General features: G+C 43.2%; 8 protein-coding genes across 21 annotated transcripts; 2 read left to right on the top strand and 6 right to left on the bottom strand.

Moving 5' to 3' along the window:
* Positions 1-292: 292 nt before the first annotated feature.
* Positions 293-17,825, bottom strand: LOC123726203 (zinc finger BED domain-containing protein RICESLEEPER 3). 2 transcript variants are annotated; one of them, XM_045693082.1, is made up of 9 exons: positions 17,583-17,825; positions 11,488-11,593; positions 11,209-11,280; positions 10,980-11,072; positions 10,690-10,889; positions 5,149-5,350; positions 4,961-5,014; positions 577-2,684; positions 293-507 (listed from the first exon to the last, which is right to left on the bottom strand). In XM_045693082.1, the coding sequence occupies exons 1-8, from the start codon at positions 17,600-17,602 to the stop codon at positions 708-710; spliced, it is 2,724 nt and encodes a 907-aa protein (XP_045549038.1). In that variant the 5' UTR covers positions 17,603-17,825; the 3' UTR covers positions 293-507; positions 577-707. The 2 variants fall into 2 exon arrangements, with proteins under 2 accessions (XP_045549038.1, XP_045549039.1); XM_045693083.1 differs by having other exon boundaries at positions 5,230-5,350.
* A 5,318-nt stretch (positions 17,826-23,143) lies between these two features.
* On the top strand, positions 23,144-45,926 carry LOC106566688 (cation channel sperm-associated protein subunit delta). Of its 6 annotated transcripts, none has more exons than XM_014134970.2 (22): positions 23,144-23,339; positions 23,559-23,620; positions 23,718-23,794; positions 23,903-23,972; positions 24,257-24,371; positions 24,522-24,589; positions 24,715-24,834; positions 25,006-25,080; positions 25,164-25,320; positions 25,458-25,544; positions 25,718-25,800; positions 31,771-31,947; positions 33,514-33,627; positions 42,454-42,543; positions 42,821-42,879; positions 43,014-43,098; positions 43,265-43,317; positions 43,437-43,511; positions 44,078-44,212; positions 44,491-44,680; positions 45,018-45,172; positions 45,419-45,926. In XM_014134970.2, the coding sequence occupies exons 1-22, from the start codon at positions 23,327-23,329 to the stop codon at positions 45,573-45,575; spliced, it is 2,217 nt and encodes a 738-aa protein (XP_013990445.1). In that variant the 5' UTR covers positions 23,144-23,326; the 3' UTR covers positions 45,576-45,926. The 6 variants fall into 6 exon arrangements, with proteins under 6 accessions (XP_013990445.1, XP_013990444.1, XP_013990447.1 ...); XM_014134969.2 differs by having other exon boundaries at positions 23,554-23,620; XM_014134972.2 differs by having other exon boundaries at positions 23,554-23,794.
* Positions 45,927-46,102: 176 nt separating this feature from the next.
* On the bottom strand, positions 46,103-56,791 carry sgk2 (serum/glucocorticoid regulated kinase 2). The gene is given in 13 exon segments (NM_001139943.1): positions 46,103-47,278; positions 47,451-47,540; positions 48,296-48,451; positions 48,639-48,734; positions 52,401-52,487; positions 52,655-52,691; positions 52,794-52,906; positions 53,311-53,442; positions 54,205-54,288; positions 54,660-54,717; positions 55,510-55,568; positions 55,714-55,784; positions 56,663-56,791. Coding segments are annotated over 12 exon segments (1,086 nt in total). The 5' UTR covers positions 55,732-55,784; positions 56,663-56,791; the 3' UTR covers positions 46,103-47,122.
* A 1,978-nt stretch (positions 56,792-58,769) lies between these two features.
* On the bottom strand, positions 58,770-75,198 carry LOC106566690 (lethal(3)malignant brain tumor-like protein 1). Of its 2 annotated transcripts, none has more exons than XM_045693080.1 (22): positions 75,089-75,198; positions 74,019-74,181; positions 73,644-73,825; positions 72,644-72,767; positions 69,093-69,258; positions 68,701-68,836; positions 68,461-68,497; positions 68,262-68,353; positions 68,012-68,116; positions 67,640-67,775; positions 67,337-67,428; positions 67,077-67,228; positions 66,877-66,953; positions 66,674-66,759; positions 66,363-66,473; positions 61,401-61,542; positions 61,192-61,291; positions 60,860-61,060; positions 60,697-60,746; positions 60,335-60,492; positions 59,813-59,875; positions 58,770-59,650 (listed from the first exon to the last, which is right to left on the bottom strand). In XM_045693080.1, exons 2-22 carry the CDS (start codon positions 74,158-74,160, stop codon positions 59,516-59,518), a joined length of 2,487 nt encoding a protein of 828 aa, XP_045549036.1. In that variant the 5' UTR covers positions 74,161-74,181; positions 75,089-75,198; the 3' UTR covers positions 58,770-59,515. The 2 variants fall into 2 exon arrangements, with proteins under 2 accessions (XP_045549036.1, XP_013990451.1); XM_014134976.2 differs by having other exon boundaries at positions 74,983-75,107.
* A 163-nt stretch (positions 75,199-75,361) lies between these two features.
* Positions 75,362-81,545, bottom strand: sfrs6 (Splicing factor, arginine/serine-rich 6). Of its 2 annotated transcripts, XM_014134945.2 has the most exons (6): positions 81,240-81,545; positions 78,603-78,760; positions 77,208-77,332; positions 76,574-76,776; positions 76,388-76,465; positions 75,362-76,295 (listed from the first exon to the last, which is right to left on the bottom strand). In XM_014134945.2, the coding sequence occupies exons 1-6, from the start codon at positions 81,344-81,346 to the stop codon at positions 75,962-75,964; spliced, it is 1,005 nt and encodes a 334-aa protein (XP_013990420.1). In that variant the 5' UTR covers positions 81,347-81,545; the 3' UTR covers positions 75,362-75,961. The 2 variants fall into 2 exon arrangements, with proteins under 2 accessions (XP_013990420.1, NP_001133737.1); NM_001140265.1 differs by having other exon boundaries at positions 77,208-78,760; positions 81,240-81,369.
* A 936-nt stretch (positions 81,546-82,481) lies between these two features.
* On the bottom strand, positions 82,482-87,394 carry rae1 (ribonucleic acid export 1). Of its 5 annotated transcripts, none has more exons than XM_014134950.2 (13): positions 87,285-87,394; positions 86,839-86,957; positions 86,604-86,708; positions 86,386-86,478; positions 86,214-86,300; positions 85,978-86,064; positions 85,511-85,582; positions 83,985-84,113; positions 83,655-83,761; positions 83,476-83,551; positions 83,162-83,356; positions 82,954-83,039; positions 82,482-82,773 (listed from the first exon to the last, which is right to left on the bottom strand). In XM_014134950.2, coding segments are annotated over exons 2-13 (1,119 nt in total). In that variant the 5' UTR covers positions 86,920-86,957; positions 87,285-87,394; the 3' UTR covers positions 82,482-82,772. The 5 variants fall into 5 exon arrangements, with proteins under 5 accessions (XP_013990425.1, XP_013990427.1, XP_045548150.1 ...); XM_014134952.2 differs by having other exon boundaries at positions 84,006-84,113; XM_045692194.1 differs by having other exon boundaries at positions 86,839-86,960; positions 87,287-87,333.
* Positions 87,395-106,959: 19,565 nt separating this feature from the next.
* On the bottom strand, positions 106,960-110,140 carry LOC106566692 (charged multivesicular body protein 4b). The gene is made up of 5 exons (XM_014134980.2): positions 109,833-110,140; positions 108,709-108,886; positions 108,493-108,607; positions 108,249-108,375; positions 106,960-108,055 (listed from the first exon to the last, which is right to left on the bottom strand). Exons 1-5 carry the CDS (start codon positions 110,014-110,016, stop codon positions 107,988-107,990), a joined length of 672 nt encoding a protein of 223 aa, XP_013990455.1. The 5' UTR covers positions 110,017-110,140; the 3' UTR covers positions 106,960-107,987.
* Positions 110,141-116,081: 5,941 nt separating this feature from the next.
* Positions 116,082-121,624, top strand: LOC106566691 (vesicle-associated membrane protein-associated protein B). Of its 2 annotated transcripts, none has more exons than XM_014134979.2 (6): positions 116,082-116,387; positions 119,420-119,572; positions 119,709-119,812; positions 120,113-120,193; positions 120,511-120,642; positions 120,912-121,624. In XM_014134979.2, exons 1-6 carry the CDS (start codon positions 116,330-116,332, stop codon positions 121,074-121,076), a joined length of 693 nt encoding a protein of 230 aa, XP_013990454.1. In that variant the 5' UTR covers positions 116,082-116,329; the 3' UTR covers positions 121,077-121,624. The 2 variants fall into 2 exon arrangements, with proteins under 2 accessions (XP_013990454.1, XP_013990452.1); XM_014134977.2 differs by having other exon boundaries at positions 120,466-120,642.
* The last annotated feature ends 272 nt before the right edge of the window (positions 121,625-121,896 follow it).

Below are 121,896 nucleotides of genomic sequence, written 5' to 3'. Positions count from 1 at the left end.
TATATATTTTGTCAACGTTTATGATGAGTATTTTTGTAAATTGATGTCCACAATCACCAGACGTTTTGGTGGGAATACATTTTCTGAACATCAGGCGCCAATGTAAAATGCTGTTTTTGGATATAAATATGAACTTTACCGAACAAAACATACATGTATTGTGCAACAATGTCCTAGGAGTGTCATCTGATGAAAATCGTCAAAGGTTAGTGCTTCATTTAGCTGTGTTTTGGGTTTTATTGACACATGTCCTTGCTTGGAAAATGGCTGTGTGATTATTTTTGTCTATGTACTCTCCTAACATAATCTAATGTTTTGCTTTCGCTGTAAAGCCTTTTTGAAATCGGACAATGTGGTTACGTCAAGGAGAAGTGCATCTTTAAAATGGTGTAAAATAGTTGTATGTTTGAGAAAGTTGAATTATGACATTTTGAATTTGCCGCCCTGATATTTCACTGGCTGTGTGCCGCAGGTGGCCACGTAGCACATAGAAGTTAACTGACTTGCCTAGTTAAAGATTAAAAAAACAAGTAGGCCATGTTTGTAAAATAAATGTAAAAAATGTAACTGACTTGCCTAGTTAAGTAAAGGTTAAATATAAAAAAACATTACGGTAAGAGATCCTGCACAAACAGGACTGATAATGAGATGTAGAAGGCACTGTTTACCTACCGATTGTTCACCAAATACATTTTTTGCACTATTGGTTAGAGCCTGTAAGTAAGCATTTCAGTGTAAGGTCTACACCTGTTGTATTCAGCACACGTGACAAATAAACTTTGATTTGATTTGTTCAGCATGTCTATAACTGTTAAGTGAAGCCATTGGAATTGGATGTCTTCCCCCTTCAGTGACTCCCTGTAGAGCAGCAGCCTCTCGGTGGTGTGAGGGGGCAGCCGGCTCCTCTTGGCCCTGACGATGCAGGACGCCATGGGGAAAAGCCGGTCAAAGCCCCCTGATGTGGCTGGCACAGCCAGCAGCCTCCTGGCTGTCCTCTGGAGCTGGGGAAACCGTGAGGCATCTCTCCAAAAGACCTGGGTAGAGCAGTCCCCATGCAGCACAGGCTCTGATAAGTACTGGTCCAGTTCAGACAGCTTTATGGTCTTGGCCGCAGGCTGGAGGAAACTGAAGATGGACTTGCGCTTGAGGTTGACGCTGCAACTGTTAGAGCTGGAGGCCTCAGAGTCCTCCTGGCTGTCTTCACCCTCTTTCTGCTTCACAAATGGGTTCCAGGAATCCATGTCGGTGACCGACGCCTCAACCAGCGTTCGGACCTGAAACTTGGAGGGGGCGGCCAGTGTGGAGGTGTCCCCCTCCTGCTTGGCGTTGTCGAAGGGCTGGAGCTTAATGCGGGGGTCCAGCACCGTGACAAGGATCAGGTCCCTCTGCAGGATGAGGGGCTGGAAGTGTGTGTGCAGGCCAGATCGGAGCCCCTTGGAGAAGTGGCTGTAGTTGGTGGGGCGGGTCTCCAAGGTCCTGTCCAGGCCGATCAGAGAGGGGATGATGAGGGAGAAGGTGACAGCGTCGCTCTGCAGCACCTGGATGGCCTCCTCGAAGGGCTCCAGCAGGCCGATGATGTCCACCACCTGCTCTCGCTTGGCCCTCACCATTGGCGGGGAGCTGGACAAGTCCTTGGCTTCAATGCAGGCCTGAGAAAGCAGGGTCATGACCGAGCCCCACACCACCTCCAGCACCATCCGCCGCATCGACACAAAGGTGGAATTCCAGTGACCACTGTCGGGTGAGGGGGTCAATGACATGCCACACTCCTTCAGCAACACCTCGTTCCAGTAGGCGCTGCGGTGGAAGAAGGCCACCACGTTGTGCACCTGTGACAGCAGGTTCTCCACAACACGAGACTTTTTCAGAGCCTCCTTGATCACCAGCTGCAGCATGTTGGCAATGCAGCCCACACGGGTGCCAAACTGGATCTCTGAGAAGTCCTCTGTGGGCATCTGGTCGCCCAGGAAGGCCAGCATCTCCTCCTCGTTTGGGTCGCCTCGCTGAGACGAGCACATGATCCTATAGTCGCAGAAGAGGTCATAGGCAGCAATGGTGTGCTTGGCCTCGTTGGTGATGATGTAACCCAGGTTGTTGGGAAACAGGCCGTAACTCAGCAGAACAGCCTCCAGCTCCCGAGCCACGGCCACGTTCAAGTTCTTGTGGCCGATGTGGCGGAAGGCCACGGTGGGCCGGTGGATGTGCCAGTCGTCAGCCAAGAAGTGCAGCTGCACGGCGACAATGGGGTCGGCATAGGGGCTGGCCCAAAGGTCCAGGGTGGCGTGGATCACAGAATTTCCTGCGCTGGCCGCCAGGCAGGTCTTCAGGTTGCGGATCAGATGGGGCTTGATGGCCTTCTCCACATCATCGTACAGCCGGAGGCCCACGGCACGCTGGGACAGCCTCTGATACTGGGGGCCGATCACAGACATGAACCTCCTGAAGCCTGATCCCTCGACGAAGCTGAGGGGAAGCATGTCCTCTGATATCATTCGCAGTACGGCTTCTGTGATGCTCTTCTGACGCGACTGGTGGGTTGTGGGGACACCGCTAGAGCAGGGGCTGTTGGAGTCCCTCTTGGCTGAGACAGGTGGAGACACCACCATCTTTGGCCTGGCTAGGTGAGAGTCCTTTTTTGGCCTAATTTTTTGAGTGAGGGCCATAGCCTCTCTATATTGCCTCATCTACAGAGAACAAAGAGAATGGGTGAAACGGTTTGAATGTTTCAAGATTATACTGTGAAGAAATTCTCAAGTGTCTCCACTTGGTTATAATAATACAGTGCATTTGAAAAGTATTCAGACCCACTGACTTTTAACATTTCTTTACATAAGTCTTATTCTGAAATGGATTAAATAGTTGTTTTCCTCATCTACACACAATACCCCATAATGACAAAGCAAAAACAGGGTTTTAGAAATATGTAAAAAAAAAGAATAATATATGAAATATCATATTTATATAAGGATTCAGACCCTTTAATCAGTACTTTATTGAAGCACCTTTGGCAGCAATTACAGCCTCTGAAGTCTTCTTGGGTATGAATCTACAAGCTCGGCACACCTGTATTTGGGGAGTTTCTCCCGTTCTTCTCTGCAGATCTTCTCAAGCGCTGTCAGGTTGGATGGAGAGCGTTGCTGCACAGCAATTTTCAGGTCTCTCCAGAGATGTTTGATCGGGTTCAAGTCCGGGCTTTCGCTGGGCCACACAAGGACATCAAGAGACTTGTCCCGAAGCCACTCCTGCGTTGTCTTGGCTGTGTGCTTAGGGTGGTTGTCCTGTTGGAAGGAGAATCTTTTCCCCAGTCTGAAATCCTGAGCTCTCTGGAGCAGGTTGTCATCAAGGATCTCTGTACTTTGCTCCGTTCATCTTTCCCTCGATCCTGACTAGTCTCCCAGTCCCTGCCGCTGAAAAACATCCCCACAGCATGATGCTGCCACCACCATGCTTCACCGTAGGGATGGGGCCAGGTTTCTTCCAGACGTAACGCTTGGCATTCAGGTCAAAGAGTTCAATCTTGGTTTCACCAGACCAGAGAATCTCATTTCTCCTGGTCAGAGTCCTTTAGGTGCCTTTTGGCAAACTCCATACGGGCTGTCATGTGTATTTTACTGAGTAGCGGCTTCCGTCTGGCCACTCTACTATAAAAAGGTCTAATTGGCGGAGTGCTGTAGAGATGGTTGTCCTTCTGGAAGGTTCTCCCATCTCCACAGAAGAACTCTGGAGCTCTGTCAGAGTGACCATCGGGTTCTTGGTCACCTCCCTGACCAAGGCCGTTCTTTCTCGATTGCTCAGTTTGGCCGGGCGGCCAGCTCTAAGAAGAGTCTTGGTGATTCTAAACTTCTTCCATTTAAGAATGATGCAGGACACTGTGTTCTTGGGGACCTTCAATGCTGCAGACATTTTTTTGTACACTTCCCCAGATCTGTGCCTTGACACAATCCTGTCTCATAGCGCTACGGACAATTCCTTTGACCTCATGGCTTGGTTTTTGCTCTGACATGCACTGCCAACTGTGGGACCTTATTTAGACAGGTGTGCATCTTTCTAAATCATTTCCAATCAATTGAATTTACCACAGGTGGACTCCAATCAAGTCATAGAAACATCAAGGATGATTAATGGAAACAGGAAGCACCTGAGCTTAATTTCAAGTCTCATAGCAAAGGGTCTGAATACTTATGTAAATGAGGTATGTTTTTATTTTTTTAATACATTTGCCAAAATTTCTAGCAACCTGTTTTTGCTTTGTCATTAAGGGGTATTGTGTGTAGATTGATGAGGGGGAAAAAAATAATTGAATCAATTTTAGAATAAGGCTGTAACGGAACAAAATGTGGAAAAAGGGAAAGGGTCTGAATACTTTCCGAATGCACTGTAATTATACCTGATAGGAGGATAACAGAACACGGGACATATCACTTCTGTTTGTCTCCCACAGACATACACTGAGTGTACAAAACATTAAGGACACCTGCTCTTCCCATGACAGACTGATGTGAAAGCTGTGATCCCATACTGATGTCAATAGTTAAATCCACTTCAAAATCAGTGTAGATGGAGGGGAAAGACAGGCTAAAGAAAGTTTTTTTAAGCCTTGAGACAATTGAGACACGGATTGTGTAGGTGTGCCATTCAGAGGGTGAATGGGCAAGATTTTTTTTTTTAAGTGCCTTTGAACCAGGTATGGCAATAGGCGCACTGGTTTGTTTCAAGAACCGCAACGCTGCTGGGTTTCCCCATATGCATCTACAAATGGTCCACCAACCAAACGACATCCAGCCAACTTAACAACTGTGGGAAGCATTGGAGTCAACATGGGCCAGTAACCCTGTGGAACGCTTTCGACATCTTGTAGAGTCCATGCACTGATGAATTGAGGCGGTTCGGGGGGGGGCAAATGGGGGGTGTTGGTGAGGTTGTGCAAATAGAGTAACAGTCAAGGACATCGCATTCTTACCACCTCTGGAGGTTCAGGCTCCGAGTCTAAAACAACATCAAAACGGAAATCCACCTGCAAGCAAAGATAACCTAGGTTAATCAAACATCCACTATATTCAAAACGCAACACTTTACCTTGTGTACACTAAAAGCATATACAGGCACCTGTTTTTTTTGGTTTAAATGTGAGAAACACAAATGGCTAACCTCTCCCTGTTCCAAAGTAATGGGTGATGGGTTAGTTGAACCATGGTGCTTGTTAGTATGTGAAGAATTCACAGGGCTGACCTCGCCCTGCTCCAGAGTAGTGGGTAGTAGTGGGCTCCCGTCATTGTCCATAACATATGCTCCCATCTCTACTTTACGTTTGATGGTTGAGTTCCAGTGGTTTTTCACGGCATTGTCAGTCCTGTCAGAGGTAGAAATGTACAAATTCTGCTAGGTCAACATAGGATCTGAATGTGACCCATTTCATTGCATGTGGCAGGGTTTGATATTATGATGATTAACCATGACCCACGTGCCAGTAAAAACATCTGGCCCAGTTGATCACCACATCCACTGGCTCCATCAACATGTTCAGCGCATTTTGGCTGTTCAGTCAGATTTCTGTGCACTGCTGCGATCTTCCATTGGAAACTACTGGGGCAGCATCGGATTCAGCACCACATTGTCGAAAGCACATGCATAAAAGTCTGTCTATTTGAGCAATATGATAGGCTGTTCATTCAAGCACCACCAAGAGTCACAACTTCTTCTTGAAAATCAGAGCACAGCATAACTAGTCAAATATTAGACTTAGCTAAAATTATTAACTGTTATTAATTTATATTACGCAGCTTTTAATACATACCATATTTTTTTATTTATTTTTATTTCACCTTTATTTAACCAGGTAGGCAAGTTGAGAACAAGTTCTCATTTACAATTGCGACCTGGCCAAGATAAAGCAAAGCAGTTCGACAACATACAAAAACACAGAGTTACACATGGAGTAAAACAACATACAATCAATGATGCAGTAGAAGAAAAAAATAAATAAGACTATATACAATGTGAGCAAATGATGTGAGATAAGGGAGGTAAAGGCAAAAAAATGCCATGGTGGCAAAGTAAATAAAGTATAGCAAGAAAAACACTGGAATGGTAGATTTGTAGTTTGAAGAAAGTTCAAAGATAAAATATAAATAATATGGTGAAAAGGAGCAAAATAAATAAAATAAATAAATACAGTAGGGGAAGAGGTAGTAGTTTGGGCTAAATTATAGATGGGCTATGTACAGGTGCAGTGATCTGTGAGCTGCTCTGACAGCTGGTGCTTAAAGCTAGTGAGGGAGATAAGTGTTTCCAGTTTCAGAGATTTTTGTAGTTCGTTCCAGTCATTGGCAGCAGAGAACTGGAAGGAGAGACGACCAAAGGAGGAGTTGGCTTTAGGGGTGACCAGAGAGATATACCTGCTGGAGCGCGTGCTACAGGTGGGTGCTGCTATGGTGACCAGTGAGCGGAGATAAGGGGGGACTTTACCTAGCAGAGTCTTGTAGATGACCTGGAGCCAATGTGTTTGGCGACGATTATGAAGCGAAGGCCAGCCAACGAGAGCGTACAGGTCGCAGTGGTGGGTAGTATATGGGGCTTTGGTGACAAAACGGATGGCACTGTGATAGACTGCATCCAGCTTGTTGAGTAGGGTATTGGAAGCTATTTTGTAAATGACATCGCCGAAGTCGAGGATTGGTAGGATGGTCAGTTTTACGAGGGTATGTTTGGCAGCATGAGTGAAGGATGCTTTGTTGCGAAATAGGAAGCCAATTCGAGATTTCACTTTGGATTGGAGATGATTGATGTGAGTCTGGAAGGAGAGTTTACAGTCTAACCAGACACCTAGGTATTTGTAGTTGTCCACAAATTCTAAGTTAGAACCGTCCAGAGAAGTGATGCTGGACAGGCGGGCAGGTGCAGGCAGCGATCGGTTGAAGAGCATGCATTTAGTTTTACTTGTGTTTAGGAGCAGTTGGAGACCACGGAAGGAGAGTTGAATGGCATTGAAGCTCGTCTGGAGGGTTGTTAACACAGTGTCCAAAGAAGGGCCAGAAGTGTACAGAATGGTGTCGTCTGCGTAGAGGTGGATCAGAGATTCACCAGCAGCAAGAGCGACATGATTTATGTATACAGAGAAAAGAGTTGGCCCAAGAATTGAACCCTGTGGTACCCCCATAGAGACTGCCAGAGGTCCAGACAGTAGGCCCTCTGATTTGACACACTGAACTCTGTCAGAGAAGTAGTTGGTGAACCAGGCGACGCAATCGTTTGAGAAACCAAGGCTACTGAGTCTGCCGATGAGGATGTGGTGATTAACAGAGTCAAAAGCTTTGGCCAGGTCAATGAATACGGCAGCACAGTATTGTTTCTTATCGATGGCGGTTACGATGTCGTTTAGGACCTTGAGCGTGGCTGAGGTGCACCCATGACCAGCTCTGAAACCAGATTGCATAGCGGAGAGGGTGCGGTGGGATTCGAAATGGTCGGTAATCTGTTTGTTGACTTGGCTTTCGAAGACCTTAGAAAGGCAGGGTAGGATGGATATAGGTCTGTAGCAATTAGGGTCAAGAGTGTCACCTCCTTTGAAGAGGGGGATGACAGCAGCTGCTTTCCAATCTATGGGAATCTCAGACGACACGAAAGAGAGGTTGAACAGGCTAGTAATAGGGGTTGCAATAATTTCGGCAGATAATTTTAGAAAGAAAGGGTCCAGATTGTCAAGCCCAGCTGATTTGTAGGGGTCCAGATTTTGCAGCTCTTTCAGAACATCAGTTGAATGGATTTGGGAGAAGGAGAAATGGGGGAGGCTTGGGCGAGTAGCTGTGGGGGGTGCAGTGCTGTTGAATGCAGTAGGGGTAGTTAGGTGGAAAGCATGGCCAGCCGTAGAAAAATGCTTATTGAAATTCTCAATTATAGTGGGCTTATCGGTGGTGACAGAGTTTCCTATCCTCAGTGCAGTGGGCAGTTGGGAGGAGGTGTTCTTATTCTCCATGGACTTTACAATGTCCCAGAACTTTTTAGAGTTGGAGTTGCACGAAGCGAATTTCTGTTTGAAAAAGCTAGCCTTGGCGTTTCTAACTGCCTGTGTGTATTGGTTTCTAACTTCCCTAAAAAGTTGCATATCGCGGGGGCAGTTCGATGCTAATGCAGAACGCCACAGGATATTTTTGTGTTGGTTAAGGGCAGTCAGGTCTGGGGAGAACCAAGGGCTATATCTGTTCCTGGTTCTAAATTTCTTGAAAGGGGCATGCTTATTTAAGATGGAGAGGAAGGCATTTTAAAAAAATAACCAGGCATCCTCTACTGACGGGATGAGGTCAATATCCTTCCAGGATACCAGGGCCAGGTCGATTAGAAAGGCTTGCTCGTTGAAATGTTTCAGGGGAGCGTTTGACAGTGATGAGTGGAGGTCGTTTGACCGCTGACCCATTACGGGTGCAGGCAATGAGGCAGTGATCGCTGAGATCTTGGTTGAAAACAGCAGAGGTGTATTTAGAGGGCACGTTGGTTAGGATGATATCTATGAGGGTGCCAGTGTTTGCGGCTTTGGGGTTGTACCTGGTGGGTTCATTAATAATTTGTGTGAGATTGAGGGCATCAAGCTTGGATTGTAGGATGGCTGGGGTGTTAAGCATGTCCCAGTTTAGGTCACCTAGTAGCACGAGCTCTGAAGATAGATGGGGGGCAATCAGTTCACATATGGTGTCCGGAGCACAACTAGGGGCCGAGGGGGTCTATAGCAGGCGGCAACGGTGAGAGACTTGTTTTTGGAGAGGTGGATTTTTAAAAGTAGAAGTTCAAATTGTTTGGGTACAGACCTGGATAGCAGGACAGAACTCTGCAGGCTCTCTCTGCAGTAGATTGCAACACCGCCCCCTTTGGTCGTTCTATCTTGTCTGAAAACGTTGTAGTTAGGGATGAAGATTTCAGAGTTTTTGGTGGACTTCCTAAGCCAAGATTCAGACACAGCTAGGACATCCGGGTTGGCGGAGTGTGCTAAAGCAGTGAATAAAACAAACTTAGGGAGGAGGCTTCTAATGTTAACATGCATGAAACCAAGGTTATTACGGTTACAGAAGTCATCAAAAGAGAGCGCCTGGGGAGTAGGAGTGGAGCCAGGCACTGCAGGGCCTGGATTCACCTCTACATCCCCAGAGGAGCAGAGAAGAATAAGTATGAGGGTACGGCTAAAAGCTATAAGAATTGGTCGTCTGTGACGTCCAGAATAGAGAGAAAAAGGAGCAGGTTTCTGGGGGCGATAAAATAGCTTCAAGGTATAATGTACAGACAAAGGTATGGTGGGATGTGAGTACAGAGGAGGTAAACCTAGGCATTTAGTGATAGTGAGAGAGATATTGTCTCTAGAAACATAATTGAAACCAGAAGATGTCATAGCATGTGTGGGTGGAGGAACTGAGAGGTTGGATATGGTATAATGAGCAGGGCTAGAGGCTCTACAGTGAAATAAGCCAATAAACACTAACCAGAACAGCAATGGAGAAGGCATATTGACATTAAGGAGAGGCATGCTTAGCTGAGTGATCAAAGGGTCCAGTGAGATTCAGACAGCTAGCCGGGCCATAGGTAGCAAGCTGGTGGAAGATGGGAGGGAGGTCTGTTTTTAGCCAGCTCGTGCGTTTTCGTCTGTGGGTTAGTGGGGTTCCGTGTGGAAGGGGGGACCTGTCCAAGTTGGCAAAATAGTTAGTTATAGTGGCCCTAGAAAAGTGTCCGATAGACCTATTCAGATCGCAGCCGAAAAGACAGCTAACGATTAGCGGGCCGCAGATGGGCGATCAGGTTACGTCGCGACGGAGGGGCCAGTTGGATAACTCCCTCGGGCAGATAACGTCGGTGGTCCAGTCGTGAAGACCCGATGGGGCTCCGGATCGGCAGTAAAACGGGTCAGGATAGGTGAGTTGTAGCCCAGGAGACACTTCAGCTGGCTAGCTCAGGAATAGCCCAGGAGTGGCTGACGGAACTCTTCAGCTGGCTAGCTGGCTAGCTCCGTAATAATGTGTGTTAATTCCGTGACCGACGTTGCCAATAGTCACTCAGGTAGCAGCTAGTTAGCTGCAAGATCCAGGTGTAAATGTCCAGAGCCTGCGGTAGAAATCGGGGAAAGGAGAGAGAATAGGTCCGGTATGCTCTGGTCTGAGTCGCGCTGTACAAAAACTGGCGATAGCTTTTCGAGCTAATGGATAGCTGAGGACAGCTAACCGTGGCTAGCTGAACTTCAACGTTAGCCAGTGAAAATGGCTAACCTCTTGCTAGCTTCTGTTGTGGAATTCAGATGAGGTAAATAATACTTTCTTTTTTAAATTGGTGAGGCGGGTTGCAGGAGAGTGCTTTGAGGTTGAGTTTTTAGAATTAAAAAAGAATATATATATATAAAAAGATAAGTGAAGAAAAAAAAATATGTAAATATATATATACACGGGACACGACAAGAGGAGGGTAGAGAACGTCTGAACTGCTACGCCATCTAGATTATCTAGATATTAAAAATGTTGCCTATTCGCAGTTTAATAATAGACACGCTAACCTATGGGCCCTGCATGACCCAAATGCAATTTAAACTACCCCAGGTCCAGGACAGTAGAAATATAGTTTGGGACAGTAGATTTTGGGTCAACTGACGTGACCCGGTCAACTATCCTGACGGGCCAGTGAGAAAAAAAGTTAATGCTGGACCCTGCTGTGGCAAATTACCTTCCAGGTAGCAGTTTGACAATCTCAGCCCAGCGGTTCCCCAGGACGCAGTGGGCTTTGTAGATGATCAGGTCCTCCTCTGGGGTCCATGAGGACTTCTTCACGTCTGGATTGAGGTGGTTGTGCCAGCGCTCCCTGCACTGCTTCCCCAGGCGGCCCTTCAGGTGCTTGGTCCCATATTTACTCACCAGCTCAATGACCTACAGAGATACAATGATGTAAGAAGGGGAAGGATAAATAATGGGCTGTGGAAATCATCTGTATAATGACATTGGCTTGTTGATGCTCACCTTGTCATCCTCCTCCTTGGTACAAGTACCCTTGATTATATCTGGATCCAGAGCCTTCATATAGCGGTGCATACATTGGTACTCTGTACGTCCCTAGAGGAAAGCAACTTTTGTAAGGTTTTACACAGATATGCTCTTATTCATAGTATCAATCCTAACAGGAAGAAAATAGAGGACTAAAATTATATTCTACAATTAAGCCTGTGCTATATCTGTCCCAAATACTCACTGGTAGGAAGCTGACGATAGTTTTCCAGTCACTTTTTCCAAAGTTGTGCACCAGGATCTTTAGATTATCATCCTACAAGTACAAGAGAAAGAACATACTACTGCACCTGCTAACTACAGAGCAGCTGCTACTATTCTCCTCATTCTTTATAACACTTTTACGTTAGTCAGGGCTGAGAGCCTCCGGTTAGTGTTTAGGTTACAGAGGACTATATACAGAAGTATAGGAAGCCATTTTAGAGTTATGGGACAAGGCCTCAAGTCTAGATCAATCGCTCACCTCCTCATGAGTCCACTTCACTTTAACTTTACAACTCTCCCGCTGTTCCGCCACATCAGAGTCTGTGTCAACACACAGCATCCCGTCTCCATCGTCACTCTGCATGCTGCAAATAAACAAGAAGAAAAAGATGAGACCAGAGGAAGGCATAAAACTCTAGCACACCTGGATTCAATCTATTTTGATGTTTAAGTGAGACATGGGCTGCATTCCAAACACTTAAAAGACACACACACCCTATCCCCTCAGCCCTCAAATTAAGTGGACACTTTTGATGACGTCTGACGAGTATACACTTCCAGGGCAAGGGAGGAAGGAATCATTTTTAAATGGACCGCCCTTGCCTGGAAATTCATCACTCGTTCATCCCGCGATGACTGTTTTCAGCCACCGGTTGCTTTTGGGAGTTTTATATGTGCTACAGTCAATTATGATTGCATGTCTACTTATATTAACTATATAATTATTAATATACACCTACTGTATGATAGCTAGCAAATGAAGGAAAATGTTTCACTTTTACAATTTCCAAAAGCTAACCAAACAAAATCATCACTTTTACGAGATATGTTTGTGCCGTCATGTGCATTAGTAGCACAATTTCTAACCTTTGACAATAGTTTTTACTTACACTTGTATGTCGACTTATCCATATTGACGTTTTAAGTTTTGGCTGACTTATCTTAGTGGATGAACAATCATCGCGAATTTAATTATGATGCGTTTCACGCCCCGAAGTGAACAGAATTGTACACTCGCAAAACGAGGGCTGAGGGGCTTACGTTGCAAACTTCCCTTGCTTGGCTAATCATTTTGACCAATGACAAATATGGCTGCGGGGACTCCAAGGGCAAGTGGACGAGGGTGTGTATTTTATGAGTTTGAAACACAGCCATGGATGAGCCCCTCAATTACAAAGTTCCTTCACAGCTACTATCACCTACCAGTCATACCTGCTGCTTTATTGAGCTGAACCCATTTCATGTGAGCTGCCTTGTTCACACTGCAGGCCTTAATGCTCAAATCAGTTTTGCTTTTTAAATCTGTTTTGGGATACTGACTGACGAACAGCAAGTTACAAGTGACCAAATTGGACTTGTGTGTGTTCAGAGTGCAGTCGTTTGCTGACATGGCAAAGGTATTTGTCATTTAACAACGGTGATTGTGCAGAGTGTAGGCTGATTGGTGGTGGTGTTCCCGCTTCCTATCACTGAGAACTTAAGGTGACAATTCCTGCCACGGACGTTGCTTTAAATGTTCAAAATCATAGTGTAAGAACACTTTCAAAAGCCTCAAAAGATAAGAACTTTCAAAACTAGTCCATTTTGGCTAACCACAGCAGCCAACTAGCTAGCTGTTTAGATTTCTAGCACATTCACTAATTTGGTCATAAATTAACAACCTAGTTAGCTACCACTTCATGGTATTGTCAAAACTGTCAAAGTAGCTAGAAAGCAACAATATATGCCAAATAAGTTTAAAAACCATTAGAGGGCAAATCAATTAAATCAAAATGGATTTGAGTCACTTCAAACTGCCAATGTGAACAAGGCTTTATTAAGAGACGTCTTGACTTAAAATGGCAGTATATCCTCTCTACCACAAGGTCGGTACGCCCGTTTGGACATGTAGAACGCATGGTAATTTATAACGCTAGGCCTATTACCCATCCCTCACAGATGGTATGATGTCCCCAATGACGGTCGGTACTGTACAGCGCCGACATTCAGCCTGGGCCAGTCCACGACAAAGCGATAACTACACATGGTTGTTATAACGCGCCCCCCCAATAAAGTTTGGGAGGCTGATTCTGACAAAGTTGTCCCACTTCTGACAAAGTTCCAGGTCCATCAGCCAAAATTTAAAAGTAACCATCGCCTTAAAAAGCGCACCCTTTAACAATAGAATGGCTAGGCATGTTTACCTTTTAAAATGCTATTTGGACTAAATAAAAATAAAATACTGCAGCTGCCCTAACTCGTGCATCTAGCTTTGTATTGTAATTTTGTAACATACATGTCCTTCAAACTGTGTAACAAGTTTCCTTAGAGTTCACAGACAATATCCATTTCTTGAAATGCATTGTTGGTTAAGGGCTTGTAAGTAAGCATTTAACTTGTTATGGATAGGGGGCAGTATTTTCACGGCCGGAAAAAAAACGTACCCGATTTAATCTGGTTATTACTCCTGCCCAGAAACTAGAATATGCATATAATTAGTAGCTTTGGATAGAAAACACTCCAAAGTTTCTAAAACTGTTTGAATGGTGTCTGTGAGTATAACAGAACTCAAATGGCAGGCCAAAACCTGAGAAGATTCTGTACAGGAAGTACCCTGTCTGACCATTTATTGGCCTTCTTTGCCATCTCTATCCAAAACAGGGGATCTCTGCTGTAACGTGACACTTTCTAATGCTCCCAAAGGCTCTCAGAAGGCGGCAGAACGTTGAATGATGACTCTGCTGTCTCTGGCTGAAAAACAGTAGCGCATTTGGTAAGTGGTCGATCTGAGAACAATGAGACTGGCGCGCGCGTGCACGAGACGACTCCATGTTTACATTTTCAGTCTTTGAACGAAAACAACGACTCCCAGTCGGAATATTATCGCTTTTTTACGAGAAAAATCGCATAAAAATTGATTTTAAACAGCGTTTGACATGCTTCGAAGTACGGTAATGGAATATTTTGATTTTTTTTGTCACGATACGCGCCGGGCGCGTCACCCTTCTTTACCCTTCGGATAGTGTCTTGAACGCACGAACAAAACGCCGCTATTTGGATATAACTATGGATTATTTGGAACCAAACCAACATTTGTTGTTGAAGTAGAAGTCCTGGGAGTGCATTCTCACGAAGAACAGCAAAGGTAATCCAATTTTTCTTATAGTAAATCTGAGTTTGGTGAGTACCAAACTTGGTGGGTGTCAAAATAGCTAGCCTGTGATGGCCGGGCTATCTACTCAGAATATTGCAAAATGTGCTTTCACCGAAAAGCTATTTTAAAATCGGACACCACGATTGCATAAAGGAGTTCTGTATCTATAATTCTTTAAATAATTGTTATGTTTTTGTGAACGTTTATCGTGAGTAATTTAGTAAATTCACCGGAAGTGTTTGGTGGGAATGCTAGTTCTGAACGTCACATGCTAATGTAAAAAGCTGGTTTTTGATATAAATATGAACTTGATTGAACAAAACATGCATGTATTGTATAACATAATGTCCTAGGAGTGTCATCTGATGAAGATCAAAGGTTAGTGCTGCATTTAGCTGTGGTTTTGGTTTTTGTGACATTATATGCTAGCTTGAAAAATGGGTGTCTGATTATTTCTGGCTGGGTACTCTCCTGACATAATCTAATGTTTTGCTTTCGTTGTAAAGCCTTTTTGAAATCGGACAGTGTGGTTAGATAAAGGAGAGTCTTGTCTTTAAAATGGTGTACAATAGTCATACGTTTGAAAAATTGAAGTTTTCGGATTTTCGAGGAGTTTGTATTTCGCGCCACGCCCTATCATTGGATATTGGAGCGGTGTTCCGCTAGCGGAACGTCTAGATGTAAGAGGTTAACCTCTCTAGGGAAGGTGGGACGAAATCGTCCCCGAAATCGTCCCTACGTAACAGCCAGTGGAATCCTGTGGCGCGTTATTCAAATACCTTAGAAATGCTATTACTTCAATTTCTCAACTCCTCTATGCACTCGCTATGTCCGATTTTAAAATAGCTTTTCGGTGAAAGCACATTTTGCAATATTCTAAGTAGATAGCCCGGCATCACAGGGCTAGCTATTTAGACACCCAGCAAGTTTAGCCCTCACCAAAGTCTGATTTACTATAAGAAAAATGTTATTACCTTTGCTGTTCTTTGTCAGAATGCACTCCCAGGACTTCTACTTCAATAACAAATGTTGGTTTGGTTCAAAATAATCCATAGTTATATCCAAATAGCGGCGTTTTGTTCGTGCGTTCAAGACACTATCCGAAAGGGTAAAGAAGGGTGACGTGCCCGACGCGTTTCGTGACAAAAAAATTCTAAATATTCCATTACCGTACTTCGAAGCATGTCAACCGCCGTTTAAAATCCATTTTTATGCCATTTTTCTCGTAAAAAAGCGATAATATTCCGACCGGGAATCTGTGTTTTAGCTCAAAGAGAGAGAAAATAAAAACATGGTGTCGCCCGTGCACGCGCCTCAGTCTGATGGTCCTCTGATAGACCACTTACCAAAGGCGCTAATGTTTTTCAGCCAGGGGCTGGAATTACATCATTCAGTTTTTTCCCGGTTTCTGAGAGCCTATGGGAGCCGTAGGAAGTGTCACGTTACAGCAAAGATCCTAAGTTTTCAATAAACAGAGCCAAGAAGCCCAAGGAATGGTCAGAGAGGGCGCTTCCTGTACAGAATCTTCACAGGTTTTTGCCTGCCATATGAGTTCTGTTATACTCACAGACACCATTCAAACAGTTTTAGAAACTTTAGGGTGTTTTCTATCCAAAGCCAATAATTATATGCATATTCTAGTTTCTGGGCAGTAGTAATAACCAGATTAAATCGGGTACGTTTTTTATCCGGCCGTGTAAATACTGCCCCCTAGCCCTAACAGGTTAACAGTAAGGTCTACTGCACCTGTTGTATTCGGCGCATGTGACTAAATCAAATTTGCTTTGATTTGAAGCCCACCTACTGTATCAGTCTTGTAAACAATGTAGTTAACGTTACACGGAACCCAACCCAAACAGGCTGCGCATGTGCGCCATCGTGCATAAATGTATTTTGTCCCCCTACACCAAACGCGATCACCACATGCAGATTAAAATATCAAAACAAACTCTGAACCAATGACATTAATTTGGGGACAGGTCAAAAAGCATTAAACATGTATGGCAATTTAGCTAGTTAGCTTGCACTTGCTAGCTAATTTGTCCTATTTAGCTAGCTTGCTGTTGCTAGCTAATTTGTACCGCCAATTAATCCACACATAAAACGGCCAACCGGGTAGTTTCTCGTCATCTCTCCTCCTTCCAGGCTTTTTCATCTTTGAATTTATATGGTGATTGGCATCTAAACATTACCACGACTATCGCAAAACAGTTCAGTTCGTCTTTCAATCACCCTAGTGGGTATAACCAATGAGGAGATGGCACGTGGGTACCTGCTTCTATAAACCAATGAGGAGATGGGAGAGGCAGGACTTTCAGGCGATCTGCATCAGAAATAGAAAGGAGTTCTATTTTAGCCCTAGGCAACCAGACGCACCCGAGGAGTGTGGGTGCAATAATTGAATAACATGGATTTCTAAATTTATTTTGCGACGCTCGCGCACGCGACGTGTCCGTTCTGGTCAGCATGTTAGCTCGCTGGCTAATCAAAAAACTACTGCCACTAGCGATAAAGCCAATCTTCAATTTATAGATACACCAATCAATGACATATGCACAATGCTAACTAAGTGGAATTGTGATTAGTAAATTGTTGCATACATGACAGAAAAACGTCCAATTGACTGCAACTGGTGGTGAAGAAGCCGGTAATGTTAGCTGATTTGGCCAGCTAACGTTAGCAAACAACTACCTGGCGGCTGCCACTCTACTCTTTATTTTACTCTTATTATTCTTATCTAGCAATGCGGACGCCTAGTCACTTTACCCTACCTTCATGTACATATCTACCTCAAGTACCGCTGCACATTGAGCTGGTACTCCCTGTAAATAGTATAGCTCCATTATTTTGTATTTTATTGCTCGTGTTAGTTATTATTTAGTTTAACTCTACGTCGTTGGAAAAGGTTCGTAAGCAAGCATTTCATTGTAAAGTCTATACCAGTTGTATTCTGTGCATGTGATAAATACAATTTGATTTGCTGGCAACAATAACAACGGCTTCTAAACGAGCAATTCACTGTTACTGAACAGTTAGCTGGCTAACGTTACCGAGCAAGCTCCCAGCTCACAACCAAAATGCACACGAAGTCCCCTGAAAATAAAACGACAGAGTACAAAAGCCGTAATCTTTTCTGGAATGCAGTGCCAGGTTCCTTGAATAAACTGAAGTGCGTGGCTCCTTTTCACAACTGTATGCAAAAATATGGCCGATTGGCTTACCCGCACGACCACCAGGACATTTCCCCTCGCTTCTCCAGCAATCCTCCAAAACCCAACTGTTGCGGCCTTGCCTCACATAACAGTCCTGTCTGTTCAATCGACACTGAACTCTAACCGCAACAAACGACTTTAAGTTACAAGAATGTGCAAGTAAAGTAGCTAGACTATAGAAAACGACTCCACAACTCATGCGCTTCAATATCTGTCTCGAGCCCTGCGCATCTTCTTGTGCAGATTTTCCCGGGCAAGGGGGGTATGCAGAAGGGTACGTTCAAGACCATCAACGCTGCGCATTCTTCTTCTGTGATATCATGGCGGTCCGCAAACAAACGTTTAAAGTGCATGCGGCCACCTACGTTTATTTTATTTTATTTCAACTTTATCTAACCGGGTAGGCCAATTGATAAGTTCTCATTTACAACTGCGACCTGGCCAAGATAAAACAAAGCAGTGTGACAAAAACAACAACACAGAGTTACACATGGGATAGACAAACATACAGTCAATAACACAATAGAAAGATCTATATACAGTGTGTGCAAATGTAGTAAGATTAGGGAGGTAAGGCAATAAATAGGCCATAGTGGCGAAATAATTCCTATTTAGCATTAACACTGGAGTGATAAATGTGCAGATGATGATGTGCAAGTAGAGATACTGGGGTGCAAAAGAGCAAAAAGTAAATAAAAACAATATGGGGATGAGGTAGATGGGTGGGCTATTTACAGATGGGCTGTGTACAGGTGCAGCGATCGGTAAGCTGCTCAGACAGCTGATGCTTATAGTTAGTGAAGGAGATATAAGTCTCCAGCTTCAGTGACTTTTGCAATTCGTTCCAGTCATTGGCAGCAGAGAACTGGAAGGAAAGGCGGCCAAATGGGGTGTTGGCTTTGGGGATGACCAGTGAAATATACCTGCTGGAGCGCGTGCTACGGGTGGGTGTTGCTATGGTGACAAGTGAGCTGAGATAAGGCGGGGCTTTACCTAGCAAAGACTTATAGATGACCTGGAGCCAGTGGGTTTGACGACGAATATTTAGTGAGGGCCAGCCAAAGAGAGCGTTCAGGTCGCAGTGGTGGGTAGTATACGGGGCTTTAGTGACAAATCGGATGGCACTGTGATAGACTACATCCAATTTGCTGAGTAGAGTGTTGGAGGCTATTTTGTAAATGACAATGCCGAAGTCAAGGATCGGTAGGATAGTCAGCTTTATGAGGGTATGTTTGGCAGCATGAGTGAAGGAGGCTTTGTTGCGAATAGGCCGATTCTAGATTTAATTTTGGATTGGAGATGCTTAATGTGAGTCTGGAAGGAGAGTTTGCAGTCTAACCAGACACCTAGGTATTTGTAGTTGTCCACATATTCTAAATCAGAACTGTCCAGAGTAGTGATGCTAGTCGGGTGGGCGGGTGCGAGCAGCGATCGGTTGAAGAGCATGCATTTAATAGCAGATGGAGGCCACGGAAGGAGTGTTGTATGGCATTGAAGCTCGTTTGGAGTTTTTAACACAGTGTCCAAAGAAGGGACAGATGTATACAGAATGGTGTCGTCTGCGTAGAGGTGGATCAGAGAATCAACCGCAGCAAGAGCGACATCGTTGATATATACAGAGAAAAGAGTCAGGCCCGAGAATTGAACCCTGTGGCACCACCATAGAGACTGCCAGAAGTCCGGACACAGGCCCTCCGATTTGACACACTGAACTCTGTCTGAGAAGTAGTTGGTGAAGAAGGCGAGGCAGTCATTTGAGAAAGGCAGGCTACTGAGTCTGCCGATAAGAATGCGGTGATTGACAAAGTCGAAAGCCTTGGCCAGGTCGATGAAGACGGCTGCACAGTACTGTCTTTTATCGATGGTGGTTATGATATTGTTTAGTACCTTGAGCGTGGCTGAGGTGCACCCGTGACCAGCTCGGAAACCAGATTGCATAGCGGAGAAGTTACGGTGGGATTCGAAATGTTCGGTGATCTGTTTGTTAACTTGGCTTTCAAAGACTTTAGAAAGGCAGGGCAGGATGGATATAGGTCTGTAACAGTTTGGGTCTAGAGGGTCTCCCCCTTGAAGACGGGGATGACCACGGCAGCTTTCCAATCTTTAGGGATCTCAGACGATACGAAAGAGAGGTTGAACAGGCTAGTAATAGGGGTTGCAACAATTGCGGCAGATAATTTCAGAAAGAGAGGGTCCAGATTGTCTAGCCCGGCTGATTTTGTAGGGGACCAGATTTTGCAGCTCTTTCAGAACATCAGCTATCTGGATTTGGGTGACGGAGAAGGGGGGGGGGCTTGGGCAGGTTGCTGCTGGCCGGAGTAGGGGTAGCCAGGTGGAAAGCATGGCCAGCTATAATAACATAATAAGACACAATTCCCAGAAAATAGCCTTTATAAATTACGTCGAGATTCCATTTTAATTCGCTCTAACTTTAGGGAAAAAGGATTATTCAATAAATCCAGCAACTCCTCTCATACTGGGAAGAAAAAAAATAAAACACATTTCCAGGCCTTAAGGGAAGTGTTATTTCAAATGTATTAGTACCCAGACGGAGAAAATCCAATACGCGTTATATAGTTACATCGTTAGGGTAAGTTAACCAAAAGCGGACACACTCCAATCGGTTTCTAAGACAATTCCCCAGACATTGTAGACAGTTTAATAATGCTTAAACCTCATCTTTATCAAATTATCCATTAAAGACACCAACTCAAAACCTACGTACATCTACGTATGGGTAGTTTAAATTGTATCTAATTATATTCCCAGTATTACTTCATCAAATCTCTAGTAATCGATTATACACACATACAATTTATCATATTTTCATATATTCACAGAATCCATATAAAACGTAAGAAATTCTTAGGTACTCACGAGAACCATTCAATTTCCCTCTTCAAGGACTAGTCCATAGCTACGAAGCAGCTCTCCAAACATACTCTCAGCAGAACAAAAAAAATAAACTTTTGTTTCCCGGACAATGACCATGGGATCCTCAACGGTTCTCTAACCTCCCAGAAACCACGGCAAAACCAAGCCTCTCAGGAACTATAGACCTTCCGCTGCTTTCTAAAATATCATCCCGCTCTCAATACCACTCCGTGATATTCTATGATGGGCAGTGAAGGAACGGAACCCCGAGATAACGTTATATCAAAGCTTATTATCCAAACTTCAATCATCTGATTAAGCATATTTCTATATGTTACTATTCAAACATCAGATTAAGACTCATTTCCATATTCACACAGCTCTCATATCACAGTCACACAATGCTATATTCTCAAACATACCTAATCAATTAGTTGTTTTTCAACAATATTTTAACCTGCAGGAATATTTTCTCATTTCTATCTCATGGTTAGTTCTTAGGAAAATGCAAGTCATACATTTGCATCTTTCAATACTTCTAAAATGGGGTACGGGTTTAAAATAATTACAGGTTTAAAACAAGTACAGGTGCACCTTACTATCTTATCCTATATCATAAATGGTCTTAACTAGTTCACACAGATTCCGGATGTTTTAACATTAAATGGCCAAAACCAGTTCACACAGATGCTAGATATTTAACGCTAAATTACCAAACCCAGGGCATACCTGGCTAGCACATTTAAAATAATTGGAATTCACCACTTCTGAGGATCACTTAGACGGTCTCACAGACACTTTTCAGAATGAGGTCCTTCTTCCAATAGGGTTTCACCAGGTACCGTTCTTCACATAGAACCCACAGTCACCGTGGCCCCACAGCCCTACAGACCGCACCAATCCCTACTGTGATCAATTCAGTGTCAGGACGGCTGTAGGTCGCCCGCAACCGACCAATGATAGGTTTCTTTGAGTCGACTAACTCTCAGATCATCCTCCACTGACTCGGCCCTGTTTACGCCTTCACACACAGGAATACACACTCAGAGCCTAAAAACTCAACTTCGCGTGTTTCGCTCACCTCTTTATAGACCCATGGGGCGGTGCACAATTGGCCCAGCGTCGTCCGAGTTAGGGGGGTTTGGCCAGCCGGGATGTCCTTGTTCCATCGTGCTCTAGCGACTCCTGTGGCAGGCCAGGCGCATGCACGCTGACACGGTAGCCAGGTGTACGGTGTTTCCTCCGACACATTGGTGCGGCTGGCTTCCGGGTTAAGCGAGCATTGTGTCAAGAAGCAGTGCGGCTTGGCGGGATCGTGTTTCGTGTTTCGGAGGACGTGTGGCTCTCGACCTTCGCCTCTCCCGATTCCGTATGGAAGTTGCAGCGATTAGTAACTACCAATTGGATATCACGAAATTGGGGAGAAAAAGGGGTAAAAAAAACACAAAAATAAATAAATAATTTTTTTTTTATAATTTTGCTACATAAGATCGATATGATCCAGTCGGTCACAATGTTCAGTTTTGTCACACAACACAATGCCACAGATGTCTCACGTGTCTCACGTTTCAATCAGTGACGTCACTCGCTCTGAGACTTGAAGTAGGCTTTCCCCTTGCATTGCAAGGGCCGTGGCTTTTGTGGCGCGATGGGTAACGATGCTTTGTGGGGTGTCAGTTGTTGATGTGTGCAAGGGTCCCTGGTTCGAGCCCAGGTTGGGGCGAAGAGAGGGACGGAACCTACACTGTTACACATACAGTTGGCATGCTGACTGTAGGAGCTGTTGCCAGATAATGTAATGTGATGTTAATTTCTCTACCATAAGCCGCCTCCAACATCGTTTTAGAGAATTTGGCAGTACGTCCAACCGGTCTCACAACCGCAGACCACGTGTAACCACGCCAGCCCAGGACCTCCACATCCGCCTTCTTCACCTGCGCGATTGTCTGAGACCAGCCACCCGGACAGCTGAGGAGTATTTCTGTCTGTAATAAAGCCCTTTTGTGAGGATTTTTTAAAATTCTGATTGGCAGGGCCTGGCTCTACACTGGACTGGCCCTGGCTACCAAGTGGATGGGCGTATGCCCTCCCAGGCCCACCCATGGCTGCGCCCCTGCCTAGTCATGTGAAATCCATAGATTAGGGCCTAATGAATTTATTTAAATTGACTGGGGGCCAGCACATGAACAAAAAATTTATGAAATGAAATGTATGCATTCACTACTGTAAGTCGCTCTGGATAAGAGCGTCTGCTAAATGACTAAAAATGTTTTGTAAAAAATGACTGATTTCCTTATATGAACATGAAATTGTTTCATGTTGCGTTTATATTTTTGTTAAGTATACTTTACAACTACTTAGCATGTAAGTTAACCCTTCCCCTAACCATAACACTTTAACCTAACTCCTAACCTTAACCCCTAGCCTATTAGCTAACGTTAGCTGCTTAGCCAACATTAGCTGCTTAGCCAGACGTTAGCTGCTTAGCTAACATTAGCTACAACAAATAGAAATTTGTAACAAAATACGTTAGGCAAATTTATAAAATATTGTATGAATGCCATTTGTAACATATTGTACTAATTGCAATTCGGAACATGTCATTCTAATTTTTATTCGGAACATGTACAGAATGGTGACTTGGATTTACGTACATAATAATACGAAATGCTCTGAGACCAGGTTGCAGCATCGTCTCTACCTCTCCCGCTCGGCAGTTAACGATTGATCGTTACCCGCGCAGTCTAGGACATTCTCAGTGACTCAAAACAGCAATACTTGGCAACATAATATACGTAAAAACAAGTATTTAACAATGTGGCGGACGCATGCCCAAACCATTTTTATAATAATAATGTCCTTTTTGCCATTTTGTACCAATGAAGAAGCCAGGTAACTTTAACCACCTAACGGTTAGCTAGCTAGCCAGCCAAGTTCAACCCTCATATAGTCGCTAGGCTAGGCTAATGTTTCTTTGTAAATGTATTTTAATAAGCAAAATATGACCTGTCTTTATTATTGATAGCCAAAATGTTTATTATTGATAGCCTCTCTCGTTTTGCACTACATAGGCTCTTGTTGTACCTTATCATTTTGTAATTCAAAGTCTAGGTTTTCTATGGTCTTCCACACCCAAACAAGATGTCGAAAGGCAGGATCAAGCGCCATCTGGGGTGAATTTTGATGTTTCTATGCACACGGAATGTCTTCCATTGTTTAACCTCTAGCTAGTTACCTAACAAAGTTAACCACCTCAATGTTTCTCATCAGACATTCTTATATTCTGCGAACAAACGACCAGCTCTGGTTCGAAGTCACTGCGACAATCGCCTGGCCTTGTACATGGGGTGAAACATTTTGCTATTCCTAGGCTAGCTATTAACTTTTTCCAACCTTGTTTAGCATGATGGTTTTCTTGAAAATGTTCCCGCCTCATTTATAATTTCTAATAACAGGAAGTGGATCCTCATTACCAGGGCATTATTTGTGGAATCAGCCACTCCACTCGAATATAAAGGGGCTGGTGTGAGTCTCTGTACAAATCCCTCTCAACCCACCGTAACTTATCTCTCTATAATTTGTTATAGTCATGAATATATAACAAGATTGTACTCCCACTTTTTGATACACTATCTTTAGCTACATCCAACAAATGAAATGTAAGATACCATATGATTGAATAATTTGAAGAATAACTGCAAGTGGGATTGATATGACATAGATAACTTGTATATTTTCTCCAGATGCCTATTACTGATGTCATGTCTTATTAATGTTTATTGAAATTCATAACCATTTCATATTTGTAGAAGCTTCAGGGGTCGGTGAGTTCTGCAGCTTTTGTGTTGGACAACCTTGCAATTGTTATCGACGGAAAGTTGTACTTATACTCTCTAACTGAAGGGACATGGACTCCTGCTCAAGGTTTGGAGCATATAACCATGTCCAATCACCTCAAATATCAAGTTTTAGTTGAAAATAATGTGCAATGGTTTCTTAATGTCATCCTATCATTTACTTTGTGCTCATTAAAACCATTGTCCTGCAGTGATCATCACAGATCTCTTGTTTCAGGAGTGAAATCCATGGTGTCTACTGTATCTGCACTACAGTGCTGCTTCAGCAAAGACAAGGCCTGCATGGTAAACTCCACAGCTAAATATTTACTCTCATCAAACATGTGTGTCACTGTAGTATGTTCAACAGTTGTTTTAGACTGCTGTGAATGGCTGTGTGATGTATTGTGTCTTGTTTTATTTGTCAACAGGATGTGAGCTCTTGTGTTCTGCTGTACAATCTGGGGAGTGCTCTTGAGGACCAACAGGTCTACATGTCCTCGAATGGAGGCAATTCCTTTTTTAACCTCCCTATGGCCCCCAAGGCAACGGTGAGCTTGGATACTCTGTCAGTCAGTGTCATCTCAAAGTTATTTTACATGTATTTGAAGTTAACCGTAGAAATCAAACTTATGCAAAATCATTGAGGTTCATAGTCCTCAGGTCTAAGCATAAAAAGTCAGCAGCACCCCAAAAGCCAACTCTCATCACTCATTTCACAGGAATTTATCATAGGGTTATTCAACATGCCCACTGTGTCAAGCATCGTGGCTATGTTAGCAGACAACCAAAGAAAGGTGAGAGATTGACCACAGCCCTTTCTGAAGTCACCAAATAATCACAGACATGATCAGTGTACCAGCTGTAAAATGTGTGGTAGTTTTCTTTCCGGCACATTTCCGAAAATCGTTCGGTACAGACAGACAATCACCCCATGCGAGACCCGCTGTCCAGCATCCATGTGATCCAGCCAGCAGGCATGAGAGGCCACCTCATCATCTGGTCTCCACACATGCTTCTCTACTCACCCAACCATGGTACTACAAAATCACCATTGCATGATGCTGGATTCTTCTTGTGATATTAGTCCATTTAAAGAATACCAGTGGGTGACCAAAGAATATTCTTTTGTCTTACTATTCTGACATGTCTTAATGCCTATTTTGGTTTTCAGGCGTTGTGATTGTGCCGGTGTACATTATGGGAGAAGAGAATGCCACCCTCCCGCCTCCTAAAGTCACCATTTTACAGGTGGCAACAGGTAATATCTACTTGACATCTATGTGTGTGAGTGAGTGTGTGTGTGCTTACTTCTTTATGTGTCATAAATTAGACTAAAACAATGTCACGACTAAATCACTCAGATGTGTGTGTGTTGTAAATTATACTAAACCAATATGGTACCACTGAATCCTCCCTCTTGTGTATGGTTAGACGACAACGGTGCGATGGCTGTTCTCACCAGCGACGGGGTACTGTATTATGGCAGGGCTGGACTGGAGGCAACTACAGTAAGGGTAAGTATTCAGGATGTATTTACTTATCGTACATACAGTATGTGATTAACATGTACTGTTCATATTAAAGGTGCTACAAATAGAATGCCTCACCCTAGTGGAAGCTAGATGAATTGCAACAACTAGACTGCATTCCAAACAACTCCCCCTTCCCTTGCAATCCCATTTCCCTGTAACATGGCTATTTTACTTTCATTTTCATCCACATTGAAAATATATTTCACAGCGATTTTGATGGCACAATGTTTCCTTACCCTATTTGGTTGTCAAATAGAAAGTCTGCATTTTAGAATGCGATTTTGTATTGGCCCCAAATAATTTTATTACTGCAGATATGTTATGGACTCCTCCCGAGTGGCGCAGTGGTCTAAGGCACTGTATCGCAGTGCTAGCTGTGCCACTAGAGATTCTGGGTTCAAGTCCAGGCTCTGTTGCAGCCGGCCGCGACCGGGAGACCCATGTGTTAAGTTCATGTTTTAAGTATCCCTATATTTCTGTTATTACGGGGCTATCACTCAGTCAAGAGTGCGCCTGCGCATGAAGTCTGTTCGTTGATGGACCTAGCCTAGAGTGCAATGGCTACCTTGTAGTGTGTTCATACGGTATAGTAAACTTTGTTAAACTGGAACCTTGTCGTTGTGTCATTTCGAGTTAACATTGCTAGCAGAGGACGGTTAATAAATACAATGTGCCACCTCGCTTCGACGAGAAGAGGTCGTACGAAAGTTGGGAAAATGAACTTGGAATCTGGACGCGAAAAAGCAAGCACTTGCGGTGGTATTATCGCTCGAGTGAAGAGCGAGAGATACAGCACTGGAAATATCCGTTGAGGATTTGAACAATGATGATGGTATGGGAACTTTGATCAGAGCACTGGATTCTGTATTTCTTAAAGAAGAGAAAGACCGTGCCTACTAGGCATATTCAAACTTTGACAGTGTTACGAGAGATATTTCGGTTGCAATGACGGACTACATCATTGATTTCGAACAGAGGTACAAATAGGATGCGCAAGTACGACATGGTTCTCCCGGATGCAGTGTTAGCTTTCAAGTTGCTAGATACTGCCAGTCTAGATGGTAGGGAGAAACAGTTGGCTTTGACTGCTTGTACTGTACTGACTTTTGCATCAATGAAGTCGGCACTAAAAATAATTTTTGGTGAAAAGACGTCTGTCGCGTCGTTAACAGATGGAATGCAAGTGAGTGACGGAGCATATTACACTGAGCAGCAGAGAAAAGGCGCCAAAAAGGCACGTTCTCAAGACAACCAGGAGAGGGCGCCATTTCCCAGCACAAATCCACTGGAAAAATATGGAAGGAGATCAAAATGTGCTATTTATCAAAGCACTTACCATTGGGTTAAAGACTGTCCTCATAAAAATGAACAAGTTAAACTAACAGAGGAAAATGTAAACACAGAGATAGAGCAGTGTAACATTACACTGTTTTCAAATGAATCTGCTTCTGATACTGAGATTTTTATAGTTGAATCCTTAGGATCTGCTGTGATTGATACTGCATGTACACGGACAGTGTGTGGCGCAAAATGGCTTGATAGCTATGTCAGTGAACTAAATATGAAAGAAGTACAAAATATGATTGACACACCAAGCAACAGAGCTTTCAAATTTGGAGATGGGAGAATTGTCCATTCTTCCAAGCGAGTTAAGATACCAGCAAAAATTGGTCAGACTAAGTGTCACATTGAAACAGAGGTGGTCCTTACAGATATCCCCTTTCTATTAAGCAAAGCTTCCCTCAAGAAGGCAGGGCCTGTACTAGACATAAAAAATGACAAGGCAGTGATGTTTAAACAACCAGTGACTCTTGAACTTACTACCTCAGGCCACTATTGTGTAAACATTTTAGACAAAGACATCACACAGAGTCCATGCAAAAATGAGATTCTGACAGACAGAGCACATGGAGATTCTGACAGTCACTGAGAACATGAACACAAAAGAAAAACACAAAGTATTGTTAAAGCTTCACAAACAGTTTGGACATGCTACAGTTGACAGACTTCAGAAGTTACTTAGCAGTTCAGGGAATAATGATGATGAGAGTATTTCCATTCTACAGCAGATAGTTAACAGTTGTGAGACATGTAAAAAATACAGTGAACCTAAGCCCAAACCAGCTGTTGGTTTGCCACTAGCTTCCAAATACAATGAAACAGTGGCTGTAGATCTACATGAGTTAGCACCAAGTGTGTGGTATCTTCACATAATCGACCACTTCACACGCTTTAGTGCTGGAAGCATTGTGAATACAAAGAAACCCAGTGACATCATCAAGCACTTCATTCATTCCTGGATATGCGTGCATGGCCCGCCCCAGAAATTGTACAGTGACAATGGAGGAGAATTCAATAATAATGAAATAAGAGAAATGGCAGAGAACTTCAACATGGAAGTAAAGACAACTGCTGCATACAGTCCATGGAGCAATGGACTTCTGGAGAGACACAATCAAACACTCACAGAGATCATGCTGAAAGTGAAGCAAGACAATGGATGTGACTGGAACACAGCCCTAGATTGGGCTTTGATGGCAAAAAAGTCAATGCACAATGTTCATGGTTACAGCCCATACCAACTAGTGTTCGGGCAGAACCCTAATCTTCCCTCTGTTCTGGTTGACAAGCCACCAGCACTAGAAGGGGTCAGTGTGAGTGCATGGGTGGGACAGCACCTTTCAGCACTACATGCAGCGAGAAAAGCGTTCACTGAAGCAGAGTGCTCAGAAAGAATTCGCAGTATACTACAAACGAGTTGACTGTCAAGAGTGGAAAGGACATTAGTAGTCATTGGCCAAGATGGTGTGGTGATATTTGTGAGGCACAGAAGCATGATTGTCAGGGTGCATCACTCAAGATTGCGGAAAGTAAATGATCAACAAGATTGAGGGGCTGTTGCTGAGAATCATCCTAATGAAAGAAGACAGTAACAGACACAAACCTACCAGATGTCACATCCAATGATATGGACACTGACACTGAAACTGACACAGGAAATGAAGCAGAGACCTTCAAACATGCCACAGATAATACTGTTGATCGTTCAAATGAGGAAAACATTCAACAACAGCCACGTGTTAAGAGAACATGGTTGTTCCAATCTGAAAACTGGACAAACTGTTAAATACATGGACAGAGAAAGTGGTATTCCACATACAGCAACCGTCATTGGACGAGCAGGAAAAGCCAAAGGAAAACATCAGAACTGGTACAACTTGCAGTACTCTGAACCAGTTACACTTTCTGGTACAACAGGGTCAGCTGACCTGTCACTTGTAGATAATCTCAGAATTGAACCAATGGAAAATCAAGAAAAACAGAATGACATTCAAAATGATGATGTACTTGAAACAAAGGACGTGACATTTGACTCAGCTAAGCTAGATGAGCTCAGTAATTGGAGGAAAAATTGAGTGTTTGAGGACGTCAAAGACATTGGCCAAAAATGTGTCTCAACAAGGTGGGTGTGTACCCTTAAAGAATCCTTAACTGGAATAGTGCCTAAAGCACGTCTAGTGGCTAGAGGTTTTGAGGAGCTGGCTGCTAAAGAACTCCCAAAAGACTCACTGACATGCGCCTCAGAGTCACTCAGATTGCTGATGTAAGTGATCTGCCATAAAAAATAGAAACTTAATTCGACATCAAATTTGCATTTTTGCAGGGAACAGAGCTGTCAAGGGACATTCACATCCGACATTCACATCCGATCATACTGATGCAACAGGAGGTCGACCTCAAAGGTCTGTGGTCGACCACAAAGGAACAGCTTGCTGACTGTCTGACTAAAAAAGGAGCATCCGGTCTTGTGCTCCTACAGGCTCTCCTCCTACAGGCTCTCCTCCTACAGGCTCTCAGTAATGGAAAGTGGCAGCTTGAGTAATACAAATAAAACTGTCACACAACCCATTTGTAATGGGGAACTTGAATAATACTTGGACATTTAATTATGTTGTTGATGTTTAATTTGTCTTTAAAGAAAAGGGGGAGATTGTTAAGTTCATGTTTTAAGTATCACTATATTATCACTCAGTCAAGAGTGCGCCTGCGCAGGAAGTCTGTTCGTTGATGGACCTAGCCTAGAGTCCAATGGCTACCTTGTAGTGTGTTCATACGGTATAGTAAACTTTGTTAAACTGGAAGCTTGTCATTGTGTCATTTCGAGTTAACACCATGGGGCGGTGCACAATTGGCCCAGCGTCGTCCGGGTTAGGGGAGGGTTTGGCCAACAGGGATGTCCTTGTCCCATTGTGCACTAGCGACTCCTGTGGTGGGCCGGGCACAGTGCACGCTGACACGGTTGCCAGGTGCACGGTGTTTCCTCCGACACATTGGTGGGGCTGGTTTCCGGGTTAAGTGGGCATTGTGTCAAGAAGCAGTGCAGCATGGTTGGGTTGTGATTTGGAGGACGCACGGCTCTCGACCTTCGCCTCTCCCGAGTCTGTACGGGAGTTGCAGTGATGAGACAAGACTGTAACTACAAATTGGATACCACGAAATTCGGGAGAAAACGGGGTAAAACATTTATATTACAATTCTAAAATTCTACATGTAGTGTAGCTTTTTTACGATTAATAGAGAATGGAAATGTGTCTTTATGCTCACTACCCAACCCCCCAAGACACAATGGGTCAGCCGCAGTGCAGCCCCCCTGGAGCAATTATAGCAGGTTAAGTGCCTTGCTCAAGGGCACAACAGCAGCCGATGGTATCTAGGTGATCCCAGCAACCCTCCGGTTGCTTGCTCACTCCGCACCAGATTTTACAGAGCTGGGATTCAAACTGGCATTTCTCCGGTTGCTGGGCCGCTTGGCTACCTACCACCCCCACAGGCTACCTGCCACCCTCACAATGTTGTGCAACTGCTTTCATTTAGTGCAACTCAATTGCAACTGCTTCAACTTCAAGTTCTGAAATCCCTTTAGTGGTAGTGAGATCTTCTGAGTCCTGACTAGTGTTGTCATACATACTGTATACACTGTAGCCCTGTATATTACACATGTATTATAGAGTGTCCAATCCAAAACGTATCTTTTGATCAATGGGTAAAATAATGCCAAATATGCTAATTGTGTAGCTATTCCTCTAAGAAAACCAATGCTCCAAACCTTATGTCTCTATCATAATAAGTTCAAAAGTTATTGGAGTTTTTAGCCTTGTAGGATGGCCAGAAGTATAGTGATTAAATCAATGGAGGCCAGAGAAAAAAAGTGGCAAAAAATCAGGGAAATACCATTGTGTCAGCTAGACTGGATGCTGTGCTAGAATTACAGCTAACTGACAGGCTCACAGTTGAACTCGTCATCTTTCTTCTCTAATCCGGAGGACATAAAACAATATAGGGGTAAGATAGATATAGATTTTGAGACGTGTAGTATTGTCATATTTTAATACACGCTTTTCATATTAATGCGAAATGTCTGTTATTTTTTAAAATAAATCTCTAAAAAACAAGTGTATCTTTGTGAAATGTCAACGGAGCACTGAGTGTACCGCAAGATTTTTATTTTCAAAGCCTTTTACATTTAATTCAGCTTGTGTTATGCTAATTTTGCTTTTTGCGACCCACAGAAACAACTTTGCAGAGGTACACCAAATCCTCAAAAGTTCCTGTGAGAAGCGCTCAGTGATTATTATCGCATGTATTAGGTTACGAAATCTGACTTTTTGGATATAATGTTAATGATATGTTAGAGAAAGACCCCGCTTAACGAGTCAGAACATGAAGAATTATATTTGTCTTAGTAAAATGTATTTTATAACATAAGGAAGTGACATTTCATGACTAAAGCGTGTTTTCACCCACACTGGGCAGAGTAGGTGAACTCCTTATGTATTATTGTACAAAATGATATCTATGGTCCTGACAGGATAGATAAGTCCACTGTCAGTAACAGAGAGCTGTCCTATATTACAATGATTGTACTATCCTGTGTCTTCCTGCCTGTTTCAGTTTGCGTCTGTCATTGACCTGTCCAAGGACAACCTGATGCTGTTCAGTGACTATGGGGACCTGATGATGATCCAAGCCCGGGAGGACCTGCTGCTCAGAGGGGTGGACTTTGACCATAAGGTTATCATTGTCCAGCAGGAGCTAACACGTACCACACCACCCGTTCAGTCCTGCCCAGTGAGTGAAGATAAACTACATGACAAATGACGCATTACATCCTATTCCCCATCATACAGTACCAGAGATCTTTCTGCCATAGAAACCCCTGGGCGGGCTGCCTAAGCCTTTTTTCAGGAGTCCTAAGTCCAAACTGTAAAAAAAGAAAAATATGAATTGAAATACATTTTGGGATGGAAAAACGCCTTCAGTGTAAACTTAAACTACTAAAACCAAATATAAAGTATGTAGAAAAGATAATGGACCTATATATTTTTAAATAATATGATCTTTGAGAACTAATAATTACCAAGATAAAAGCTAAACAGTCAAGGGAATTGAGAATTCCAAAACAATTCATTTAACAGTATAGATTTTGTTATTATGTTTGAGCAACAGAACACAGCATTAGCCATGTCAAAATGCATAGAATCCCTGGAAATTAGCTTTAAAACTGCAAAATGTTGTCTTGGCTCCGTGGCAAAATGTGTACAATTGCAGGAAATTAACTTTGAAACAGATTTTTTTATATCTCAGATCCATGGAGAAAAGCTAAAATTGTTACATAAAAAAACCCCACTAAAATGGGGATCTCAAAAATGTTATCCGAAATTCGGCAGCACCTACCGCACCCATTGCCAGACCTTCTGCCACCTCTCCGATCCAGAAAAAACCCTGGTTACGTTACCAGCAAACTATTTTAATCAGATTAAAGATACTTTAGAAAAACTAGATTACTTCTTAGATTACTTTTCAATTAAGAAAGGATGTTTGAGATAAAAAATGTATAAATTATGACACAGCCATAGCCATATCAAAGTGCATAGAATTACAGGAAATTAGGTTAAAAATATATATATATCGCTCAGCTCCATGGCTTAGTATGTAGCATCATAGGAAATTAGTTTTAAAACTGCAAGGTGTCACTATAGATCCGGGTTTGATCCCGGGCTGTGTCGTAGCCAGACATGACCGGGAGACCCATGAGGCGGCACACAATTGGCCCAGCGTCATTTGGCTGGCTGGGATGACCTTGTCCCATTGTGCTCTAGCGACTCGTTGTGGTGGCCTGGTGCATGCACGCTGACTTCGGGCAGCTATACAGTGTTTCCTCTGACACATTGGTGAGGCTGGTTTCCGGGTTAAGCGAGCAGTGTGTCAGGAAGCAGTGAATATTAAGTCTATATGCACTACATGTTACACACATAGGGTCATGTTTCGGAGAACGCATGGCTCTCGATCTTTGCCTCTCCCGAGTCCGTACGGGAGTTGCAGCAATGGGACAAGACTGTAACTACCAATTGGATATCACGAAAAAAGGGGTAAAAAAAAAAAATTCAACATTTCCTCCCAGCTCCATGGCAAAATGTGTATAAATGCAGAAAATGTGCTTTAAAACTGAAACAATTTCTCAGCTCCATGGATAAACGTGTAGAATTGCAGGAAATTGACAGCCCGACCGCACCCATAGCCATGCCCCCTGCCACGCCCACTACCTAAACCCCTTTTTAATCCAGAAAAAAAACATGAGTATATAGAGAATAATGTGTCATCTGAGACGTAGGCATGATTCTCTTCTCACTCCAGGTTGAGCAGTTCCACAGCACATTTGCAGGGGAGCTCTTCTACATCGACATGGGCAGCACCGTCCACCTGTCTGCTGTCTACATCCCCTCACCTCTTTGCAAATTCTTCCCCCTGGTAAGAGGTTCATAAACTTCCGAGCCAGCATCATAACACCAAGGCTGTACTAAATACTACAGGGACTTCAGGTTACGAAAAAAAGAAAGTATGGGAACTTTAAAAATATCTGAACATTATGAAGTGGATATGAACACACACGTACTCAATTACATGCTCTCTTACACATACGACTTATACATACACACGACACCTGATCTCGCTCTCTTCTCGCACTCTTTCTCTATTTTCTCTTCTCTCTATTGTCGAGAACTGTTTTATAATTTAATTTGTTTATTATTTGTCTATCTTTTTTATGTATTTGTCTACAAGTTTATATATGTTTACAACAAGCAAGGGGAGATATCAGAATAGGGGCATTGGGGAATAACATATTGTACGGAATATATTTGTACTGTAGTGAAGCTGTCTCTAGAGTAATGCAAGGTCTCTTTCATGATCATGTGAAACGTCAATTGCTATGGAAATGCTGGGATGTGTTTTTCAATGATGTTAAAGGTAATTATGACGCAACTATGACAGTGATACGATATGGATTACAATTATCATCATGAATATTAAGGCTATACCGCACTACATGTTACACAGATCGACACTCAACCATGCAAATTGGCGGAGTTATTATTTATTTGGACATCACACATTATAGTCTTACTCTTATACAGACATCGTACACACTCTCACTAAATCACATCCAATATCATACACATCAACCTACTCAGATTTACTACACACATAATATCTTGTCTCAATTTTCTAACATCTGGGGCATTGGCTCACAGGCAAACAGGCAAGGGAATAAAACAAATATTGCTAGAACCTATTTCTTGAATTCTAAATATCAGACATTTGAAAGCTCTAGTTTTTACCGTCATAATGCCTCTTATGGCAGTAACTTTACGAGCACTAATTATCGTCAATTTAGCCTGAGAATAGTATCTAGTTATGGTAAGGGGTGAAATAAGTATAGCCAGTTACAATTGTAACAGTTTAGCAGATTATAAAAAAGGAAGATCAGTCTTTACGTGGCTAAAAGAAAAGGAATACAACATATACTGTTTACAGGAAACTCACTCTACATCCTTAGATGAAGTTGTGTGGAAAAAGGAATGGGGTGGTGAAATAATTTTCTGTCATGGACAAAGGGACTCAAAAGGTGTGATGATATTAATTAACAAAAATGTTGATCTGAATGTGCAAATAGTCGGGAATGATGCGCAATGAAGGTGGATCCTTTTGAATATGAAAGTGGACGAAAAGAGATTTGGCTCATTAATCTATATGGTCCAAATCAGGATGATCCATACTTCTTCGAAAACATTTATACCAATTTATTGAACTTACAGGCAACAAATGATCAAATAATTATGGTAGGAGACTATTACATTTTTACATTTTAGTCATTTAGCAGACGCTCTTATCCAGAGCGACTTACAAATTGGTGCATTCACCTATAATATCCAGTGGAACAACCACTTTACAATAGTGCATCTAAATCTTTTAAGGTGGGGGTTAGAAGGATTACTTTATCCTATCCCAGGTATTCCTTGAAGAGGTGGGGTTTCAGGTGTCTCCGGAAGGTGGTGATTGACTCCGCTGTCCTGGCGTCGTGAGGGAGCTTGTTCCACCATTGGGGTGCCAGAGCAGCGAACAGTTTTGACTGGGCTGAGCGGGAACTGTGCTTCCTCAGAGGTAGGGAGGCGAGCAGGCCAGAGGTGGATGAACGGAGTGCCCTTGTTTGGGTGTAGGGCCTGATCAGAGCCTGAAGGTACGGAGGTGCCGTTCCCCTCACAGCTCCGTAGGCAAGCACCATGGTCTTGTAGCGGATGCGAGCTTCGACTGGAAGCCAGTGGAGAGAGCGGAGGAGCGGGGTGATGTGAGAGAACTTGGGAAGGTTGAACACCAGACGGGCTGCGGCGTTCTGGATGAGTTGTAGGGGTTTAATGGCACAGGCAGGGAGCCCAGCCAACAGCGAGTTGCAATAATCCAGACGGGAGATGACAAGTGCCTGGATTAGGACCTGCGCCGCTTCCTGTGTGAGGCAGGGTCGTACTCTGCGAATGTTGTAGAGCATGAACCTACAGGATCGGGTCACCGCCTTGATGTTGGTGGAGAACGACAGGGTGTTGTCCAGGGTCACGCCAAGGCTCTTAGCACTCTGGGAGGAGGACACAAGGGAGTTGTCAACCGTGATGGCGAGATCATGGAACGGGCAGTCCTTCCCCGGGAGGAAGAGCAGCTCCGTCTTGCCGAGGTTCAGCTTGAGGTGGTGATCCGTCATCCACACTGATATGTCTGCCAGACATGCAGAGATGCGATTCGCCACCTGGTTGTCAGAAGGGGGAAAGGAGAAGATTAATTGTGTGTCATCTGCATAGCAATGATATGAGAGACCATGTGAGGATATGACAGAGCTATTGTTAAGTACCTGTCACGTCCTGACCATAGTAAGATGTTATTTTCTATGGTAGAGTAGGTCAGGGCATGACAAGGGGTGTTTTGTGTTTTTCTATGTTTTGTAGTTCTATGTTTAGGTTCTAGTTTTGTAGTTCTATGTTTTTTTGGGGGGGATGATCTCCAATTAGAGGCAGCTGGTCCTCGTTGTCTCTAATTGGAGATAATACTTAAGTAGGGTTTTTTTCCACCTGTGTTTGTGGGTAGTTGTCTTCTGTTTAGTTTTCTGTACGTGACAGAACTGTGCGCTTTCGTTTTCTCTTTGTTATTTTTCTTCAGTGTTCTGAGTTAAAATAAATATTCATCATGAGCAATCAACACGCTGCGCTTTGGTCCCCTCTCTACGACAGCCGTTACAGAACTACCCACCACAACTGGATCAAGCAGCGTGCCCGGGAGGAGATGGATTCCTGGTCTCTGGAGGAGTGGCGAGAGAGGATAGACTGGACTTGGGGGCAAGTATTGGAAAGATACAGAAGCCTGCCGGGGAAGCACGAGAGGCAGCCCCCCCCAAAAAAAAAATTGAGGGGTCACACGGGTAGATTGGCGGAGTCAGGGTTGAGACCTGAGCCAACTCCCCGTGCTTATCGTGGTGAGCATGTGCCTGCTCCTACCCGGTCTCCAGTGCGTCTCCCCAGTCCGGTGAGGCCTGTTCCAGCTCCACGAAGGAAGCCTCCAGTGATGATCTATGGTCCAAAGCCTCCAGTGATGATCCATGGCACGAAGCCTCCAGTGATGATCCATGGCACGAAGCCTCCAGTGATGATCCATGGCCCGGAGCCTGTAGGGATGATCCATGGCACGAAGCCTGAAGAGGTAATCCATGGCCTGGAGCCTGTTGGGATAATCCATGGCAAGAAGCCTGTAGGGATGATCCATGGTCCGGAGCCTGTAGAGATGATCCATGGCACGAAGCCTCCAGTGATAATCCATGGCCCGGAGCCTCCAGTGATGATCCATGGTACAAAGCCTCCAGTGATGATCCATGGCGCGGAACCTGTAGTGATGATCCATGGCACGGAGCCTGTAGCGACGCTCCCCTGTCCGGAGCCTGCATCGACGCTCCCCAGTCCGGAGCCTGCAGCGAAGCTCCCCAGTCCGGAGCCTCCAGCGAAGCTCCCCAGTCCGGAGCCTCCAGCGACGCTCCCCAGTCCGGAGCCTCCAGCGACGCTCCCCAGTCCGGAGCCTGCAGCGACGCGGCCTGCAGCCCGGAACCTCCTGAGGCGGCCTGGAACCTCCGACGACGATCCACGGTCCGGTGGTACTGAAGCAGAGGGATCAGTGGGTGGATCGGGGGTTACGCCCCAAACCGGAGCCGCCTCCTCTGCTGGAGGATCCGCTGGAGGATAAGGTTATGTGGACTGCAGTAGAGCCACCATAGACAGGAGTTACCCACCCTACCCTCGCTTTTGTTGTTTTTTTTGGGGGGGGGTGATCTCCAATTAGAGGCAGCTGGTCCTCGTTGTCTCTAATTGGAGATCATACTTAAGTAGGGTTTCTTTCCACCAGTGTTTGTGGGTAGTTGTCTTCTGTTTAGTTTTCTGTACCTGACAGAACTGTGCGCTTTCGTTTTCTCTTTGTTATTTTTCTTTAGTGTTCTGAGTTAAAATAAATATTCATCATGAGCAATCAACACGCTGCGCTTTGGTCCCCTCTCTACGACAGCCGTCACAGTACCTCAATGGACTGTAAAGGTAATCACTCTACAAACTATCATCACCGTGCCCTTAAGGAAATCACGAATATTATGGACACATTAGAAATAGTGGATATTTGGAGACTAAAAAACCCTTACCTAGTGAGATATACATGGAGGAGACTTAATCAAGCTAGTCATCTTGACTACTTTTTTGTGTCTTTCTCTCTTGCATCAAAGGTTAAAAAAGTTTTAATAGGAGACAGAATGCGATCGGATCATCATCTAATTGGCATTCACATAATGATCTTCCATGGGGATATTGGAAATTTAATCAAAGTTTACTGGAGGACAACTTATTTTTCACTAAGACAAAATCATTTATAACTGAATTTTTCCAGTATAATATAGGTTCAGCAAATCCCCTTATTGTTTGGGATACCTTTAAATGTACCTTCAGAGGTCATTCAATTCAATATTCATCGATAATAAAAAAGCAGTTTCTGGCTAAAGAGACCAGACTAACAAGGGAAATCCATGAACTTATAGTACAGGTAGATAGCAATAAAAACGATACTACAGAGATACAAAATAAGTTAGAGGAAAAATAAAAAGAACTTGAGGAACTTATTCAAGAACAATCTAATGTGATCTATTACAAAAATAAAGCAAACTGGATGGAATATGGAGAAAACTGCACTAAATTTTCCTGAATCTCCAGTACAGGAACACTAACAAAAATAATTTGCAGAAACTCGTTACTGAAGATGAAGCCATCTATGATTCTCCGAATTATATTTTAAAAGAGGAAGCTAATTATTTTAGGCAGATGTTCTCTTTTCCGTCTCATCCTCTCCCACTGAATGAAGATGACAATAAGGAATTCTTTCCAAATAATATAAAAAATTGAAAATTAACAAATGTACAGAAAGATCAGTGCAAAGGCCAAATTTAATAGGAAAAACTTTTTGAGGCTGTTAAATCCTTTCAGTCTGGAAAAACCCCAGGGCTTGATGGCATACCGGTAGAGGTATATCAAGCCTTTTTTAATATACCATTGTTAGACGGTTTTAACTACTCCTATAGAAATGGTAGTCTGTCAAGTACTCAGCAGGAAGGTCTGATTTTTCTATTATTAAAACAAGACCCAGATGGTAAATATAAAAGTCTATCTAAAAAACTGGAGGCCCCTTACACGTCAATGTTGTGATGCAAAAATACTAGTGAAATGCATAGCAGTCAGAATTAAAAGGGTTTTACCAGGTATTGTTCATCCTGATCAGACAGGTTTACATGGACCATACATTGGAGATAATATACGACAACTACTAGAAATAATTGAACATCATGAAACATCTAAGAAGCCAGGCCTGGTATTTATAGCAGATTTTGAAAAGGTCTTTGATAAAGTAAGACTAGATTTTATTTATAAATGCCTGGATTTTTTTCAATTTCGGTAATTCTCTCATAAAATGGGTAAAAATGATGTATAGCAACAACAGGTGTAAAATAGTAAATAACGGCTACTTCTCAGAGTTTTGAATTGTCAAGAGGCGTTAAACAAGGGTGTCCGCTGTCACCATATCTATTCGTTATGGCCATCGAAATGCTAGCTACAGTGGGGGGGAAAAGTATTTGATCCCCTGCTGATTTTGTACGTTTGCCCACTTACAAAGAAATGATCAGTCTATAATTTTAATAGTAGGTTTATTTGAACAGTGAGAGACAGAATAACAACAAAAAAATCCAGAAAAACGCATGTCAAAAATGTTATAAAATGATTTGCATTTTAATGAGGGAAATAAGTATTTGACCCCTCTGCAAAACATGACTTAGTACTCGGTGGCAAAACCCTTGTTGGCAATCACAGAGGTCAGACGTTTCTTGTAGTTGGCCACCAGGTTTGCACACATCTCAGGAGGGATTTTGTACCACTCCTCTTTGCAGATCTTCTCCAAGTCATTAAGGTTTCGAGGCTGACGTTTGGCAACTCAAACCTTCAGCTCCCTCCACAGATTTTCTATGGGATTAAGGTCTAGAGACTGGCTAGGCCACTCCAGGACCTTAATGTGCTTCTTCTTGAGCCACTCCTTTGTTGCCTTGGCCGTGTGTTTTGGATCATTGTCATGCTGGAATACTCATCCACGACCCATTTTCAATGCCCTGGCTCAGGGAAGGAGGTTCTCACCCAAGATTTGACGGTACATGGCCCCGTCCATCGTCCCTTTGATGCGGTGAAGTTGTCCTGTCCCCTTAGCAGAAAAACACCCCAAAAGCATAATGTTTCCACCTCCATGTTTGACGGTGGAGTTGGTGTTCTTGGGGTCATAGGCAGCATTCCTCCTCCTCCAAACACGGCGAGTTGAGTTGATGTCAAAGAGCTCCATTTTGGTCTCATCTGACCACAACACTTTCACCAGTTGTCCTCTGAGTCATTCAGATGTTCATTGGCAAACATCAGACGGGCATGTATATGTATTCTTGAGCAGGGGGACCTTGCGGGCTCTGCAGGATTTCAGTCCTTCACGGCGTAGTGTTACCAATTGTTTTCTTGGTGACTATGGTCCCAGCTGCCTTGAGATCATTCACAAGATCCTCCCGTGTAGTTCTGGGCTGATTTCTCACCGTTCTCATGATCATTGCAACTCCACGAGGTGAGATCTTGCATGGAGCCCCAGGCCAAGGGAGATTGACAGTTATTTTGTGTTTCTTCCATTTGCGAATAATCGCACCAAATGTGTCACCTTCTCACCAAGCTGCTTGGCGATGGTCTTGTAGCCCATTCCAGCCTTGTGTAGGTCTACAATCTTGTCCCTGACATTCTTGGAGAGCTCTTTGGTCTTGGCCATGGTGGAGAGTTTGGAATCTAATTGATTGATTGCTTCTGTGGACAGGTGTCTTTTTTACAGGTAACAAGCTGCGATTAGGAGCACTCCCTTTAAGTTCTGTAATGCTTAAATCAGATCCAATAACAACATTAGAGGATTAGAAATCCAAGGCTTAAAAACAAAGGTGTCCATGTATGCCGATGACAAGTTTTATATTAAGTCCGCAAGCTAGATCCCTGCAATGTCTCATTGACGATCTAGATAACTTTTCTGTACTCTCTGGACTAAAACCGAATAATGAATTAAGTGTACAATATTACATATTGGATCTTTAAAAAAATACAACTTTTACATTACCCTGCAGTTTACCTATAAAATGGGCTGATGGGGAAGTAGACATACTTGGTATTCATATCACAAAATATATAAATAAGCTCTCCACTGTGAATTTCAATAGAAAACTTGTAACATTGACAAGATCCTGTAACCATAGAGGTAAATACCTGTCTATTTATGGAAAAATTGCCCTGATTAACTCCTTAGTCATATCTCACATATTTATGGTGCTACCTACTCCTGATGATTCGTTTTTTCAAATCATATGAGCAAAAAATATTTCACTTTAACTGGGAAGCTAAATCAGACAAAATAAAACGTGCCTATCTATATAATGAATATGAGTTGGGTGGGTTGAGATTATTAAATATAAAAGCACTAAACCTCTCTAAAAGCTTCACTTATTCAAAAGTTTTACTTGAACGCTAAATGGTTCTCAGGTAGATTACTTTGAAAAGTTCATCCATTGTTTAAAAATTGCCTTTTTGTGTTTGTTCAGATTGCCATGTCTCATGTTCGATTAATTGAAAATGATACTTTTTTTCAAAGTATCTCTCTTTTTCAAACAAGCATTACAGAACTGGCTACAATTCAATTTCATCTCCCTGAAAAGATAGAACAAATATTATGGCTGAACTCAAATGTGCTAGTTGATAATATACCTGTATTTATGAGAAAGATGTTTGAAAAGGGTATTTTGTTCTTATTAAATGATATTGTAAATTGGAATGGTAGAGTTATGTCCTTCATGGAGTTATCAGAATTGTACAGGAAGGTCTGCTCAATCCCCGAGTACAACCAATTGATTACAGCATTACCCCAAAATGAAGGAGGCAGGTGGCAGCGGGAGGAGGTACGGAACTGGTCTGTCTGCCCAATGTAAAGGATCAAAACTGGCAGAGAAATAAAAATGGCATAAATAGGAAAGTATACCAGTTTCATTTGAGGACCAGGATGTTGACAACTGTGCCATACAGATTGCAAAATAGTTGGGAAGAGATTTTTGATGTACCGATTCCATGGTACAGAGTGTATGAGTTGATATATAAAACAACGCAAGATTCAAGACTTCGTGCTTTTAGCTAAAATTATTATATAGAATTCTTGCCACCAACAAAATGTTGAATAGTTGGGGCATAAAATCATCGAAGCTCTGCAGATTTTGTTGTGAGGATACAGCATCAATAGACCATTTATTTTGGCTGTGGGAGGGGTCTTGAATGGTTGAGGGACAGCTATTGGGGAACTGTGGGGGGATCTTGGAGGGTTCGGGTTCACGTTTTTTGGCCTGGTGGGAGATCTGTCAAGGTGCCCTTGAGCAGGGCATTGACCCTGGATGCTTCTATGTGTCGCTCTGAATGGGAGTCTGTTGGATGACTGGTATGATGTAGTTGTTGAGCGGCTTCACTGCAAGTATATTGTATGTTTTGGATATTCAATAAAAAATGTAAATAAACAAAACTTCACCGTGGCCTTCCCAGTAGCCTGGTCTCAGATCTGTGCTACTGTTGTCATGCAAATACAATGAATGAATCTGAACTGTGTCCTTTTTCTCCTCTTGTGTGTGACCAGGTGACAGTTACAGAGTCTAAGCTTCTGTCCTTAGATGAGAAGTGTGTAGAGGACGGCATTACTACAGAGGGCACCAAGAAATACCGCCTGGTACAACTGAATCACTAGACCAGGGGTGTCACACTCATTTTGCCCTGGGGGCCACATTCTGTCTTCAAAGAGGTCTGGAGGGCCGCACTGTTATATTTCCTCGCTATCAAAATTTGCAAAAAAATAGTCCTCTATCCATCATTTTTGGAATTTGTTATGCTTCCTGACTGTCTAGCTTTCATTTCGGTGCTGGACACAGTCAGTTAAAGTATAAAATGTGGCAGGGGCGGTGGGGGGGAGTGTTTCGGTTTCTAACATACTGTATTTTGAATGGCAGGACATTGAACTGAAGCAGTTGTTTTTTATGGAGGCAGCAGACGGAACCCTCAAGCCGAGGTAAGAATGCATTCTCGAATGTTCAGTAGATGGCAAATTGGCGATAGGAGTTTTAGCTGGTGAGGACAGTGGTCTCTCCAGCAGAGGGTGCTGTTTCTTCCTGTTGCTGATGTGTAGTGTTTTCTCTGGGTCAGTTCCAGTCTACGTAAAGGCAGCCTCTCCACAGTAGCAGTAGACCTGATGGGAAGAAACGTGTCCTGCAAAGACTTCAACCCCCTGGTCAGAAACACAGCCCTCTAACAGTCACAACAATGTGTATGAGTTCACATCAAAGGGACATGTTAGTTTGTCCTCACAGTGTACAGAAAAGGCTATGGCCCTCCAGTGTGGTATTACGTACATACTATTATATTAACATTGTTTGTTGTTCTTTTTCCCGTTTTAGAAAGCTCACATTCTCATTGGATGCCCTCCTGGAAAGCATACCCGAGTTCTTAAGTGAGGGATAAATCCTCATGCCGTATTCCCTATTTTCAAAACATTTCTGAACTAGTCAACTGTAAGATCTGAGTGTCCAAACTCATTGGTTCTTTCTGTCATTATTGTTTTTGCCACAGGGACATAACCACTTGCACTAAAGGCACGTTCACTCAAGAGCAGCTTCAGGACAACTTCTCTTACGTCATCCCCAAGTAGGTTCTGCGGACGGGGCTGTGACACACAGAGCACTGATGGATCTAGATTCTAGACTATCATGATTCATAGAAATGTTTAATCAACATATGATCTGTTCTATATAAAAAGATGCTTGTAATGCAAAGTAGAGTATTGTACTTGATCATTTGTGGAACATAAAAGGTAGATTCAGCTAAATAACGTTGCCACAAGCAGCAGCGCAGATATTGCGATGAGCAAGATGCAAGACTTTGCTCCCACATGGTCACACACAGTATCTGCGCATGTGCATGCGTTCGCGTCACGCTGTTAGAGCGTTGGATGTATGGGACCAAAACAGTGGGGGAGTTTAGCATTGCGCTTCAACGCTCTTAGTTGTTGCGGAAATTGACCCCCTATGCTGTTTACTTAGTGCACCTACGTCATATCTCTGAGTCTCCCTTTAAGCCTTGCTCAAAGTAAGGTATCACAAGAGTTGTAAGAAGGGTATTATTATTTATTATATATATTTGTTTCATGTCAGTTAAAACAACTAGTATTCCTCTCATTATCCTCTTCCTCCTTCATCTCCTCCTTCTCTTAGAGCTGTGTATGACCCTCAGCACCTGTTCCGGCCTGGCTCTGCCTCCAGTGACCTGCACATCTCCTACAGCATCACAGACTACTTCTGCCCCTTACTGGTCTATCACGACACCCCCTGGATACCCTCCCTGGAGCTGTGAGTGACCCACAAAACCCCAAAAATATACACACGGGCAACCCCTTAACAGCTGTTACTGTAGAACGTTCAGTGTAAGAAACCTGTCGTCTCTGTGAAGTGGAGTTCAGACAGACCTTTGATATAACTACATGACACACACACAAAGACCATAGAACATCATGGCACTCCACAGAGCAACAATGCCAGTGCCAACCCACCACACAGCCTTTTCTAGAGCAGGTGAACATGGCATGCATAACTACCAGTACCTCCAAACCCGCCCTGACCCTTTGCAGCTGGAACGGTAATGAGTTTGTGGAGCAGGTGAGCGCTGACTTTGTGATGTTCGAAGTGAACGGCATGTATAACTACCAGTACCTCCAGTCGGTCGAGGATGCCAAGTGCGTCTCCCAGCCCCAGAACTGGACCTCTCTGCTGAGCCAGCAGCAATATGAACCTAACCCCAACACCGCCTGGACCAGGAATGTATGTACACATTCTATAACAATTCGATTGAATTCATACTTTATCACCAGTCAATAATGGTTGATAGGAATTTGTTCACACAGCACTGTAGACTAGAGGCTCCTTGCACTGTAACCATAGTCATATAGCCTGTATCCTGCGGGAGGAGCTTATCTAGCTCTATTTACCACAATGTAATTGAATATTCATCCAACATATTCATCAACTTATCAAATGTCGATACATTATCCTTCTCCTCTCATTAAGATTGCATACATTCATCCCTCTGCTTGCTTTGTACCTGGCTACCGAGCATAATTTCTCAGTGGGGTTTATCTTTCTCCTCTTCCTGGTTAAGAATTATAAGAGCTGCAAGGATTCTGATGGTCCGCCCCTCACTGACCCAGAAGCCCAGTATCAGGTCCTCAACATGGGCACAAGAAACAGAGTCTTGTTTCCCAACTACAACGGGATGTACGTGTTCAGAGTCATAGTGGTGGATCCTAGCTACAGGTCAGTGTGGACTAGGAGGATAAACAACCTCTTTCAGGAGGGCATTTAGTTACCAGGCTGTATAGCACATCAACTGAAGGTTGAACACAGTAGTTGAATACTTTCATATAATTTTGGAAAATACCTATAATACAAAGCCAGTATACTATTTGTATGCCATACATATTCTATAGTACACATTAAAACTGGATTGTCATTGATCTTATAATATTTCTGATGATAATGACTGTCTCTGTGTTTCTGCAGCTACTGCATGCTGACCACTACGTTCAGTGTGTATGTGTATGGGGCGTTCCCTCCTCACCCTCTGCCCTCTTGTGTGGCACTGGGCATCTTCCTGGCCATCTTTGTGGTCCTGCTGCTCATTGGCTTTTTCTTTAGCAAGCGGAATTACAAAAAATAGGATGGACACACTACACACAAACATATATACACACACACACACATATACACACACACACACACACACACACATACACACACACACACCCAAAACAGGAAATGCATGGGTTGACAGCGCGATCCTGGTTCTATGAAATCACAAGGTTGAACACCTGTCTCTGTTTAGTTGTTTGTTGTCAGGCATCAGGGTCCCACTCAAAAGTCTTGTTGTCATTGTTCATGGATGAACACCTCTGTGTGTTGACACTTAGGGAAAACACACGCATGTCCTCTGTGCAGCGTGAAATTAATGTGATGAGCTGTTCAGGATGTTCTCTGCCAGTCACTGATCCCTGTCTTGCCTTTTGTCATGTTTTTGAGAGATTTATTTTTTTAAATGTATTTCTTGTTTTGTTTGACGAAAATAAAATGAAACGTTTTGAGAAATAAAGAAAAATGTTTGTAGTAATTATTTCATCATAGAGTTGGTTTTAATTTCGAAGTTTAATCGATAGAAAATCTGTCAACGCAAGACACGGTAAACATATGGATAGGGAAGTGATTTATTGTGAAGTTATGTACACATACTTGTAACTGTGCCTCATTGAATGTCAGTCATCTTTAAGATGGTGTTGGCATGTCAACAGTCTTTAATGTCACCCATTGTGCTGACACAGTCACATGTTTTGTTTAACAAGGTTAATAGCACCATGGCACGCACCTTTACAGCTGTGAGAATAATCTGGCATAGGTTTATGTTGCTGTTAAGCATCCCTGGACGCAACATTTCAGTCAAGCCTTTATGTACTCTAATCTACTAAAAGTCAGTGATAATAGAAACAGCATATTCTCAAATCAATGCAAAAATTTATATTTTCAACAAACGAGTTAAGAAATGTTTGGAAAGTCCACAGTGTTTGTATTAAAAGCAGCACTTAAAGAGCAGAGGAATGGGTTCGACTAGAGTTTCACACACATTTGTGTCTTCCTGTTCTAGTGATAATCAGACCATCTTAATCCATACACCACAACTTTCCATAGAACCTGATGCTTTACCTTCTACACATAGCATCTAGGAGCGTGTACTGTATTTACATGTCCTTTATGTAGTCACACTGTTGACTTTACATTGTAGTGAAAGGAGAAGTAAATCAACATCTGCTAGCAAATAAAAAGTCCAGCACGATTGGATGTGCAAAAAGACTTTGTCCTGAAATGAGAAATCAAGCAGAGTCAAGGGCATATAAATAGAATTCATAGGGCAGTCACCTACAGCAAAAGCAACAGTTGGGTGGTGCATTTAAATGTTTTCTTACATCTCTTTCTTGCTTCACCTACATAAAAATGCATGATATTCAATGTGCTCCATTTCTATGACCGTGGCCAATGAAGTTGATAGAGGTTGCCACTAACTGTTGAATCCAGGGTAAAATATATGTTTTATCCTCCTGACTTAAAGGTTAAGGTTAGGATTTACGGTTAAGGAATCGAATTGTAGATATGTGGTTACGGGTAACTTCTACCTCGGCCTCGGCAGTGGTGGTGCTGTGAGGAACCTTCCTCCCTGTCTCAAAGGAAGCTGTCTTCACCAGAAACGTAGGAGAAGCCATTGAATGCGTTAGAGCTGCTGGTGCCGGCGTTGAGCTCAGGGGTGCGGCCCACTGAGTTAGGCACCATCTCTCTGGTGAACTCTGGGTCTATGTGCTGTGTGTCCGCTGGCCCTTTCTAAAGGAGAAGAGAGAGGGGACTTGTTAGGAAATAGAGGGGAGTCCTAGAGAAAAGAGGTAAGAGTGAAAGTTACAAAGATGAGGTAGTGAAAGAAAGTTTTAGAAAAAAAGCTGTGAAGTTTGAAGTTATAGAAGATGGTAAGAAACAGCTGGCAGCACAAACAACTCACCACATTGGGGTTGTATGGAGGAGTGATTCTCTTGTGGTACAGGTCATCCCAGTTAATCGGGGAGAAGAACACATGGTTCTTTATTTGTAGCTGTAAAAAAATGGATGATATAAGATATGGCCAGTGTATAACTCACTCAAAATGTGTGAAACACTGTAAACGGCAGTGGCATAGTGTGCTTCAGAAATGTGGTGGAGAAAGTACCCAATTGTCATACTTGAGTAAAAGTAAAGATAACTTAATAAAATGACAAGTAAAAGTGAAAGTCACCCTGTAAAATACTACTTGAGTAAAAGTCTATAAGTATTTGGTTTTACATATACTGAAGTATCAATATCAAAAGTATAAATCATTTCACATTCGTTATATTAAGTAAACCAGATGACACCGTTTTCTTATATTTAAAATATACGGCTAGCCAGGAGAACACACCAACACTAAAACATTTACAAATGACGCATGTGTGTTTAGTGAGTCCGCCAGATCAGCGGCAGTAAGGATGACCAGGGATGATCTCTTGATAAGTGCGTGAATTGGACCGTTTCCCTGTCCTGCTAAGCATTCAAAATGTAACAAGTATTTTTGGGGTGTCAGCGAAAATGTATGGAGTAAAAAGTACATTTTGGGGGGGAATGTAGTGAAGTGAAAGTAAAAGTTGTCAGAAATATAAATAGTTAAGTACAGATATCCCAAAAAACTACTTATGTAGTGCCTTAAAGTAGTTTTTCTTAAGTACTTTACACCACTGCAGAAATAGCGTGTAGTGGACTATTTGATCAGAGCCAGTGGGCTAGAAAGGGAATAAGGTGCCATGGTCCATGGACACGGTCCAGTCAGTGACTCACAAAGTCAGCGATGGCTCCCAACCTGCGGTGCTGGTCTTTCTGCAGGAGGCCCTGGAGCAGACTACAGACAGCGCCTGACTTCCCTGGGGGCAGCGGCAGAGGCTTGTGTAGGATGCCATCGTACATTTCAGACACGTCCCGGCTGTAGAATGGGGGCTAGAAAACCAGAAACGGGTGAGTAGAGCAGAGAACAGACACAGTACTGTGGCAGCCAGCTACTCCAGAAGCATTTCCTGAAGTTGGTAACATAATTGTCTTGGACATTTTCTGCACGTGTAAACAATATTTGGGTTGGCCTTAGATTGCGCTAATTACAGTGGCTATATAAGATTGAAAAACTTACAAGACTATAGATCATCTCATAGAGCACAGCTCCCAGACACCACCAGTCCACTGTGCGGTCATAGGGCTCCTTACGCAGAACCTCAGGGGCCAAATACTACAGAGACAGAGAGAGTTAAATAAACATATATACTGTGCCTTCAGAAAGTATTCAGACCACTTGACTTTTTCCACATGTTGTTGTGTTACAGCCTGAATATAAAATTGATTAAATGTAGATTTTGTTTTATTGATCTACACACAATACTCCATAATGTCAAAGTGGAATTATGTTTTTAGAAATGTTTAGAAATGAATTAAAAATGACAAGCTGAAACGTCTTCAGTCAATAAGTATTCAACCCTTTTGTTATGGCAAGCCAAAATAACTTCAGCAGTAAAAATGTGCTTAACAAGTCACATAATACATTTACATTTTAGTCATTTAGCAGACGCTCTTATCCAGAGCGACTTACAAATTGGTGCATTCACCTATAATATCCAGTGGAACAACCACTTTACAATAGTGCATCTAAATCTTTTAGGGGGGGTTAGAAGGATTACTTTATCCTATCCCAGGTATTCCTTAAAGAGGTGGGGTTTCAGGTGTCTCCGGAAGGTGGTGATTGACTCCGCTGTCCTGGCGTCGTGAGGGAGCTTGTTCCACCATTGGGGTGCCAGAGCAGCGAACAGTTTTGACTGGGCTGAGCGGGAACTGTGCTTCCTCAGAGGTAGGGAGGCGAGCAGGCCAGAGGTGGATGAACGGAGTGCCCTTGTTTGGGTGTAGGGCCTGATCAGAGCCTGAAGGTACGGAGGTGCCGTTCCCCTCACAGCTCCGTAGGCAAGCACCATGGTCTTGTAGCGGATGCGAGCTTCGACTGGAAGCCAGTGGAGAGAGCGGAGGAGCGGGGTGACGTGAGAGAACTTGGGAAGGTTGAAAATAATAAGTTGCATGGACTCACTCTGAGTGCAATAATAGTGTTAACATGATTTTTGAATGACTACTTCATCTCTGTACATAATAAGTTGCATGGACTCACTCTGAGTGCAATAATAGTGTTAACATGATTTTTGAATGACTACTTCATCTCTGTACCCCACACATACAATGATCTGTAAGGTCCCTCAGTCGAGCAATGAATTTCAAGAACAGATTCAACCACAAAGACCAGGGAGGTTTTCCAATGATTCGCAAAGAAGGGCACCTATTGGTAGATGGGTAAAAAAATATAAATATACATTGAATATCCCTTCGAGCATGGTGCAGTTATTAATTACACTTTGAATGGTGTATCAACACTCCCAGTCACTGCAAAGATACAAGCGCCCTTCCTTTCTCAGTTGCCGGAGAGAAAGGAAACCGTTCAGGGATTTCACAGTGAGGCCAAAGGTGATTTTAAAACAGTTAAAACAGAGTTTAATGGCTGTGATAGGAGGTAACTGAGGATGGATCAACAACATTGTAGTTACTCTACAATACTAACATAAATAACAGAGTGAAAATAAGGAAGCCTGTACAGAATAAAAATATTCCCAATAAGTCTCTAAAGTAATACTGACAAAAATGTGGCAAAGAAATTTACTTTCTGTCCTGAATTGAAAGTGTTATGTTTGGTACAAATCCAACACAACATATCACAACATACCACTCTTCATATTTTAGCATGGTGGTGGCTGCATCATGTTATTGGTATGCTTGCTATAGGCAAGGACTAGGGAGTTTTTTTAGGATAAAAATAAATGGAATAGATCTAAGCACAGGGAAATCCTAGAGGTAAACTTGGTTCAGTCTCCTTTCCAACAGTCACTGGAATACAAATGCACCTTTCAGCAGAACATCTACCTAAAACACAAGGCCAAATATACACTGGAGTTGCTTACCAAGACAAATGTTTGTGAGTGGCCTAGTTACAGCTTTGACAAATTGGCTTGAAAATCTATGGCAAGACTTGAAAATGTCTGTCTAGCAATGATCAATAACAAACTTGACAGAGCTTGAATTTCTTTTTACAGAATAATATGCAAATATTGTACAATCCAGGCTCTTAGAGACTTAGCCAGAAAGACTCACAGCTGTAATCGCTGCCAAAGGTGATTCTAACATGTATTGACTCAGGGGTTGAATTTATTTTCCAGGAATTGAAAACAAATGTTAGAATTTTTCTTTCACTTTGACATTACAGAGTATTTTTTCTAGATCGTAGATGAAAAAAATTTAATAATTTTTTTTTTATCTCACTTTGTAACACAACAAAATGTGGAAAAAGTCAAGCGGTGTGAATACTTTCTTAAGGCACTGTATACAGTTGAAGTCGGAAGTTTACATACACCTTAGCCAAATACATTTAAACTCAGTTTTTCACAATTCCTGACATTTAATCCTAGTAAAAATTCCCTGTCTTAGGTCAGTTAGGATCACCACTTTATGTTAAGAATGTGAAATGTCAGAATAAGAGTAGAGAGAATGATTTATTTCAGCTTTAATTTCTTTCATCACATTCCCAGTGGGTCAGAAGTTTGGCTTTGTGATGGCCACTCCAATACCTTGACTTTGTTGTCCTTAAGCCATTTTGCCACAACTTTGGAATTATGCTTGGGGTCATTGTCCATTTGGAAGACCCATTTGCGACCAAGCTTTAACTAACTGACTGATGTCTTGAGATGTTGCTTCAATATATCCACATAGTTTTCCTGCCTCATGATGCCATCTATTTTGTGAAGTGCGCCAGTCCCTCCTGCAGCAAAGCACCCCCACAACATGATGCTACCACCCCCATGCTTCACGGTTAGGATGGTGTTCTTCGGCTTGCAAGCCTCCCCATTTTTCCTCCAAACATAACAATGGTCATTATGGCCAAACAGTTAAATTTTTGTTTCATCAGACCAGAGGACATTTTTCCAAAAAGTGTGATCTTTGTCCCCATGTGCAGTTGCAAGCTGTAGTCTGGATTTTTTATGACGGTTTTGGAGCAATGGCATCTTCCTTGCTCAGTGGCCTTTCAGGTTATGTCGATATAGGACTCGTTTTACTGTGGATATAGACACTTTTGTACCTGTTTTCTCCAGCATCTTCACAAGATCCTTTGCTTTTGTTCTGGGATTGATTTGCACTTTTTTCGCACCAAAGTACGTTCATCTCTAGGAGACAAACGCATCTCCTTCCTGAGTGGTATGACGGCTGCATGGTCCCGTCATGTTTATACTTGCGTACTATTGTTTGTACAGATAAACGTGGTACCTTCAGGCATTTGGAAATTGCTCCTAAGGATGAATCAGACTTGTGGAGGTCTACAATTTCTATTCTGATGTCTTGGATGATTTCTTTTGATTTTCCCATGATGTCAAGCAAAGAGGCACTGAGTTTGAAGGTAGGCCTTGAAATACATCCACAGGTACACCTCTAATTGACTCAAATTATGTCAATTAGCCTATCAGAAGCTTCTAAAGCCATGACATCATTTTCTGGAATTTTCCAAGCTGTTTATAGGCACAGTCAACTTAGTGTATGTAAACTTCTGACCCACTGGAATTGTGATGCAGTGAATTATAAGTGAAATAATCTGTCTGTAAACAATGTTGGAAAAATTACTTGTGTCGTGCACAAAGTAGATGTCCTAACCTTAACAAGAAATTTGTGGAGTGGTTGAAAAACGAGTTTTCATGACTCCAACCTAAGTGTATGTAAACTTCCAACTTCAACTGTATAGAACTACATGTGACTATTAGACATGCGTTATCTTTAACATATAATTGAGCACAGACACAATCTCAGGGCTATCCCTCACCTCAGGGGTTCCACAGAAAGTGGACGTGGTGGTCTCCGGCTCAACTCCCTCTTTACACAGCCCAAAGTCTGTAAGTACCACATGGCCCTGGAACACACGTTTTAAGCACCATCCCAATATTACAGGAACTTACAGACTGCATATGATCCTGTATTGTGAACTCTTGAACCATCTTCTCTAAGATGAGAAGGAAGTGAGTAGAGATATTGAAAACAATCGAAGAACATTACATCCACTTATGAGTCAACACTTACCTGAGAGTCTAAGAGAATATTCTCTGGCTTTAGATCTCTAAATAAGAACAAAAAAATATATTTGGTTCACTAAACCCCAATACTGTACATAATAATCTGTTGTTTCTACCTGAATATGTCCTTGTAAACTGTGTCTGACCTGTAAACGATGTTGAGGGAGTGAAGGTAGCCGATGGCACTGGCTACCTCAGCAGCATAGAACCGAGCCCTCGGCTCCAAGAAGCACCGCTCCCTCTGCAGGTGGAAGAAGAGCTATGAGAGAGAGAAAGAAATGTTAGAGATAGAGGGAGAAAGGAGAGAGAAAACAGTTATGACATTTTGTTTTAACTGTCACTACGCTTGACTCTGACGATGCATGTAATATTACTCCTGTTACATTATTAACTCATAATAACGCCGTGATACAGAGACTTTGGACTGAGCCAATGATTAAAGGGGAGTAATGTGTTTGTTGTCACTACACTGATTGAGCCAAGGGCTTGAGGCTATGCCACACTGCATTGCTGCTTCTGTGCTGTCAATAGCTTGGCAGCTTTAATATAAATAAAGGATCACTTATTGGGAACATTGCTACAGTCCACTCCTTTTATCATTTGCCATATCCAAACAGCCATATGAAACCTGAAAAACAAGACCCAGGGCCATTAGCTAGCTACCTCTCCCCCGTTGACATAGTCGAGGACAAAGTAGAGCTTCTCTGGGGTCTGGAAGGAGTAGTGGAGGCCCACCAGGAAAGGATGCTTCAGGCTCTTCAGCAGCACGTTCCTCTCTGCCATGATGTTCTTTTGCTAGAGGACACAAAGCAGCATTGAACCAGCGGACATGAGGCAGAAGGCAGGACACAGCAGAATACAGGCCTCTGTCACCACCACTGCTTCGGCCCCAAGCACAAGACAAGAGACGATATACAGAGAGAGAGAGAGGGGCATAGAACACCTCTTTCCTACAAGGTCGTCAATGTTATTTATGCTGCTGAAAGTCCAGCCACCTACACACTTCTGACTAGTGTTCTCCACTTTAGCTATGGCCCTGTGTTCCAAGGCAGGCAACAGGCTCTCAGTATATAAAGTAAGTTGGCTTCATTGAGGTAAAACTTCACTTGAGGAGGGAGTCATTCTTTTTACAGGACTGAGTAGTCTGTCAGACAGCTGTAACGTGTGTCTGTAAATAGCTCAGAAAGTCCAAGATTAATTTGATGATTGTTATAACTATCAAGTGATACAAAACCCAGGGAATATAACAGTACTGATTATGGTAATGTACAGCATGTATGAAACACAAAACAGAGACTGGGGGCTGTAAAATCTGTCTGTTGGAGTACAAAGGACAGAACACACTTCAGATTAGATTAGATGTTATCTTAGAAACACAATACAGATTTAGGCTAAACCAGTTCTGCTACACAATGAAAATCATACACAAATTGAATATATACTGACATGAAGGGTTTTGCTAGTGTAATTGAGTTGACCTTTAAAACAGAAACCAAATAAACTATCTGCGAGTTTGTTGTGATAATGAATAACAAAATTAAAAGTTTATAGACCAACCTCCTTTTTCTTCAGGATTACTTTCTTCTGTAGAACTTTCACAGCATAGAATTTATTGTCAGCTTTGAGCTTGGCGAGCAGGACCTGGATGTAAGGTGGTTGTCAGTACATTTCTGATTGTTTCCTCAAAACGTCAACTCCGAATATGACACTCTCTTATCATAACCCTGTCTTAAAAATAGAAGGGCAATGAGTACACACATAATATATTTTATTATCTGTCACACAAAATATAGAAAAAAAGTAATTGACACAATGAAAAAGAACTGTGACTGGACTGGAAGAATTAAAAATGGCTGCTCATCCTAAGTACAATTTGTAAAAAACTATCCTCATTCATTGATTCATTGTTTGGTTTTGGCCTTTTCATCAAGGTAACCTTAACAGTCATGCATAGACTAAGTTAATCATTGATGAAGGCATGCAGCCTTTTATCAGGCAAACAGCAGTCTTACCTTCCCAAAGGTCCCTTTTCCAATAACAGCCAAAAAGTCAAAGTCAGTGGGCTTGGCACTGAAACAAGACAGGAATGATGATACAGATATTTGTGTCATATGGATGGACATAACACCTATCGTAACAGGTTATGGCAGAGACAACCGTCTCGCAACATGACTGGTATGATCCATGAAATAACATTTTTAATCAAGCCTCAAAAACACATGTACAGCAATGTACACTGAGTGTACAAAACATTAAGAACACTTTCCTAATATTTAGCACCTCCCTCTCTACAAGGTGTTGAAAACATTCCACAGGGATGCTGGCCCAAGTTCACTCCAATGCTTCCCACAGTTGTCAAGTTGGCTGGATGTCCTTTGGGTAGTGGACCATTCTTGATCTATACGGGAAACTGTTGAGCGTGAAAAACCCAGCAGCGTTGCAGTTCTTCACACAAACCTGGTGCGCCTGTCACCTACTACCATACCCGGTTCAAAGGCATTTAAATATTTTGTCTTGCCCATTCACCCTTTGAATGGCACACATACACAATCCATGTCGCAACTATCTCAAGGCTTAAAAATCTTTCTTTATCCTGTCTCTTCCCCTTCATCTACACTGATTGAAGTGGATTTAACAAGTGACATCAATATGGGATCATAGCTTTCACCTGGATTCACCTGGTCAGTCTATATCATGGAAAGAGAAGGTGTTTTTAATGTTTTTTACACTCAGTGTATGTTGTGGTTGCAATGAATGAATATGACATCAGGACCACAATTCCATTGGTAAAGGGTTGCCAGATGTCAGTTCTACATGGCATTGTGGATCATTGAAACCCATGACTTTTAATACTGTACATACTGTGGGTTTGCTGAAGGTCCCAGGTTGACCTCACTGAGGGTGGAGGATGGTGATCTAAGCTAGATGACACAGAAAAAAAATGAATGATGGAGCAAAGCGGTGTAAACAACCAGTAACCAAAACTAAAATTAAATCCTTAATTGACTGCATTTGCACAACGGCCTGGTTGTCCGTGGTTGGACACCACACCACAGAAACACTCACTGGATTAGAATTTGCCATGGTCTTGGTCCATTCCGTGCTCACCGGGGTGCCTACATCAGTGTTTCATAGACCTGTCATTGAAAAAAGGACACAATAGGAAAATCATGACATGATAGCACCCCCATCTGTGTGACGCTACTGCTGGTCCCCCTATGCCAGTCTGACCCTGAAAAACTGGTCGTTCTGGTTTGAAACCCAACACAGGCACAACGAAGGACATTTGGTGTTTTGAAGAGTTCATATCAGTGGACACGTTTACATGGTAAATATTATTTTGCCATTCCCACGTCCACAAATGTGCAGAGGATGGCTTAGGTCATGATTCAAACCAATTCAAACCTCCCCCACACAGTCACTTGCCAAGAATGGATGAATGTTTTGAAATGTTCCTTCCTTGATCTTGGGAAATGTTTAACCTTTAGGTCTACTGAATAAATACAGTAACCTCTACTTTAACTAAATACAATCTTGTGGATCAGTCATATGTCATCAAGAGTAGATTGTATTTTGCTACAGTAGAGGTGTGAAAAGTTAGAAACTCATTTGAAGGTTGATAACTATTTACAGTCAAGTGCATTACCCATCTAATCAGAGGTATGGAATTATTATAGGCATTATATTCTCAAATTACACCATAGTTGTGAAATACATCCAAATGGGGTGCAAACAAACTATTCAAAATTCAGCAGACCTTTTATGACAGCATAAAACATGCATACATATATCAAAGAGGGTATAATAAAGACTACTAGCCTATTAATGTTTACCGTTGTATTCCTCGAGTGTTTACAAAGGCTATTTTGAGTATTTCAAAAGGCTTCGAGGACATTTTCCAGTGTTATAGAACATAAAACTGTTTTTCAAACAATTCACCATAAATGTAAAGACATAAAAGGATCTATAGGCTACAGTAACATTATATAGTGCATTCTGTACATTCTCAACCTACCTTTTGTGAAGGTTAAAACGAAGCTTAGGCCACCTGTCGCAGGTGCGTGCAGCCGGAGCGATGTCTTGTCGACTGACTGAAGCCCCGCAGATCGAGTCAAGTGTCCCAGCTCAGGGCACAGCACTGTTGTCCTGCATTAGGCTACAGAGAGCAGTGACTGGTTGGGATCACGTCATGAATGGGTGGTTCCACTGTGCCAGTGAATCATTAAAGAAATTTAGGGGCAGGGAACACTTCTGTCTGTCTGTCTGTCTGTCTGTCTGTCTGTCTGTCTCTGTGTGTGTGTGCGCTTTGGCAATGTAAACATATGTTTGCCATGCCAATAAAGCCCTTTGAATTGAATTGAATTGAATTGAGAGAAAGAGAGAGAGGCATAACATTGTCACTAATGTCATTAGTAGATACAGTGCCTTCAGAAAGTACTCAAACCCCTTTCATCTTTTCACATTTTGTTGTGTTACAGCATTCATTTAATTTTTGGGGGGGTCACTGGCCTACGCACAATAGGCCTACCCCATAATGTAAAAGTGGAATTGTGTTTTTCATCATTTTTACAAATGAATTACTAATAAAAAGCTGAAATGTCTTGAGTCAATAAGTAACCCCTTTGTTATGGCAAGTTCAGGAATAAAAATGTGCTTAGCAAGTCACATAATAAGTTGCAGAGACTCACTCCGTGTGCAATAATAGTGCTTAAAATAATTTTTGAATGACTACCCCATCTCTGTACCTCACACATACAATTATCTGCAAGGTCCCTCAGTTGAGCAGTGAATTTCAAACACAGATTCAACTACAAAGACCAGGGGGGTTTTCCAATGCCTCGGGAAGAGGGGCACCTATTGGTAAAAACAAAACAAAAAAAGAAGACATTGAATGTCCCCTTGAGCATGGTTACACTTTGAGAATTAATCCCTTTGAGCATTAATTACACTTTGGATGGTGTATCAATATACCGAGTCACTACAAAGACATCAGACTACAGGCATCCTTAGACTACAGGCATCCTTACTAACTCAGTTGCCGGAGAGGAAGGAAACCGCGCAGGGATTTCACCATGAGGCCAATGGTGACTTTAATGGCTGTGATAGGAGAAAACTGAGGATGGATCAACAACATTGTGGTTACTCCACAATACTAACCTAATTGACAGACTGAAAAGAAGGAAGCCTGTACAGAATAAATAATATTCCCAAACATGCCTCCTGTTTGCGACAAGGCACTAAAGTCATACTGCAAAAAATGTGACAAAGCAATACAAATTTTGTCCTGAGTACAAAGTGTTGTGTTTGGGGCAAATCCAACACAACACATTACTGAATATCACTCTCCATATTTTCAAGCATGGCGGTGGCTGCATCATGTTATGGGTATGCTTGTAATCGTTAAGGACTTGGGAATTTTTCAGGAAAAAAAACCCGGAATGAAGCTAAGCACAGGCAAAATCCTAGAGGAAAACCTTGTTCAGTCTGTTTTCCACCAGACACTGGGAGATGAAGTCACTTTTCAGCAGGACAATAAACACAAGGCTAAATATACACTGGAGTTGCTTACCAAGAAAGCAGTGAATATTCCTGAGTGGCCGATTTACAGTTTTGTCTTAAATCTGCTTGAAAATCGATGGCAAGACTTAAAATGGTTGTTTAGCAATGATCAAGAACCAATTTGACAGAGCTTGAAACATTTTGAAAAGAATAATGGGTAAATATTGTACAATCCAAAAGCTCACAGCTGTAATCACTGCCAAAAGTGATGTATTGACTCAGGGGTGTGAATACTTATGTAAATAACATATTTCTGTATTTCATGTTTAATACACAAAAATCTATTTAATCCATTTTGAATTCAGTCTGTAATACAACAAAATGTAGAATAAGTCAAGGGGTATGAATACTTTCTGAAGGCACTGTACGTACATATAACTAGGAATAATATGACTATGAAACAGGATTGATAAACAGTAGCAGCAGCTTATGTGATGAGTCAAAAAAGTAGCGCTTGCCGTATGCACTACCCGCTGCGCAGACATACACAATTTAATAAAGATCAAGTATTTTGAATTGAACTTACTTCATCATCACCAATCAACTGAAGTCAAGACAAGTAAGAGATTGAATTGGACATTTATTTGTACATATGGAATGAACGATTTTGATCGAAGAATATCGTGACACAGTTTGCCCACCAGAGAGAAATATAGCTATAGGAATCCTGGAGCCCTTGTAAGATTATATTTAAAAACAGTGCATAAACCTACATAAAATATAAAAATGATTCAAAACAATAAATCCCAAGGATATCTTGATATTTCTGACTGAAAATGTAAACCTTTCAAATGTTCCAAACAAAGTTCCTATTTTTAAACATGATTTTGAATTTATCTCATGTAAGATCAATACTTGAGAAACTTTAAACCTTTTCTGGTCCATATGCTGTATCTAGTGACCAAGTATAGGAACAGCAGCATAAAATCCCCCTGGATTTCAAATCTGTGACAAGAAATTGCAGTAAAACATCATCCCACATAAATAATTCCATATATTTTGCATAAATGACAAAAGTTTATCTTTCGACGCTCCTTACACTTTCAGGTAAGATTTTACCAATTTTATTGCACGAGCAGTGAAGCAACCTTATAAAAACATTTGCTTACACTTTTTCCCAGTTTTTTTCTTTATTTTTCTCAGTTCTGTCCCCATCTCTTTTCCACTCTCACCCGACTTTCATCTCTCAGCCCCCTCCTGTTCTCTCTCTGATGGGTACTGAACACCAAACACATAACAGGGGTAGGGTTCTGGATGATTTTGGCACATGATGATTAGTCGCGGAGTCTCTGGCCGAGTGGGGACAGGATCACTTGAGGCCTTCGTCAATACTCTTGAACATTAAAATGGCGTTGGAGATCTTGAGGGCGGGACCAAGTTTGATGTTCATGATTTTGACGATGTCAGTTTGTGTCAGTAATAGGAAGGCCTCCCCGTCAATCATCTGAGGAGAAATATACAAGAAACTCAATCACAGGAATATAAAAAACAAAACAACAATAGAGGACAACAGAATGCAACTTAAATGACTTAACTTAGCTGTTCTAAATGGTCTCTTGTTGGTTTCATTACTTCATACTTAATTATCAATTAACATTGTACTCACTTCCTCTTTGAAGACACAGGCTTGTTCTTCACAACCAGTCAGTTTCTGGACAAATCCAAAGACCTGTTACACAGAACACAAAGAGTTATCAATGTACTCTGATTCACCCGTTTGTTGAAGCCAAAAGATAAATAGGGGTAAGTGCAGGGGTTAAAGCAAGTCGATATCAGCTTGAGGGCCGCATCAGGATTTCAAAATTCCACGGAGGGCCGCACAGATTTTTTACGACCGATGTGTTTGTCAAAATCCATTTATGGGCCAGAAAAGGGGCAGTTATTAACATTTTAGTCATTTAGCAGACGCTGTTATGCAGAGCGATTTACAGTAAGTAGTGAGTGCATCCATTTTATTTGAAAAGGTTCATTATAGGTTCATTATCCTGCCTACATACGTTTTGTCTAGTTTTAGATGTTCAGAGTGTTTTTATGTATTCTTAACCCAAAATCATAATCCCCCCTCAAACTGGGAATCCGTTGCAGTGATGGAGAACTTTAACCTCTGGGTGAGTTTTACAGCTCTCACCTCCTCCACGGTCCATGCTGCCACCTGTGTAGCATGGATGCCCTGGACGCCCGGCAGCAGTTTGCAGTGTTGCTCCCAGCACAGAGACAGGGTTCGGTCCGGGTGGGCCGACAGGGCAGACATGAACAGAGACGGGCACATACCCTCTGTGGCTATCGCTGCAACACAGGAAAACACATACATATACGTCAGCACACACAAAATCACACATATTAACGCATGTAACACATACACACAGAATACTGTATATAGGATGCAGTAAACTCATACTGAGGCTATATATAATCAGAGTGTGGCCATAGACATAAATGGATACAGTTTGTATGTGTACTGTGTGCAGAGCATAAAACTGTGATACTCACTCTGGTAACCTCTATGCTGGCTTTTTCTATACTTTGGGGGACGACCAATCCTGATAATAGAGAAAGAGAGAAACTGGTGAGAAGGGGGGCTACAGTAGCATAGGTTACAGCAATATACCACTACGACTATAACAGCCTTAGCCACTGTTAACATGAGGCTTACCTGCCATGGTACCGGGACTTTTTGGTCCTTTGGCCAAAGATTAAGATGTTCCGCTTGGCTCCGCTCCCCTCTGTATCTGATAGGTCGGTTTTGAGTCTGCCCTGGTTTCGCTCAGCCAATGGGCAGCCTGACAGACAGTGATGCGCTGTGAACCGCCCAGTCACATGACCCGAGCCATCACATCCAGGCGTCGGACACTTCCTGTTTCAAAAAGTAGGTTTGACTTCATTATAACATCATGATAGCATATTCATAAGGTTGGTATGGAACACATCTACTCACATTTACTGCTTCATAGGCATTTCAGAGACCTGTTTCTAGTGCCTACTGACCTGTGATGGAAGCTGTACTTGGTGGATCTGGAGTGGCTGATTACTTTGCAAGGCATGGAGGAGAAACTGGACTGGCCTGTGGTTGCAGGTTCCCTGGGGTCTTATTAAAACACACACACAAACAAACACAGAGCTCAACGTCATCAAACCGAACATGTAAGCACTCATATCAAGGTGAAGTAGAGTCAGAGAAATATGGTATCTGTTACCAAGGTGTTGGGTTTTGTTGGACTCAGGGGGTGGGATTTTTAGCGGGTGACCCGTACTCTCACACCAGCCGACCGGGTGGGTGTCAGGGTGGTCCGAGTCCATCCACTCATCATACATATGACTCCAGCCATCAAAATGGATCTGTGGGAGTATGACCTAGTTACGGGAGTGTAGTAGTGGCACTGGCACATACAACCGCAAGACACACGCACGCACAGCAGGGATGCGCAGATTGACTCATAACCTGTAGTCCCCACGTTATATCCACAGGCGGGCGGGTTTAGGGTCATGAAATATTGTGTGGAAGAAGGGCTGGTAACAAAAAAAGACACTGTATAAAATAAAAACATATTTGTATCATTCATATCTATAGGCTACTTTGAGGTTTTTCTTTCGTTCTTTTTTATCTGGCACAAGTGCATAAGTCTAAGCTTTAGGGACTAACGAGCGCCAAATACACGGCAATCCCCAAATGCTTTTGGGAACTTGGCCATAAAAACCATGCGCAAGGCGACAATTTAGGAAATTGTTTGACATTTTTTGTTTAAGAAAAACATTAGGATACTGTTCAATAGACCTAAATATTCAATAAATAAATTAAGAAATGTTGAAGAAAAACGTCATTGTTCAAGAGAAAAAAAGGGAACTGTACAGCGCATTTTCTATATACAGTTGAAGTCGGAAGTTTACATACACCTTAGCCAAATACATTTGAACTCCGTTTTTCACAATTTCTGACATTTAAACCTAGTACAAATTCCCTGTCTTAGGTCAGTTAGGATCACCACTTTATTTGAAGAATGTGAAATGTCAGAATAATAGTAAAGAGAATGATTTATTTCAGCTTTTATTTCTTTCATCACATTCCCAGTGGGTCAGAAGTTTACATACACTCAATTAGTATTTGGTAGCATTGCCTTTAAATTGTTTAACTTGGGTCAAACGTTTCAGGTAGCCTTCCACAAGCTTCCCACAATAAGTTGGGGGAATTTTGGCCCATTCCTCCTGACAGAGCTGGTGTAACTGAGTCAGGTTTGTAGGCCTCCTTGCTCGCACACACATTTTCAGTTCTGCCCACAAATTTTCTATAAGATTGAGGTCAGGTCTTTGTGATGGATGGCCACTCCAATACCTTGACGTTGTTGTCCTTAAGCCATTTTGCCACAACTCTGGAAGTATGCTTGGGGTCATTGTCCATTTGGAAGACCCATTTGCGACCAAGCTTTAACTTCCTGACTGATGTCGAGATGTTGCTTCAATATATCCATATAATGTCCTCCCTCATGATGACATCTATTTTGAGAAGTGCACCAGTCCCTCCTGCAGCAAAGCACCCCCACAACATGATGCTGCCACCCCCGTTCTTCACGGTTGGGATGGTGTTCTTAGGCTTGCAAGCCTCCCCCCTTTTCCTCCAAACATAACGATGATCATTATGGCCAAACAGTTCTATTTTTGTTTCATCAGACCAGAGGACATTTCTCCAAAAAGTACGATCTTTGTCTGCGTGTGCAGTTGCAAACCATAGTCTGGCTTTTTTAATCCCGGTTTTGGAGCAGTGGCTTCTTCCTTGCTCAGCGGCCTTTCAGGTCATGTCGAGATAGGACTCGTTTTACTGTGGATATAGATACTTTTGTTGCTGTTTCCTCCAGCATCTTCACAAGGTCCTTTGCTGTTGTTCTGGGATTGATTTGCACTTTTCGCACCAAAGCACGTTCATCTCTAGGAGACAGAATGCATCTCCTTCCTGAGTGGTATGACGGCTGCTTGTGTTTATACTTGTGTACTATTGTTTGTACAGATGAACGTGGTACCTTCAGGCATTTGGAAATTGCTCCCAAGGATGAACCAGACTTGTGGAGGTCTACAATTTTTTTTCTGAGGTCTTGGATGATTTCTTTTGATTTTCCCATGATGTCAAGCAAAGAGGCACTGAGTTTGAAGGTAGGCCTTGAAATACATCCACAGGTACACCTCCAATTGACTCAAATTATGTCAATTAGCCTATCAGAAGCTTCTAAAGCCATGACATCATATTCTGGAATGTTCCAAGCTGTTTAAAGGCACAGACAACTTAGTGTATGTAAACTTCTGACCCACTGGAATGGTGATACAGTGAATTATAAGTGAAATAATCTGTCTGTAAACGATTGTTGGAAAAATTACTTGTGTCATGCACAAAGTAGATGTCCTAACCGACTTGCCAAAACTATAGTTTGTTAACAAGAAATGTGTGGAGTGGTTGAAAAAGTGTATGTAAACTTCCGACTTCAACTGTATGTGGGTTAGGGTCGAGTGCGGGCCTCAGATTTTCACTTTATCACATACACTGAGTATACCAAAAATGAGGAACACCTTCCTAATATTGAGTTCCTCCCCTCAGAACTGCCTCAATTCGTCGGTGCATGGACTCAACAAGGTGCCGAAAGCTTTCCACAGGGATGCTGGCCCATGTTGACTCCAATGCTTCACACAGTTCTGTCAAATTGGCTGGATGTCCTTTGGGTGGTAGAGCATTCTTGATACACACGGGAAACTGTTGAGCGTGAAAAACCCAGCAGCGTTGCAGTTCTTCACACAAACCGGTGCACCAGGGACCTACTACCATACACCATTCAAAGGCACTTATATAGTTTTGTCTTGCCCATTCACCCTCTGAATGGCACATATACACAATCCATGTCTCAATTGTCTCAAGGCTTAAAAATCCTTCTTTAACCGGTCTCCTCCCCTTCATCTACACTGATTGAAGTGGATTTAACAAGTGACATCAATATGGGATCATACAGTGCATTCGGAAAGTATTCAGACCTCTTGACTTTTTCCAGATTCTGATAGGTTACAGCCTTATTCTAAAATGTATTTAATTCAAAAGTGTCCTCAATCTGCACAAAATACCCCATTATGACAAAACTAAAACAGGTTTTTAGAAAGTTTTGCAAATGTATATATATATAAAAAAAAAAAAATGAATTACAAAAATATATATATTTTACCTTTATTTAACTAGGCAAGTCAGTTAACAACAAATTCTTATTTTCAATGACGGCCTAGGAACAGTGGGTTAACTGCCTTGTTCAGGGGCAGAACGACAGATTTTTACCTTGTCAGCTCGGGGATTTAATCTTGCAACCTTTCGTTTACTAGTCCAACACTCTAACCACTACGCTACCTGCCACCCGGCACAGCCAGAAGAGGACTGTCCACCCCTCAGAGCCTGCTTCCTCTCTAGGTGTCTTCCTAGGTTCCAGCCTTTCTAGGGAGTTTTTCCTAGCCACCGTGCTTCTACATCTGCATTGCTTGCTGTTTGGGGTTTTAGGATAGGTTTCTGTACAGCACTTTGTGACATCAGCTGATATAAAAAGGGCTTTATAAATACATTTGATGGAATTGAATTAATTATTTACATAAGTATTCAGACCCTTTGCTATGAGCCTCGAAATTGAGCTCAGGTACATCCTGCTTCAATTGATCATCCTTGAGGTGTTTCTACAACTTGATTGGAGTCCACCTGTGGTAAATTCAATTGATTTGACTTGATATGGAAAGGCACACACCTGTCTATATAAGGTCCCACGGTTTACAGTGCATGTCAGAGCAAAAACCAAGCCAAGGAATTGTCGGTAGAACTCAGAGACAGGATTGTGTCAAGGCACATAGCTGGGTAAGGGTGCCAAAATATGTCTGCAGCATTGAAGGTCCTCAAGACCACAGTGCCGCCATTATTCTTGAATGGAAGAAGTTTGGAACCACCAAGTCACTTCCTAGAGCTGGCCACCCGGCCAAACTGAGCAATCGGGGTAGAAGGGCCTTGGTCAGGGATGTGACCAAGAACCCGATGGTCGCCTTGACAGAGCTACAGAGTTCCTCTGTGGAGATGGGAGAAACTTCCAGAAGGACAACCATCTCTGGAGCACTTCACCAATCAGGCCTTTATGGTAGAGTGGCCAGACGGAAGCCACTCCTCAGTAAAAGGCACATGACAGCCCACTTGGAGTTTGCCAAAAGGCACCTAAAGGACTCTGACCATGAGAAACAAGATTCTCTGGTCTGATGAAACCAAGATTGAACTCTTTGGCCTGAATGCCAAGTGTCATGTCTGGAGGAAACCTGGCACCATCCCTACGGTGAAGTATGGTGGTGGCAGCATCATGCTGTGGGGATTTCGTTCGGAGCTAGGGACTGGGAGACTAGTCAGGATCGAGGGAAAGATGAACGAAGCAAAGTACAGAGAGATCCTTGATGAAAACCTGCTCCAGAGCGCTCAGGACCTCAGACTGGGGCTAAGGTTCACCTTCCAACAGGACAACGACCCTAAGCACACAGCCAAGACAACGCAGGAGTGGCTTCGGGACAATTCTCAATGTCCTTGAGTTGCCCAGTCAGAGTCCGGACTTGAATCCGATCAAACATCTCTGGAGAGACCTGAAAATAGCTGTGCAGTGACACTCTCCATCCAACCTGACAGAATCTACAGAGAAGAATGGGATAAACTCCCCAAATACAGGTGTGCCAAGCTTCTAGCGTCATAACTAAGAAGACTTGAGGCTGTAATCGCTGCCAAAGGTGCTTCAACAAAGTACTGAATAAAGGGTGTGAATACTTATGTAAATGTGATATTTCTGGGGGGTTTTTATAAACACATTTGCAAAAAAGTTTTTGCATTGTCATTATGGGGTATTGCGTGTAGATCGATGAGGGAAAAAAAATGTTTTTAATGAAATTGTATCAGGCTGTAACGTAACAAAGTGTGTAAAAAGTCAAGGGGTCTGAATACTTTCCGAATGCACTGTATCCTTCACCTGGATTCACCTGGTCAGTTTATGTCATGGCAATAGCAGCTTAATGTTTTGTACACTCAGTGTATAGTCGGACAGTTGCGGAAGGGTCATTTGCAATTGCAGGTGGGTGATCAAACAGCTGACCCGTGCATCCCTAACACACACACACTACTGGTTGACCTTAATGCGGTGGGTGTCGACCTCCTCCACTGTGGCCACCCGGATCAGGCCGGGGCTCCTTTTGTCCACCACCTCCAGCTTCATCTCAGCCTGGAAGCAATGGGCAGGACGCTGCAGAGGGGAGGTTCACATCATCATCACACAGCGCCACTTAACCTCAAATCAGTCCCTATAGTTAATCTAATTTCAACTCATTACCTCATAACAGTAATTATGTTCACAACTACACTTTACCCCACCAAAAAGGATTCAAGTCAAATAAAATGTATTCACCCATGTTCATGACATTGCAACAAGTCTTTAGTACTCACCACTTTAAAGGCCTCAGCAGACACGGCGGTAGAGCCAGTCTCGTCGAGGTACCTTGGCCAGGAGAACCTGCCTGGGTCTGGGTAATCTGACAGGACAGACGGGGCACATGGGATCTAGCTCATAGGTGTGTGTGAAATTCCACTGCATTCCTTATAGTTCACTTATTAGACCTATAGTCATATCTTAGAACTTTGTCAGTCACCTTGAGGCGGCGTGAGGGGGAGGCTCCTCTCTTGGCACCAGCCAATAGGATGGATGTATGGACTGCTGGCATCACACCTGGATGGGGTAATGCAACATCAACCAATCAGATTAGAATTTAAATCATGGCATCATGGCTAGTAAAACAACACTGTTCATAATTTAGAGAAGCCATGAAAATGACATGAAAAATGGCCTCACCAGTAGTCGTACGTGTCGTCCCAGTTATCAAAGTGAACCAGGAAGCGGTCGTCCACCACGTCAGTCACGGTCGCCACGCAAATGAGAGAGGGGTTCATGCGGTCGACTGCCTCCAGCTTCATGCCCACCTCAAAACCACACTCCGTATCCGTCTGACCAGGGGGCCACCAACACAAACACACCACATTAGCCGCTTACAGTTACTTACTTCAGGCAGATGCATACCACTGATTGAGGATAAGAGTCGTGCTTAGACTTACTCTTCCAGGGCTGGCAAACACCTCTTTAGGGGCAACTTGTGCTTTACTCATTTTCAGGTAGCTGGCCCAGGAGAACTCCTCCTCTTTGCAGCCTGTGGCACAAACAGACACAAACATATGATGTGGACATTTTCCTGGACCACTACTCCAATAAGGACATTCTCATGAGTTACTTTATGAATTACATACTTTAGATGCTTGGGCGAATGATCTGCGCCACATTCAAAATGTGAACATAAAACTAATCAGTGTCCAAAGTGCAGCCCAACCCCAACCCCAAACCAAAGCCTAGTGTACTCTTATCTTTGGGGGTGTAGAGTTTGTGTCCAGTGCTCTCACACCATCCCGCCGGGTGGATGTCGGGGCAGTTGGCATTTACCCAGAAGTCATGACAGTCTGAGTAGCCGTCAAAATGGAGACGCAGCCTGTAGCCACAAACCTACAGACAGGAGAAGACAGACAGGAGTCAAACCATGTCTCCCCAAGTCTCTCTCCGTGTCCTTCCCCAGTTATGTGGATTCCTCTCTTCCTGTCTCTTCCTTTATATCTCTCTCTGTGATTCATCAAATCAGGGTGTGTAGTGTGTATGAAGCAAAGCAGTCAGGACAGGGAGAGAGGTAGAAGCAAACCTCAAAGAGCATGCGACTGTAGGTTGAGCAGCGATGCACACAGTACCTCAGCCACAGTCAGAACAAAGTACATGGAGGGGTGCTGGGGGTCGATGCCCTCTAACTTCATGCCCTGGCGGAAGCTGCTTTTGCACTGCGGGACTCTCTGAGACTGAAAATACAGGGGGCATAGTGAGAAACGCAGTCATACACACATGCATGGACGCCCACATGCCCACTCACACCCACTTTAATTTGCAAAGAATATCAACTTTTGTTCTCACATTTAGTATGTACCCAAAGAGAATAAAACCCACCTCTTGAAAGAGTTTGGCCGGAGCTGCCACTGCTTTGGTCTCCTCCAGATACTGTCCCCATGTCCACAGACCAATATGGACTTCAACAGCACCTGTTGTGCAGACAGAAAACACAACATAAACCTTATGGGAGTTCTGACACAAAAGAAATATGACTTGAATATAAATATTTTTTATATACAATTTAGCTGATTCTCACCTGCTTTGTTGTGTCTGCTTTCTGTCTTCAAGTAATCCTAGAACCACAAATACAACACACAGATTTACGACAACAAAGACCTAGTGCCTACACTATGAATGGTCGTACTGAACAAAATAATATATTGATGCATAACATCATCACGTACATGTGAGATCATTTACTTATTACAACAACAAAATACACTACTGAATTGTGCACGCTTTATGTGGGATGAAGTGACACTCGAGCGTTTCCCACCATTCCATCCAGCTCAGATTCTTCCTCTGACAGACTCAGGTAGTCCTTCCTCTTCCTCTTCTTCATGGGTTTCAGCAGCTCCGGGTCCAGAGATGCTACCCTGCCCCCGGGAATCTTATCTGTGCCTCCTCCCCTCCTAAGGGACAGATAAGAGAATAGTTGAGTCCACTACAAAGCTTTGCCTTAGGCTACCTATGACCCACGTTACATCTTCTGCATGGTGGTTAATATCTTCCTGTAGTTTGTTTGTTTTGTGTCTGAGCATCCACAGTATGCTTATGATGGTTCCTTGATTTTAATATAGCATGAATTGCACTTTCTATGGTAAAAGGATGTTTTCATAACACATTAACTTTCTAAAGTGTGGAAAGGCTTCAGTCTTCAGTACTTACTTGTCAGTCATAGGCTCCCTGCGTAGCTGCTCTGGGTAGGTTCTCTGTGCCATAGGATCACAGCTCTCCTGTTGTCCTGGCCCTCCCTGGGTCTTAGGCTCAATCTTGATGGGCCTCTCTTGTTCCACAGCCACACCACCCACAGAGCTGAGAGGAGACACCATATCTACAATGGAATCAAATCAAATTTTATTTGTCACATGCGCCGAATACAACAGGTATTCGGCGCTTGTAAGTAAGCATACCTTGAAATGCTTGCTTACAAACCCTTAACCAACAATGCTGAATTTGTTTTAAAGTAAAACAATATTTGCTATAAGAATATTTAAATACAAAATAAAATAAAATAAAGTAAGAAAAAAGTAATAACGAGGATATACAGTACATTTGGGAAGTATTCAGACCCCTTGACTTTTTCCACATTTTGTTACTGTAGAAAAGGCCCATGGAGTTGGTGGAATAATCCTTTAATTCATTGCCACTTACTCAGCTGGGCCAGGGGCGCTTTAATTAGGTTAGGTGGAAATGTCCGACAGATCTCCACTCCATAAAAGGAGGAAATCGCCATCGCCTGATCGCGCTGCTTTCTCTTCCTTCACTCTGTCTAATCCAGAAGTTCTGTGCATCCATGAATCCACACTACTCAGTAAATATACCACGTTATGGTTAAAGGAATTCCTGCCTCAGTCTCATCCATTCCTCTGTCACCTGGCCCGTGACCACCTGTTCACCCTCACTGTCAGTCATCCTACCTGTCCAGCTACCCACACAGATTCTACTAATCTTTCAGTTACGTTACAGTCTTATTCTAAAATGGATGAAATCGTTTTTTCCCCTCATCAATCTACACACAATACCCCATAATGATAAAGCAAAATCAGGTTTTTAGACATTTTTGCAAATGTATTAAAAATAAACTGAAATATCACATATACATAAGTATTCAGATCCTTTACTCAGTACTTTGGCAGTGTTTACAGCCTCGAGTTTTCTTGGGTATGACACTACAAGCTTGGCACACCTGTATTTGGGAAGTTTCTCCCATTCTTCTCTGCAGATCCTCTCAAGCTCTGTCAGGTTGGATGGGGAGCATTGCTGCACAGCTATTTTCAGGTCTTTCCAGAGACGTTCGATCGGATTCATGTCCGGGCTCTGGCTGGGCCACTCAAGGACATTCTGAGACTTGTCCCAAAGCAACTCCTGCGTTATTTTGGATGTGTGCTTAGGGTGGTTGTCCTGTTGGAAGGTGAACCTTAGCCCCAGTCTGAGGTCCTGAGCATTCTGGAGCAGGTTGTCATCAAGGATCTTTCTGTACTTTGCTCCATTCATCTTTCCCTTGATCCTGACTAGTCTCCCAGTCTTGCCGCTGAAAAACATCCCCACAGCATGCTGCCACCACCATGCTTCACCGTAGGGATGGTGGCAGGTTTCCTCCAGAAGTGACGCTTGGCATTCAGGCCATAGAGTTCAAACTTGGTTTCATCAGACCAGAGAATCTTGTTTCTCATGGTCTGAGAGTCCTTTAGGTGCCTTTTGGCAAACTCCAAGCTGGCTGTCATGTGCCTTTTACTGAAGTGTGGCTTCCGTCGAGCCACTCTACCATAAAGGCCTGATTGGTGGAGTGCTGCAGAGATGGTTGTCCTTCTGGAAGGTTCTCCCATCTCCACAGAGGAACACTGGAGCTCTGTCATTTTGACCATTGGGTTCTTGGTCACCTCCCTGACCAAGGCCCTTCTCCACCGATTGCTCAGTTTGGCCGGGCGGCCAGCTCTAGGAAGAGTCTTTGTGGTTCCAAACTTCTTCCATTTTAGAATGATGGAGGCCACTGTGTCTTGGGGACCTACAATGCTGCAGACATTGTTGGTACCCTTTCCCAGATCTGTGCCTCAACACAATCCTGTCTTGGAGCTCTAAGGACAATTCCTTCGACCTCATGGCTTGGTTTTTGCTCTGACATGCACTGTCAGCTGTGATACCTTATATAGAAAGGTGTGTGCCTTTCCATATTAAGTCCAATCAATTGAATTTACCACAGGTGGACTCCAATCAAGTTGTAGAAACATCTCAAGGATGATCAATGGAAAAAGGATGCACCTGAGCTCAATTTCGAGTCTCATAGCAAAGTGTCTGAATACTTATGTAAATAAGTGATTTCTGTTTTTGTATGCATTTGACTGTTTAGCAGTCTAATGGCTTGGGGGTAGAATCTGTTAAGGAGCCTTTTGGACCTAGACATGGTTCTCCGGAACCGCTTCCTGTGCGGTAACAGAGAGAACAGTCTATGACTAGAGTGGCTGGAGTCTGACAATTTCTAGGGCCTTCCTCTGACACTGCCTGGTATAGAGGTCCTGGATGGCAGGAAGCTTGGCCCCAGTGATGTACTGGGCCGTAACCACTACCCTCTGTAGCGCCTTGCGGTCGGTTGCCGAGCAGTTGCCAAATCAAGCGGTGATGCAACCAGTCAGGAATCTCTCGATGGTGCAGCTGTATAACTTTTTGAGGATCTGAGGACCCATGCCAAATCTTTTTAGTTTCCTGAGGGGTAATAGGTGTTGTCGTGCCATCTTCAAGACTGACTTGAAGTGTTTGGACCATGATAGTTAGTGATGTGGACGACAAGGAACTTGAAGCTCTCGACCCACTCCACTACAGCCGACCCACTCCACTACAGCCCTGTCGATGTGAATGGAGTCGTGGGTGAACAGGGAGTACAGGAGGGGACTAAACACTTCCCCTGAGGGGCCCCGTGTCGAGGGTCAGGGTGGCAGATGCGTTGTTGCCTACCCTTACCACCTGGGGGCGGCCCGTCAGGAACTCCAGGATCCAGTTGCAGAGGGAGGTGTTTAGTCCCAGGGTCCTTAGCTTAGTAATAGTTTTGAGGGCACTATGGTGTTGAACACTGAGCTGTAGTCAATGAATAGCATTCTCACGTAGGTGTTCCTTTTGTCCAGGTGGGAAAGGGCAGTGTGGAGTGCATTGGAGATCGCGTCATCCGTGGATCTGTTGAGGCGGTATTGAGGTGGGTATAGGGTTTCTGGGATGATGGTGTTAATGTGAGCCATGACCAGCCTTTAAAAGCACTTAATGGCTACAGACGTGAGTGCTACGGGTCGGTAGTCATTTAGGCAGGTTACCATGGCGTTCTTGGGCACAGGGACTATGGTGGTCTGCTTGAAACATGTAGGTATTACAGACTTGGTCAGAGATAGGTTGAAAATGTCAGTGAAGACACTTGACAGTTGGTCATCGCATGCTCGCAGTACCTGTCCGGTAATCCATCTGGCCCTGTGGCCTTGTGAATGTTGACCTGATTAAAGGTCTTACTCACATCGGCTACGGAGAGAGTGATCACACAGTCGGAGGCATTATATCAGGTTGGGATTAGGAAAGGATTGCATACAGTATAGCAAATCGTTTTTGAGGATATTTCTGGAATTAAATATGAGTTGTGAACTTGCTAGTTCACTAGCTAGATCATTTCCATTAGGATTTAGTTAAGGGACTGTTCATCTGCAGAAAAACACAGAAATTCCTAATTTCCAGTAGCCTACCTGTTTTGTTAGTTGGCCTGTTTTTGGAGTCAGGTATTTTCCCAGACACCATTACTGCTGGTTCAGCACTGCTGATTTTCCCTTGGCTGATCATCTCCAGTGTTCCACAGTCACTCACACAGAACTGAAAAATACACATACTGTACTTCAACCATGTGCATAGACAACCTGGACTCAGGGGTAAATCCAGGACACTCCAAATTATTATGACATGTTATGTTTTGTATGCATTCATTTGTGGATGTCCATTTCATAATTTATTTATTTTTATTTAACCATTATTTAACTAGGCAAGTCAGTTAAGAACAAATTCTTATTTACAATGACGGCATAGGAACAGTGGGTTGACTGCCTTGTTCAGGGGCAGAACAACAGATTTTTACCTTGTCAGCTTGGGGATTCGATCTAGCAACCTCTCGGTAACTACCCCAACGCTCTAACCACTAGGCTACCTGCCGTATGATATGTTACAAATTACAATTTGTATGAAATGTTACGAATTTGTAGAATATGTTACAAATTAAAATTCATACAATATGTTATACATTTGCAAAATGTATGATGTTATGAATTCCAATTTGTTGTGGCTAACGTTAGCTAGGTGGCTAACAGTTTGGCTAGGGGTTAAGGATAAAAGGTTAGCTAACATGCTAAGAAGTTGCAAAGTAGCAAAAAGTATTAAGTAGTTGCTAATTAGCTAAAGTTGTCCATGATGAATTTTGAACAAGCAACCTTTGGGTTGCTAAACATTCGCTTTATGCGCCAAACCAACCAACCACCCACCTTACTTACGTTTTTGCCCTAAGTAGCCTTCTGTCTTGTCTTACGTAACCATACCGAACTGAACATATTATTCTAATTTCAGTGTTCCGGATTTACATATACTATGTTACGTCTATTCTATGAGGCCAGGCTGGCTGGCCTCTTTACTCCAACAATGCTTAATACTAGAGAACCCTATGCTTATAATAACATACAATGGCCATCAGATGTCATTCACCTTAAGGTTGCTGCTGGGTAAGATGGCCATCCCTTCTTTCCACTCCAGTACATGGACGATGCTACAGGTTCCCCCAACCTGGGGGGCTAGAGTGGGGTTTTCCACCTCTCCAGCTGTGGCTCCATTATCTGCCTCAGCAGCACCCGGAGAGACCTCCACCTTCTGTGTACTGGGAACAGGGGCTGGGGAGAGAGGGGCCAGTCTTCTAAGTTCTGAGCGAATGTGATATGTAGCTGCGTGAAACTAGTAGGAGGGTAGTATGTACCCCCCTCTGTTTTGTCTAAACTTAGGACACTGTGCAGCATATCTCTGAGTTGAAGAATGTTCTGGGTGCAATACATTAGCTCCAGGAGATTCATGGTGGCCTTATCTCACCTGGCAGGATGAGTGCTGTGGTGGTCTGTGGGTGTGTCTTCTTCAACAGGCTGTCATTGGAGGAGAGGGCATCACTGGAGTCAGTGGGAGGATTGGGATCTGCTTCTTTGGCTGAAACATCCAGCTCCACTTTGGCACTCATGGCAGACTTCACTTACTGCCTCTGAAAAAAAGATCATAATGATGTCAGTTTAACCATCACAATTTCACATATTTATTAGGATTAGAATGACAGCTGAAGTGACATTGGAATATAGAGTGCTATGGGTCCTGAATGCCAGAAAGGTTACAGGATTCAGATGTACTCCCCATATTATGCATCCCCTGCATCCAGTCTTGTTCTCTATTACCACTAAACAGCTAAATACATTGGACAATTTCCTGTACAGATATGTTGCCATTCTTCTCATTTTATCAATAATAATGCTGTGTTTCTCTGCATTGTGAGGAAACCTTAAAAATGTAATTATTGAATTTTAGTCTCACTTGACATCGGTGATAAAGTACATTCAAGGAATGATTTCTTTTAAAATAATTTAATTGAGCTATTATGACCTTTCTGCAATTTGACAACGCTCCTCTTCGAATAACAAGGGAAAGTAGAGCCACAAAGCAAAATAATTATATTATTAATTTAACAAAAACACAGCAATTCAGCAGTAAAATGGCGGAGGATCAGAAATCCTTGAAGCTATTTGAGAAAAAAAAATAATACAATTTGTGAAAATGTAAAAAGAAATCCTGGCAAGATTTCGAATGAATGACATCGTTTCATGACATTCAGGCGAGAAAAATAAAATCCCTATTATGTTGCGGACCGTTAGTTCTCTGGAAACCTGATGTAGGCTATCGAATGACAGAATATATTGAATTCTTAAATGATTTGCGATACCAAATAGCTTTATGACTAATTATGTTCATGCATGCTGGATGTCAACCGCAAGAAAATTACAAATTCTCTTACCATCTGCAAGCGTTATAGTTTCAGGATTCTGTAGCGCTTATTGCAGGCACGTCAAAGCAATATACATGCATATTAGCTGATCAATTTGGGACTAAATTTAGCTTACCAGCGGTTTCTTCTTGCGGGTCAGAATCTTAAAGTCACGCATGCGCAGCTCACGCTACAGCGGACCAAATGCATCACTTCAATTCCATGAGTTAAATAACCTCCTAAAATGTTTATAATGTCAACCACAAACTCTCCCCACCGCGCGTCAAGGAAACAATTATATTACTCAATTTCACTGTCAATCATAATGTTCATTGACTGTTTTTGGCCCAAACGTCAAAACACAGCAAAGCGTGTGTCATCATGGGAGAATAATATCACAAACCAGCAGTTTCATATGAACTTTTTATTAAATGTACAATAAAAAAAATGGGCATGTTACATGTAATCAGAACGGCTTCTTATGTGGAGAGAGTGTAATCTTTACCACCATCCCTGGTAAACCTGTTCATACAATGCCAAAAATCTGCTCATCTACAAATTGTAGGCGCACATACATTACATCTTGAGGGGGGCTCAATAGGTGAAATGACTCCTATCATGAAAATGAAAAATCAACTCAAAACACCACCCTGAGGTAAGCAAAAGCAGACGAAGAAATACGAACAAGAACTAAAATGGATATTAAAGAAAAGGCCTGGCTTGTTTTAAATACAAAGCCCTTCAGACAAGCTCCTCTATGTACAATTAATACAAAACGGATCAATAGCTGTAATCTACGATGCTCACTCCCCCACAATAAACATGATTAAATCATTCTCATGCCATGTATAATACGTCAAGATAGTAGTTCCGATTTTTTAAGTGTCAAGGATAGCACTGATTAAGACTGAGCATGCCTTGATGCACCTGGTGCCGTCGATTGATCTGTCAAATCAAATAGGAGCTGGTCCTAAATCACCAGTTGCTCAAATGGGAACATGTGGAGCCTTTAATCTCGGGAAGCTGATCTAGACCTGGATTTGGAGCGGGAGACTGAGCGCTTGTCCGGAGACTTGGAGCGACAGTCAGCTGCTGGGGAAGGGGAGCGAGAGGAACGCTCCTCCTTCCCATTTTCCACGGGAGACGCCGAGCGGCTACGGGACTTCTTTTTGGCCGACTTCTCCTTGGAGCGGCTGCGGGAATCCCGCTCGGATTTCACCTTGGAGCAGCTCTTGGAACGGGACTTGCTTTTGTTGGAACGAGATCTGGATTTGCGGGTGCGAGAGCGGGAACGAGACTTCCTTCCAGACTTGGAGTGGCGTCGCTTGCTGCGAGAATGGGATCTGCAGGGGATTGACAGAATTGTTAACAATCTTCGGTCAATATGGGTACAACAATCTGAACCATACTTCTCTAGACATTAGGGCCAGCTTACCGGGAGTGGGATCTGGAGTTACTCCTGGAGCGACTGCTCCTGCGGCTCCTGCTACGAGAGCGACGTCTGCTGCGAGACCTGCAGGGGGGAACAAGAATACAAATGTCACATTAAATGGCCAGATAAGCGTGACCACACATGGGATTCAACTACTCATAAAGAGCAGGGTGGTGTGTAGAACCTCACCTGGAGCGACTGCCAGAGTAGGAGCGTCGGCGGCGAGACTTTTCCTCCACCAGGCGGATCTTCCTCCCATTGATGTCCGTGCCGTCCAGCTTGTCTAGGGCCCTCCTCATGTCCGAGCGTGAGCCAAACTCGATGACACCCTCGTTGGTACGCTCCTTGTGGGCGTCGGCATACGTGACCTCTCCAGCCTGGCGCATGAAATCCTGTAGGGGACAAAGCAAAGTCACTGTAAAACATTACCCCAATTTTTCAGAAACAAAAACGGCCTACCATGGACAGCAACTGGCAGTTCATCTTCAGTACCTGCCCCTCACCTATAATTATAAACCAGGTAGTTTGGGTCCTGGACGCTGATTGGCTGCAACAGCACTCTAGCTCTGTGTATATCAGACAATATACCACGGCATGGCGCAAAACTACTTACTGTTATACTCATGTTGGTAACCAGTTTATAATAGCAATAGGGCCCCTTGCGGGTTTGTGGTATACAGACAATATACCACTGCTAAGGGCTGTACCCAGGCAATATGCTTTGCATAGTGCCTAAGACCAGCCCTTAGGTATGGTATATTTGTAATATACCACACTGCCTCAGGCCTTATTGCTTAAATATATAAGTGTCCCCTCAACCCACCTTCAGATCCTGCCAGCTGCAGCGGCTGGACAGATTCTCAACGATCAGTCGGTACTCGGTACGGACGGGTGGCCCGTACTTATCCCTGCCAGTGCGGCTTCTGCTGCTGCTGTAACCACTACTACCTTTAAATGACAGGACAGACAAATTGTCAGCAAAACAGAGTGGCATATTGGCATTTCACTTAGTGGATCAGACCATGAACAGAGAATGCAACTACCAGAATTAAAGGTGTGGTAATGTTTAATATAGGTCCTGTGAGATGTCCATCTGGACCCAGTCTCAAGACAAACCTAATTAAGTGACTGAGGTATTAAAGCTGTGGCATTTGTTGGATTAGTGACTGTACATTTTTATTCTCCTCACTGTACAGGCTCTGAAGTGGTTCATTGCTGTGCAAAGTGTACATTTTTATTCTCCTCACTGTACAGCCTCTGAAGTGGTTCATTGCTGTGCAAAGAACACCACTGCATCTGTTATCAGCAACATACAGCCAGTCTGACAAATGTTTAAAAACTGCAAATCTTTAGCAGTATAAACAAATGGACAGTGATGTTCTTCTTACAAACTCTTGAATCCTGAAAGACAAATGAAGGCTTCCACAAAGTCAATGTCAAAAACTTGTATCACATTTTGCAAGAGTGCCAACTGACATAACTCTACAAAAGTTTTTCCCCCATGACATAGCCTAACCGGTTGTCAAACTGGGGACAATGCAGTTATTTTGCCTGCTTACAGCGAACGGTAACATGTTGACTTAAAGCCGTCCCACTTATTCTTTCAACATAGAAACCAATGGGAATCCTCACCATCACCCCTGGTCTATTGGAAAAAGGATGATGTCGTCAAGGCTTCCGGTTAGGTCAGCCAAGGGTCAAGAGGCATAGGTCACACACACATTGTAAAGGTGAAAGCCAAGGCCAAACGGGACAGGCAGTCATCTTAGCCTCAATGGACTCAGCCTCAGCCCGCAGCTGGACTCTTTCAAATTGAAACATCAAGGACTTTGTTAATGTTGAAATCAAAACGCAAAGACAATTGACATGTAATGGTATTTCACGGTACAGCTGGGCTACATGGTGACAAAGTCGTGACTTCTTAACTAAATACAGTTGTTTATTGGTGTTCACAATTCCACCAGGAAGAAAACACTAGAAACATGGTTTCACTACACCTAAACAATCAGTAGCAGTAATCTGAAGTCTGCTCTGAGTTGGGTCAAACTTGTACCATACTCATTGGTGACACTATGGCAATGGTGACATCATTGAGTATTGGCGAGTTATGTCAAACTCCATTTCAGGATCACAGGCCTGTGTGTGTACGGTCCACATTCACATCTCCTTGACCCATTGGGAAAAGGGCAAAGGGAACATTGAAATACATTGCACTTACTGCGACCCCCACCCCCGCCACCACCATATCCATCTCGGTCACGGCGCGGTCCTCTGGCATGTTCCACGGTCACACGCTCCCCGCACAACTCCTTGCCATTCAGTTCATACACTGCGTCGTCCGCATCGCGATTATCCTCAAATTCTACAAAGCCATATCTAAAAGATAAAAAAGTAAAATAAGCTAGCAATAAAAACAAATGCCAAACCAATGAATTTCAAGGCACTTAAACTACTAGCTGCTAATTAGCTAACTAGTCATTCACATTTTCTGTGAAGGATAACTATAGTTGCATGCCCCTGATCAGTCTTGATGCAACATAAAACAGGGGAAATTGTTCAAAAAGCACATTTGTTTGAGGGTCTGCGTTTCGAAAATGCAGATTTCTCAACTCTAAAGCAACCCCTGCAGTATAGGATGTCCAATCAAAAATGCCTTTTCACCAACGGGTAAAATAAGTTAATTGTGTATATTTTCCTCTAAGAAAACCAATGGTCCAAACCTCAATTTGTTCAAAGGCCATGTTCAAAAAAATAATAATTGCATTGCAACAGCTAGGCTGGACTCTGCAAGAATTAAGGCTACTGGCTACCTGACAAGCTCACTTCACTGTTGAACTCGCATCTTTCTTTTTGAGTCCGCAGGACATAAAATAGTAGGGCTGTATTTTACTATATACACACACCGGTATTGAGGCACGGACTGGTTTGGGTTTTTACGTTACCTTCTATAACGGTATTAGAACGTTTTAAAAAGAAATGTATGACATGAATTGTATACTATAACATCCATTTTATAGTTTACACCGCTACTGAGGTCATCCCTCTCCACACAGACCTAGCCCTGCATCTCAAGGAGCGCATTTGTTGTGGCTTGACCACGAGACACTTGTTCAGTCTGCATGGTCAATGCAGCACATGCAACAATGTTGATGACAACAACGTTGTTTCCACTTTGCTTCTTAATATAAAATTCAAAAGCGTTCTATAAAATTACACAATTAGCTTTTTGTAGATGTAAGAAACAAACTAACTTTGTCTATTCTTAGCAAGTTTTAGCAGGCCTCAATCAGCATGTTGTTTGTGCAACAGTATCTTCTAAATCAAAGAGGAATAGGCGAATCATGAATATGTTGGCTACATGAAGAAACATTTAATGTAGCCAAAGATTGTAGGGTCCCCTAGGAAACACTGCCCAACATTTTGGTTTCCTACCCCGTCACAATAACTCCTCCCTGGCATTTTCATTCATTGTCATGTCCAACACTGTAATCAAAGTGCCCACTATTATTTATATTATAACTATAGAATTAACATCCTAATTCCATGATGGCAACAGTTCAACCAAGTGTTTTGATCTAAATCTAAACATTTGGTTAAAAACAAGGACTAGATTATTTCGCCCATATTGTGCAGTCCTATGTGGCAGTGTGGAAATTATCTAAGATTTGAAGGCAAGAAATATAGAAATGTATGAATGTTATTTTTTGGTTGAAGTTGAATTGAACAGAATGGAGAAAAACCCAATGAATTAACTTAGAATGTATGTGTTGCCACCCTAGGGTCACACACTACTCAAGGTAAATGTTCAACTTTTATTATTTAAAAACATAACATAGTCATAAATTGGAAAAATATTGTGATGTGCTATTTGGGACATGCCACCCAGCCGAAGATAAGAGATAAGATGGATATCGATTTTGAGCAGTCATGTAGTAGTTCACATTTTAGTACTTTCCATACCAATTCAAAATTCCTGTTATTTTTCAAAGAATGTCAACAGAGCACTGAACATATACCATGCTTTTTATTCTCAAAGCCTTTTACATTTAATTCAGCTCATGCAAATTTTTGTTACACCCTGTGGGAGGACACCCTATAAAAGTATACATTTAAGAAAGTGCTAATGTTAGTCTCCCCTACAAAAAGAAAAAAGACATGAAATAATGAAATACTGTAGGACTGACATTTATTAATATGGAGGACTGTTGTCTGTGGAGTGCCAATATGGCCGACCGGTGACTTCAGAGCTTCATTTGCCAATACTTAGCATCCAAAATCCAGGTTTTATATACATCATTGGTAGCCACATGGCTGCACACCAAAAAAAAATGGGTTTCCACTAGATAGCACAGCAACAAAGTCCAAATTGGCTATATTGTAAAAATGCATGAAAACAATTATTTTTGGTCCTCGTTTAAGGTTAAGAGTGATTGGTTACGGTTAGGATTAAAAATCACATTTTAAGAAGTGAAATTGTAGAAATAGGCGGGGTTCATGACTCTGGCTGTAATAACTAGTAACGACCAAAAAAACTGCCTGCAGCCAAACAAGCAGCCATTTTGAACACGCTGTGTAGTAGCTAGCATCTAAATACGTTAGCTAGGGGCCTTCTTTACAAAATATGTTAAATGCTTTAGTAAAGCAAATGTGTGCATCTAATAACCACTAACTTCAGCTAATTTCTATTACACGCACAGATAACACAAATGAAAGGCAAAATGTATTTCGCTTATGTTTTGGGGAAGCTAGCCGAAAGCAAGTAGGTAACGTTAGCTAACGCCAACTGGATATGAAGTTACCATTAGCTTGCCAGCTATTTTTTGTTCCAACTGATTCTCTTATATGATCAACTTACCCATTTTTCAGATCAATTTCCATAAGCTTTCCGTAGCCATTGAAAAATCTTTGAAGGTCTTTTTCTCGAGCATTATAATTAAGTTTTCCAACATAGATGCGAGGCATGATTATTGATCCTCGCACAAAATATCGTAATCAAAAGAGAAGTAGCGGAGGAGTTCGAATGTTTTATGTAGACTGTGACGTAGGGAACATCGCGAGAATACATAAATTCACGCTCCGGTGTCTGGTCATCTGAACCAGTGTGTCCCATCCCCTGGTCCTCGGGTACCTCCAACAGTACAGAGTTTCGTTGTAGCCCTTGACAAACGCACCTCATTCAAATCATTGTGGGCTTGATGATTAGTTGACAAGTTGAATCAGGTGTGCTTGTCCAGGGTTACAATAAAAATGTGCGGTAATCAACCAGGGTTGGGAAACACTGATCTAAACCAAACCCGTCTGTCTAAATTCTGCTTGTAGTCTACTATCATATAGAACTAAACACATTTTATAGCTATATATTATAGTAGCCTACTATAGCGGTGGCAAGGTAGCCTAGTGGTTAGAGCGTTGGACTAGTAACTGAAAGGTTGCAAGTTCAAATCCCTGAGCTGACTAGGTACAAATCTGTCTTTCTGCCCCTGAACAGCTAGGCTGTCATTGAAAATAAGAATTTGTTCATAACTGACTTGCCTAGTTAAATAAAAGGTTAAAAAAAATTAGACAAGGGAATTTAGAAATATGTGGACCTGCAACTGTTGATGCTGGTGGGTAGGAGCAATGGGCCAGTAACTGAAAGGTTGCTGGATTGAATCCCAGAGCTAACAAGGTAAAATTCTGTTCTGAGCAAGGCAGTTAACCTGCTGTTTCCTGGGTGCCGATGTCAATTAAGGCTACCCTGCCACCTCTAAGTATCCCCTTTCCCAAATACAGTGTCCCTTTTATAGAAATCCAAATGGGTGAAACAGTTACAGAAGCCCATGTAACGATACCATGTATGTTCTATGCATTCTTGTTTGTTTAGTGTTCAAAACATATGTGAATATGTGCAGGGGTTGGCGCAGCGGTCTAAGGCACTGCATCTCAGTGCAAGAGGCATCACATCCAGCCGTGATTGGAAGTCCCATAGGGCGGCGCACAACTGGTCCGGGGTAGGCCATCATTGTAAATAAGAATTTGTTCTTAACGGACATACCTAGTTAAATAAAAAAAATATGTGCAAGAGGAGAATGAAAAAAGGTGTTGCAAAAAACAGTCGGATAGTGTAACTTGTCTTTATCTACTCATTTATGTCATTCTCCAATATCGTTAAATTGTACAACAATGTAACAGAGAAAAAAAACATGACTTTAAATGCAACCATGGTATCGTGACAATAGAAAATAAAATATCAGATATTTCAAAACAATATCTTATCACTCTCCAACCCCTATTTTGCAAGCAGCAGCTCCACCATTGGTGTTGGCACAGGAAATGAACAGGGTCGTGCAGGCATGATGTGTGTGTTTGACAACCCTCCATTTTGCAAACAGGTGAGATATTGGACAAATCTAGAGACATGAGAGAAATGTACAAGCCATTAAGTCTGTTGCTTTCAAGTCTTTTCTTGTCCACCTATATACATGTGGTTCTACATTTCTTAATGACAGCATAGAAAATCATGTCTTGTGACGGTCACCATAGAGGTGACCAAACGTGATTGATGAAATGACAATGGCATTCTGACTCACCATTTCTTGTTCCGTGGTTTCAGCTCCTCAGTAGCATTACGCAGGAAGATGTAGTTCTTTTTCTGAGGATTGTAGTACTCATGTCCCTGAGGTTTAACACAAAGATGTATCAATTTTGCTTATTTAAAATATTGCCTGGCCATTTTGAAAGAATAGAATGAGTCTTAAATCAACCTATCATAACATGAGGTACGAGATAAAATGTTACCTTTGACCAATCATAGCTGGAGGCGTAGGCAAAGATGTTGCCGTTGTTGTTGAAGGAGCATGCTGTGATTGGCTGGTCCAGCTGCTCTGAGGTCTTCAGCTTGGTGCGGGCGTCTTTATCCCAGAAGCTGAAGCGACCATCCGACCCAACAGTTGCCAGTGTCCCGTGGACAGGGTGGAAGGAGATGGCATTTACCTGTTTGATCAGAAACAGCAAGGTGTTTGCATGAAAAACACCCCAATATCTTATGCTACCTACTGACTGTAGCCAAATGTATATGAAAGCAGGGTGGAGAGAGCAAAATCTGGACTCACAGCATAGATATCTTGTGGTGTGGCTGTATTGGTTCCATTCGACCTGTGGCACTTAAAGGTGAAGTTATCCTTGGCTCTACAACACAAAAACACAGTGTGGTGAGTAAGTAGGGTGCCGTGGGTGGTAGCTAAGGTCTTTCTCACAGTTTGTAAGGAACAGCCTGGTTTGTGGCACTCACGGGTTAGGAGGGTTGATGTAGTGAATGGCGACCCGCCCTTCAATGCTTCCGAGAGCAAATCCAGCAGGCTTGTTCTGTTTGTCCTTAAAAATGGCTATGCAGCGGTGCTGATACAGGGAGATGGAAGAGGTAGTGTTAGGGTACACACCACAGGCATGAACTATTCATGAATAATTGATCATCAATGGAAACTGCACTCTGAAAAGGTGTGTGTATGTACAGTAGTAGACAGTCCTGTAAATGTATTGTTCATTTTTTTATGTAACCTTTATTTATCCAGGAAGTCCCAATGAGGTCAAAAGAACTCTTTTAGGGAGACCTGTAAGTCACCTGGTATGTGAGACCAGTCACCTGGTGTTTGAGTGGTGAGTCTATCCTCCTAAACTCAGACGGCTGGTTTTCAAGCTGATATACAATCAAACCTCGGTCTGCAGACGCTACCACTGCCATGGGGTACACCTGAAAACAACAGGGAACCAATCAGCTGAGTTGACAACACATGACTTATAAAACCAGCGGCCTCATTTATAACCGTTGCGTAAATTTCACACCAAATACCTGCGTGTGCCATCTCTGAAAAGAATGCGTACGCCAAAAAATAGAGATTTATAAATTTGGTGCACACATGTTTTCCGTTATAAATCAGACCTGTCATAAAACTGAGCACGCATGAACGAGTATTAAAACTCTGCCCGGAAAACGCCCTCCGTTCACCTTTTATTGTGACAATAACGCTCCCTTTATTTGCTGTATAATTTTTCGCTATTGGAATTAGGCCACGGCAGTTTCTATAAGAAAGATCAATGGCATATTTGATCACATTTCTGTAGAGGTGTGGGCAGAAAGGTATGCTATTTTGCAGTAACTTTTCCACACTAAACATGAATGCTGCTTATAGCGAGTGCCTGTCTGTGCATTATGCAAGATTGCTTGTATAGTGGAAACAATTTAAAAGTAGGCTTCAGCCCACACTTCAATATTTTGTTTATCAATAGATTGTTTCTATCCCCTGCTTTGATATAGGCTCTAAGATTAAATAGGTTTATGTCATGCTCCTATCGCACAGCAATACTGTCGCTTACCCATACTGTCAAATATTTTACATAAGCTACTTGTCTATTTACTGTGTTGGCAGAAAGGTAAAAAAAAATGCAGTAATTTATGCTGTATTTCTGAAAGAGAAAACAATTGGCATACAGTAGTAGCATACATACTTCAAAGTAAAAGATCAACTGTGTTGATGTTCACCTGTTACATTCGTCTGTAGGCTATAAACCACGCTGCATATGGGATCACGTATAGCAAAACTTGAAATACATTGCCTATCTATTTACATAGACCCAATTAAATGAGAGATGCGCATGGTAATTTGTTGTATGGCTACTTCAGGAATATGAACCCATCACAGCCATAAAAATTGAGGAATTTATTCAGAAATAATTATGAAAATAACAATTCTGTAATTATTTTAGAATCCAAAAACAAAACACACTTGATATTTGTTCTTCTCACTAACAGCAAATGGCTGCATCTTGTTATTATGTGTTTATGAATAAGCGTGTCACCATATACCCCAATTGCACAGGCCAACTTTCCTGCTTGCAATACTTAAACCGCCAGAAGATGTGTGTACGCATGGTCTTAGTTTGTGTGGAGGAAAGGACATGCTCACGCTAATTTTTTTAACATACGCACCGTTTATAAATGAGGCCCCAGGACAGCACACTTTAAGCAATTTTCTGGGGAACATTTAACTCTGCTGAACACAATTCAACTCTGCTGAATGCTATTTAGAGCTATTATAGAAAACCACTTAAAGAATATGAATGACTGGAGCTTTAGCACCAGGTCCTCACCACGTCTGCACAGTAGCACCTCTCTGGCAACTGCAGAGACATCATTGGGTTGGGCGAGCGGGTGTCCCAGAACTACAGCAGAGCAAATCAAACAAATAAATTAACGATTAAAAGTATAACTAAGATAATGACTTTATGATCACAATGGGGAAATTTTGTTTGTGACACTGTTTACATTAAAACATATTATCAAAGCATACAAATGGACAAATACAGACAATACACACAACGAGAACAGAAAAAGTGCAATTCATGGGTGATTCATAATGACTGAACTGTACACAATCTACACTTCACATCGGTACAATGTCAACTGTAAGCCAGCCCGCTTGACCTACTAGTGACTGTCATTCAGGAGCCTTACTGCCGCTGGGATAAAGGACTGTTTGGCTCTATTCCTTTAATAACCTATAACTATATAATAACTATTATATAAAATAGTTCCCAATCCCAATCATGTTTCTTACCTTCAGAGTTTTGTCCCAGCTGCCTGTCATGATGCAGTTGTAGTTGGGGGCTTTGATCCAGTGGACTGTTCTGATAGGAGCATCATGCTAAATGGAAACACAAATCAAAGGCCATTTCTAATATGATCTAGTGTCAATAGAACTTGTCAATGTATTCAAGGGAAGCACAGAGAGGTGATGAAACTACCAATTGAAAAATAACACTGAAAACAGTATTCATAGCCTGAAATATTTACCTGTGCGATCTGTATTGCCTGGTTGCTGTTGAGGTCCCACATTTTGGCAGTCTTGTCACAAGACGCTGTGAAAACCTTGCTACCGTCCTAAAAGAGCAAGGGAACGAATAAGTAAAGTTTCATTCAAACACCTCATATGGTTGGTAAAGATATGGGATGTGAGGGGGCCTACTTCGCTCCAGCAGACATCAAGGACGGGACCTGTGTGCATCTGCTGGGCTTTGGGGACTGTCTGCCCGTTGTCCTGTACCTCCCAACATCTCACCTGGAAAAATGTAAGGAAACAGTCTCATATGTTGTTACAAAGTGAATGGGTTTTAGACTCATAGCAACAAAAACGGCATAAGTATGAAGTGGGCACTTTAAGTGGAACATGACGACTTGACTCACATCATTGGCCCAGGATCCCCCTATCAAGAAGTTCCCTGGCATGGCAGGGGGACTGAACGCCAAGCAACTGATGCTGTCATCTGGGGGTGAGGTTACTTCTACATCCTGTATGAGATAACATATAATTCAAAATCAAATACATTTCAATTACACCTCTCAGAACAAGTTCTACTAGTAAAAAATATTGATTATTAAGCAGGTTACAGATAGGGAATGTTATTAGCTAGCTACTTACCTTCATTGGGTTGTGGGTGTCCGTGGTTGCCGCTCCAAATCCCCCAGCGCCAAAGCCAGTGCTGCCCCCGAACAAACTCATGACGTCGGATTGACTTGAGCCAACACGCGGTTAGTAATCTTAAATGGTGCAGAATAGATAGCATTACAATAACGTGGTTATTCAACTAACCTTTACATGATAATATACATAAAGTACAATAACGCAAGAGGACCGCTAGCGAGTTGTCAAATTGTGGCAACAGATTTAGTTATTTTTGGGCTTCAGTGATTGAACGTTAGCTAAATGAATGGAGGTTACTCATAGACCATTATCATGTTGTTCACTTAGCAAGCAATACATCTGCACCAAATTATCATATCAACCGACGCAGTGATACTAAATAGCTTACTTTTGTCCCAGTGAAATGCAGTAGTTTCAAATGTGTACATATCAATTGTGTTTACCTTTTTTTTTACGCTGAGGAGAAGCTTGGTTGAAGAAGAAAACGCAGAGCAATGAGCGGAAAAGGAAGTGCTTTCATTGCACATGCGTCGGCAATTTAGGGCCGGTTCGAGGTAGTATTCATTGCAGACGCGCTGCACAGATAATCTCATCTCACAATGAAATACGGGTTTTACATGTAAAAATAGTTCAATCTGAATCGCTGGTGATATCTGGTTATTTTGACGTTGTTCTAATTCCTCCCATGATATAAAACGAGGTTTACACACTTTCAAGGATTAGTTGCATGATACACATTTATTTGGGTGTTACCTATTCAATATAATCAACAAGGCAAACCAAACAACATATTCTCTTAAAAATGGAACAGTCATACAATAAAGTTGAATATTTGTGTTGTTATTGTAAAAATCAGGTTTAAAACAATTTGAACTAGACTTTGTATTTTCTTTTTTTGAACAAATCAGGAGTTTCTTTGATATCATGTGAATAGCTTGTAAATTCTTGTTTACTATTTGAAATCAACAACCTCTTATATCCAAGGTGCCTGCTCAGTGTTTTTCTTAATATTGAGTTGCACCCCCTGCCCTCAGAACAGCCTCAGTTTGTTGGGGCATGGACTCTACAAGGTGTCTAAAGCGTTCCACAGGGATGCTGGCCCATGTTGACTCCAATGCTTCCCACTGTTGTCAAGTTGGCTGGGTGTCCTTTGGGTGGTGGACCATTCTTGATACACACAGGAAACTTTTGACCCTGAAAATCACAGCAGCTTTGCAGTTCATGTCACAAACCGGTGCACCTGGCACCTACTACCATACCCCATTTAAAGGCACTTAAATATTTTGTCTTGCCCATTCACCCTCTGAATGGCACACATACACAATCCATGTCTCAAGGCTTAACAATCCTTATTTAACCTGTCTCCTCCCCTTCATCTACACTGATTTGAAGCGGATGTAACAAGTGACACCAATAAGGGATCATAGCTTTCACCTGGATTCACCAGGTCAGTCTATGTCATGGAAAGAGCAGGTGTTCTTAATGTTTGTATACTCAGTGTATGTTATTATATATTACACACACACACTCACACGCACCATATAGATGTCATCCTAATTTCTCCCACATTTTCTGTAGTCTCAATTTGAAAGTCATGTGCTCTTATTAAAGGACATCTGGCTATTTTCACCCACTGACAGTCTGCTGTGATGAAGTATAAAGATCTCAGATAAGCCTGTAAAAGCTGCAACTGTATATGCATTCATAAATCAAGCCCTTTCTTGAGTTGACATCTGGGATGGTGCAACTGTTGAGAATCTGAGTCTATGGTTGTTGTGAGGGAAAGGGGTTGAGTGTGTATGAGTGTGTATGAGTGTGTATGGGTGTGTGTGTGTGTGTCCCACAACTGTTTTTTTTAATTTTTTTTATTTTTATTTAGGGGTGGATGATTTTAAATATTTTATTGGACAATAAACATATATAGCTTATTAACCTATATGGTCCAAATAATGATGATCCAAGCTTCTTTGAAAATATATATATATAATAATTTATCAACTCTACCAGCAAAACTAGACTCTATTATTATGGTGGGAGATGGTTTTAAATACCTCTATGGACCGTAAAGGAAATCACACTACAAACTATCACCCCCAGGCACTTAAGGAAATCATGAATGTCATGGATATATTGTAATTAGTGGATATATGGAGGCTTAAATACCCCGACCTAGTGAGATATACATGGCAGAGGCTTAATCAATCTAGTCGACTTGATTACTTTCTTATGTCATTCTCTCTGGCACCAAAAGTTTAAAAAGTGTTGATAGGGGACAGAATGCGTTCGGACCATCACATAATTGGCATATATATTACTCTTACATAATTTCTACGTGGGCGAGGATATTTGAAATGTAATCAAAGCCTACTGGATGATATCTTGTTATTAACTAGAACAGAAGAATTTATAACTGACTCTATCCACTGGGATTCTCTGCCTCTAACCCTATCACTGGCTTACTGGTGCTCTTCCATGCCATCCCTAGGAGGGGTACATCACTTGAGTGGGTTGAGTTACTGACGTGATCTTCCTGTCTGGGTTGGCCCCCCCGACCCCTCCTGTCTCAGCCTCCAGTATTTATGTGTCGGGGGGCTAGAATTTAGACTGTTATATCTGGAGTATTTCTCCTGTCTTATCTGGTGTCCGGTGTGAATTTAAGTATGCTCTCTCTAATTCTTTCTTTCTCTCTCTCAGAGGACCTGAGCCCTAGGACCATGCCCCAGGACTACCTGGCCTGATGACTCCTTGTTGTCCCCAGTCCACCTGGCCATGCTGCTGCTCCAGTTTCAATTGTTCTGCCTGCGGCTATGGAAGTCTGTCCTGTTCACCGGACGTGCTACCTGTCCCAGACCTGCTGTTTTCAACTCTCTAGAAACAGCAGGAGCGGTAGAGATACTATGAATGATCGGCTATGAAAAGCCAACTGCCATTTACTCCTGAGGTGCTGACCTGTTGCACCCTCGACAACCACTGTGATTATTATTATTTGACCCTGCTGGTCATCTATGAACATTTGAACATCTTGGCCATGTTTTGTTATAATCTCCACCCGGCACAGCCAGAAGAGGACTGGCCACCCCTCATAGCCTGGTTCCTCTCTAGGTTTCTTCCTAGGTTCTGGCCTTTCTATGAGGTTTTTCCTAGCCACTGTGCTTCTACACCTGCATTGCTTGCTGTTTGGGGTTTTAGGCTGGGTTTCTGTACAGCACTTTGAGATATCAGCTGATGTAAGAAGGGCTTTATAAATACATTTGATTTGATTAGATTTTTCCGACTTCGGTTGAAGTCGGAAGTTTACATACACCTTAGCCAAATACATTCAAACTCAGTTTTTCGATGGTATTGAGGTCAGGGCTTTGTGATGGCCACTCCAATACCTTAACTTTGTTGTCCTTAACAATTTTGCCACAACTCTGGAAGTATGCTTGGGGTCATTGTCCATTTGGAAGACCCATTTGCGACCAAACTTTAACTTCCTGACTGATGTCTTGAGACGTTGCTTCAATATATCCACATCATTTTCCCTCCTCATGATGCATCTATTTTGTGATGTGCACCAGTCCCTCCTGCAGCAAAGCACCCCCACAACATGATGCTGCCACCCCCGTGCTTCACGGTTGGGATGGTGTTCTTCGGCTTGCAAACCTCCCCCTTTTTCCTCTAAACATAACAATGGTCATTATGGGCAAACAGTTCAATTTATGTTTCATCAGACCAGAGGACATTTCTCCGAAAAGTACGATCTTTGTCCCCATGTGCAGTTGCAAACCATAGTCTGACTTTTTTTATGGTGGTTTTGGAGCAGTGGCTTCTACCTTGCTCAGCAGCCTTTCAGGTTATGTCGATCTAGGACTTTTATTGTGGATATAGATACTTTTGTACCTGCTTCCTACAGCATCTTCACAAGGTCCTTTAATGTTGTTCTGGGATTGATTTGCACTTTTCGCACCAAAGCACGTTGATCTCTAGGAGACAGAATGCGTCACCTTCCTGAGCGGTATGACGGCTGCGTGGTCCCATGGTGTTTATACTTGTGTACTATTGTTTGTACAGATGAACGTGGTACCTTCAGGCGTTTGGAAATTGCTCCCAAGGATGAACCAGACTTGTGGAGGTCTTCAATTCTTTTTTCTGAGGTCTTGGATGATTTCTTTTGATTTCCCCATGATGTCAAGCAAAGAGCCACTGAGTTTGAAGGTAGGCCTTGAAATACATCCACAGGTACACCTCCAATTGACTCAAATGATGTCAATTAGACTATCAGAAGCTTCTAAAGCCATGACATCATTTTCTGGAATTATCCAAGCTGTTTAAAAGCAGAGTCAACTTAGTGTATGTAAACTTCTGACCCACTGAATTATAAGTGAAATGATCTGTCTGTAAACAATTGTTGGAAAACTTACTTGTGTCATGCACAAAGTAGATGTCCAAACCAACTTGCCAAAACTATAGTTTGCTAACAAGAAATGTGTATGTACAGTTGAAGTCGGAGGTTTACATACACCTTAGCCAGATACATTTCAACTTATTTTTTCACAATTCCTGACATTTAATACTAGTAAAAAATCCCAGTCTTAGGTCAGTTAGGATCACCTGTCACAACTTCCGCTGAAGTCTGCTCCTCTCCTTGTTCAGGCGGCGTTCGGCGGTCGACGTCACCGGCTTTCTAGCCATCTCCACTCCATTTGTCATGTATCCATTTGTTTTGTCTTGTTCCCTGCACACCTGGTTTTCATTCCCCAATCAATTCATATGTATTTATTCCTCTGTTCCCCATCATGTCTTTGTGTAGGATTGTTTGTGTTACATGTATTTTGATATTGTGGATATTGTTACGCGCATTACTTTTTGTCTATGTTCCGTGTTTTTTAGGCACATTTTATTTTATTTTTGTGCTGTCATTTTGAAAGGAATAAAAAGTGCGCCTGTTCACTACACTCTGCTCTCCTGCACCTGACTTCGCCTCCGATACACACTCCTAACAGAATCCTACACCAACCATGGAGTCAGCAGGAGCAGGTACCCCGGTCAGAGGAGTCGAGAAACGCGTCCAGGAACACGTGGCTATGCTACATCATCTCGGTGCCATGATGGATCGCGTTGTCCAGACCATGGACTGCTGGGAGAGACAGGAAGTCTCGACCAGCTCAACCGGGGTTATCTCTACCCGTCCCATCCGGATCCAGCTCCAGTGGAATACGTCTCTCGCTTCCCAGGGAGTATGACGGGACGGCCGCACAGTGCCAGGGGTTCCTTTTACAACTGGACCTATACCTGGCCACTATTCACCCAGCTCCCTCAAGAGACGAGAGAGTATCCGCCCTCGTCTCATGCCTCTCGGGGAGAGCTCTGGAGTGGGCAAATGCCGTGTGGGGAGAGGAAGACGCGGCGTTGGACCACTTCGAGGAATTTACCGGCCGTTTCCAGGCCGTCTTTGACCATCCGCCCGAAGGTAGAGCGGCGGGTGAATGACTCTTCCATTTGAGGCAGGGGACGAGGAGCGCACAGGATTTCGTGCTGGAGTTCCGGACGTTGGCCGCTGGAGCAGGATGGAACGACAGGGCCCTCATCGACCACTATTGATGCAGCTTACGTGAGGACGTCCGACGGGAGTTGGCCTGCAGGGATGCCACCACCACCTTTGACCAACTGGTGGATATGTCCATCCGGTTGGATAACCTGCTGGTCATCCGTGGACGTCCTGAGGGGGCTCTGTCGGTTCCATCTCCCAGCACTCCTGCTCCGGTGCCCATGGAGTTGGGAGGGGATGCGCATAGGGAGGCTGGAGGAGGGGCCTTCACGTGCACCATCTGTGGCCGCAGAGGGCACACTGCCGGTCGGTGCCGGGTTGGTCCCTCTGGGAGTCGAGGCAGCAGGCAGGGCACTCTGACGTCACCCCAGATGAGTATACACCACTCTCATCCAGAGTCCTCTGTTGTCCACCTGTTTGTACCTGTTTGTTTCCCTGAGTTCTCCCCGCATTCCCAGCATAAGGCGGATTACGACTTTTTGCCTGCCTTGACCTACCAATTGCCTGCCCCTTGTACTGTAGAGACTCTGAGACTCGTACTATCCGCCTCCTATGTTTGCATCTGGGTCTTAGCCTGAGCCGTGATAGTACGAACTGGCCATGACTGACCCAGACAAAGCAGGTAAATACACATGAGGTAATGGGAGACACCTGGTGGGGGTTGTAGAAAATCTGGAGGAGTTTGTGGCGGAGTTATGAAAAATGTTCTATTCTCCGTTGTCCGGGAGAGAGGCTGCTCGTAAGCTGCTCCAACTACGTCAAAACTCCTGTAGTGTGGCAAACTACGCAGTGGATTTTCACACGTTGGCGGCTGAGAGTGCATGCAACCCGGAAGCCCTGTTCGACACGTTCCTTCATGGATTATCGGAGGAGATTACCGACGAGCTCGCAGCCCGGGAGCTGCCCATGGACCTCGACATCCTCATAGCCTTGACCATCCGAATCAATGGGCAGCTACGGGAACGTAGGAGGGAGAGGGGGTGTGTTCTCTGTCGCTCTCGCTCGTCCTCGAATTCCACCTGACATCCGAGGAATCATGGAAATCTCAGAAGTCTACATTTCCGAGAGAATCCGGTGTCACCCGAGTTCCCTCGGAAATCACAGAGGGCTGTCGACTCGCCTTCTCCGGAGCCCATGTAACTGGGCAGAGCTAGATTGTCTTCCGCTGAGCTCTTACACAGACTGAACTCCAAGAGCTGTCTGTATTGTGGAGCTACGGGACATTTCTTATTTACCTGCCCATTTAAAAAACAGGCTCATCAGTAGGTACGAGTACACTGGTGAGCCGTATGGGGAGTTTCCAATCTCTCACTACTTGTAACCCCCTCTATGCTACCCTGTTGTGGGGAGACCAGTCCAAATCCATGCGGGTGCTCATTGACTGGGGCTAACGAAAACTTTATGGACACTACCCTGGTGTCGGAGCTGGGTATCTCCACTCAACCCCTTTCCATCCTGATGGACGTCAGAGTGCTGGATGGGCACTCTATTGGCAGAGTCACCCACAATATGGTTCCTATCAACCTACGAGTGTCAGGGAACCACAGTGAGGCTATGCAGTTTCTGCTCCTGGGGTCTCCTCATGTACCCATGGTTTTGGGGTTTTCAGAGGCACAACCCCCTAATCGACTGAGCTACGGGTTCCATCATGGGTTGTAGTCCGTTTTGCCATGCACATTGTCTGAAGTCGGCACAGCCTGCCCCAGGACATCTCCCGGCGGGCTTGGGTAAAGCCTCTGATCTCTCTGCCGTTCCCGCGGAGTACCAGGACTTACGGAAGGTTTTCAACTTCTCTTCCTCCACGTCAGCCCTAAGACTGCACAAGACCCTGCGTCTGTGTATTGACTACCGGGGCCTTAATGATTACAGTTAAAAACCCTTACCCGCTACCACTCATCTCCTCGACTTTTGAGCCTATCCAGGGGGTGATCCCCACGTTAAACTTTTGGCATGCCTACCATCTGGTTCGGTTACGGGAAGGAGACGAGTGGAAGACAGCCTAGCGGGCACTATGAGCACCTGGTATGCCGTTCGGACTGACCAACGCTCCCGCAGTGTTCCAGGCCCTGGTCAATGATATGCTCCGTGACATGTTGAACTGATTTGTGTTAGTCTACCTCAACGACATCCTCATTTATTCCCGGTCAGTTCAAGAGCACATCCTCCATTTCCGACAGCTCCTCCAACGTCTCCTGGAGAACCAGCTTTTCGTGATGGCGGAGAAATGCGAGTTCCATCGCTCCACCATCTCCTTCCTAGGATACATCATCGCTGCAGGGAATATTCAGATGGTCCCTGACAAGGTGAGAGCGCTGGTAGATTGGCCTCAACCCACATCCAGAGAGCAGCTGCTACGTTTCCTGGGGTTTGCTAATTTCTACCGTTGTTTCATCTGGTGTTACAGCACCCTTGCTTCCCCCCTCTCTGCACTCACCTCTCCCAAGGTTCCATTCATATCGTCTCCAGCAGCTGACCGAGCATTCTCAGACCTCAAGCAGCGATTCACTACAGCTCCCATCTTAATCCATCCTGTCCCGTCCCGTCAGTTCGTGGTGGAGATTGATGCCCCGGACGTCAAAGTGGGGGCAGTCCTGTCCCAGCATTTTGCCCAGGACCAGAAGCTGCATCCCTGCACCTTCCTTTCCCATTGTCTTAACCCCACTGAGAGGAACTATGACGAGAGAAATCGAGAATTACTCGCAGTTAAGATGCTGTCGGAGGAGTTGAGGCACTGGTTAGAAGGGGCGGAACATCCATTCTTGGTGTGGACGGACCATAAGAACCTGGAATAGCTCCGCACCGCCAAGTGCCTCAACTCCAGGCAGGTGAGATGGGCCATGTTATTCACTCGTTTCCATTTCACTATATCCTACCGCCCGGGGTCCAAGAATGTGAAGTCTGAAGCACTTCTCACGTGTGTACAGCCCCGATACTACTCCATTGAACCCCGAGACCATCCTCCCTGCTTCCTGTCTAGTGGCTGCTATCATCTGGGGAATAGAGAGTCTGGTCTGCAAGGCGCAGTGTTCCCAGCATTCCTCGAGACTCACCTGTTATCCTGGCTCCCGTCAGACCTTGGCTTTCATTACATTACATTACATTACATTTAAGTCATTTAGCAGACGCTCTTATCCAGAGCGACTTACAAAATGGTGCATTCACCTTATGATATCCAGTGGAACAACCACTTTACAATAGTGCATCTAAATCTTTTAAGGGGGGGGTTAGAAGGATTACTTTATCCTATCCTAGGTATTCCTTAAAGAGGTGGGGTTTCAGGTGTCTCCGGAAGGTGGTGATTGACTCCGCTGTCCTGGCGTCGTGAGGGAGCTTGTTCCACCATTGGGGTGCCAGAGCAGCGAACAGTTTTGACTGGGCTGAGCGGGAACTGTGCTTCCTCAGAGGTAGGGGGGCCAGCAGGCCAGTGGTGGATGAACGCAGTGCCCTTGTTTGGGTGTAGGGCCTGATCAGAGCCTGAAGGTATGGAGGTGCCGTTCCCTTCACAGCTCCGTAGGCAATCACTTTCATCAGACAACGTTTTTGGTGGCCCACCATGGTTCCTGATGTCTACGCGTTCGTTGCCGCCTGCACTTTGTGTGCGCAGAACAACAAGCTCTGGCTATTCCCCTTTTACCACTCCCTGTTCCTCACCGCCCCGTTCTCATATACCCTTGGACTTCGTCATGGGTCTCTCTCCGTCAGATGGTAACACCACCATCCTTACGGTGGTGGATCGGTTTTCCAAAGCCTCACATTTTATCCCCCTTCCTAAGTTGCCCTCAACTAAGTAGACGGCCCAGCTCATGGTGCAGCACGACTTCCGGATCCATGGACTTCCGGTCGACATGGTCTCTGATCGTGGTCCTCAGTTCTCATCCCGGTTCTGGAAGGCCAGCCTGTCCTCTGGTTTTCATCCCCAGTCTAACGACCAGTCGGAGCAAGGCAATCAGTACCTGGAGATGACTCTTCATTGCCTTGTCTCCATCAATCCCACCACCTGGAGCCAGCAACTTGTGTGGGTGGAATATGCCCGCGATACCCTTTCCTGTTCTGCTCCTGGTCTCTCGCCTTTTTGAGTGTTCCCTGGGATATCAGCCCCTGCTCTTCCCGGAGCAAGAGGTCAGCATACCTTCTGCCCAGATGTTCGTCTGTCACTGTCGCCGCACCTGAAAGAGAGCCCGGGCCACTTTTTTTCAAGACCATCTCCACCTGCCCCTCCGGGTGGAGTCCCGCAAACTTTCCCCCCATTTTATCGGCCCTTTCCCCATCTCTAAGGTCCTTAACCCCTTTGCTATTTGACCTTCTGTTGCCCTGCAACTTCCGTATACATCCCACTTTCCATGTATCTAGAATTAAAAGCCTGTCTCATAGCCCTTTGTCTCCTGTTTCCAGGTAATTTAGATTATGACTCTTCGCCTGCCTTGACCTACCGATTGCCTGTCCCTTGTACTGTAATAAACTCTGACTATCCGCCTCCTGTGTCTGCATCTGGGTCTTAGCCTGAGCTGTGATATTTAAAGCAGTTACTGAGTTTAATGGCAGTGATAGAAGAAAACTGAGGATGGATCAATAACTTTGTAGTTACTATTTACTCCACAATACTAACCTAATTGACAGATGGAAAAGGAGGAAGCATGTACAGAATACAAATATTCCAAAACATGCATCCTGTTTGCAATAAGGCACTAATATAAGGGCATAAGGCGAGACCCAAATACAGACACAGGAGGCAGATGGTTGAGCTCTGATATTTATTATACCAAAAGGGGTAGGCAAAAGGCAGGTCGGGGACAGGCGAGAGTTCATAAACCAGGTCAGAGTCCAAACAGTATCAGGGCGTGACAAGTAAAGTAAAACTGCTAAACACTTGGCAAAGAAATGTACTTTATGTCCAGAATACAAAGCTGTCCCTGTCACAAGTATTGCCATGTTGAATGGAGGACCAATACGCAGCAGGAATGTGGATGCTCATCTTTTAATTATATAGAATGAAGCGTACACAAAAAACAAATGACAGTTTTACAGGCTAACTCCAGAATGCTTAGCAGTGCAAAATATAACTACCCACAAACCAAACACACACCTACTTATAGGACTCTCAATCAGAGGCAACTAGAAACACCTGCCTCCAATTGAGAGTCCAGCACCCAAACCTACACATAGAAAAACTAACCCAGAACATACACCCAAAACCCAGGAACACATAAAATAAAACACCCCTCTACACCACACACAAAAAACCCCACCATACAAAACAAATATACCTCTGCCACGTCCTGACCAAATATAATACAAATAATACCTAAATACTGGTCAGGACATGACATTTACCCCCCCCCCTAAAGGTGCATACACCGAATGCACCTAAACAAAGACAACCCAACAAAAAAAATAAACCCCTAAACTAAAGGGAGGGAAGGGAGGGTGGCTGCCGTCAACAACGGCACCTGTGCTACACCCACCCTCCCCAACCCACCTAAACTGGAGGGGGTTCCGGCTCAGGCCTACTGCCCTCCAGACTGCAGACAGACTTGCTCAGTTCCGGGCCGTAGGCAGACTCCCATCGTTCTGGATCGTAGGCAGACCCATTCCATTCCACGCTGTAAGCAGACTCATTTTGTACACAGTTAATCACATTTAGTTCCGGGTCGCAGGCAGACTTACTCGGTTCCGGGTCGCAGGCAGACTCCCTCGGTTCCGGGTCGCAGGCAGTCTCCCTCGGTTCCGGGTCGCAGGCAGTCTCCCTCGGTTCCGGACTAGACACTGTTGCCGGATACTCTGGACTGCACACTGGTGCCCGGATACTCTGGACTGCACACTGGTGCCCGGATACTCTGGACTGCACACTGGTGCCCGGATACTCTGGACGGGGCACAGTCTCCGAACTCTCGAGGCTGGGCTGACGCACTGGAAGCCTGGTGCGTGGGGCTGGTAGAGGAGGTACCAGGCTGAAGACACGCACCCTAGGGCTAGTGCGGGAAGCAGGAACCGGCCGAGAGGAATTACTCTTATGCACTATAGGCCTAATGCGTGGTGCTGGTACTGGAACTGCCAGTTTTAAACCACACACCCCATGGCTAGTGCGAGGAGCGGGAACAGGCTGACTAGGACTAGGCTGACCCATGGGAAGCTTGATCCGTGGTGCTGGTACTGGTCATGCCAGACTGGAGGTACACACTTCCGGGTCAGCACGAGAGGCGGGAACTGGAAAGACTGGGCCATGGAGGCGCACAGGTGGTCTTGCTCGCACCTCCTGCACAACCCGTCCTGGCTGGGTGGAACTAGCAGCCCTGTACGAGTGGGGTGCTAGTACAGGGCGAACTGGGCTGTGCAAGGGCTTGATAGTTACCGTGCGTAGAGCGGGCGTAGGGTAGCCTGGTCCTAGGAGGCCTACCGGCGACCAGACGCGCTGCGCAGGCATCCTCCTACCAGGCTGGATGCCCACTCTAGCACGGCATCTGCGAGAGGCTGGAATAGCTCGCACGGGACTGTGCGAGTGTATGGGCAAGATCGTGCGCACTTCTCCAAACTTTGGCACCCTCCACTCCATACGTCTCTCCATGTAAGCACGGGTAGCTGGCTTATGGCTTTTCCTTGGCCTAGCTTTTCCTTGCCTCTCGTGCTTCTCCATCAGCGCGTTCATGGCCTCATATCACCACCTCTCAGCCTTCGCTTCCTCTATCTCCTCCCGTGGGCGATGGTATTCCCCAGCCTGGTGCCAAGGTCCAGCCCCGTCCAGAATCTCTTCCCAAGTCCATCTCTCACAATAGTCCATATCATGCACCTGCTGCTCCTTTCTCCGCTGCTTGGTCTTGTTGTGGTGGGTGGTTCTGTCACAAGTATTGTCGTGTTGAATGGAGGACCAATACGCAGCAGGAATGTGGATGCTCATCTTTTAATTATATAGAATGAAGCGTACACAAAAAAACAAGAAAACCGAATGACAGTTTTACAGGCTAACTCTAGAATGCTTAGCAGTGCAAAATATAACTACCCACAAACTACAAACCAAACACATACCCATATATAGGACTCTCAATCAGAGGCAACTAGAAACACCTGCCTCCAATTGAGAGTCCAGCACCCAAACCTACACATAGAAAAACCAACCTAGAACATACTAACCCAGAACATACACCCAAAACCCAGGAACACATAAAATAAAACACCCCTCTACACCACACACAAAAAAAACCACCATACAAAACAAATATACCTCTGCCACGTCCTGACCAAATATAATACAAATAATACCTAAATACTGGTCAGGACGTGACAGTCCTGCATAATGTTGAAGACACAGCAGCTGACATCACATACTATGAACATCACATTATGAACATCAGACTCTCTCTCAAACTAGTGCAACTAGAATTGCAGGAACCAACAGCCTGAGGCCGTGCCTTGAATCAATATAACCAAATGCCCTTTGCAATATTATTTAAAATAATCATAACTGAATTGAAGTAAGTATGCCTACCTCGTCATGTTCGTAGTGTCTGTCTGTATTTACCCACGCCGGACCAGACTGGGAGCTGAATGAGAGGCCATCATTGTTTTCCCCCTCATCCTCAAGAGCTAAAGCAAAAACACCACATGGTCATATTTTAACACAATTGTACTCATTGAAAGGAATGTATAAGACAGACATCAGCATTCAAGACACTGCCCATCACTAAAGTGAATAATTACTACTAAGGTCAAATGCCATCCTTCTCCAGTATCTCTCCTTCCTCCTGCAAATCAACCTTCAACCTTCTGCAAATCAACCTTTCTTTGCTGGCAACTGAAGATTCCAGGTTGACGTCTTCTACTGCCTTGCTCTGCTCTCCTTACATTTTCAGCTCCTGTTTTTAACGGATTGAGAGAACCTGAACTCTCTTCCTTGAACTCTCTTGAGAGTCAACTAGGAACTCGGAAAAAAACAAGCGATTTCAACATTCATCCAACTTGGAATTCCAACTCGAGAACTCTGGCCTCTTTCTAGAGCTCCGACTTTCCATTTACATTACATTTAAGTCATTTAGCAGACGCTCTTATCCAGAGCGACTTACAAATTGACCTGAAGATCACTGACGTCATGATTTGACCTCGCATTTTTCAGAGTTCCCATTTGTTTTGATCTGTCCTCCCCACCATCAGGTTCCACCTCCTTGGCCTCCACCTGCTGTGTGTCCTCTCCCACTCTGTCTCCACTGTCTTCGTCCAGCATGAAAGGCTTCTTATTCTTCTTGGTCATGTTGGGGTCGAATATCATCTGATGGGAGAATTAAATCAAGATGATTAGCTTATACCCAGTGTGATTTAAGACAAATAGTTAGGTTCGTTGATAAACATATATCCAGTCCTCTAAGACTAGTTACTGCTGGTACAATGTTTACATAGAGAAAACATTGACATACACACTGCTAAAATATGTTTCACAATTCTACATAATGCTTAGCTGACATTTGGTTTTTGTATTGAAAACATGATTAATATTTTCATTAGCTAGCCCACTAGCCAAACTTTTGATACTGGGCAGCAGGTAGCTGAGGGATTTAAGAGTGTTAGGCCATTAACCGAAAGGTAGCTGGTTCAAATCCCCGAGCCGGTTAGGTGAAAATCTGTCGTTGTGCCCTTTAGCAAGGCACTTAACCTGAATTGCTCCTGTAAATCGCTCTGGATAAGAGTGTCTGCTAAATTACTAAAATGTAAATGGTAGGGAAAGCCTTGTCGGCTGAGGCCGAAAGTCATTCCACAACAAAGATCGCCCCCGGGGTGTATTTATTAAGTATGGCAACGAAAATCGTTTACCGTTTAAGAACCAAACAGGGAAAGCGGAATGAAACGGTGAGGGACCTAAATGAATTTGTCCAATAGAAACTAATTTTCGTTGCAAAACGTTTTCCGTTTTGAGTGAAAGTTTTCCAACAGAATCGGCACAATCAATACACCCCTGGGGTGTAATCATTAGTCCAAATAGTTCAGGTTTGCAACTTAAACAAGAGTTTCTATTGGACATATTCAGGTAAGTCCCTTCCTGTTAAGTTTCCTTTTAAAAAAAAAAACATTTGCAACAGAATCTACAGAATGAATACACCCTTGGTTTAGATTCTTCCAATAGAGAAGAGTATATACACAATGATAAGAAGTGACATTTACCTTGTCTTCTAACATGTTTGTGAAAAGAACAAGAACGATCTAGAACGTTTTTTTATCCCCCATCAGTCTTTACTGAGGGTCTCACTAAACAGAAATGTCTTCCATCAGATTAAGGGCAGATTAACAATGCTCAAGTGTGGACTAATGTAATGATGTAAAGATTAGCAACGTTGCTAAAATCCCTGATTTGTGTGAAAGCGTTTAACTAGAGAGATCTGTTTTTTTTTGCGTGGGCTCTGTTTCAATCTACCGCATCCCCCGATGCCGGCTTTACGCATTTGTGGTGGAAAGTGGCAGCGCTACAGGGATATTTGTCAGACCAGGAGACATCCAGAAAATTGGTCTTCTCACGAACACGTCTGTAGCGTCCGAACGGGTTGGCCTACAAACGAATGACTTACTAGCAGGGGTTAAAGTAGTTTTAATTTCTTACTGGTAGGGACATCCAAGTGCGTGCATGCATTTTTTTTTATACTACAAAAATTACACGGTAGCCTACTCTGCTGACACGGACAAACGATGTCTGACACAAATACAAGATTTTCATTTTTTAAAATGTATTTAACCTTTATTTAATTAGGCAAGTCAGATAAGAACAAATCATTTTCACAATGATGGCCTACTTGTAAAGCCCCCCCGGCCAAACCCTCCCCTAACCCAGACGACGGCTGGGCCAATTGTGCGCAGCCCTATGAGACTCCCGATCACGGCCGGTTGTGATACAGGCCTGGATCGAATCCAGGTCTGTAGTGACGCCTCTAGCACTGCGATGCAGTGCCTTAGGCAGCTGTGCCACTCGGCCACAGTGACGTCCATCTAACCTGGAGGAGGAGATTATCGTCCAAAAACAAACAAAAGTGGCACTGACCCAATGACAAAAACAGTGAATATGCACACTCAGCGGGGATAAGGCCCATGGTCTCCGCTGGAGGCAATAAGATAGGCTGCTGTTCGCTCAATGAAGTTAAGAATTTTGATAACTAAGAGACATATTGAAGTCTTTTCATTCTCATATTATTACAGCAATAGCCATTTGCTTTCCAAACAGTATTTCATGATTGTATTCTTAAGTATTGGACATATTAGTATTGGCCTCTCTGCTTATCAATGACAGTCTGAACTCAACAGTCATCAATTTGGTATTTGCACCGCGCGCTCCCCAAAGTGTGGGCCCTTTTGACTGCAGGCTGTGCGATTTAAAACAATCAGCAGCTTTTAATTGTATTTTTATTGTTTATAGCTAATGATCCTCAGTGGCCAAATCCTGCTTTCTGGTGTAGTAGCTTATTTTGAAAGATTTTATTTATTTCTGTATAGACAAGAGTAAGCTAATTAGGTTATAGGCTATTATTTTTACATTTTAATTACATTTACTTTAGGGAAAGCTTCCCCTAGCCTTATGGACACGCGGCCTATGCCTTTTAATGTGGCATAAACACAACCAGTCATGATGTTTTCATCTGATTGTCAAACAACATCTGATTGTCAAACAAAGGCGCTCCTGTAGGCTACCCTCGCACATACCTCCACTGACAAAATAATTTCAGGCCCAATAGTGCACTGTGCACCTGCAATTTGATGAAAGGAAAGAGACTTTTCCAAAACACCTACATGTATTGCAATGACATTCTAGGATTGTCATTAGGTTTACACTTGTAGCCTGAAATTATGCATCCATTATGGAAGCCAAAAGGTTCAAATCGTCTTACCCGGAACACGTCTTAACATTTGTAATTATAATTTTTCAGTTGTTTTTTTGAAGTGTCAAATGTGATTTTTTTTAACACTTTTTTTTTCACCTGTCCAGTTGGGTTTACATGTGATTTGAATGCTTGTCATGATAATTTTCACTTGCTTTTTTCAAATGTCATTTTTTGTTCCGGGTAAGACGATTTGATAATCCACTGTTGTCCACGCGTGCCTAAGTCTTGGCCACTCATCTCCGCCTTGTCCGGGAGTGTCTTGGCTACTCGTCTCCACCTTGAAAAAATGTTGTGTTCTCCTCAAACCTCAACGCAGCTTGGAGCTTATTTTTTTGGGGGGGTTATTGGTATTTTATTAGGATCCCCATTAGCTGTTGCAAAAGCAGCAGCTACTCTTCCTGGGGTCCACACAAAACATGAAACATGACAAAAAACAGAACATTAATAGACAAGAACCGCACAAGGACAGAACTACATACATTTTTTTTTAAAAGGCACATGTAGCCTACATATTAATGCATACACACAACCTATCTAGGTCAAATAGGGGAGAGGCGTTTTGCCGTGAGGTGTTGCTTTACCTGTTTTTTTAAACCAGGTTTGCTGTTTATTTGAGCAATATGAGATGGAACGGAGTTCCATGCAATAATGGTCTATATAATACTGTACACTTTCTTGAATTTGTTCTGGATTTGAGGACTGTGAAAAGACCCCTGGTCGCATGTCTGGTGGGGTAAGTGTGTGTGTCAGAGCTGTGTGTAAGTTGACTATGCAAACAATTTGGAATTTTCAACACATTAATGTTTCTTATAAAAAGAAGTGATGCAGTCAGTCTTCCCTCAACTCTTAGCCAAGAGAGACTGGCATGTAGAGTTTTTATATCTGCCCTCTGATTACAATGAAGAGCAACACGTGCTGCTCTGTTCTGGGCAACCTGCAGCTTAACTAGGTATTTTCTTGCAGCACTGGACCACACGACTGGACAATAATCAACATTAGACAAAACTAGAGCTTGCAGAACTTACTTTTTGGAGTGTGGTGTCAACAAATCAGACCATCTCTTTATTACGGACAGACCTCTCCCCATCTTTACAACCATTGAATCTATATGTTTTGACCATGACAGTTTACAATCTAAGGTAACGCCAAGTAATTTAGTCCTCTCAACTTGTTCAACAGCCACACCATTCATTACCAGATCCAGCTGAGGTCTAGAACTTAGGGAATGATTTGTACCAAATACAATGCTCTTAGTTTTAGAGATGTTCAGGAACAATTTATTACTGGCCACCCATTCCAAAACAGACTACAACTTTTTGTTAAGGGTTTCAGTGACTTCATTATCTGTGGTTGCTGATGCTTATATGGTTGAATCATCAGCATACTGTACATGGACACACATGCTTTGTTTAATGCCAGTGGCAGGTAATTGGTAAAAATAGATAAGAGTAGAGGGCCTAGAGAGCTGACCTGCGGTACACCACACTTTATATGGTTCACATTAGAGAAGTTTCCATTAAAGAAAACCCTTTTGAGTTATATTAGATAGTTAGCTCTGAATCCACGATATGGCAGAGGTTGAAAAGCCATAACACATACGTTTTCTCAACAACAGGTTATGGTCAATAATATCAAAGGCTGCACTGAAATCTAACAGTACAGTTCCCACAATCTTCTTATTATCAATTTATTTCAACCAATCTTCAGTAATTTGTGTCAGTTCAGTACATGTTGAGTGCCCTTCTCTATAAGCATGCTGAATGTCTGTTGTTAATTTGTTTACAGAAATAGCATTGTATTTGGTCAAACACAATTCTTTCCAACAGTTTGCTAAGAGCTGGCAGCAAGTTTATAGGTCTGCTGTTAGAACTAGTAAAGGATGCTTCACCACTCTTGGGTAGCATAACTACTTTGGCTTCCCTCCAGGCCTGAGGACAGACTTTCTTCTAGGCTCAGATTAAAGATATGACAGATAGGAGTGGCTATAGAGTCAGCTACCATCCTCAGTAGCTTTCTATTTAAGTTGTCAATGCCAGGTTTGTCAATATTGATCGCTAAGAATTTTTCACCCTCTCCCACACTAACTTTACAAAATTCAAACTTGCAATGCTTTTCTTTCATTATTTGTTTTTTTAATGCAGGAATATGATGGCTCACTGTTCGTTGTTGGCATTTCCTGCCTAAATTTGCCCACTTTGCCAATGAAGTAATCATTAAAATAATTGACAATATTAAATGGTTTTATGATGAATGAGCCATCTGATTCGATGAAAGATGGAGTTGAAAACCAACCGGTTTCCAGTTAATTTGCACATTTGTCATGCGGCTCACATGCAGTAATGTTAAATAAAGGTGTAATGGCCTATAGTTTTTTTGGGCATGTTGTATTAATTGTGATAGGCTCACGTTTTACCGGTACAGCATACCTCCACTATTTTGTCGGGACGCCGTACCCGACCATACTTTCACCCCTCCCCACAAGTGTCACAGGACTCATCTAAAGGTAACCTGTATGGAAGTAGTTTTGTGTCCCCAAAAATTGGGTTAAATGTGTAAAAAAAAAAGTACAAATAATTCCTGAGCTGTCTTACATCTCCTAGATAAATATAGTGAAACATTAAAGTTATCCTTTTTAGATAAAACTATACCAAATATATTAACGTCACCAAATCATTGATTAAAACACACTGATTTGTAATGAAGTTCTACAGTAGTCTCAACAGCACTCTGTAGGGAAGCACCATGGTGTTGCCGGAGGACAGCTAGTTTCCGTCCTCCTCTGGGTACATTGACTACAATTCAAAACCTAGGACGCTCGTGGCTCTCACCCACTTCCATATACTTTCAAAGTGATTTTGACAACTTCCAGAGGACATCCTCCCAACTTATCAGAGCTCTTGCAGCATGAACTGAAATGTTATCCACCCAATCAAAGGATCAGAGTATGAATCTAGTACTGAAAGCATAAACTAGAGCTAGCTAGCACTGCAGTGCATACAATGTGGTGAGTAGTTGACTCAAAGAGCAGAGACAAAAACAATAGTTGAACAGTTAACAAATTAAATTATTCAAAAATGAAGCAAGAGAGCTATATCTCAAATTTGTTTTCACTTCACTTACTTAGCGAATGCAGCTAGCTAGTTTAGCCTACTCAAACACCCAGCTCGATCAAAGGGATCATGCTGTTTATATGTAGCTGCTATGAAAGTGAACTGTGTTTGCATGTGATCAGGGGTGTATTCATTCTGCCGATTCTGTTGAAAAACTCTTTTGCAACTTTTAGACTAATGATCACACCCTAGATCAGCTAGATGCTAGCAATATTGTGCAAGGCGATATTGAATGTGACATTATCTTTCACCTTGATTACTAAAATGTATCTCGACCTGTGCACCTACGTTGTAAACTTTCATTCATAGGCTAGGTTGTAGCTACCTAAAAATGTGAGTATCATGTAGTAGCCTAAACCTATCAATGTTTCAATGAGCTGGGTGAATGGAATATGAATGACAGTCATCCAATATGCTGTAATATAAATAAGGCCATGCTCATGAAAAGATTTTATCGTACTCCATCTTAAACGACACCAACTGCCAATGATTGCAAATCAGACACATTAACCAACAGTTAACAAACACCTGATAAAATAAAGATTTCCTACTTTTGAGTTTTGAATTCACAGATTATCTTATTGTTTTGTACACTGAAGCGTAACCAAGAAAAACAACCTGCACCACAAAATAAACAACAACTTTAATTATTTTCCAAATATTCTCATCTGGATAGAAATGCAAACATGCTTATCCTTGTGTATATTTTTTTCCTATTTAAAAAATGTACAATGTGTAAAAAGAAAAAATAACTAAAAGTAATCCTCAAACCCCAAATGTTGATAGTGTATCTACTAGTCTAATCATTACAAACCATGAAGCCTATATATTTTTTTCCTGCAGTTAATATGGTGATTTTTCCCCCCAACCTTATACAATTCAAAATGAACCCTTTCAGAAATGACACAGACAACAGAACTGGTTTGGGTTCAGAATTTCTCTGAAGCTATGCAGTGTATTAAGTTTTTCCCTCATTGCATGCTTAGCACAACATGAAGAAAACCTTCTGTGACAGCAAAAATAGAAATTATTTAGATATTTACATCAAATAGCAAGGGTCACATGGTGAAGATGCTTAGTAGATGGGAATCACCTAAAGGTTGATGGGGGAAAAAAAATGTAAAACAAAATTTCTGAATAACAATCCAGAAAATCGACCATTCTAAACATTACCATGAGAGCATGCTCATATTTCCATCTTATTTTGGGAGCAACTACAAACAAAAAGTAAAGGTGAATAAATATATCCAGCCCACACCCAATGGTAAATATGTTTAAGTTGGAAAAAGAGACATTGCAACGCCCACGTATTAAAAACAAATGTTTGCCTTTCAGTGAAGTTCATAGCATCAAAGACAATAGAACAGTTCAGTGATATTACAAATCACTGCCAAACAATTATGTTCAAACTTTTTGGTAGAAATTTCCAAAGACATTTTCTGATTCAAACATCCTGTTTATAGCTTTTATACAGCTTCTGAAGTTCCTCTTTTAATGGAAGGCCATGGTAACCTTTCTCTGGTTTTGGGCTAGAAACAGAACCTACAGCATTGGCCTTTCTAGTGTTAGTTTTAGAAGGTGGTTGGCTCTCGGACACAAAACAACCATATTGAATTAGTCCTTTCTTTCCCTCTACAACAGGTGGTGTCAGTAATGCAACTAGTTAGCCTCCATCGCCCAGCGCTGTAAGTCCTCCATGGCATCCTCATCTTCATCCTCCTTCTTGGCTAAAAAAAATAAAATAAACAGGCATGCAAAAATTGTGAATTACTTGTGTAAAAGTTGCAAATATAGATGTTTTATAGCAATTAAGGACAAGAGATCAAGTAGTTATTTCATGTACTGTTGGGATAGTAACCATGGGATAAAATGTTCCATTGGAGAAATCACATGTTTTATTGCATATTACAAAGGACTCACCAGGTCTTGAGGGTAATGAAGTAGAAGGCACATTGGGTAGAGGGACATTTTCTGTCCCGCCAATCTCCAGCAAGTTTTTGTCCAATTCCTCTTGTTCCAGCTCATCCAACTCTGCCAGGAGTTCATCCTATGATGCAAGACAATCAGAACATCCAGGCTCTGTGATATCTGGTCAACTATTAAACTAACAGCACTGATGAAAGCCAAATCAAGAACAATGTTCAGACAAGTTCATGTCACATACATCATCAAACTCTTCTCCAAAGCCTACAGGTTTCGAGATGGCATCTGAGATCTCTTGTGCTAGCTCCTGCTGCTCAGTGATGTCTTGCATCAAGTCATCGACTTTGTCTATGTCCCTAAAACACAAAGATAGATGGAACAGAGAGATTTGAATTAATACAAAAGCTGTATGAGTGCCTGACCAAAGCTAATAAACAATTAGTGTGCCACCGCTTACATGTTTTCATGGGCAGCCTTCATTGCCTTGGCAGCAAAGCCCATGTTCTTGAGCACTTCAGTGTTGGTGTTGGCATTTTCCAGCGCCTCTCTCTGGAACTCGATGGTGGACAATGTGCCATCAATCTGGGTAAGCTGCTTCTCATACCGCTTCTTCCTTTTCAAGGCCTGCAGGGCCGCTTTGCGTAGTGAAAATGAAAAAGAGGTTAGTGGGTTTGCTTCATTGGACTACCGGTACATAAAATGTATGCACAAATGTTTAAATCATTTGGATAAAAGCATTGGCTAAATGTCATTCAATGTTTGTGATGGAAACATAGCATTTGTTGTAAAGAACATGGAAAATAAACACTAGCAAGAATTGAGTCACTGTGTAGGTAAAATAGGTTTACAGCATTAAAACACTACATGAGAACACCATGATCATGAGCAAAGTCGACTTTTAAGGGGGGCATGGTTAGTATGTGAAGACAGTGGAAGTGAGTCATGGTCACAGTGTTTCTGAATGCCCAGGACTTTAATGTGAGTAAATAAGAACCACTCACTATTACATCAAAAGCCTATGTCATGAACACCACTGTCTGTGAAGAATGCAAGAAGTCACTTGGAACCTCTCTGTCAGCCCTCAGTATTACGTAACTAATCATCACTACAGGCCCTATAACAGGGTGTGTTGGAATCTCAATGATTTAAATGTCGGGAAATTAAAACTGCTAAATTGATACTGACTGAATGGATGGATGCCCCCTTCCCTTCTTTTGACAAGCAGTAATTGCAAATTCACGACTCACAAAATCCTCCAGTCACACGATGCCATTTGACAAATGTTGGTTCACTAGCTGTTGGTGTAGCCAGACGTAGACTTTTGATACCAGTCACACAAAACGTTCCTTTAAAAAAACGGGTATAATGCATATTAGCTGTTCTAACACAGTTGGTGCAACGAGGTAGGGCGAGATTGGCAACCTGACTATGCAGTGACAGGTGTGGTTTTTCGGAAAGTGAGCTAGCTGCCAGTTAGCTAACAAATCAGGCGAACTTTAACGTTGGCTAGCTAATTAAGCTAGTTAACTAAGTTAGACAACAATCGTGAAAATTCATATGTGATGTTAGTTGGCAACTCACCTCGCTTGTTTTTAGTTCCGTTTTTCTTCGCAGTAATGAGTTCCTGGTCAATCTTTTTCTCTAGAAATTCCTGTTTCTTCGTTAACATTTCCTCGGTCTCTCGGAGCTTCTGAATCGCCTCTTGTGCACTCGGCCCTTTACCTCCTTTGCCCCCACCGCCGAACAGCTTCCCAAACACGGACATTCTGCGATTGTAAACTATATAGCAATAAAGGTCCTCTTAAAATGTTAAACGTCAACAGGGGATCGTGTCACCTCTCGTTCTGGCCTGAATGTTGATATTTCTTACTTCCTGGTTTAGGCCGTATGACGTGTATTATTGTGGGTGGTGTTCCATGGTGCTCTACTGCCACCCTCAGGATGCACGAGGCAGCAAATCACCAAAGCATGGTCTGCAAACCTTTCAACTGACATTCAAAAACAGGGAAAATACTCCATAAATAATAAGCACCCACTTTTAAAAAACAAACAAATACATACATATCCTTGTAATATTTAGATATTACAATATATCATATTATAATATTAAGACACATTTACATTTACATTTAAGTCATTTAGCAGACGCTCTTATCCAGAGCGACTTACAAAATGGTGCATTCACCTTATGATATCCAGTGGAACAACCACTTTACAATAGTGCATCTAAATATTTTAAGGGGGGGGGGGTAGAAGGATTACTTTATCCTATCCTAGGTATTCCTTAAAGAGGTGGGGTTTCAGGTGTCTCCGGAAGGTGGTGATTGACTCCGCTGTCCTGGTGTCGTGAGGGAGCTTGTTCCACCATTGGGGTGCCAGAGCAGCGAACAGTTTTGACTGGGCTGAGCGGGAACTGTGCTTCCTCAGAGGTAGGGGGGCCAGCAGGCCAGTGGTGGATGAACGCAGTGCCCTTGTTTGGGTGTAGGGCCTGATCAGAGCCTGAAGGTATGGAGGTGCCGTTCCCTTCACAGCTCCGTAGGCAATCACCATGGTCTTGTAGCGGATGCGAGCTTCAACTGGAAGCCAGTGGAGAGAGCGGAGGAGCGGGGTGACGTGAGAGAACTTGGGAAGGTTGAACACCAGACGGGCTGCGGCGTTCTGGATGAGTTGTAGGGGTTTAATGGCACAGGCAGGGAGCCCAGCCAACAGCGAGTTGCAGTAATCCAGACGGGAGATGACAAGTGCCTGGATTAGGACCTGCGCCGCTTCCTGTGTGAGGCAGGGTCGTACTCTGCGAATGTTGTAGAGCATGAACCTACAGGATCGGGTCACCGCCTTGATGTTAGTGGAGAACGACAGGGTGTTGTCCAGGATCACGCCAAGGTTCTTAGCACTCTGGGAGGAGGACACAAGGGAGTTGTCAACCGTGATGGCGAGATCATGGAACAGGCAGTCCTTCCCCGGGAGGAAGAGCAGCTCCGTCTTGCCGAGGTTCAGCTTGAGCTGGTGATCCGTCATCCACACTGATATGTCTGACAGACATGCAGAGATGCGATTCGCCGCCTGGTTATCAGAAGGGGGAAAGGAGAAGATTAATTGTGTGTCGTCTGCATAGCAATGATAGGAGAGACCATGTGAGGATATGACAGAGCCAAGTGACTTGGTGTATAGCGAGAATAGGAGAGGGCCTAGAACAGAGCCCTGGGGGACACCAGTGGTGAGAGCGCATGGTGCGGAGACAGATTCTCGCCACGCCACCTGGTAGGAGCGACCTGTCAGGTAGGACGCAATCCAAGCGTGGGCCGCGCCGGAGATGCCCAACTCGGAGAGGGTGGAGAGGAGGATCTGATGGTTCACAGTATCAAAGGCAGCAGATAGGTCTAGAAGTATGAGAGCAGAGGAGAGAGAGTTAGCTTTAGCAGTGCAGAGAGCCTCCGTGACACAGAGAAGAGCAGTCTCAGTTGAATGCCCAGTCTTGAAACCTGACTGATTAGGATCAAGAAGGTCATTCTGAGAGAGATAGCAGGAGAGCTGGCCAAGGACGGCACGTTCAAGAGTTTTGGAGAGAAAAGAAAGAAGGGATACTGGTCTGTAGTTGTTGACATCGGAGGGATCGAGTGTAGGTTTTTTTCAGAAGGGGTGCAACTCTCGCTCTCTTGAAGACAGAAGGGACGTAGCCAGCGGTCAAGGATGAGTTGATGAGCGAGGTGAGGAAGGGGAGAAGGTCTCCGGAAATGGTCTGGAGAAGAGAGGAGGGGATAGGGTCAAGTGGGCAGGTTGTTGGGCGGCCGGCCGTCACAAGACGCGAGATTTCATCTGGAGAGAGAGGGGAGAAAGAGGTCAAAGCACAGGGTAGGGCAGTGTGAGCAGGACCAGCGGTGTCGTTTGACTTAGCAAACGAGGATCGGATATCGTCAACCTTCTTTTCAAAATGGTTGACGAAGTCATCCGCAGAGAGGGAGGAGGGGGGGAGGGGGAGGAGGATTCAGGAGGGAGGAGAAGGTAGCAAAGAGCTTCCTAGGGTTAGAGGCAGATGCTTGGAATTTAGAGTGGTAGAAAGTGGCTTTAGCAGCAGAGACAGAAGAGGAGAATGTAGAGAGGAGTGAGTGAAAGGATGCCAGGTCCGCAGGGAGGCGAGTTTTCCTCCATTTCCGCTCGGCTGCCCGGAGCCCTGTTCTGTGAGCTCGTAGTGAGTCGTCGAGCCACGGAGCAGGAGGGGAGGACCGAGCCGGCCTGGAGGATAGGGGACAGAGAAAATCAAAGGATGCAGAAAGGGAGGAGAGGAGGGTTGAGGAGGCAGAATCAGGAGATAGGTTGGAGAAGGTTTGAGCAGAGGGAAGAGATGATAGGATGGAAGAGGAGAGAGTAGCGGGAGAGAGAGAGCGAAGGTTGGGACGGCGCAATACCATCCGAGTAGGGGCAGAGTGAGAAGTGTTGGATGAGAGCAAGAGGGAAAAGGATACAAGGTAGTGGTCGGAGATTTGGAGGGGAGTTGCAATGAGATTAGTGGAAGAACAGCATCTAGTAAAGATGAGGTCAAGCGTATTGCCTGCCTTGTGAGTAGGGGGGGAAGGTGAGAGGGTGAGGTCAAAAGAGGAGAGGAGTGGAAAGAAGGAGGCAGAGAGGAATGAGTCAAAGGTAGACGTGGGGAGGTTAAAGTCACCCAGAACTGTGAGAGGTGAGCCATTCTCAGGAAAGGAACTTATCAAGGCGTCAAGCTCATTGATGAACTCTCCAAGGGAACCTGGAGGGCGATAAATGATAAGGATGTTAAGCTTGAAAGGGCTGGTAACTGTGACAGCATGGAATTCAAATGAGGAGATAGACAGATGGGTCAGGGGAGAAAGAGAGAATGTCCACTTGGGAGAGATGAGGATTCCAGTGCCACCACCCCGCTGGCTCGATGCTCTAGGGGTATGCGAGAACACGTGGGCAGACGAAGAGAGAGCAGTAGGAGTAGCAGTGTTATCTGTGGTAATCCATGTTTCCGTCAGCGCCAGGAAGTCTAGGGACTGGAGGGTAGCATAGGCTGAGATGAACTCAGCCTTGTTGGCTGCAGACCGGCAGTTCCAGAGGCTGCCGGAGACCTGGAACTCCACGTGGGTCGTGCACGCTGGGACCACCAGGTTGGAGTGGCAGCGGCCACGCGGTGTGAAGCGTTTGTATGGCCTGTGCAGAGAGGAGAGAACAGGGATAGACAGACACATAGTTGACAAGCTACAGAAGTGTTGTTTCTTGTATTATTGTCTCCTGTGTCTTTAGACAACTGTTTCACTTTGATATCCTTTTTCTTCTGTCCTGATTTTCTCTTTCTTTTCTTCTGTTAACTAGATATTCTTTGTTGTTCTTCGTTAGCTAGCTAGCTTCTTCCAAAAGAGTCCCTAGCAACTGCTTAGCAACTGGTAAACAATTCAGCTAGCTAAGATAACTACAATTTTATGAAAAATAGTTATTTTTCAAAAGCCTATCTTCTTTGTTTGTTGCTTGTTTTTTCTCCTATTCAGTCTTGCAGTTTTCTTTAGCTTTTTTCCGATGTACTTCACTCTAAAAACCATGTAAATTTCAATATTTGTAGGAGCTCATTTTTCAGCTGCTGCTGCTCAAATTGGAGTTCCGGAACAAAAGACACAGTGACCGTACATACATATTCCAACCAGATTACAGGCAATATCCGCATCGAGCTAAAGGCTGGAGCTGCCGCTTCCAAAGAGCGGGACACTAATCCGGACGCTTATAAGAAATCCCGCAACACCCTCAGACGAACCATCAAACAGGCAAAGCGTCAATACAGGATTAAGATTGAATCCTACTACACCGGCTCTGACGCTCGTCGGATGTGACAGGGCTTGAAAACTATTACGGACTACAAAGGGAAACCCAGCCGCGAGCTGTCCAGTGACGCAAACCTACCAGATGAGCTAAATAACTTCTATGCTCACTTCGAGGCAAGCAACACCGAAGCATGCACAAGAGCACCAGCTGTTCCGGACGACTGTGTGATAACACTCTCGGTAGCCGATGTGAGCAAGACCTTTAAACAGGTCAACATTCACAAAGCCGCGGGCCAGACGGATTACCAGGATGTGTACTCAAAGCATGCACGGACCAACTGGCAAGTGTCTTCACTGACATTTTCAACCTCTCCCTGACTGAGTCTGTAATACCTACATGTTTCAAGTAGACCCCCATTGTGCCTGTGCCCAAGGAAGCGAAGGTAACTTGCCTAAATGATTACCGTCGGTAGCCATGAAGTGCTTTGAAAGGCTGGTCATGGCTCACATCAACAGCATCATCCCTGATACTCTAGACCCACTCCAATGTGCATACTGCCCCAACAGATCCACAGATGAAGCAAATCTCAATCGCACTCCACACTGCCCTTTCCCACCTGGACAAAAGGAACACCTATGTGAGAATGCTGTTCATTGACTACAGCTCAGCGTTCAACACCATAGTGCCCAGAAAGCTCATCACTAAGCTAAGGACCCTGGGACTAAACACCTCCCTCTGCAACTGGATCCTGGACTTCCTGATGGGCCGCCCCCAAGTGCTAAGGGAAGGTAACAACACGTCTGCAAAGCTGATCCTCAACACTGGGGCCCCTCAGGGGTGCGTGCTTAGTCCTCTCCTGTACTAACTGTTCACCCATGACTGCGTGGCCAAACACGACACCAACACCATCATTAAGTTGGCTGACGACACAACAGTGGTAGGCCTGATTACCGACAACGATGAGACAGCTTATAGGGAGGAGGTCAGAGACCTGGCAGTGTGGTGCAAGGACAATAACCTCTCCCTCGATGTGAGCAAGACAAAGGATCTGATTGTGGACTACAGGAAAAGGCAGGCCGAACTGGCCCCCATTAACATCGACAGGGCTGTAGTGGAGAGGGTCGAGAGTTTCAAGTTCCTTGGTGTCCACATTACCAACAAACTATCTTGATCCAAACACACCAAGACAGTCGTGAGACTGAAAAGATTTGGCATGGGTCCCCAGATCCTGAAAAAGTTATACAGCTGCACCATCGAGAGCATCCTGACCAGTGGCATCACTGTAAGGTGCTACAGAGGGTAGTGCGTATTGCCCAGTACATCACTGGGGCCAACCTTCCTGCCATCCAGGATCTATATAGTAGGCAGTGTCAGAGGAAAGCCCCCAAAATTGTCAAAGACTCCAATCACCCAAGTCATAGACTGTTCTCTCTGCTACCTCACGGCAAGCTGTACCAGAGTGCGAAGTCTAGGACCAAAAGGCTCCTTAACAGCTTCTACCCTAAAGCCATAAAACTGCTGAACAATTAATCAAATGGCCACCCAGACTATTTACATTGACTCACCCCCATTTGTTTTTACACTGCTGCTACTCGCTGTTTATTATCTATGCATAGTCACCTTACCCCTACCTACATGTACAAATTACCTCGACTAACCTGTACCCCCACACATTGCCTCGGTATCGCTCCCTGTATATAGCCTCGTTATTGTTATGTTATTGTGTTGCTTTTTACAATTTTTTACTTTAGTTTATTTGTTAAATATTTTCTAAACTCTTTCTTGAACTGCATTGTTGGTTAAGGGCTTGTAAGTAAGCATTTCACGGTAAGGTCTAGCTCGACCTGTTCTATTCGGCGCATGTGACAAATAAAGTTGGATTTGATTTGATTCCTTAGCATCATTACATGCCTTTCTGAGCATCACCCAGTGTGTCAATTAATAAGGATATCTGCTTGAAACACCCTCTAAATGAAAATGACTTTACATTCTCAAATATCTGCCAGATCAGAGGGTTTTTTCGGGTTGCCCTGCAAAAATATAACAACTTCACAGAGATCTCTTTGCTGACATTCCACAGACCTGCCCCCTCCCACGACGTCACATGGAGCCTTTGCTTCCTGCTTGCTTGCTAGCTTAGCTTCAGCTGTTGGCACTTGGCTGTCCAAGTGGTGCATTTGTGATCCTCCAGCTATCCCTTAACGAAATCGGGTCGTATTTAGGAGATTTTACAATAGTTATAGTAACAAACGCTGCGACATATAGACCAGGTACTTATATCAGAAAGGCTTTCGAACCTCTGGGACATGGCCAGACAAGAGCAAGTCCTCCAGCTTGAGCCACCACACGAACTGAAATTTAGAGGTAAGAGGGCAGGGCCGGACAGTTTGGTCTGCAAGTATTTGACCATTGTTCCAAGCTAGCTAACGTCAATGCATTATCAGTAGTGTTGTTGATAACTAAACAATGGGTCTGAACACGGTGTATCATATTTGGTTACTAGAGTGGTGACAAGCGAAGGGACATTGCATAGCAACGTCTTCTACCTACCGATGCTAACAGGCTAATGGCTAGCTGTCATTTTATTCAGTGGCTAGCTAGCTATCTTAGCCTGCAATGAAAAGCCAGGCCCTGGTAATTTCCTCAATCAATGTTAGTTGCATGTTATTCAGTTACTATCATAATCACGATCTCCCTTACTTGCGAGTCAGTTTTTGCCACCATAAATTAAGATATTTCTGCTATAGCTACTAACGTTACTAGCTAGCCAAATGAAGTATAATTTATTCATTTATAGTACTTTCTGAGGTCAGGGCGACACTAGGGAAAATCCCATTTCACAATTACCTTTATGGATACATATACGTTTCTCAATCCATTCGTGGGGCACATATTTGTTTTAGCCCTGACCACACATGAACAAGCCCTTGATTAGTTGAATCAGCCCTTGATTGGTGTTATTGTTGGCCTGAAACTGTGCACCTCCTAGGGGAGCCCCAGGAATTGATTGAGAAATACTGCAGTAGAAAAGTGACTGTTGACAATTGTCAGGCGCAGGATCAGTGAGTTTTAGCAGAATTGTAAGTTTCTTAGTAGGACCATCTTACCACTTGTAATGGAGTTATTGAACAGGCTATAATTGATGAATGGATTTGAGAATAATATTAGGGCTGTCCCCAACTAAAAATAAAATTGTTTGACCGAGTCATCAGGTTCTTTCGACCAATCGATTGTTTGAAATTTTAAACGTTTATTTTTTCCATATATCTCATGTGTTTTAATCAAATCAACTATATGCACTGAGCTTGTCTGATGCTTTAAGCGCTATGTTTGATGAAATAATTAAGACACACAAATAACTAGAGGGAGTCCGACCGGGGAGTCCGACCGCAATTGATTTGATTGTGCCGGGCCGGACTCAGACTTGCTGCACTGTATAATTGTAGTTTTTACAGCAAGTGACTGTGACTAGCACCGGTTGTCTCTCTCTCCTCCCTGCTGCAGTGAAGACTACAGAATATCAACAGTATTTATCACGCTGTCCGTGTTGTTGAAGCTGCAACATAATTACAGCCATTTCTCACTGAAAAGTTTTGTTACCGAAATCCCTCATTTGTTTAGGAAAAACATTCCCTATTCCCTCAACCCTTGGCCTTGCTCTCTTTATGTGACACGTATGCATCGCATGAATATGACCAATCGGTTCTGACCTATAGGATATCATAATTACATCAATAAATTGGTTATAACAAACTCTGAACGCCGTAACACGTGACAGCAAAATGGATGCAGAGGACAAATAAACTCGAAACTGGGGAATGTTCACCGGTTGCTCAGGAGGTAAAGGGGAATTCAGATGTGTGGAATACATTTGACTAGTTGTGGAAAATACTGGAGATCAAGAAAAAGAAGGTAAGGAGCAAGTTCTGCGTTCATATTATGTGCCAAACGGGTGCTTTTATATTACTATATACATTTTCTAACCATTTGTAACAATATAAACAACACTAAATAAATGTAAAGGGTACCAGAGAATCTGTTGTAACCTTTTTTTACATTTCATTTTTATAAAGCCTTTATTACAGCAAAGAGTCAAAACAGTCGCATGCATTCATGAATGCAATTGCCAAAATGGAACGGTTTATTTATTGTTTACGCTAATTATTCAAGGTCGATTTTGTTATTTTATTTTAAACCTAAAATGCTTGATTGCATTTCAAATTATGAATGACTCGTATGCTGTGTGATGACATGAACGATTAATTGATTGATATAGTAGCCAATATAAGTATTGAAATATAGGCCTAAGTAAGTTAGGGTGTTAAGACTAAACAGGATGTGCTCTTAGGCCTGCAGCTCGATGGTAGTTATACAAGGCTACTAAGCCTACTGATAATGACATTACTTATTATAATGATGATGATGATAATAATAACAATAAGGAGATCAAGAAAAGTTGAGTTATTATTATAAATATACATTTTCTCACAATTTGGAACAGTGTAAACAACACTAAATACATTACAAGTAATACCAGAGAGGATGTTCTAACGAAAGAAAGTGTACAACTTTTATTACAGCAAAGCGAAGATTAAAAACAGCCGAATTTGGGAAATTGTTTATCTGACATGTGTTGCGTGAGGCTTGGTGCTCACGGAATCAGTAGGCTATTAAACAAACACTGAAACATGCAACACAAGCAGGATCTGAACACAAGCGAGATCAATCTTATTTCTGTAGATACACTACATGACTAAAAGTATGTGGACACCTGCTCGTTGAACATCTCATTCCAAAATCATGGGCATTAATATGTCCTCCCTTTGCTGCTATAACAGTCTCCACTCTTCTGGGAAGGCTTACCACTAGATGTTGGAACATTGCTGCGAGGACTTGCTTCCATTCAGCCACAAGAGAGTTAGTGAGGTCGGGCACTGATGTTGGGCGATTAGGCCTGACCCGCAGTTGGTGTTCCAGTTCATACCAAAGGCGTTCGATGGGGTTAAGGTCAGGGGTCTGTGTAGGCCAGTCACGTTTTTCCACACTGATCTTGACAAACCATTTCTGTATGGACCTCGAATTGTGCACGGGGGCATTGTCATGCAGAAACAGGAAAGGGCCTTCCCCAAACTGTTCCCACAAATTTGGAAGCTAAGAATCATCTAGAATGTCATTGTATACTGTAGCGTTAAGATTTCGCTTCACTGGGAAAAAAAGGTATCTGGACACCTCTTCAAATTAGTGGAAAGCGTTCCCTGAAGAGTGGAGGCTGTTATAGCAGCAAAGGGGTGACTAACTCCATATTAATGCCCATGAGTTTGATGTTCAACGCGCAGGTGTTCACATATTTTTGGTCATGTAGTGTATCTGTTGTCTATTCTCTCCATCTTTTCCAGGTCCATTTACAGATGTCGTCACGGCCACCCTGAAGCTAGGCAACCCAACAGATAGAAATGTGTGTTTTAAAGTGAAGACGACAGCGCCTCGTCGATACTGTGTCCGTCCAAACAGTGGCATCATTGACGCAGGCACTTCCATCAATGTATCTGGTTGGTATCTTTTAGTTTGATTATAGATGATCGTAGCTGAATAATCTCAGGAATGAATAGTATGTTGAGCTGGTCAACGGAAGGTAACTTGTTGCTAAGAGCTTGCTTGATGCTATTTGTCTGCTTTGTTTTGCAGTTATGCTACAGCCTTTCGACTATGATCCCAATGAAAAGAGCAAACACAAATTCATGGTGCAGTCCATGCTTGCTCCATATGACATGACTGACATGGAAGGGGTGGTAAGTGTCCAAATGGAATGTGATAAATCTGAATGTCACTAATTATGATCTGATGATCACAGTAAGCTTATTCAATCTGCATTTCTAGTTCTGTCTTACTGTCTCAAGCATCTACTTGTTTAGGCGTTGCAAGTGGGACAAATGTGCTGTCAGGATATGCTTCTCTTATGAGTGTCATGGAGTCCCTATTTGGGTGTGGTCATCTTGGTGTTGCCTTATTATTCAGTTTTTTCTGCCCTCTTCTTTTTCTCTCTTTCTCTCTCATTCTTTCTATCATTCTATCCTCCTTCTGGCAAACAGTGGAAAGAGGCAAAGCCAGAGGAGCTGATGGATTCCAAGTTGAGATGCGCATTTGAGCTGCCGCTAGAGAATGACAAAACTGTAAGTATCTCCTACATCTTATCATATTACTACATACAATTGCATGTTTTTGTTGTTGTTGATATTCCTTCCCTCATAGATTTAATCGTACAGTGTAAGATTAATTCAGAGCACCTTCATTCCATTCACAAATAGGTCCTGAATGATTTGATCATCTCCACTCCATTGCATCTCTGAAACAGCCGTTGCCATGTTTTGTTTTTTATTTTGTGCTTCTCATCCCCATTCTGTTATTCATCTGCATGTTTCTGTGTCTCCACTCCTTTCCACAGCATGACAGTGAAAGCAACAAAAATGTGTCCTCTACCCCCATAAAGTCAGAGCTCTCCTCACTCCCTAAGTCTGCCAGCTCCTCCCTGGATGACGGCGAGGTGAAGAAGATCATGGAGGAGTGCAAGAGGCTGCAGATGGAGGTCCAGAGGCTACGGGAAGAGAACAAACAGATCAGGGTGAGTCTCATATGTCCCTAGAACCCACAACAATCAGATCTGTTTGACACAATGCATTTTATTTTCTCCATCTGTAACAATGCAGACTTACTTAATAGGCCTTGTTTAATATATAACAGCTGTTTTTGAGCAATAACAGTGAAAAGCAGTTACTGATCTCAAATCAGTCAATTACCCATCTCAAATATGAGGCCTATTAAGTAAGTCTGCATTGTTACAGATGGAGCAAATAACTGACATTTGGCCTGTGACTCCTTCCTTCTACCCAGGAGGAGGATGGTCTGCGGAAGAGGAAGGTCATGTCCATGGCGTCCTCCCCCCACTCATCTTCCTCACAGGCCATGATAAGGGAGGAGGGCCTGAGTACTCGCGTGCTGGCGCTCTGCGTGCTGTTCTTCGTCATCGGTGTCATCATCGGGAAATTGGCCCTGTAGATATAGCCAGCGGCAGCATGCTCGGAGGACCGAAAAAACCCAACAACAATGGGATGTGTACTTGTTTTTTTGCATAATGCAATATCACATGGGTTTATTTGAGTTGTGAAATCATTTAACATAAAAAAGCGAAGGTAAATCTAGTGAAATAATGAAAAGAACCGGTCACGAGTCGTCTTGCCTTTTAATCACTGTATTTTCCATCCCTCCATCCCTACTTGCACAGATACAATACAAATCATTGTGTGGGGATTGGGGAAATTGCAACGTTGTGTTCTATAAGTATCAATTATAGCAATGTGTTCCAGCAAGGTCAAGGCTTTTCCTACAGCTGAACTAATGTGACTGAGTTCTATGACATTGTGTGAATGTTTTAATCACTGCTTTTTTAAGGCAAGGAGACCGTGCATTGTGTGTGAGTCGAGAGGCTGCCGGTGAATTTTAGCATGAAGGGGGGTAATTATGTAAATCCTGTCATCCAACGGATTCCTGTATGAAACATAAAATGGATTTGGGGGGGTAACTGAAAAATAAAATGTTAACCATCATTTTGTCCACGACAGACCCCACTTTCCAATGCAGTAGGTTGCTTTTTATTTTTATAATCAATTAGAAATGGGTTTTTAATCTATCACAGAATATGTACTGTCTCATAGTGCTGCAGTGAATTAGGTCTACACATTTTAGTGTGTAATTTAGTGACAGCCTCTGAGGTGAAGGCACAGAATTGGTGACTTGTCATTTGGTAAAGGCCCAGCCTGTGAAGGATGTCTTCAGGATCAGTATGTGGGTGGTGCCTTTTGCATCTCTTTCATATTTT

The sequence above is a fragment of the Salmo salar genome, chromosome ssa13 (assembly GCF_905237065.1).
Source record: "Salmo salar chromosome ssa13, Ssal_v3.1, whole genome shotgun sequence".
In the NCBI taxonomy this organism is placed as follows: Eukaryota; Metazoa; Chordata; class Actinopteri; order Salmoniformes; family Salmonidae; genus Salmo; species Salmo salar.
The sequence above is the reverse complement of the archived record's forward strand: the minus strand, read 5'-3'. Positions and strand labels throughout refer to the sequence as shown.

Excerpts from the sequence above, each read along its gene's own strand:
- LOC123726203 (XM_045693082.1), bottom strand. The coding sequence starts at position 17,602 with ATGTCCTGGTGGTCGTGCGG. Across the intron at positions 11,281-11,487 it reads TGAAGTGGACTCATGAGGAG|GATGATAATCTAAAGATCCT; the intron begins GTGAGCGATTGA and ends TTGTACTTGTAG. Across the intron at positions 5,015-5,148 it reads TTACTTTGGAACAGGGAGAG|GTGGATTTCCGTTTTGATGT; the intron begins GTTAGCCATTTG and ends CTTTGCTTGCAG.
- LOC106566688 (XM_014134969.2), top strand. The coding sequence starts at position 23,263 with ATGTGGCGGACGCATGCCCAAACCATTTTTATAATAATAATGTCCTTT. Across the intron at positions 25,081-25,163 it reads TAGCAGACAACCAAAGAAAG|TTTTCTTTCCGGCACATTTC; the intron begins GTGAGAGATTGA and ends AATGTGTGGTAG. Across the intron at positions 45,173-45,418 it reads GTGGTGGATCCTAGCTACAG|CTACTGCATGCTGACCACTA; the intron begins GTCAGTGTGGAC and ends GTGTTTCTGCAG.
- LOC106566690 (XM_045693080.1), bottom strand. The coding sequence starts at position 74,160 with ATGAGTGCCAAAGTGGAGCTGGATGTTTCAGCCAAAGAAGCAGATCCC. Across the intron at positions 66,474-66,673 it reads CTGCTGAGGCCTTTAAAGTG|CGTCCTGCCCATTGCTTCCA; the intron begins GTGAGTACTAAA and ends TCCCCTCTGCAG. Across the intron at positions 60,493-60,696 it reads CCAGCATAGAGGTTACCAGA|CGATAGCCACAGAGGGTATG; the intron begins GTGAGTATCACA and ends CCTGTGTTGCAG.
- sfrs6 (XM_014134945.2), bottom strand. The coding sequence starts at position 81,346 with ATGCCTCGCATCTATGTTGGAAAACTTAATTATAATGCTCGAGAAAAA. Across the intron at positions 76,777-77,207 it reads GCAGCTGGCAGGATCTGAAG|GATTTCATGCGCCAGGCTGG; the intron begins GTGGGTTGAGGG and ends TGTCCCCTACAG. Across the intron at positions 76,466-76,573 it reads TACTCTGGCAGTCGCTCCAG|GTCTCGCAGCAGACGTCGCT; the intron begins GTGAGGTTCTAC and ends TCCCCCCTGCAG.
- rae1 (XM_014134950.2), bottom strand. The coding sequence starts at position 86,919 with ATGAGTTTGTTCGGGGGCAGCACTGGCTTTGGCGCTGGGGGATTTGGA. Across the intron at positions 83,552-83,654 it reads TACATCAACCCTCCTAACCC|AGCCAAGGATAACTTCACCT; the intron begins GTGAGTGCCACA and ends TTTGTGTTGTAG. Across the intron at positions 83,040-83,161 it reads CCAGCTATGATTGGTCAAAG|GGACATGAGTACTACAATCC; the intron begins GTAACATTTTAT and ends GTTAAACCTCAG.
- LOC106566692 (XM_014134980.2), bottom strand. The coding sequence starts at position 110,016 with ATGTCCGTGTTTGGGAAGCTGTTCGGCGGTGGGGGCAAAGGAGGTAAA. Across the intron at positions 108,608-108,708 it reads AAGGCTGCCCATGAAAACAT|GGACATAGACAAAGTCGATG; the intron begins GTAAGCGGTGGC and ends TTTGTGTTTTAG. Across the intron at positions 108,056-108,248 it reads TTCATTACCCTCAAGACCTG|CCAAGAAGGAGGATGAAGAT; the intron begins GTGAGTCCTTTG and ends TATTTTTTTTAG.
- LOC106566691 (XM_014134977.2), top strand. The coding sequence starts at position 116,330 with ATGGCCAGACAAGAGCAAGTCCTCCAGCTTGAGCCACCACACGAACTG. Across the intron at positions 116,388-119,419 it reads ACACGAACTGAAATTTAGAG|GTCCATTTACAGATGTCGTC; the intron begins GTAAGAGGGCAG and ends CATCTTTTCCAG. Across the intron at positions 119,573-119,708 it reads CACTTCCATCAATGTATCTG|TTATGCTACAGCCTTTCGAC; the intron begins GTTGGTATCTTT and ends TTTGTTTTGCAG.